The following is a 139335-nucleotide window of genomic DNA, read 5'->3' as shown; positions in this document are numbered from 1 at the left end:
TAGCGATTTACTAAATAAACAAAATAAAATCAACAAACTCGTAACCGAACAAATATAATTTCGTACAGTTTTTCATTTATATGGAATTTCAGGTCATTGACACAGTGAACGATTTCGAGATTTTATTTCAGTTAGATTTTGCAGAAAAAATGTGAATATGACCGGATATTAACATTGGATATTTCACTGAAACGGTAACCAAAACTCTAACTTAGATGATGTTACACTAACAATACAATAGATTTTTAGTTTTCATTCCGCTTATATGTATTTTTAGCATGCGAGGTATTTTAGCCCGAGGCTATTTTGACTATTATTGTGTTTTGTGCGTGTTTTTATGTTGCACCTCTGCTGCATGAGCATTTAATTGCGGGCGGGATTACATACGGCGGTGTTGCACACTGCCTGCTAAAAATACATCTATAAGCGGAATGAAAACTAAAAATCTATTGTATCGTTAATGTAGCATGGATTCCGGCATGATTTCCGCGTCTGATTCTATTCTATTACACCTACATATTAGATTATGTTCTTTGATTTATACATATGTGTGTTACTTTTATCTGCAGCCAATGGACATCCTCTAAAGAACAAATCTCTCACATAATTATTATACGAATACGGTGTGATACGACCACGCAATATTCGGCGCTGACACAAAATTACGTGATTATACTTGCATTAGTTTCCGAACTTGGTTAGATAAGATAGATAAGGACAAATAACACTGTCTTGGGACTTTCTCCTTTTCACTTTTTCTAGTTCTATTTGATACCCCTGAGACTCTAGAACCGGCAACAGTTATATTCTTTCTTCTTTCTCTTAGTTAGTCTTTTAATCTTTTAACAAACCTATAATAGATCTTTCTACGAATCGAGTCACTCTTGTGGTAACTTGCAAAAGGCAACCTTAATTACTCTTCAGCTTTTTTTCACCAGACGCAAAAAAAAAACAGTTAATGTTTCAATATTCAAATTATACCATAAGAATCACCCTGTTGCCAAGGGAAACAAACACAGCATCGCATTTATACCTAAACATACTATTAGTAAGGATTAAACTAAATAATTTGAATAATGATTAGTTATATATTAATAGAAAGGATTAGTACGCTATGTAGTTAAAACAAGTTTATTACCATTTTTATGAATAAAATCGACAATCTTTATCGTAGCTCCCGATCATAAGTATCGTTAAACTTTAACAATTTAATAACTTTAATAATTGTTTCATTTAATTTGATACTTACTCTGTTAAAAGGTAATTTTGTTACGTTCAAACGGTTTGCTTAATAGCCATTACTTTCAAGTTGCAAAATTGTAATTAAAAATATTGTTTTGTAACCAAAATAAGGAAGATTAAATGAATATTTAGCTGGATGGGATTTCGATGCATGAAAATCTTTACTTAATAGGTATGATGACTAATTTTTATTATAATGTCCGTCTTGTATATTATTTTAAAATATTAGACACGTAATTTTTATTTTCTTATGGAAAAGAATTCTTTCAAAGATATATTTTCGATTGAACTGATTGATTTTTCGATTTGGAATATCGCGTGACTTCACTTCTAGGCATATTTTATACGTGATTTTGATTAGTTTTATCTGATATTGATATTTTATATGATAAAAAAATTTCTAGTATTTTTCATGACCTAACTGACGGACTACTTAGATTTTTAATTTTCATAACCCGTTATCATCCCTATTATCATTTTCTAGATTTATTTCAGAGTCTTGTCCATTGTTCGTCCATACCACATGGGACAGATAAAATCGTAATGGTAATATTGTGTCCTATTCTTTTTGTAACAATGTTTTCTTCTACAACTCTTTTGGGAGCAACAAACTACGTTACTGAGCTTAGTGACACAGAACGTCTTATGTTCAACAGTATATGAACAACTTCAGTTAAGCTTCACTGCGTTACTTGGACATAACAATAACATTATAATAAAAATAAACAAGATTTTCGTATTTTTAAAATCACAAAGGACGGCGGTTTCTCTTATTTAAATACATCAAGAAACTACAGACAGACATTTTGTATTGTACTATTTGCTTTGACGTTCAAAAGTGCCTTCTCGGTCTATTTGAAATAAATAATTTTAACTTTGACTTTGACTAATATAAGATATTTTTTCTTAATACATATTTGCTAATGACAGTAGGGCACATAGTAGTGGGGGATGATCTCATACAAATTCCGTGTGAGTACATTTTCTGTATTAACACATAAAAATAGTTTCTATATACTCACTCATAAATAAACATAACACAAGAGTCGTATTCAAAGACCTATAAGTATACAAATTCACATAAGCCATGAGCTACTATATCGTTTGAAACTCACGTTTTTAATATAATGTTGCTGCTTTATAACATAGCGTTTACCCTTCAATCCTTCCTATCTTATATCTTCTTAAAAATAGAATATTGGTTTATGGACATGGCTATTAAGAAAGCAATGGCGTAGATTGGCTCTAGAAAAGTGTAGGTTAAACAAATAATAATCTAATCTGACTAGTATGCATAACAAAATTGATATCTGTAGATAAATAGAAAAAATATTGTAATACTTACGAAAATAGGAATTTCGCACTCGGTAACAATTTTGTCCAAATTTGGTCCGCAAACGGGAAATGGAGATACGATGTGATAATATGAATATATTATACCTAGACTTAATGTTTCTTTTTATTTTAGCGTCACGCCTTTTATCCCCGAAGGGGTAGCCAGAGGTGCACATTACGGCACGTAATGCCGCTATACAATGTACACCCACTTTTAAGTCTCATGTAATAGGGGTGAGCCTATTGCCATATACTGGGCACAATTCCAGACTCCGTGCTACTACTGAGAAATTTTCGAAATACAGAAAAACGCCCAGTAATACTTTGCCCGACATCATTTTTCTGTCTGTTATCTAAACCATACAGTGTTTTAATGATAATAGGTAGTATTATTCATTTAACACTATGTAACTACTCCATTAAACCTTACAGCATTACTGGTTTTAGTATGAGTTTCGATGGAAATCCATCTCGTTGAACATAAAGTAAACTCGTATTAAGGGTACTGTGCACAATCGTATGTAGTTCTGCTTTCCAACTTCACCTTAGTACTGCATAATATAAAGAAAATATCTCGAAAACATCTGAACATGACAACTAGCGTCGGCAGGTACTTCTTCTTTACAGAAATCCACATATTTATATCCCATACTTATATCGTCTTGGGTGTAGTTTGGAAGGAACTTTGCACAAGTTGTATGCACTTTCAAACTTCGTTTTACTGCTGCATAGTACAAAGTGAATATTGCGAAGAATCCAGAACTTGACGGGAAATTATGGCATAACTTGTTTCTTAAAGTCAATGGACCTTATATGTTCGGAGTGGTTCACATATTAAATGAACAACACACTTTCTTCCGAGGGCCAAGTCCATATAAATAATTCGAACTTTTGAAGTCCACATGAATTTATATCTTATCAAATGTAAGCAAATGCACAAAAATGATCTGTAAAAGGAAACATCACTGAATACATTAAGTATTTAAAACTTTATTATCAACAGCAATAGGTACTATTATTAATTATTTCTATCATTATAGGTACAAATCGTTGACATTTCGAATTAGCTTAACATGAAAATCAACATAATTAATTTATCAGTCCATTTCAATGATTTTTTTTTTCACATATAAAAACTGGAAATTAGAAAACCTTTGTGTAATTGTTGTCATCGTTTATATACAGTGTGTTATAAAATCCGATCCGATTTAAGAGAAACCAATAATTTTAATATAACAAAATATACGATAATGGTAAGCGTCCACAGGTCCGCATCGTACGCATCGGACGGATCGCATCAAACGGATTGACTGCGTCAAATCAAACGTATTAACAATCGGATTGCCGATGTCACTTTCACTTGGATTTTTGGCAACCGCATTCCATATGACGTCATCCGTACGCATCGCATGTAGGCTTTGCCGATGAGCGGTCCGAACGATGCGGATCAGTGGACGCAGTTGTATGAGTTTCTATACAAGACAAACTAAAATCCGTTGCGTGCGTTGGACGCTTACCTTAAGTACAAGATTCACAATTGCCTATTAAGTTTTTTGTATTCAAACTAATACCTATTTCAAAAATACAATAAATTATTCGTCAATTAGACTAACAGAAACTTAGTTAATAGTATTCCGTCTCATGTTAAACATGGCGATAAAATATTATGATGCTAATCAAGTTTAAAATTCATAATCCACTAAAATTTATAGCACCACAAGAATACAATTTCAGTTAACAAAACAGGATTACATCCATAATATAAAAGCTAATCTTGATACATAATTTATATAAGGCGTTCTAAAATTATCTGCCACGGCTTTAATGGGAGGTAGTGTTGTGTTTGAAGATTACAATACTTGTAGTAAAGATATTTGGTAGACCGGACCAGTTAATTTCATTTGAGAATATAAAGAAGTTAAATATTTATTGACTCTCCTCAAACATACGCACTATGTGTCGACGAAGTAAGCAACAGAGACAGTGAGAGAGATAACTCTTTCATAACAAACACACACACAGATTATTTTGTACGAAAAATAAAATTTACTCGAAAACAATAATTTATATTTACTATTGTAATCTTCAAACACAACACCACCTCCCATTAAAGCCGTAGCAGATACTTTTAAAGCTCCTTATAGATCGGAACGGATTTTATTAAACTTCCAACACTTTATAGATAGACGGGGATTAAAACCATCTTTATAACTTGGCAGTGTTTAATGTTTTGTGTTAATCATGACGTCACAAACAGAACTGATGGTCAAATACTCAAACGTCACTCAATTTTAAGACACTCTCAAATATAGTTCTGTCCCTACAAATTCTTTGTAAATGATAGAGATAGCACGAGATTTAAGTACAACTTAAATTTGAGTAGCGTTTCAGTATTTGGGCGTGAGTCTGATAAAACTTCAATCTCCGTATATTTATAGAATGCTGGAAGAAAACTTCAACTCGAAAGTTCCACCAAAAATAATAGATAGGGTTTTAATAAATTGTGATCGTCTTAGAAAAATTGTGAGCGCACAGAGGCAGCCCTAACCGGGGGAGTCAAGGAAGCTGCCGATGATCGAGACGCAGGTTTTTGAGTACAATAGTTACAAGTTATACTCTTACTGCCATTCGAGACTGCTGTACTTTTAGACGTCTGACATCTGCACACAAATATTCCACGTCGATTCGATGTCCCTGTTCCATTTGCACCCATCAGTTCTATAAACAAAAACAGTTTATTATAGTCAGATATAATGCAATATACATATAATATGTATGTTATGAAAAATATTTTTTATGATGATTAGAATATGTTCACTGTAATTGTTACTAATTTACATTGTACATAATAATGATGCTATCATTAAATAACCTAACATAAAATTGTTTATGAAAAATAACTGAATTCCATTTGAGCCATTGGCGCGTTCAGTTCAATCTTTCCAATCCCCGATTCCCCAACAACCCTTAAATTCCGAACCCCCAATAAGGCCGGCAACACACTTGTAACGCCTCTGGTGTTTCGCGTGTCCATGGGCGGCGGCGATTGCTTGCCATCAGGCGATCCGTTTGCTCATTTGCCGGCTTATAACATAAAAAATGTTATAATGTTAATCAGATAATTAACCAATATTAAAAAAATAAATAAATATATACCACGTAAGCAACATTTTCAACTTAAACAAAATGAATTACATTGCAACTACAATGCCTTTAGTGTCAACATACACGTGTTAACGTAAACGTGTAATAAATAGAAAATGGCGTTTGAAATACAAATTAAATTCTTAAACATTTAATGAAAGTCAAACAACAAAGAGAAATTTTTCAGAAAATTGTTAATAATTAATTAATTTTAGCACCGTCAAAGCTGTACCAAAGAGGGAAATGAGCCGAATATGAATAAAATTCAAGGAATTGCTAACAATGAGATCAATTTCATTATTACACAACATTTTTGGGATTGTGTTTCATTATTTATTAACATTTTTGAGGTTCTATTTTTTTAATAGATACACATTTCTGCTATGTAAGTGATACTTTGATTTTGTACTTAATTTTTCAAAGATAAATAAAAATATTTTCTGAAAGATATTGTGCGCTGTAAAAGGTATGTATATGTTATTTTGATATGTGTTAAACGATTTATATTCGAGTATTATTTAATTTAAAGGTTTTTATTTAAGAATTCATTGGGACGCTGGTACACGTATTACCACAGTTGAAATATATGTCTTACTATCTTATTAATATTATAATTGTGTTTGTGAGTTTGTTACTTAACCACGTCAAAACACCTGAAGGGATCGGGATGAAATTGATAACAGGGGTAGATTATGATCTAGAAATCACATTGGCTACATTTTATCACACGGGAATGCGGAAGAAACCGCAGGCAAAATCTAGTTATTAAATCAAAAACATTAATCTTATAAATCGTGTAAAAATAAAAAATTTGAGACGTAAAGTGCTTGTACTTTTCTGTGATACCCTTAGACCTGATAAATAGGCGGTTTTCGTCATTCTTTGCTCTCGTCATCCGTTACAGCCCAGCCACACTTTAGCATACGCAATTTTTCTTAGCCACTTCTCTTGCCACAATCAATTATACGTATCACTGCCGGTTTCATCTGACAAATTGGAAACGGTAAAATTCAATTCCTATACGCCCAGTTTCCTTGTTCAGCAGCTTTACTTGCAATTGTCTATATAACCTATACTTTCCAATGGTATTATTAAACATTGGTACATAAATGACACAACGTTTTTTTCACCACGTCTTTTTGAAGAGCACAATTACATACAAACATACCTATATAACCTCACGCCTATCTCTGATGGGATAGGCAGTGGGCTAACACAATGGAACACCAATTGCTACGAATCTTACATACTTCTTTCGCTTCATCTACAGTCTTTTCAAGCATGGTCGTCGGTTAAACTTTTAATTTGGCCCTTCTTAAATACATATATCGCCAATCTGGACGATATACGTCCGTCAAGAGCGCCCTCTACAGACGGTATCATTTATATCCGCTCTGTATACTTCTTTCATTACAATTATCAAATAAACAGTTACAACAGTCGACAAGTTGGCATTCTTTGACATAATGAGTTCCAAGTAATTCAAGGCGACGACGCGACGACGACACTATTCCAACTACTAAGATTTTTTTTTGCCACGAATCCCTAGTAACGAGACAACCAATAAGTCTAGGTAATTAAAACAAAAATTATATACTACCCATTACCATGATTAACTTTATGCTCAAAAGCAATTTAACTTCAAAACCTTAGGGACAGAAGCGGCTAGTATAAATATTTCACGAGCCCTTTGATATAATATTGCAGGCTCGACCCTCCAACTAGTTATAGTTTACTTCGTGATATTGATCTTTTAATTATAGGTCAAAGGCATTGTATTGAAATTACTGTGTAGTTAACAAGAATGTTCTTCAGCTACATGAGTTGATATAAGGCCTTAAGGCCCTGTTTAATCTAACGTGACTATAGGTATGATGACGGGGTATGTAAATTTAAAATCAATTTTGTGTCAGTTACGTAAATATTAGACATGTGTCTTTTTATTTTGTCGTATAAAAAATATGATTAGGTTTTCTAAATATAAAACGTACTATAGAAGTACATTTATCTTTGAAACTTTTGTTTTGAAAGTTTGTGTCTAATGTTTGAAATTAATTTAACAGACGAACATTAAAATAAAAAATAGTTATCGACTGTATTTTGGAACTATTTATCAAGGTCATCAATCCTATCACCACTGATTAATGGTCACCCCAAAACTACATCAATGACTTAGCTAAATCTTCAGCTCATGTCATCTAAGAAGTCGTACCAACTTACTATCTGTATGTCACTATCATCATACATAATATTATATCATTTGATCGGATAACCACATGATAATTTAAATGTTAGAAGAAAGTGTCATTACTACGTAGATATATTAAGATAAAGGTACCTACTTTAATAGTTGAAGAATTCAGTAATACTTAATTATCACACAAACACACAGCTGTACACTAACTGTCGCACTCAGAGACATTTAATAATCACTTAAACTATACCTTAGTAACGATTTTGTATCGAAAACAATTGCCAAGGACTGGGTTCAGTAACCATTAAATGACTGAGTACGGCGGTAATTTCTAGAGAAATATTATATCTATCTATGCTAAAATCTAATCTTCATCAAGTGAATCTGTTTACTAAGTGTTTCTCTCGAAACGGTAACAAGAGCACGTATTGTTGTTTAGTTTCAGATATGATCAGCAATTACGATTTCAGTAAATAGCCACATAGACAACACCGCCCGAGGCTATTGTTATTTCCCATAACATAACAATACACCTTTAATTTGATTGGCAAAGGTTTATTTATTAAATGTATGTATACCTACACACGTTCTACCAGTCAATATGAGTACGACGTAATAAAGGCTGAGTCTATTTTTATTTTTCAAACTAGCCAACCCGGCGAACTCCGTATCGCCAGCAATGAATTTCCTGAATTTTCTTTGCTATAAACCTCACGAAGCCCAAAACCTTTCCAACGAATGCAAAACCGTGAAAATCGATTCGTGCGTACTGAACTTATAGCGTCAGGAAGGAAAACCCGACTTATTTTTATATTATAGATCGTATTAAAAGACCACAATTGTCGATATTATTAGAGACTTACTGGTCATTATATCAGCCACTGTTAAACATAGGAAATCTCCAAAGACAGAAAACTGACGTGAAACAACGCTTGCGTTGTGGCTCGGGTGTCCATGGGCAGCGGCGATTGCTTACCATCAGATCCGTCTACTAGTTTACCGGCTTATACCATAAAAAACATTCTATTTTTTACATTTTATAATTATGATTAGACTAATAACAAAGACCCGTAGGCTGCCAGATAGTCGAGATAAAGCTTTAAACTGGACGGTTTAATCGGACCGCTCCGTAGGGAAATATTCAAAGTAATTGCACACAAATTTCAAACTCAACCAATGGAAGTTAAACTATAAATCAATAAACAGACGTTAGCAGGTCAACATACTCCTTTTTATCTCTCGTTATTACATTTTCAACTTTGTTGGTTTGATATAAAATCGAAAATTCGATGAAACAAATGTCAGATTGGAGTAGGTTCGGTATTTTCGTCTGTACCTAAGTGAAACTTTTGCAAGCTGATAGAATTTGTTCAACAATACTATGTTTCAAATGTATTCCCAGAAGTCAATACACGCAACAACCTTTTACAGAATAGTGTTGGATTACATTAAAAAAAAAACTATGACAAACTTTTTAAAATATCATGTTCTCACATTTATAAATACAACAGAATACCTTTATGCTTTTATATACATTTTTTCCACATTAATATGAACTACTGAAATCAAATCATATTGAATAACAGATGGGATAGGGATTTGATCAACGATTTGCATAAAAAAATGCCGATAAGATCTAGAGTGACATAAGTCAGAAAAAATATAAAAAGAACTCTGTTTTCTTTTTATTAGATACCATCTTGGCGCGATCACATTTCAAGGAAGACGAAAACAAGCAATTTTGTCTAGTGGATATCGTGTAAATATTAGGATCTCTTACCTGACATAGGTATGCCCTCACAAACACTTGACCTTTGGCACGGCCTGGCTGAGTCCTTCTTCTTCAAACATAGTAACGCACCGAGTATCTGTTAGAAAAAAAAACATGAGTATAAATTAGATCATGAGTACAGCAACACTTCATTATAGACCTTAATGATTAAGTAATTAAGTTTCAATTAAGTTGCCTAAGTATGAAATGATGTATAATTTATCATGTTCACGGCTGTCGGATTTGAACCAACAGAACGTAATGTAACCTTGGAACACTTGCGTAATGAGAGAAAGTACCGTCCCCCATAACAGACGAGACATCTGAAATTCAAATATAATTGGTACGAAAGACCTTGTTATTTCCTATGGAATTCACAATAAAAACACGCTGTGTTTTCGAATTAAGTGATGTAAGCAACTTGAGTGGATTAGAGAAATGTTCCTTACTGCATTAAATTAGTTAAATATACATTTTACATTGTGCACATCGTTTTATTCACCGTATTGGCAGTATAGTAATATTTTTATTTTTGTAAAATAAAAAATTGTTGTTAAGACAATTAGCTAACACTGAAAACAATTGTTGGTTCTGTAACTAAAGCTTTACGTAAGTATCGAACCTTTTTAATTTTTTTTAATACCTAATATTAATTAGTATAGACATTGAATACAGCTACAGATGTGTCCATGGGGCGAATTAGTTAGTAAGCATTCAACATTATTGTTATAGTTAGTGACTACCTACCAATCTACGAGATTAATTTAAGAAGTACTTTGTCCAAAGAAAACGTTGTAGGACTTCATTAAAGTAATAGGATTTAAATAGATTATAGCTTTAAGTAAGCATATAATACCTAAATGAATAAATTTAATTAATAAAATGTGGCTTATTCAATTGAATTAATCGGGAAAAGCTCTCGTTGCCGCACCGCGTACGCTACTCGTCAATAAGAGTGGCTTGGTGAAGTGGCCTGGTGTGGCTTGAAACTAGAGATTTACTCGAAAAATTCAACTGAATAAGCTATATCTCAACGATAATTATTTACAAAAAAATGGTAACTAGGCGATGACCGCAGCTTCGTTCGCGTGGATTACGTGCTTTGTGAATAACTTGTGAGTGAGTTGTGATTCTGTTTTCTAACGGGTGTAACCTGGATGTCTTAAAAGCCTGAGTGAATAGATTCCTTATGGGCAGACGAAATAATTTCCATCGTAGGCCGTATCATCACTTACCATCAGGCGAGATAGCGGCCAAATGTCGACCCATTAATAGTTAAAAAAAAATCTACGAAATGTCTATTCTTATGACTATAAGAGGTGACCACCTTTTTGCGTTTCTAGTATTGTTCGTATTACTATACCTCTTGGAATCCTTGCCGGTACCGAATGTTCATGTAGCAGTAGATCATGGGGTTGTAGCAGGAGTGTGACATCGCCAGCCAATGGCATGCGAACCACACGTATGGCATCCCCGGCCACGAAGCCCACTCGTCGTCATTCTCATGTACCGTCCACAATACCTAGTATAAACACACAAATATAAATAGGCATATACATTAATTAATTATTCTGTTATCGACTTACTCACGTACCTAACTGTTTGACGAGGAACTCAACTAGTTTCAGCAAAGTTTCAAGTAAGCCGATAACGTAATAATTAATTTAGTATATCTCACGAAAGTTTTAATAAAAGGTATATACATGTTCGTTAATAATTTTAGCAGTTTAAGTACTGTATTGGACTGCCTTTTGAAAAGATAACCTTAATATGAACAATATAGCATCTATTTTTGAGTAATATTAACAATAATATTTACTCAGTCAGATCACAAGATCTGACTACGTACATCGACTACGAGACTTCAGTGCTACGAATGTACCGTAACTGTTGTAGCGTGCTACGCATTTCGTAGCAATTACTCTTAAGGCCCGTATCATAATTTCTAACCACATGTTTTTTAGCTTAACTGAAACACATTTTGTATGTAAAATTATGAAAAGGTCTTTATGGTATTAAGGCAGCTGTAATCGTTATTTTTCCCCTACAAATTTCGGGATGTATTTCCACTACTGTTAGACATTATACATCCAAAATTAAACATTATGTCGTTTTGCCTTATCATTAACTTTGTTAGTACGGTTTTAGAAATTTAAAAGAATAAACCAGAAAAAGTTGTAAGCCGTCCAAGTTTTCGTTTTTAGCGCAACTTTGAGTGCAAAATAATAACAAACAACAATACTTTAATCAGTAGTTAAAACGTAGTTTGACCTGTAAATAATGTAACTATACTCGAATTGAAGCCACGCAAAAGTTAATACGATATTTTCCAAAAAATTACCCCTGTGACAAAATTTGCCAATTATAAGCACAATTTAGTCGATATGCATTAATAACATGCTTATGTAATTATTACGCAAACCCGCAAACAGTGTTCAGTGCATTAATTAAATCGATTACTAATTAACAAAGTTATTAAATCGTGACATTGCAGGTTTCAAGGCCGCCACAGACCTATCTCGCCTATCGTTATTTGTAGGTTGCATGTCTATGGTTGCTTGCAATCGACATACTATGCGTCGTGGACAGTTCCAAATCATATGCCTACTTTGTGTATGTTAATACATACAATTTTAAAGACAATAACGTCAGGGGACAACCTATGGGGTAGGCAGAGGTGCACAATGTACACTGACTTTTCACTATTTATGTTGTAAATCCCATGTAATAGGTGGTGAGCCTATTGCCATATACCGGGCACATTTCCAGACTGCGTGCTACTACTGAGAAATGTTCGAAAAACCGAAAAAAAGCCCAGTAATATTACACCCGACCCGGGAATCGAACCCGAGACCCCTTGCTCTGCAGTCGCACGAATATTTATCACGTTCTAAGTCTTAAGAGAGTGTGAAGATATACGTTTTAATATAGTATAACGATCATACTGAATCGTTGGAACGTTCCGGGTATGAGAGTGAAGTGTTATTTCCGTTCATAAATATACCAAAACGACAGAGGCTCACATTTCCGAACGGAACATCTTTTATTAAGATTTTCGTTGAATATCACACTTTTTTTTAATACTTAAAGCGATAGAAAAAGGAACATACATTTCAGTTTATGTTCCTTTACTTCAAGTGGTTATGTTCAGTGTTCAATGTTATGTTCACACAGCATCCACGTTTTGAGGAATATTTTATTAATCTTATGTAATGTGTTTTACGATTCTCAACTCTCTGCAATTAGTAACAATTATCGAAAATTATTAAATTATTTTGTTCACCCCAATAATCCACCCTTTGCAAAGCCGTTACACTAGAGACCAGCCGAGAAAGGACATAGTCGGCTTTCAAAGTTCCTCTAAAAAGATTAACGGGCATTCCCGACTAACCAATTAAACCTTAGATAAAGTTTGGAACATAACCAACGCTCAGTTTAATTCCAAATAGGTATATGTATAATAATTTGTACCATTTATGTTTTATTAATCCTGCTAGAGAGGCACTTTCGTAAAATAACAAACTGCGTAAACAATACTTCATTGAAAAAGGCTTTGTCTTTTTAAATGCTAATTGTGTGTAAATGTAAAATGGATGTAGTACTTAGATAAACAAAGTTTGTTATCTGGGGGCACGGCAGTGCCCCCGCCAAGTCGAGCAAAAAAAAAGCGGCACGGCCGTACCATCCTTTTCTCGAAGCAATTCGGGCCTTTTTCGACCCCCTATAATTCGGTTGTGGATAAAGCAAGAAACCTGAATCTTCAGTAACTAATCCGGCATTGTATAAACACGGAATATTTAAAATTTCAGTCAATTTGAACCAGTAGTTTAAGAATGACAACTTGTTAAAGTTTCTAAATTTTGTCACTCACTGACTCACCGATCATCAAAAGTCCAAGGCACTTCTAGCAGACTTAGAAGCTTCATATTTGGAATACATATAGAGTTTAGTGTCTTAATCATGGGAAAACTTAAATATTTTGTAATTTCGGTCCAGTTTTCCAAATACACCAACTGCATCAATAACTTTGTAATCTCATATAAATATATGGGATTACAAAGTTATTTATGCAGTTGGTGGTTGGTGGTGGTAGACTACATATAAAAATAAGAAAATATCATAAGACCTTTAACAAAATTCGTTAGAAGTAGATGGTATCAAAAAGAAAGGCTCTACAAAAAGAAGTGAGATCCCATCAAAAACATCCTGTAAAAAACCCAAGTCTCGCAGCTCAGTCTTTCTACCGTCAAAAGTTGTGAGATCCATGTAATACCAAGTCGGTTAATCTATTTAGTGTCTACTTGAAGGACCTTCTGTCTTAAGTTATTACATAAGTTATTATCATGCCAATATTAAAAATATTTAACGTTTTAAACAAATAGATCGACTTGGACATCGCATGAAAACAAAATGAATATTACAATATTATATTAGATTCTTTAGTCTCTCGCGCCTCACGCGATTGAAACTCTCGTTCCTGTTGGTCGCTGGCCCGTCGTGCTGTGTAGTGTGATACATACTAATAATCAAATCAAGCGATGTCCAAGTCGATCTATTTGTTTAAAACGTTAAATATTTTTAATATTGGCATGATAATAACTTATGTAATAACTTAAGACAGAAGGTCCTTCAAGTAGACACTAAATAGATTAACCGACTTGGTATTACATGGATCTCACAACTTTTGACGGTAGAAAGACTGAGCTGCGAGACTTGGGTTTTTTACAGGATGTTTTTGATGGGATTATTTATTTGTTTATGTTACCATGTAAGTGACTTAAAATATAGTGATATTAAGATAAACATACTAGATGTTTATCTTAATATCACTATATTTTAAGTGTGGGAGAACTATGCCTTTTTTTTTTTTTTTTTTTTTTTTTTTTTGGGGGGGAAAATCATCCAATGACTTTTCTCGCCTTGGGTGAGGCGAGAGGGAGTGTCAGACTCTTACTGACTAAAAACCACCCCGTTCCTTCTCCTGCTTTTCGAGCCGGAGCCCCGGTAAACCCGCTAGGTAGTCCGCAGCTCCGGGTCAGGCATCAGCCCTGCTGGGCCCCATCTGTGGTGGTCTGATGGCTCTTTGAGGCGCGCGCGGAACGCGACGCGCCGCACGCACGGGTCTGGTTCTGTTCGGGCGGTGAGCTACCCTTGCTCGCCGTCCGCAGGCCCGCACTTACGGTGGCCGGAGATCGTCTCGCGATCCCCGACGCCCGGACTGTCTCTCGCGACGGCTGGGGCGTGAGGAGGTTTGTTCTCTCACGCGCCCCGCCTCCTCCTTAGCTAGCATGACTGCTTCGCAGAAGGAGGAGACGGCATCCCAGTCCCTCTCGCTCCGCACCATGGCCTGAACCAGTGCCGGGCGCGAGAGGTCGCCGTCGCCGACCACATCCCTGAGGACTTGGCGGTGCTCAGCCCACGCAGGGCACACCGCCACCGTATGTTCTACCGTGTCCTCCGGGCGGTCCTCACAGTGATGACACCCGGGCGTTTCCTCCCGCCCAATAAGGAACAGGAACCTACCGAAACTCCCATGTCCGGTAAGCACCTGCGTCAGGCGGTAGGTGAGGACGCCGTGGCGCCTCTCTAGCCACTCCTCAAAGAGGGGACTTACCGCTGCGATGACAGCGAGCCCAGCCCTCGGTTGCGACAGTCGTTGCTGCCATTCCGCCATGAGATCGCGCCGGAGCTCGTCCCGCCACGCACTGATCTGGCGCGGCAGTGGAGTTTCGCCCCGGCGACACGCGTCGGCGCGCAAACTGAACACGCGCGCGAGAACCTTCGCCTCCAAATCCCACGGCGGTAATCCGGCAAGGAGGTTCGCCGCCTCCCCGGAGATCGTGCGATATCCACGGATCACTCGGATGGCCATGACCCTCTGAGACGTGAGCAGCGTCCGAGCTGGCCGCCGCATCAGATTCGGCGCCCACACAGGGGCGCCATAGAGGGCCATGGACCGCACGATCCCCGCGTACAACCTCCGGCAGGAGGCATTTGGCCCCCCGAGGTTTGGCAGGAGCCGCTTAAGCGCAGCCCCCGTCCGTTCCAACTTAGGAGCCAAACGTCGGAAGTGCTCCACGAAGTTCCATCGACTATCGAGGACGAGTCCTAGATACTTCATCGTCGTCTCGACGCCGATGGTAACCCCTCCTGCCGTTATTTGGGACCCACCCGGAGGTGGCGCGTTCCCGCGGCCATGAAAACACATGGCCTCGGACTTGTGGAGCGCCACCTCGAGTCCCAATTGCCGGATCCTATCAACAACTGTCGCAACCGCTCTCGCCATTAAGTTGGCCGCCGCCTGGTGCGACCTCCCGTGCGAGAACTATGCCTTGGCACGAATGGGCCGGCTCGACCGAAGTGATACCACGGCCTCACAGAAAACCGACGTGAAACAATGGTTCGCTGTGTTTCTTTCTTTGCTTCCACCAATCATATTTATTGGTACACATAGCTGAGTCTATTACTCAGCTAAGCTTTGTTTTTTATATGGAAAGATGCGTGTTATGGATGTGTGCTATGCATGGCATCCCTACTATCGATACATCGCATACTCGAGCTGCGCATCTTAGTATCAGTGGAAACGGTCACATAGTTTCACAGGCTAGCTATTACATTAAAAACCAATCGTATATCGTTTGTGTAATTTGAACTTTATAGGAACACAGTAAAGAGCATAAACAATGAATTTAATATTATATGCATTAAAATGTATGTAGATATTATGAACATTTTTAGCATCGTGTATTGATTTGGAGCTATAAGATTCATTTACCTAGTACTTGAAATAAATTATACTCCTGATCGATAGAATGTATTGGTAAATAAACACGTTACTCCTGAATATCTATCAATATAAAAAGAAGACCTCGAATTCAAAATAACATGTATATAGGCCAAAATATGTATCATCCACCTGGATGTAACACAAATATGTACCAAGGAAGATAGAATTTCCTTACGATATTTTGTATATGAAAAGGGATACGTAATAAAGACTTACGTAAACAGGAATAGATATCTATGCTTGAAACAAGAATAGGTATATATTCTTGAAACAAGAATATGAATCTATTGTTGTTTCAAGTCTCTATTCTTGTTTCAAGTCGACTATTGTAAATATTCTGACAATTTAACAAAAACATTTCTATTTTTCAATATCTACTTTTACAAATAAATCTGGTTGGCATGTTAACTTATATATAAACACCTGTGATAAACACAATTGTTCCAAAAAGCTATGACGTTTTTACTGCAATATTTTATTTATTGATTTATTTATAATTCATGGAGGACTTACAGCTAATAAAAAGAAAAACAGATAAAAATAACAATGAGCACAGGTATCGTTCAGCCAATTATAAATCCCAATGAAAATATTTGAAAAAATAATAGTGTGTGAGTACTATACTAATTTCAAAAGATGCTATAAAGATATAAAAAGCACTGGCTACGCAGACAATATCATCCCCAGCAAATAAAATATAAGAAACGAATTATTTTATTGCTGCTTTAAAAATGGAGGCTTAAGCACTTTTTACCCGAATTCACACCAGTTGTAACGGGATTGAGGATAAATTCCTTGAAAAAAATAAAATAAAATTGAATAAATATTTTAATATTTACTTACTATGAAAATGTTGAGCGGCAACCAGCTCATTATGAATACTGTGACGACAGTCAACATCATTTTCACCATCTGCAAACAATATTAAATCGATACAGTAATTATAAGATCATACATGGAACCTATAACATAATGGATGTAAAATAGATGTTATAAATTGAACATCCTAATAATACTTTACTCAATCCAAAAATTACCCCCACATCAACAACTTGATACATAACTATTATAAAAAAAAATGACTTTTGTTGCTATGGACTATACCTACTTACATGACTATAACTACTTACAACAACAATAGACACAGAAGAAAGGTGAATAAATGTTGGGAAAATCTACTAACATCTAAACCCCCCATTCCTGTGTCTATTCACCCTTTGAATTCTATTCACCCCGTTTTACGGTACATAAAAACATATATACAAGTATATTCATATTCTCAACAATGGAGAAATTTGTAACTTACTAATAACATTAACATATGTACCGTACCTAAGACCTAAGCAATTACTTAATAAACGACGTAAAAGCTATAAACAGCTTTTATGAAAGCATAAAAAGGAATAATAAGTACTATCACATAGCCTATACGAACTATTTTCGTCCAACACTCATTTATAATCTTGAAACGAAGTAAGGATTTAAATATAGAATAAACGTGCCTAACAGCTAAATCGAGGAATTTCGATTTTCAGAATGTCTGTTTACAACGATTGGAACGAGTTTTAATGAGTCAGCAGTTACGTGATCATTAGTTAAAATATCACCACGTTTTAGTAAAACGACTACTTACTTAATTATCAATCCCTGGTTAGATTTCCAGAATAACCAAATTAGTATTCATTATGCTCAATAACATTATTCTAAAATGTGTTGATTTCTGTTAAAGACTACTTAAACTTAAATTGTTTTTAAGTGACTATAAAAAGTGTCTATACATCTGCCAGTCTCATCGTCAAAGCCAAAGTTAAAAATTAGATTATACAAAAAAGACACTTTAAAAAGTCTATCGTCACGTTTATCCCCGAAGGGGTAGACAGAGGTGCACATTATGACACGTAATACCACTTTACAATGTACACTCATTTTTCACAATTTATGTTGCAAGTCCCAAGTTAAAAAAGTTTACTCCATAAAATAGCTACCATAATAACATTGTGTTATGTTGATTTTACACGAAAAGGTCCATTGGTGTGAACTGAAGAGCAAAGGTCGCAGTCACAAAGTAATTTGCGGTCACCAACTTGGTTTTGGAGTTTCTCGTGTTTAAACGAGCGCTCGTTTTACATCACATGCATAGTACATATACGAGAACAGAATATTAAATCACGCTCTGAACGTAGGAGTGTGAGAGATGTTCGTTCATGCGTTCATGTGTAAGTATCTGTTTTTATTAAACAGATGCGTATGACGGGCTTATATGACCAAGGTTTAAGACAGTTTATCATGCATGAGGGTGCGGGCTTAAGACCTACCAACGGCAAGTACCAATGTGTTTTTTTCCGAGTTATATGTATGTATTTTCTAAGATTATGTAAACACTATTGACAAACGATGAAGGAAAAACATCGTGAGGAAACCTGAGCTTACAGTTTCTCATTATAAATTTGAAATCGCCATCCGCATTGAGCAAGCGTGGTGATTACTGCTCAATCCTTCTCCGTCCGAGAAGAGGTCTTTGGACAGTAGTGGTCACGCTGTTGATGTGATGTGATGTGTATGACCAATATTTTGTTGTCGTATGGGCTACCGTAATTGCTACCGTACTTTGTTGTTTGTCCAATAGAAAATTAAATAGTATTATTTCATTGGGCACTTATTTTTTGACAGCTACAGTCATTAGTCATAGCTCTGCCCAAAAAGGAGTGGAAGGAGGGTAGAGAGGCCTTTGCCCTGCAGTGGGACGAATACGGCTAAAAATAAATACACCATTTGGTGACCAACAAAACAGTAGCCCACAGTAACATAATTATTTCATACCATACATCATGATGGAATCTAAAGAAATATAAAAATGAAGATCGTTATAGTAGGCAACTTTCTATCCGGAGCTGTACACTACTTAACAGGTAATTGGAACTCCGGCTCGAAGAGCAGGAGTAGGAACGGGGTGGTTTCAAGTCAGTAAGAGTCTGACACTCCCTCTGGCCTTACCCGAGGCAGGAGAATGCACTGTATGAGTTTTTTAACATAAAAAAATAAAAAGAAAGACATATTCTATAGTTTGTACCTATCCCTTGGGACAAAGCCGTAAATTTATGTATGTATGTAACTATGTAACCTAATATTGACTGCGGAGAGAATAGTAGTATGAAAATACTCGTAGTCTACATTGAGAGATTAATACTCTTTTCTGACATATCGAACTGAATTATTTTTATTTTTCGATCTTCATAAATATCACCTCTTCTAATCGGTAGTAGAAAAATATTGTGTTATAACGAGACTTATAAATTCATTAGACTAGAAAAGGATGCTAAAACAAAATGGCAACTCGTAAAATCCTTTAAATTAATAAAATCTTCATGACTAGACAAATATTTGTGTTTAAAATATCGTTACTAACTTACTTAACGACAGTGATAAGATTAGATTGACGACAATTCTCCAGCCCTAACTTCGTGGAACTGAATCTATATTAATTCACTACCGCTTCTAAGCAATCAATTTTAATCTGATTTACGTCATACCTAGGTACCAGGGAATTAATATTTAAAATATAAAAACTTTATATTTACTTTATGTTCAAATATTTTTTAAAAAAACGTTTAAAACCCTTAGGGTTTTCTCCTGTGTTATGGGTGCGTTTACAAACATACAAGTTCACATGCCCATGACACCCAGACCCGAAACAACAATTTGTGGATCACATAAAGAGTTGCTCCGTGCGGGAATCGAACCCGCCACACATTGCACGGCAGCCAGTTGCCCAGCCACCGCGCAAATCGTGCAGTCAATCAAATAGATAGTTACAATATAGAGAAAACCTATAATTCACAAGCTTTTATAAGCTTCGATTGGATCGATTCAAGGCAACTGTATGTCTCGTGCCTGACAGCTATATTGGGTAAATCTCGAATAACATGGAAATGCAATAGAGAGAAGTGAAATTGTAAATTAAAGAGCGCCATTATAGCCAAAAAACTGGCTCACAGTTTGACGATTTTTGTATGTGTTTTTATATCGCACACCTAGTAATATATTGGCACATTTACGGTTTTCATAATTTACCTGACTTGTTTAGTTTTTAGTTTACTGACCAATGAACCGTTGTTTTACGTGCGTGAGGGGGGAAACTACAATAATGGTATAATGACACTTACGACCTCTCTCGATGAATATGGAAATAAATAGATTAATATGCACTTTTAAACACGTAAACCATATAAAGTCAATTTCAATTTTTTTGCAGATGTGCCAATATATTACTAGGTGAGCGATATGCTACATATTATATGAATAAACGAAATAAGAAAAATACCTTTCGTTTGGAATGTTGTATTCGTGAATCTCTGGCGTCTTGCGCTTCCCCAGGTGGTCGGCCGCCCCACACGGTGTGCGCAATCCGTGCATACGTGCACACCAGTGCACTCAGCGGCAGCACGAACTGCAGCACCAACAGTGCGTTCGTGTACTGACGACTCTGCTCAGCGCTCTGCCATACCTCTCCACAAATGTCACTTTATAACATACCATACAAAATTCGTTAAACATAATATACGAGACAATATTTCTAAGTAATGTTAAAAAATATAATTAGTTATCAACTTATAATTTCATTATTAAACCTTTAACAGTTTAATTATTTACTTAAATACATATGAATAAAGTTCTATGTATATTTTGTATAAAAAACTCATACACTTCACATGTCTGATGCCAAAGCGATGGCCTCTGAAGCCTGGACACTATCGGAATTGGAGCCGCCGTGACCATCGCCCCACTCCACACAGCAAACACCACCAGCTTAGCGGCCGTCTTGCTAAGCCGTGGCTTCAACGGATGCATGATAATGATGTACCGATCGATTGAGATCGCCAGCATTGTGTAAGCACTAACAAGCACGGACACTGCTTGCGAAAAGTTCACCGCTTTACACATAAACGCTCCGAAAGGCCAGTATCGAAGCAACAAAGTCGGTACAAAAGAAAATGGCACACAGAACAGTGTCATTAGAATATCACCCACAGCTAAATTCACTATAAAGTAGTTCGTCACAGTCTTCATGCGCGCTGTGGTTTGCACTACCGTACACACTAAGCCATTGCCCACAAGTGCAGTAACAAACACGGCAATGTACATCACATACACAAATACTTTAAATATACTGGTCGTAAGGTCCTCGTCATTATGGTAGACACATATAAAATCGTCCACCTCGGTAAAATTGTAAGTGTAGTACGAGTCATTGTGGCAATTAATGCACGAATAGTTGTGTCCCAATCCATTTTCACTGTCGTGGATCATTGTCTGCCGTTCACATGCTCATTAGAGTGGCTTCATGATTATCTGAAACAAAAATGTGTGCTTTAATTCTGGGTATTATAAAATATCCTTAATCATTTTCACAATGTCTATTGTGAGTTAGGTATATTATTAATTAATATGTAAAAATTTTAAAACTGCTAAAGCACTACGACTATCGGTCGTCAAAAAAAAAATTGTTGCATATTTTTCAACATTTAATTTGTTTAATCAGATTTACACGCTTTTAATTTATCCATCATTTTTGTGAACAATAGTGGTAGTTCTGAAAATAGTAAAAACTGTATAAACGAATGAGTATGTAATTTTTAAAGGTATATAGAAACGTTATACTCCTGATAAAACAATTATTTTTGTGAAATCCAGGATCATATCTACTACTGAGAATCAAGAAATCGATACATTTATTTTGTTAGTGGTTTCTTGCAAAGCACGATCTTTTAAATTATTTAGGTAATAAATAAAATTGTTTATGCTGACAATGATTTAACTCATCGAGCTAACTGACAACAAAATTTTAAACAAAATCCAAAATAAGTATGTCAGATAAGTACTACCGTATTCAGAGTCATTTAATGCTAACCTAAGCCAGTCCTTACCAATTGTTTTCGGAACAAATCGTTTATAATGATTACTTCAACTGAAATGTGCAGTGTTCAACTATGTATTTACCTGACTGTGTTCATTTCACAAATGCGTACACGTTTTTAAAATAAGGATATGTATAGTAATATTTTGTATAGTTTAAAAATATTGTGGTGTTTGTCCTTCGATTTGCAATATTATAGTTTTTTATAGCGTGATTAGGTACATTTATACCTAGTTCAGCAACAGAAGCTACAGCAAGTGCATAGTAACTGTATACATATATGAAAACTGTAACTATTCCATAAGAATAAACTTTTGTAACTTCTTTTTGGTGAAATAAAATATTATTATTGTATTATACACAATTAAACTAAGTTCTCAGTTCGTTTACAAAAGCGTCCTCCAGTTCTATAAAAACGATTAAAATGCATGATTTGAACGTAAATAGTCAATTTAGTTCATAACTGGAATCCTTTCGCAGCTGTTGCACCCTATTTGAACTTTATATTACGAAACACTAATTATACACACAAATGAAAATAATATTATTTACATAAATTACATTAGAACGGTTCATTGAGTCCATTTCAAATTGCATTGCTTTAGATTTAATTCATAATTTTAACACAATGATAAATAAACACAAGACTTCACTATTTCATTTCATATTGATTTGTTTATTTCAATTAACATAGTTATTTGACATATGGTATATAATAACGATGACGACGATATATCATTTAATATAAAATGAGGTAGAGCTAACACAAGCTTTTTTAAGGGGGAAAATATTCCAATAACTTCTCCCGCCTTGGATGAGGTGAGTGCGAGTGTCAGACTCTTACTGACTAAAAACCACCCCGTTCCTATTCTTTGCCCGGTAAATCCGCCAGATAGTCTGCAGCTCCGGAGGTAACACAAACTTAATGAATGAACTAAGTACTTTATTTTTAATCGAATAAACCCAATAAATGTGTTGTTTGGCTTACTCACTGTTTAACAAATCGATGGAGTTACTCGATTCTCGAAACTCGATCCTTGCTGTAGTTTGAAAGCAATCGATCTCATCGAAAATTTACTTGAATTTTAATTATAACCACAGAGTATTAAATTAACGTTCAAGTAAATTCTCAGTAGTAGATAGACACACAAGAAATACGCTTTAATATTTCGATCAACTTGCACTGGCCGTGGTTTCTTGCAGACTCTGAGATTATAATTTAAGAATTCATGTTGGTCTCCCTAACTTGGAAACCTGTTTAAGTCATTAAATTGTTTGGCCGAAATGTCTAAGGTCAGGTTTTGTAACAATCTGCAGCATTCGAAAGTTATTTCTAGCATGGGGGCATTGAACTGATATGTTTATATAAATATGACTAAATCATGTTTTTTTTTTGTTACAATGTATACTCACTTTTCACGATTTGTGTTATAAGTCACATGTCATAGCGGTGAGCCTATTACCATATACTGGACACAATGCGAAACTCCGTGCTCCTACTGAGAATATCTCGGTAATACTGTGCAAGACACGGAAATCGAACTCGTGACCCCCTTTTTGAGGTATAGAAATCATCTAATGACTTCACCCACCTTGGATGAGGCGAGAGGGTGTATCAGACTCTTACTGAATAAAAACCACCCCGTTTCTTCTCCTGTTTTAAGCCGGAGCCCCGGTAACCCGTTACGTTGTCCGCAGCTCCGAACCCGAGACCCCTTGCCCGGCAGTCGCAATTACGACTACTCCACCAATCAGGCAAGTCACGTAAAATGAAATATAGAGATCATTCTCTTTGTCAATTCATAAACTAACTTCCAAATAGGTATCGTCCTCTCTGTCAAAACACAAACTAACTTTCAACAAAAAAGGTAAGTACTAAACTAAAAGTCACTAAGAATATAGAAGTATTTGCCAAAAACCAATATTATATTTATAATATTTCTTTTACTTTGGACTTTAAATAACTTTTTCTTTTTCAACTAATACAAAATTATGTTTCGTCGAAGTAAGTTGGTCTTTTTCTTTTAAACTTTGAGGTATGATTAAGGTGCTTTGTATTTCACGTCAATAACGGTTGAACCAATACCTTTTAATGGTTCATTGAAAATTCTTTGAAATTTATTTCGTATGATCTGGTTTCAATACGAGTCTGATTCATTTGATCAAAAGCGGATTTATTTAAACCAATTTGGGATATTAAAATTGAACTATTTCATTCATAGGCCTTACCTCATTCTCTCATTTTCATGCTTAGGTAGGTAAATCTAATAAATTTTAAGAAAAAAATGTGTATAGGTACCAGACCTATTATACTTGGAGAGTATTTAGACTTTGATTAATTATATTATCTTTGTTTTGAAAAATTAAGGTTAAGATAAGATATATTTTTCTTTCATATCTATGAAATTTTATCCAATACCTATTAATCTTACGCCTAATTGTAAAATAAGAGCAGAGAACAGGAAAATCGCTAATTGCCGACACCGATTAGATACTATCAGGTGATACATCTGCTCGTTTACCGTCCTATCTCATAAAAAAGTTCTCCTATCATATCTCATAAAAAAGTCGTCCTATCTCATGAAAAATTAACTAAAGAATTGCTGACGCCTTTTTGAAGCAACAAACAGTAAGTATAAATTTCCTTTGTAAAAGAGTGCACACGAGTATTTAAGTATAATCCACAAGAGCTTGGTCGTGAAACAATGACTTTTCAACCAAGCACAGCATCTCGTCCCAGTTACGTAAAACTAATAAGAGAACACTAACACAAATCTGATTAAAACTTCAGTCCTTGTGTCTGACGAGGAAGCTGTGGAGATTACACAAACAATAAAATTCTTGTTCAAAGGTTGTAAAATCTTTCGCTATAAAAGATTAGAGAAGTGCATCTAGAAGAGTAACCGTTAAAGGAAACTACGTAGGTAAAATTTTAAAAAAGGTATAAAAACATTTGTTGTGTTACTTTTTAAGTTTGATCAAGAACTGTGGACCTAGCTGGTTTACCGGGGGGCTCCGGTTCGAAAAGCTGGAGTCGGAACGGGGTGGTTTTCAGTCAGTAAGAGTCTGACAACCGCTCTTACCTCGCCCAAGGCGGGAGAAGTCATTGGGTGATTGTTCACTTTAAAAAAAAAAAGAAGTGTGGTCAAGAAAATATATTTTGTAATAATAACAACCTTCGCATCAAACACAACATGGTACGTACCTATTTTCATTAAACACTTCCACTCAAAATTGCTTATAACAACTTCAAACTTAAAAGCTTAAAGTGAAAATATCTCCACCACTTAAAAGTTACACCAAAGTGTTTTAAAAAATAACGAACAACTTAGCCACTTAAGAACGTACAGCGAGTACAAGACTTCTTGATCAAACTAAACCAGAAAAGGTCAAACGAAAAATAAGATACTGGTAATACAAGAGGAGGAATAATAAACGCCTATACTAATATAATTAATGCAAAATGTGAGTGTGTGTCTCTTTGTCTGTCCGTCATTAATGAAAAAAGGCTCTAACTAATTGAAGAGAAGGAGAGTGTCATACACTATAAAATGTCATGCTACGTTTAAAAGGAGCCAAGTAGCGAGTAAAACCGCGCGAAAGTTAGTAGATCTATACGAAGATAACTGTAACTACATCTATCGTATATGTAGTTATCGAACAATGCGAATAACGCCTAGATGGAATAAAGTACCTCTTCGTATTAGACCTTTATCAAGAACACCTCCCATGAGGTGAACAAAATAACAAAACAATTCTCCCTCAATTTCAACAAAAATACATACATAAATTACTTTCGAACGAATTGTAAAGAAAGAATACCGAGTGTTAAAGGTAACTCTACGCTCTCTTTTATTAATACTTCCAGTAAACCAAAAGATCAATTTTTATGAACAAAATTTTCTAACTTCCAGAAATTTTCCGCAAAATATATTTCCGCCTTTACCGTGCACCAGATGGCTCCCCTGTTGAGTAAGGTCCTCAAGGCCACCCAAAGGAATTTGTTTACCAGTGAGTTGACGCTGCAATGTAAAAGATCGACTAAATACTTCGTACTACAACAACGTTGAAAGATTTTACGTAAAATATTCTAAAAGTGTTGGCAAAATTCTCTAGAAACTTATGATTTATTGCTTTATTTTTAAACTGCGAAGACAGCTGTTGTTGTTTTATAGAATTCGTACTAAGCAGGTTACATTTACATTAGAATCCCATTTCCATTACACGGATTATTACTTGCCTGTATTATATAAAATATAGTTTTTTTTTACCTAAAATTCGCTAATTATAATATAATATATAATATAATTATTCTCTCGCTAATGCTTCAACTACATACTGCTATTTGCACACGAATCAAGATCGTCAATAAAACAAGCATTTTAGTGTGTTCATTGGACACACTAAAATCAAATATTGACTTGAACCGGATCGTTCTTATATAATTATCACATAAAATTGCAATTTGCAATAATACCACTCTATAATTGCCGCATATATCACAGACTATGAAAGTATTGCGAAAAGCGGTTTTACTCGTATGTTATACAAATACTGGCCACCATAGATATGAATTGAGTACGATTTTCTGATGATAGGATCAGCAAATATTAATGTATGCCACGCAATCCATATTAAGTTCACATAGGCCTGTGAGTCATCGATACCCCGACATTGTTAATGGGAATGTGAAAATATTTAGATATTTGTTTTGTAAACCCATCATGGCTTTGATAAGTAGGGTAGCCATTGATTAAATAGTAATTAATAGTTACTCAGGTAGGGATTCATTCCGGGTTGTGTAAAATTTATCAGGGTTTATCGATTTAGGAAATCCTTGGTAGCATGAAATACGTAAGTAATTATCGAAGTACCGAAAAGAGCGTGTTACAAATAAAGCACACTGTCTGCCTCCCACGCGACTACCAAAAATTTGGTAAAACATTAATTTGCCTTACTACCTTGCAACACATTTTCGTGGTCAGAATTTCATTGATGACGGTTAAAGATCATATAGTTTTCAAGTCACCAGGTCTCCTTCTCTCTCAGGCTCCGAAACAGGACTTTTAGAGGACTCGGTGCCCCTTACAGGTGCTGAGGGTGGCCACCGTACCTCACTAAAACCACCCGTTTTAGTGAGGTAAAAATACCACACTCCATAGTCACCAGAAAGCTAGGTGCCTTTTGAAGGTTTCACTTGTCATAAAATAAAGGTCTCCCTCACCCCATTACTGTCAGGTGGCTTGTTTTACCGCCCCGTACAGGTCGATAGGTAACCAAAGTAAGGTAGACAAATTACACGTTGAAATAAGACAGCTCGATGATTAATGTCGCCATATTAAATTCCACCACTCGAAAACCAATTTAATTGGCAGCCGCTCGTTTATTTATATGTTTTCTTTCCTCAATATTTTGTCGTTCGTTTTTCAAAACATTTCAATCGCTGAAATCAATATTTATTGGATCGCATAACAGTTGTCGTATTCCCACTCCGTCACTTTTTATGCCGTTCTCAAACCCCCATTAAGATACAATAAAAAATTGTACATGTCAAGGTGAAATTGGCACACTGGTACAGCCTTAATACGTGGCAATAAGGTCATGTTTCCAAGAGAAAATTCAAGGTTGAACATAAATTAAAATGTGAGTTCCATACAGTATAAAAAGGAAAAGATGTCTGAACTCATTTCGTGTTCCCTTCGATTCGCATCCGCTTCCCTTCTTGACTTTAATTGACTTTATTGATATCACGCCTGCCGTCTCGTTTCATACAGACCTTCTTCAAGCCAAATTAATAAGGGTTCTTTCTGTTATTTTAACAATGATTTCATTTCTTTGTACAAACTGTGTATTAATGGGTTTCGGAAAGATTGCTTGAAAAGAGCCATTTCGTGTCCTGTTTTAAGATAATATATTATATAGATACTATTTCACGACCGTGTTGTTGAAATGACCGCAAGCGACAGCTTAGCAATTTATTACCTATAATTTGATTCCTAGGTCATATAAATCTGACCAGGCAATCGATCACCAAAATTAAAAAAATTTGTTTGTTTTTTTTTGTGGGAGAAAATTATCCAATTACTTCTCCCCCCTTGGGCGAGGCGATCGGGAGTGTCAGACTCTTACTGAAAACTAACTCGTTTTTACTCCTGCTTTTCGAATCGGTGCCCCGGTAAACTCGCTAGGTAGTCTGTAGCTCCGGAAAATTCAACACTTACAATCAAAACTAAAACATAAATGTAGGTAATTGCAATTTATAAACCAACTACATTTTATAAACAAGATTTTTAAAAAGCAGTTTAGGTAACTGCACGCTAACGAGTTGAATAAAGGCTTGTTATGAAAAGGAATCATATTCAACAGGAGTAAAATGAAACTGTGGCGTTTACTGGATTCCTTTTGTTGCGCTCGTCTACTGGAAAACTACTTGTATAGAAAAACTAGGAAAATGTTAACTGAGCTCAACTGTGTTTTGAGTAAACGAACAACAAAACAATATATAAGGTGATCTAAAATTAAAGCTGTGGCAGACCACGGCTTTAATTGGAGGTAGTGTTGTGTTTGAAGGTTACTATTGTAAATATAAATTATTGATTATGAGTAATTCTTTTCATCTAAAAATTTACGTATGAGTATGGGTTGAAAGAGCTAACTCTATTACTGTCTTTATCGCTTACATACGAAGTTGCGTACGTAGCGTACGGAGCGACGCATCGTGCATACCTATTTGTGAATCATTTTATGCAGAGTAGACTCAATGTTTATTTAACTTCTTTATGTTCTCAAATTGAATTAACACTATTGTAATCTTTAAACACAATTCCTGAACTCCTTTTTATCTACTACAATTGGTAGCAATCAACCAAGTTTACGAGTCGCCTGATGCTAAGCGGTCACCCTAATCTAATTACTTCTACAAACCAGAGCACTCCAAATTGAGGTGCCAAATTAAGAATTTATTAGATTTTCTATTTAATTACAAAAGTCTAAAGTTTAAAATTGAAAAACACAGGTTATAGTAGGTCATTATGCTTGTTTCAGGTGTGTGGGTGCTATGTTCTAACCGTTGCATCAAGATTTATATATATATATATCAATAATATGGTACAATACAATATTAAAACATTAGCAACAATGACATACTATGCCATTAAAATCTTAAGCAACAAAGAAATAAAACAACGCATGTAAAGTTAAAAAACTATTATTTTCTCCTTACAAATAATGAAAGAACAATAATATAAAATGTAATCATGTTCTGTAACATATCTGTATGTTATAATTAATACGTAATGAACAACGCTAGTTGACTGCATAATGAAACTGAAATTCGATCTCAGAGACAGATCTAGGAATATAATTATCTGAACAATAAATAAAAAATATTTGAAGAACAAGCATATTCTAATCTTTATACACGGTGTAACAAAAAGTGGGTTAACATATTAATTGCACGGGTTCTAGATAACATAACAAACGATGCGGGAAGGGTTTTTTAAACTCATGTTTTTATGGTACCAAGTTATGAATTTTTACGTCTTTCGAGTCCGCTAGTATTTTATAAGAAAAGCTTTGTTATTTGTTTGATTCCCTAAGGAAAAAACTTAACACTGAAGTCTGAATAAATTGCAATATGAATCTGAAGTTGACGTCGCTAGTGGAAATTTTAAAATTGGAAAGACCGATAAGATTTTTCTTGATACAACAAAAATAGAACTTAGTACCTTTCCTCGTTAGCCAAACTGGTACAATTCTTTGTTAATTTTCGTGAGTAATCCGTGATTTTTAGTTACTCCAAATGTATAATTAGTAGGTTGGAAGATCTACTTACATACGCAATATTATATAGGTATATTTGAAAAATACACACACACCCACATACACACCGTCACGCCTTTTATCCCCGAAGAGGTAAGCAGAGGTACACATGCACATTACTGCACGTAAAGCCGTTATACAATGTACACCCACTTTTCACCATTTGTGTTATAAGTCCCATGTAATAGAGGGTGAGCCTATTGCCATATCCTGGACACAATTCCAGACTATGTGCTACTATCGAAAATTTTTCGAAAATCCGAAAAAAGTCCAGTAATATTTTGCCCGATCCGGGAATCGAACCCGAGACCCCTTGTTAGGCAGTCGCACTCGCGACCACTCGACCAACGAGGCAGTATATTTGAAAAATAATGTCCTACAGATATAATTGATAATTGATTGATAAACCACTGGTAGGTACGTTATGAAAATTGGCAATTTATATGCATGCAAACACAACAGTAATTTATGGGTCATCCTCGACCAACATACATTGATGTATCACATCAAACTTGGTCGCAATACTGTGACAAGCTATTTTGGAATAATCCTTGGTGTTATAAGTTTCTGATAACTTCTTGATAACTGACAGCAAGTCTTTACTAACGTAGTTCATGTATAAATTAGCAACACGCGGCTTTAACCACAAGGAATTTAAAAGATTTCTCTTCGATGTGTGCGGAACCTGTAGCAAAGTTTTTTTTTTGTTTATTTCAAGTTGTCGTTGGGAGCAAACAAACTCGGAGCTGCGAGTTTTTCAGGTTTATTATTTTGATATATCTAGTGTCACTCTCACAGTAAATACGAATCTAATGACAACTCTCAAGCCAAAATCCATCAAGCCGTTTAGACTGCAAAGCGTGCCAAACAATTGTACATACATACTCTCGAAAAACATAACCCTCCTTCTGGCGCCGTCGGGTAATAAGGGTAATAAGTAGAGTAGATAGCTTTAATTTAATTCATATAGCGACAATGAAATGTTCACGAATAAAATATTAATTTAAAACAGTCCTGTGGCTAGCATTCATCGTTACATAAGTTTCGCACCGCTTCAGAACCAATGACAATTTTCCAATATCCATTGTACATTGACACTGACACTTTGACAATGGTATTGGAAAAATCTTCACATTTAATTATGTTTTTTTTAACTTAAATTATTTCTACTGCCTTTTTTAGCAAGTATGACTTTAACAATTCAATCAATGTTATATAAAAGCTAAATAAATCTTCTTAATCTAACGAAATAGTGTGTAAGTAACCTTTTTTATAGAATAAGCCGGTAAACTAGCAGACGGATCACCTGATGGTAAGCAATCACCGCCGCCTGTGGACACTCGAAACACCAGAGCCTTTTAGGGGTTAGGAATTTAAGGATTGTTGTTGGCAAGGTAACAACCCTCCGGTAATTGTTTCATGTAAGTGAGTCACACAATGAAACACAACGCAAGCGTTGTTTCACGTCGGTTTTCTGTAAAGCTGTTTCGGATTAAGCCGGCCCGATCGTGCCGAAGCATGCCTTTCCCAGACTTCAATTTATACACACTCTTATAATAATAAAAATATCAAGGTAAACAATCCCACACCTTGCTAAAGATAGAAAATATAACAATATACAATCGCTTCCTTGAACACCCACACGGTTGAGAATTAAGAATTTCTTTTTCAAATGAAACTTTTACTTAGGTAAGTTATAAAATTATATCTACGTAAAATCAACTACAAAAAAAGAACATTAAAATAAACTTTCATTCACTCTTAGATTATTTTAACCAAATTAGGTCTCTCTAAATTTTGTTAATTTTAGTTAAATCAAACTTTTATAAAAAGTAATTAGTTCGTCTTTAATTAAAGAGTGTAGTTTAAAAGCATTTGGAAAAAGTAATGCATACAAAATAAAAAATGACTTTTAGGATCGTTTAAAACGGATTCAGTGTTTTTTACTCCAACAGAGATGGTGAACGTATACAATAACCTTTTTAGGGGGGAAAATCATCCAATGACTTCTCCAATCTTGGCCTTGGCAAGGCGAGAGGGAGTGTCAAACTCTAATTGACTAAAAACCACCCCGTTCCTAGTCCTGCTTTTCGAGTCGAAGCCCCGGTAACTCGTTAGGCAGTCATCTCCGGAGGTAGGCCGCAGCTCCGTGTACAAATTACCTAATTATGCATATTCATTAATTAAAAATGGTACTAAAAACATCTTGTTCGGCAGTCGAGCGATAACCACTCCGCTTACAATTAAGTATTTATACGAAAGGACTTGTATACAACAACAAAAGAATAATATAATTTATCTTCTTAGATCATTATGCGTCTATTGGCTCAAACAAGAGATAGCAAAAGCGAATAGAGTGGTTTTCCATATCAAACGAAAGACGACAAAATAAATGTGAGCCAATTTTTCTTTTAAAACTTCACCGGAATGAGGAAAATATTCTGGCTGCTGACGAACCAGTTGTAAATCACGGTAATTGATGATTCTACGTAATGAAGAGTAGTTCTTGATGAGACAGACAGAACGGCTGACATTAAGAACGTTAATTTTATCCCTACATAGTTTCTACTGCGCACTCGTTAATAATCTAGAGATATAAGTATTACTTACACAAGTATTTTTTTTTATTTCAAATGTCTTTTTTTTTCAAAGTAAATGCATGTATATTGCTTTGCAATTTAAAAACCAACATTTATGTAAATTGTTTGAATGTACGCTGATACTGAGTATTTTTAATTGGTCCTTAGGCACTTACCGATTTTAAAAAAGGTCGAATCAAATTAGGCGATTAAGCTGTGAATCCGAAATCTTTACTATAAATATTGTAATTCAATTGGGTAAAAAAGTTGTTTACTGAAATTTTAAATGGCTGCAGAGTACATAATTATAAATACAAAATGCCCACTAATGTTCATAGAATTGAACAAAAGCCTTAATGTAGTGAACTTTCCTTTACAGAAATTCCCTTTCATTACTACATTAACCCAGGCTATTGAAAGGCGTTACCTAATTTGCCAGTCGCCTTGTTAATTGGTGAAGGAATTCACAGCTCCAAATAAATGAGTATAATACACGATATACTTATACTTTAAATTCATAATGGTATGGTTGAATTTTGTACAACCCATCCGTCAAACCAATTATTCCTAGAAGTAGTTTTTACTTATTAGTTCCATATTTTTTATAAGGCTTCTCTTATTGTCATGCTTGAATTCTCTGTGGGACAGACATAATTGAAGGTACACCACTTAGGTTTCTGTCCAGTAGTTTTTATTTACTAGCGACAAGCCCTGTAAGGTTGGATGTCATTCCAGACTTTCCCAGTGAAGTAGATCAGTTTCTTTTGTCTGATTGTAACAAAAAGTATAGAAATAAATTATTTTGGTCTAGTAGTTCACAAGTAGGTATTCTTGCGTAGAAACATTTCTCCGTTTCAAGTTGATTGACATAGGCACTAACTAGTCTTGGGTTTCCAGACAACTTTGTCTACAAAACTTATCTTCACGACTTCTAGTTAGACCACTTTCTCAATAGCCGCTAATCCATTGATAAAATCGGCTTAAAAACTATTTAATAGTTTTGGAGCTTATCGTTAACAAACAGGCAGTATAAAACAAAATCCCCACAGGGACTTTGTTTAATACGAGTATTTATTGGGTTAAGCTGATTAATCCTATTTAATAAATGGTACAATGGGATTCTTTGCTTGAACAGGGTTTGAGATTTGGAAACCAAATAATTAATAACTTAACCCAAGTATTAAACAACCCATGTTTAACATTAGGATAGGTTAAATTTTATAACTAAGGCATAAAATTCAAATGTACATACATATATAATATGACACGAACACACATCGTCGGCATCCCTTCAAAATGTTTGTACTGAACGTTGTTGGTTGCTGACACAAAGTAATCACTCTCTGCGGCGGAGATAAGCACGCTACGTTAATATACGAGCAATATAAATCCAGTAAAAACATACTTTACAATGTAAATCGTAAACAAAACATTGGAAAATACAATGTTCAGGTAAAAATATTGAAATGTAACAGCAGAGACTGGTCACTGCGCTAATTAACCACTTTTGAGGTTAAATTGCGCTTTTGTGATGAGTTCTGTATGTGTGAGTCAAAGCTAGTCCGCAAAGGCACGTAAATCCGCGTTGGTCCGATTTTCATCAACATCATTTATAACGTATAAACCTCCAAAGCCTGGCCACTGGTTTAATCAAGGAAATTGTATCATGCCTACTATCCCTAGTGACATGTGAAGTACAGGCCGCTCCACATGAAATACTGACTTCCACACAAACCCATTTAAATCAGAGCTGACCTCAATTTACTCTGGGAAAAAGGTTAGAAGAAAAATATTATTCTATTTTTAGTTCCTATTCGTTTTAACCGAACTAAGTACGGTACACCTATTCACAAAATGTTTTAATACTACATAGTTCCTGCTCACGAGTTAACAAACCACAATGAAATCGATTTTGAGAAATAAAAAGAAAGAAAAAAAATCTTTCTCGTATACAATGACGAACTACGCCCACACGGACACGGCAGCTATTAGGACAAAAATAGATCGCAATAAATGCCTCTCTGAGGGCGCTTTTCCACCAGAGATGCTGTGCCACTAATCAAATATGATTAGTGGGAGCTCCACGGAGCATCTCATCACATTTTGTATACCAATGAATACATTGGTATACAAAATGTTATGATTGGCTTCCCTACTATCGATACATCGCATACTCGAACGACATATGTTCCACGCACAGCTACTTAACAGCGGTGCATCTTCATAATCACATCTTACTCTCACAGCTACATAGCTTAGTCTAAGTGAAAACGGTCACATAGTTTCACAACTTTACTATTACATCTTCGTTGCATATCTACATAGCACATTTATAGTGGAAAAGCACCCTAATTTGTTTCTAACAACCCTGTCATTTACTTCCACATGCCATGCCGTACACATGACTGTTATTTTGTCCTTTCCCCATAATTAGGTGCACTTTGTCACATCCCTGCTCGCATAAAAGATTACTTGGGACTATGTAATTACGTACCAAACATAATTACAATACTTTTACTCACAACACTAATTAGGACTCAAAAATTCTCAGCCTTTACGGTGCCTGAATTTGAGGCTGGTTTGAGGCGGATTTGGCAACAGACTATCCCTATTAGGTACATGAGACTTAGTCAAGGAAAATGATGTGTACCTAGTTACTAAACAAGTTTGTTTGTACCTTTTTTGGAGGAGACAGGTACTGGTATAATGTCACGTTGTTTCACTTAGTAATAAGCTTAAGTGAAACTTAGTCCTACCTATGATGTTAGTACTTAAGTATTACGTGGTAATCAGGTAATAGAGTCTCGTGTATCGTTTGTTATGTACAATGTACATAGACGGTATCAAAATTGTACAATGTATGTGCTCTTTATTGAGAGGTCTTTTTTGCTAAATCATCCAATGACTTTTCCGGCCTTGGGTGACGTGAGAGGGAGTGTCATCAGATTCTTACTGACTTAAAACCCTGTTCCTACTTCTGCTTTTCTAGTCGGAGCTCAGGTAAATCTGCTAGTTAGTCCGCAGCTGCGAATCAGGCAACAGTCCTACTGGGCCTCTGTGGTTGTCTGACAGCTCTTTGAGGTGCGCGCGACGTGCCATACGCACGGGTCTGGTTCTAGTCGGGCGGCTAGCTTATTGAGAGGCCTAACGTAATAATCAGTAGGCTGCGCCATGTCATCGCCGCGTCTGCGTACGCTGCTCACGATGAAGAGTCCCGTTGTGACTCGAAACTAGTAGAGCTTTTGTCAATTTATTGACGTGAGTACATATAGTTTTTTATTAGGTAATTTAGTATGTCTCACGATAGTTATTATAAAAATTATTACACATTTATATAAAAGTAGTAAATTAATGCCCATCCTTCTCCGTGTGAGAAGAGGCCTTTGGTCAGCACTGTCCACTTGTAGGCTGTTGATGATGATAAAATTAACTTTCTATTCACTATCCAATTAACGTTGCTCTCATATTTCTTTCACTGGTTTTTGTATTTAATATTAATACTGACGGAATCGAATTAATTGTTTGCGGTTATTTCTGTTACTACGCAAGAAAGGTTTCATTTCAAATCAACAAGCTCGCCTACTTACGTAACATCACGTTTACTTTTCGCAAAACAGATGGCAACATTCAATTAATTTAAAAGGATTTGTATTATGTTCTTACATTCCGACAACGAAGTACAAATACCTCCTAACTGACAAAAGTCCAAAATTTACATAAATTGAAAAAAGCGTTTCACTTCTTGGGTAATTACTATTTCGATAAATTCGAAAAAAATTCGACTTCGCCGTCGATTTACACATTAACCTGCTTCCGCCTCACCCGAGGCGGGAGAAGTTATTGGATGATTTTCCCCACTCAAAAAAAAAAATGTTCTTACATTCACACACAACTTCACGCCTTTTATCCCCGAAGGGGTAGGCAGAGGTGCACATTACGGCACGTAATGCCGTTATACAATGTACACCCACTTTTCACCAAAAAAAAAAACCTGCTTAACTAATCTAGAATTAAGTTTTTGTTAATAATTTTATCTTTATTTATTGATTCGTTGGTCGAGTGAACGCATGTGCAACTGCTGGATAAGGGGTTCGATTCCCGGGTCGGGCGAAGTATTATTGTTTTATAGGTTATTAAAAAAAATTCTCAGTAGTAGCACGGAGTCTGGAATTGTACCCAGTAAATGGCAATAGGCTCACCCCCTTTTATATGGGCCTTATAAACACAAATGGTGAAAAGCGGGTACACATTGTAAAGTGGCATTACGTGTCATAATGTGCACCTCTGCCTATCCCTTCGGGAATAAAAGGCGTGACGTTGCATAAATTATTGATTTGTAATAAAGTCGAAAATCATATGTAAGTCATGAATTAACCTAAGCATTCCTAGCAACCGTTTTACACATGTTATGCTATACCTACAATTCTATTTAGTTATAGAAGCACTCATAACAAAGCTTCTCTTAAGCACGATCCAATTAGTTTAGCTAAGTCAAACTTAATTTCAACAACATACTACGAAATGCCTCTAGTCGAGTTTAGACACGATTCGAAACCCATGTCAAAAAGACGTGACTACATTTTATTGGGTATTTTGCCACTGTTGTTCATATTAAATTTAAGTGTGGGAGAGCCATGCTTCGGCACGAATGGGCCGGACCGACCGGAGTGATACCACGGTCTCACATAAAACCGACGTGAAACAATGCTTGCGCTATGTTTTGTTGTGTGGGTGAGGTTACCGGAGGCCCAATTACTCCACTTCCGAATTCCCCGATTCTCCAACAACCCTTAAATTCCTAACCCTCAAAGGGCCGGCAACGCCCTTGGAACGCCTCTGATGTTTCAGGTGTCCATAGGCGGAGGCGATTACTTGTCATCAGGTGATCTGTCTGCTCGTTTACCTAAACATATACCTAACAACAATAGACAACTACTATCACCACCATCAGTCAGTAAACTATCCATTGAACAAAGAACAAAGACCCTCTCGGGCGGTTTACTATAATCTCCACGCTTGCAACACAAGTTGGTGATTGCAGTTAGGTCACCGAAATATTAGAAGATCAATCTTTACGAAATAAGACCTAGCTTCAACATTTTTTTTCGGTTAATGAATCAAAAAGTGGGGTCCTATAATAACTGAAAAAGACGACAGTGATAAAAGACAGAGTACTTTTGGTAAGTTTATTATACATAGAACCATTAAAGTCTACTAATTCATGTCGCAATAGCAATAACTAATCAATATGCACCATTTTAATTAATTCATAGTGTCCCATGTCCGCCCAATGACCCACAAAAAAGGTCGCAGTAATGGTTTGACTAATTAAGCCTCTTTCAAGGATTATTAATGACTTTAAGTACCATTGTTCTTCAATATTTCCTTGACAACTTCGAGACTGAACGAAACTCCCACTTCACTATTCGAAGCAGTATCGAATGATCTTACAAATAAATAAAAAATAAGTATCTTTCGAGTATATCTGAATTAAAAAAATCTACTTTATTAAAGTGCCCCCTAGTGTCTTTAAGGACGAATCAAATGACAAAGAATTATTTGAACAACAATAAATTAAATTAAATCGTACTGAAGTAATTACAAGATAAGTATCGGTTAATGTTTCATTTTATTTATCTGTGTTTTAATCATTTTAATTTAATTAATATTTCGGGAGCAAAATACTACATTATGAAGTTATTGCACGTTATTGAGATATCATTTACCATTATATATCAATAAACCATATAGTATCTACCTATGTTTGTATAATAATGTGTGCACTGATACCACACACAAATGTTGGCTTTAAAGTTTTTGTTCTAAACTATGCAAACATTTGTAGTATTGGGCCAACATTTATGGACAAATGAATTGGTGACCAACAAAGAGTTGGTACTGAATGTACCCAGAACCAACATTTGCTTTACTCTGATTAATGAAACGCTGATAACACCTCTATAGGCCGACACCTTCAACCGATTATTTGATCATCCCATCCCAAATTTACCGAAAAATCCTTTGACAAATAACGCAAAGGTGCGCTCAAATTGAAAATTCGATGTCAAAATTGAATAAGACCAACCAATAAGTTCGGTCATTTGACAATAATCATATTTTTTGATAAATGCTATTTAAGCGTATAGTATACATATACGTACATACATATATACGTATATAGGTCCATATAAAACTGACTTGTTCTAAAAATAAGACCTCAATTTGCTTTGTCTGTCTCCAAAGATAGATATATTTATTAGATATTTTATACTATCTATGAAAATCTTTACAATAATCCATATGTTAAGCACTTATTTATAGATACACACCTACGTTTGTTGGTTACGACCTATTAGCAACGTAGTCAGAAACTTTCTTTTATGGTACCTACGTTAGCAGTAACACCCTTAGTGCATTGAACTCAATGAATTATTTTGAGAAGCAAACAATACAATTAATTAACGTGAATATTCCAATGATTATTGTGTTTTTATCTAATTAAAATACATACTGTGAATCATTTTTATCGCAGCTTTTGTTTGCAGGGAATGGCGCGGAATTATTCTTATACAATTAATTTAAATTATTCGCATTAAACTCTAGAAAACTTACCAAAACACTGCTTTAAACACATCCAAAGAGTCTTAAAAACGTATATCGTGTGCAACTTTTCACTTAAAACACTGTAAAACACTACGAGTTTTCTACGTGGATGAACAAAAACTTAATTGCAAGTTCACACAACACTATTATACTTTACAACAAAACTTCGTAAGAAACATTTCTTGTAAAGTTTTTGATTAAAAAATTTCATTCACTGGGGGTATGTAAACTATTTCTTTTATGTGACATTTACGATGTATTTGAAGTTGTTAGTTGGTGCCGGTGCGGCGGGAACGCGCGCTACCGACCGTGGATGCGATCTCTATGAGATGAGACCGACAGGGAGCTATAGACGGGAGCGCATGCCCGCGTACTCAACTGATCACCACTATAACTCTTACTACTTATTATTCAAACACACACAAATATCACTTTTCAATACCAATCTTAAGTATCATTTTTCTGTGTACTTCTTAGTGTACAAACAAAGGAACAATTAATTTGGATTTGACCCGCTGAATTAAATATTCAGGGACTCTTGGGACCAAAAAGGTGGAGCTACACCGGAGGGATTAACTAATCTTTGCTTAAACGTAAGTGTTCTGTCTATCTTCATGTTGTTTGTTGTTTTTTTTTCTATGAGTAAATTATTTACAAGTGTAGCTTTAGCTTTATTTTTTTGTATCGAAACTAGAAATGAGAATAGGGAGTAAAAATATAAGCTAGATACACTAGACAGGTAGCTGCTATCCTTTGTTCAATTAAAATTCAATGGAACTTTTATTTGTACAACAGAACGCTTGTTATAGGGAGTTTTACAATGCACTGACTTTTCTTGGTTTTTTATTATGTTGTTACCATTAGTGTGTTTAACTTTGATTTATGTGTCAGTCTATCAATCACGCTGCGGACTGCCTAGCGGGTTTACCGGGGCTCCGGCTAGAAAAGCAGGAGTAGGAACGGGTGGTGTTTAGTTAGTAAGAGTCTGACACTCCCTCTCGCCTCGCCCAAGGCGGGAAAAGTCACTGGATGACTTTCCCCCTTAAAAACCATACCTAGGTATATCTCTCGCTAAAACTCAAGAACGGGTGGACCGATTTGGCAAATTTTGGTCTTGAATTATTTGTGGAAGTCCACGGAAGGCTTAAAAGGTGAAAAAAAAAATGTTTGGGGCGGTACGAAGTTTGCCGGGTCAGCTAGTACTTATAACTATATAAATCAATTGCTGTTCGTTAGTCTCGCTAAAACTCGAGAACGGCTGGACCGATCTGGCAAATTTTGGTCTTGAATTATTTGTGGAAATCCAGGGAAAGTTTAAAAGGTAAGGAAAAAATTTGCTTATGGCGGTACGAAGTTTGCCGAGTCAGCTAGTTTATACATAAGTATATATACATATATGTAAGATCCCCAACCTAATCCTGATGATAAGATCCCGAACCACGGCCAGACTTTTCGTAGCGGTAAGTTTGCGCAAAATCTATTTTCTCATTATTTCTCAATTTTCCTGTCAACATCAATTCCTTTTCTTGTTCTCGCATTAACTTTCTTTGAAATAGATATTTATAATGATTAAAACTAAATGGTATCATGTTATTATAACCACTTTCCGTGAATTTATCCCTTCTGAGAAATATCTGAGCATTGATCGTCTCGGTTAGTAATATAATTATGTATTTGTTACCCGCAATGCAAAATTGACTTTCGATTATAGCATTTTTATTTTATTCTATTACTTACAAAGTCAAAGTCAAAATTATTTATTTCAAATAGACCGGGAAGGCACTTTTGAACGTTAAAGCAAATATTACAATACAAAAAAAGAAAATGTCTGTCTGTCGGTCAGTCCTCTAGTGAAGCTATTTGCTCGTTCCAAAGTGTAAATTCCTATGGAGAAGAACGAGCAAGAAACTCTATTTACTCTTTTTCAATCAGGTTTACGTAATATGACATGCTTTTTATTCTCTGAAAAGATAAGCAGAAGTGCACAGCTGCATATAATGCATAGGTATGTTAGATGGTATTTCCTATTTCCGTCATTATCAACTAGTTACTTTGCATGTAGTGGTGTGTATGTGTGTATGTTTGTATGAAATTTATCAGTTACGAGCGAGCATTAATTATCGTGAGCCAGATTACATTACTCCTTCCCTTACTTAACTAAACGACCTGTTAATTGCTCCTTCTTAATACAGGATGCTTAGGAATTGAGATAGGAGAATAAAGGCTTACTAAGAGGCTTCTAATTTATGAATAACTACATTATTGAACTAAAATTAATGAATTACTATCGTAACATACAGAATGCTTAGTATAAGTTTTTTTTGCGTTTAACAAGATCGAAACGAGAACGCATTCGGTGCTGTGGCCGGCTCTTATTAACCAACCAATCAGAACGCTGAACGCGGTCTCATTTTTTTTTTTTTTTTTACATTTAATGGGTCGACGTTTGACCGCTATCTCACCTGATGGTAAGTGATGATGCGGCCTACGGTGGAGCACGTCTGCCCATAAGCAACCTATTCACTCGGGCCTTGAAGACACCCAGGTTATACCCATCAGGAAACACAGACTCCGGCAAGGAGTTCCACTCCCTAGCAGTTCGCACAAGGAAGCTTGAAGCGAAGCGCTTCGTGCGAGTTGGTGGGATATCTACCATGAAGCGGTGACGCCTCGCCGATTGTCTTGTGGTTCGATGATGAAAAGGACTAGGGGGAATCAAGTTGTGCAATTCCCCCGCACACTCTCCGAAATGTATCCGGTAAAAAACGGAAAGGCTTGCGACCTTGCGCCTGTGTTCAAGGCTTTGAAGCCGGGCCTCCACAAGCGCATCATCGTTGATGAGCTTCTTGGCACGCCTTTCAATGTGTTCGAGCGCATCTAGCTGGCATTTAGCCGAGCCGTCCCAAAGGTGAGAACAGTACTCCATACATGACCGAACCTGCGCTTGGTACAGGCTCAGCAGTTGTTTCGGTGTGAAGTACCGTCTCACCTTCGAGAGGATACCCAACTTCCTACCAGCCAGATGCGCCTTCGACTCTATATAAGAGCCGAAGTTTAGCGTTGGCGATAGAGTTACGCCAAGAAGCTCTAGATGATCCGATATTGGAACGGATACATTTCGGAAAGTAGGAGCCAGCGGAAATTGACTCCGTTTGGCAGAGAATAGACACGCCTGGGTTTTGGTAGCGTTGAACTTGACCAAGTTGGCGTCACCCCAATCGGAGACCGCCTTCAAGGACGAGTTCAACCGTTCGACCATGGATTCTCTTAGAGACTGGATCTGTGTTCCGCTAGTCCGCGCATCGGACACATACCTTTCAACAACTGTGCTGTCATCTGCATACCCAAAGATACCGGGCTTAAGCAGGTCGTTGATGTGCAGCAAAAAGAGCGTTGCTGAAAGTACTGACCCCTGAGGGACTCCGGCGTTGATACCAAATTGGTCAGACGAGCAGCCATCGATGACTACTCGAATTGACCGATCCCTCAGGAAGTCTGCAATCCATCTGCACAGATCAGCGGGAAGTCCATATGCAGGAAGCTTGCCGATAAGGCTGTCGTGCCAAACCCTGTCAAAGGCCTTCGATATATCGAGAGAGACCGCTATTGCCTCCCCGTGCTTCTCGATGGCCTCGCTCCAAATGTAGGTGGCATACGCAAGAAGGTCCCCAGTGGATCGGTTGCGGCGAAACCCATACTGCTGATCGCTGAGGAGGTCGTTACCTTCAAGGTATGCCAGGAGCCTGTTGTTGAGTACACGTTCCATACTCTTACAGAGTATGGACGTGACCGAGATTGGTCGGTAATTGTTAGGGTCGGCTCGACTACCTTTTTTGGGCACAGGCTGCACGTTGGCCAGCTTCCATGCAACCGGCACTTGACCAGTCTCCAAGGAAAGTCGAAACAGGCGTGTCAGGATTGGAGACAACTCAGGCGCACAGGTTTTAAAACCACGGCCGGGATTCCGTCGGGGCCACTGGCCTTGTTCACGTCGAGATTACGCAACGTCTTATACACCTCCTTCTGTCGGATGCGAATTTTCGACATTTTCGTCTCGCATACGTTATTTAGAGAAGGAGGTATAGCGCCACCAGTATCAAGACGTGAAGATTCCGCAAATAGAGAAGCAAACAGGTTTGCCTTCTCTACCGCGGTGTGTGCCAGCGTCCCGTTAGGCCCCAGGAGAGGTGGGAGTGAAGGGCGGCAGAAGTTCGATTCAACCGCCTTGGCCAGGGACCAGAATGCTTTACTACCCGCTGGGTAAGAAGCCAGTTTGTTCCCTATTCGGCCAATGTGGTTGAACCGGGCCATCCGTAATGCCTTTTTGCATGACTTGGCAGCCCTGTTATAGGCTCTCTTCCTCTGAAGAGTGTCGTCAGCCTTACGACGCCTGGCATCCGCCCATGCCAAGTATGCCGCATGCTTTCGCGCTTCAGCACGTCTGCAGTCGGCATCGAACCATGGACGAGTCCCACCGAAAGATGTCGCGTCAGAGAATGGAATGTAGTATTCCATGCCCTGACGCAACACCCCTGTTATGGCATCCGCACAAGCTGACGGGTCTTCAGTAGAGAAGCAGACAGGCCGCCAAGGATAGGATGCAAAAAAGGATCGCATCCCATCCCAATCTGCTGACTTGTACCGCCACATCCGCCGAGATCCTCTGGGACAAGGATCCGGTGGGGAGTACGTGGATACGGATTTCACCAGACAGTGGTCAGAGCTACCCAAGGGTGAAGATACTGACACCGAGTAGCTGTCTGGATCAGTTGTCAGCAGAAGGTCTAGGCAGTTGGCAGTGTGCGAGTCGACATCGGGCACCCTTGTGGCCTCCTGGACCAGCTGGGTCAGGCCAAGCGTTAGCGCAAGCTTACGCATTTCCCTCCCAGCATGGTCAGTGCACTGGTATGGGAACAGCCACTCCTGGTGATGAGCGTTAAAGTCCCCCAGTAACACCAACTGGGCCGAAGGGTACCTCTGCCGAGCCGCATCCGCCGTCTCCACAAGGTGTTGAGCTAATCTGGTCGTCTCCAAATCTCCGCTGTGCGACCGGTAGACACAGGCATAGAGGATTTTCTCTATGCCTGTGTCCACCAGTATCCACAAGGTTGAAAAACTGGGGTCCTCAAAGTTTCGGAGACGCCGGTAACAGACGCCGTCTTGGACGTATAGGCATACGCCTGCACGGGGAACGAAGTTGTGCTCCAGAGAAAAGCCTGGGTAGTTCAGGTATGATACGTCCGACGGACATCTGATCTGGGTCTCCGAGAGAAACAAGAGCGTTGGGTTCTCGGTCTCCAGATGGTGATGGACCGCAATGAGATTTGAGTGCAAGCCTCGGATGTTGGAGAGGTGCACTTTGAGGGAGAGGGAGTGCAGCCGCTGTTGAACCCTTTAAAATTTCAACCTCGTTAATAGAAAAACAAACTCATACTAAGTCCTCAAGTAGGTACTTGTTGTGTGAAATTGTGAATATAAGAACTTTCGCTATAATATAGTAGGTATAGTGTCACACGTTTAATTTTTGGACAGAGGAGGGATATTCAATGTGACATACTCACCTTCGCTTTTTATGTTAAAAACCCGTAATAATAAAAAGTGAGCACTTAACTTGCTGGATACATTTTACTAAATACCTACGTCAATAATATAGGAATCGAATCTAAAAGTTTTTGCTCTAGATTTTCACAAGCGATTATTCAACTAAACGAGGCAGAAAGCTTTCAAGTTTTAATCCCCCAATCACACCGTAAAACCGCTGGGAAAATAGGTGTGGTTTAACATAATACGTAGGTATTTGCAAAGCCAACCACTGAAACATAAAGCCTCGCATTCACAAGCAACATTTGTTGTTCGACATGTCGGCCAACTTATTGCCTCACATGTTGAAAGTCATGGTGGAACATTTGTTGAATGTGAACTTACACACATCACAAAAATTCGATCCCTAGTTCGTATTGGGGGACATTTTTATTACTACAAGAACATTTTTTAATACTCGTATACAAGTACGTTGATTGCGCTTGCAATGTTCGTCAATAACATGATGTCAGAAAATCAATATCACTGTAATTTGAGCAGCACTTTTTCAGGCAATGAAAAAATATTAGACACGTAATTTTTTATTTTGTCATATAAGATCCTTGGATACAACGAATCAGGAACAGGTGTGGGAGCAAATACGTCACTTCCATGTATAAAATGTACCTAGAAGTGACGTCACGCGATATTTCAATGTGATATATCTTCGAAAGTATTTGTTTGACATTTTATCATGTACCCTATTGCTGCCTGGTGTACACGAAGCCTTTTCTCAAAATTATAATACACGAGTGAGTACATTAGTTTGTTAAACTAAGTATTAAATTGTATCATCATACCCGAACTAATAATGTTGATCTTACGCTAGTTGCTAATTAATAACACAATAATTAATTAACAATGGCACCATTAATAACAGTTGTCTCGTTTATTATAATTGTCGCAAGTACACCCATACAATTTTCGAGATGGATTCCTAAGTTGTGAAAAAATTCTAGACGAAGATCTCTTTGCATGTAAGTCTAGACAATAACCTTTTAGGCTATTCACAAAGCTAGGCTGAACAAAGACCTTCTATGAGTAATGCTAGGAATGACTATGGGGCGGGAAAGTTACCATAATTCTTACGCCTTTTTTTGAGAGGGGAAAATCATTTAATGACTTCTCCCGCTTTGGGCGAAGCGAGAGGGAGACTTTTACTGACTATAAACCAACCCGTTCCTATTCTTGTTTTTCGAGCCAAAGCCCCGGTAACCCGCTAGGCAGTCCCCAGATAATTCTTACGCTTGGCACGCAGATTGAGCATCCTCGTTAGGACACAAAACCACTAGGTAGAAAATATAAAAACGCAAAGGACTCGGGTAAGTCCTAACCTAAGTCCAACTACGTTTTTACATTTATGCAAATGTGAAGCTTCTGTAGTGAAGCTAATCTTGTCAGCTCTAGCCAAACACAGTCATGTGTCATTATGATAAAATTATCCACATAACATTAAGAATATAGTACCGGATTAACCTAAATTGTACCTAACCTAAAATGTTAATACTACAACAATATGACCGGTATTCCTGGATTTAGGGATTTGGCAGAGATGCACAACATCCACCAGTCTATTTTATTTAATTACAGATTTTTGTTCTTTTTTTTTTTGGTTACATAAAATCTTCCCGGTAATACTTTAGCCGATCCGCCAATGGACCTACGACCCTTGAGACTTGGCTGTCGCGCTTACATAACTCGATCAACGAGGCAGTCAAAATGCGTAGGTATGGAGAAGGAAAATATTTGGGAGTTTTCCAGGTGTTTTTTTTTTTTTGAGGGGGAAAGTCATCCAATGACTTTTCCCGCCCTGAGCGAGGTGAGAGGGAGTGTCAGACTCTTACTCACTAAAAACCACCCCGTCCCTACTCCTGCTTGTCGAGCCAGAGCCCCGGTAAATCCGTTAGGTAGTCCGTAGCTCCGGAGTTCTCCAGGCTGAGGTACATAAATTGTATTGTAAAAAAAATGTTTCAAATACTGCCATTGACCCGCTACACTAACTGTTATTATGTCCTCTACATAAGTCTACTAATGACTGAAACGAAACGAAACAACCGCTCTTAGTCGATAAAATCCAATCATTATGCTGATTTTATGAAGAAACTCCCACATTTTCTAAGACGGCATTTAGTCCTACGTTTCACATTAACCTTCTTTTCTTAGGTTTGCACAATCTTATTGAAAATCTCCCTCATTTAGAGGCTTATCGTATGGAAAATAAACTGAAGATTTCTATAGGATCGCGCCCTATTACATGGGATTGTATAGCTGGATTAAAATGGAGCTACTTTGAGAAATAGGGATACGCAATTAAACCTATTATTTTATAAAAGGAAGCAAACGAGTTGATGAATTGCTTGCGTGCCTAATGACACGCAATTAGCGCCTCCCATGGACATCTGCAACAGCGACTATGAGACTTTTAAAAGGACCTTCTTCTTTTTAATAAAGTTCTTAAAGCTTTAAAGGTCGTATCGACCCGCAAATATCGGAGGTCTCATGTGACAGTTTATTTGCACATCAAACTTCCACTTTTTACTACACACACCGTAAATTCACAGTAAATACTGGTAAGTACTGGTTTTACATATTACGTATAACTAGTTCAACATATTGATCTTTAGTTGTCCGACTCACTCTTTTCCCAAAAGCCTTTAAAAAAGTATTTCCATTATCCTTATCGTATATTTCATTCTGTTAAAAAATGCTCATACGTACAAAATTAATAAACGTTTTAATAAACGGCAATCAATATTGGATGACTTTTTTTATTTATGTCTGACCTAATTTCAATCGTTGAATGTTTTATATTGTTTCCCTAAGTATAAAGTGGCTTTAAAAACCTCTGCTCTCCTAAACCAGAAGTTTTGTGTTGTTTAGTAACTTTTGTATAGCAAGTAAATGATGCGGAGCTCATTGAAATGCGCACAGCTTTTAAATTTTATACGGTAGGTATACCAAAACAGTTTCTTTTTCCCAATATTTCCCCACCCACGTCTTGTATTCATAGAATTAATGGGCAAACTACAACTTCTTAAAATATTAGATCTATAGTATTTTCTACCACTAAGTATAATACATTACAAATTGCCTTCAATCGAATTTGCATCGTAAGCACTCCGTTATTAGGAATCCATCTTGACTATCTACCATATTCTGACATAGAACATTGCAATACAGAAATTTCCTAGAAGTTAAATTTATACGTAACTACATAGCTAAGTATATAGGTATAATATGTATCTACGAGCATCAGCTTATTTCGGAAGCTTAGATATGAATACATTTGTGTCTGTCACAATCGGATATTGGTTATCGATACCTGATATCGATGAATAATAATGTCTTTAACCCGATTACGATCACTGTGGTGACTCTTAGATTACGATGAGAGATGATACGATGAGATACGCTTACCAAAATCCAGTAGATCAACCTCCGGGCGTCGGGGATCGCGCGACGATCTCCGGCCACCGGGCCTGTGGACGGCGAGCAAGGGTAGCTCGCCGCCCAAACTCAGTTAGTTTGTAAGAATCTGACACTCCCTTTCGCCTCGCCCAGGGCGAGAGAAGTCAATGGATGATTTTCCCCCTTAAAAAAAGTAGATCAACCTGCTCATAGCCTTCACGTTACTAGTTAGTCGCGTCACAAGTTTGACGGCCGAAGGAAGATTTTTAGTGTGCTATCATTTTCAAGGTCGAGACCCGGGTTGGGCAAAATGCTATTTTCTTTACTACTGGGTCTTTCAAGTTTTGAAGTTATCGTTAACACGTGCAAAGAATTGTGTCTGGCGTGTAGGTGTGGGAATTCTAAATTCTTTTTTGGTAGGTACAAGGGGTACCTCGTAAAGTAAATGCATGTTAGATTTTACTTAAGTCTTTGACTGCCAATAGACTGTTGAAGGAAAATCCTCCGCTAACGTCGGTCACCGGTGACCACCACGGCGTTCAATGTGTTGGTTTTACTTACCTCTGAGTTTGTTTCGGCATTTCTTCTCAGAGTAGTCGGATAGGAAATGCCGGCCTCATCTAGTTATTTAAGAGATTGACGTGTAAAAGTGTTATTTTATAACCTATTTGCAAAATAAATATCATTTATCATTTATTTATCATTTATAAGTATGTCAGTTACTTTAATTGGTTTTCTACCGTATAGACTGCTTAAATTAATTAAATAATAAAAATAAACTTACTACCTCGCCTATGAAATTGATATTAAAGTTTTAAGTGAGGATATAATATGAGGGAAGGAGGTGGATTTCATAAAACTTACTCGCTTAGTGGCCATAACTTATACGAACCTCTTTTCAAATAAAATTATCCAGCACGGTTGGCGCAGTGACTAGGTAACCGACTGCTGGTTGCTATTGTAGTGGCTTCGATTTATACATATGTATTCCAGAAATTGTTGTTCCGAGTCTGTATACATATGTATGATGTTATGTGTATACAACAATATTGTGTTTATAAACACACGTAAGACACAAGATAAAGTCCTAGTGAGTGCCAATATATTTCATGCTTTTTCGAATGAGGTTTTTTATCTATACAGGTCGTCAAATAAATGAAAGTCACTTTCTGTTATCAGGACAAAAGGACGAACCTTTAATTGGAATGGTTTTGCGGGAACAAACGTCACAGTCTGTAGATTCGAGCTATGTTATAGTCGTTACCTCAAAGGATCCCAATTGTCCCTTTCTAGGTCAAGTAAAGGTCGTTTGTGGATAGACGGACAAATTTACTTTAAGACGATCAATCATATGACCTCTCGTCAACATTAATTTCAATAATTCAGCTATATGTGGGAATAGGGATGATTAAGGATGCATTTGTAGGTAACATATCTTAATTAAGAGTCACTTAGCGTGAGGAAGCACCTAACTAACCCCTTACTTATACTATCAAGTGTCACTTACAGGTTGGTGAAAACCAAAATGTCGTTAAGTGTCACCTAACTTAGCTTAGGGCTTCTGTAAACGGGCATTAATTTCCTAAATATCCTGTAGGCTACATTGTATTCCAGACTACTAGGTATTTATTTAGCTTTGAGCCTTTTATTCAAATCCCATTCATTTCCATTGACGTAGGCAATTACGTCAAGCGATAATTACGGCGACAACGATAATTATGAGCTGGAAAATTTGACTAGGTAAGTACTTAATAGGGGTGTGGACGCTGTGTACAGGGTGTGAAAAGGACACAACAGTTTAATTAGTCTATTAGCTAATGACAAATCTTTATATATATAATTCTTCTGTACGTGTGTATGTCACTGAATACTTACATCAAAACGACTGGACCGATACAGTTTGAATGAATTTATAGTGTGTGTTCAAGGGGATCTGAAATACGTTTAGATTTACAATTTATGTATACCCCTTTTTGACAATGTGTTTATTTAATTCATTTTTAAGTTACTAATTAGTAGTTGTTGAAATTTTGGAATTTTTTACATTGGATACGACAGGTTTACGGCGCTACCATTTGTCGCAGTGTTTCAAATATTAATGACGTCTAGATATTAGTCATAAATTTGAAAATTCAGGTAATTTTCATGCAAAATGGTACCAGGAATGTTTTAGCTTATTAATACAATTTAAAATTTTCAAAAAATAAATGACGTGTAGACAGGACAGACTCTTACTGACTAAAAACGGGTTCCTTCTAGTTATTACATACAATTTTTTATTATCTATCTATATGCAAATCAGTTGCTGTTTGTTAGTTTCGCTAAAACTCGAGAACAGCTGGTCCGATTTGGCAAATTTTGGTCTTACATTTTTTGTGGAAGTCTAGGGAAGGTTGAAAAGGTGAGGAAAAAGGTTTAAAGGCGGTACAAAGTTTGTCGGGTCAGGTAGTTTCAAATAAAAAAATAGTATGTCTAGTTTTTAGAGATCCATGAAACTTCTAAAAATTCAGGTAAGGAAATCCGAATGCAAAAAATCTTACTTTAACTTAGGATCTCACTCTATAAGTATTTTATACATGCAAACGCAAAATTTATGCAACATTTCACTTCTCTCGAACTATTTGAGTACTTTGCCTGTATGCTAGATAAAAGTTTTAATAGTGTAAAATTGTAAGGGAAATAGCATAAGTATTTTTTTCTCAAAGCTATACATTTTCTTCTTCTAAGTAAGACAGTTCTTCATAAATTATAAAAACTGACACCTGCAGTTCAAACTACTCCAATCAATCTAAATTCCTTTAATGGATTTAAAACTTTATCGTTTTGTAATACAGTTGAAAATTGAAGACTATGAAATATTGGAGTCTGACGTCTCTAGCAGATCAAAGGAAAATCAAATCAAAGTTTCTTTGAAACATGTTCATATTTTCTTAATCCAATCGCTTCTTTAATATATTTTATTCATTACTTATTTTTATTCTATGAAGACATAAAATTTTAAAGTAATTTTGTACTTACTATGTACTTGTGTGGGAGAGCCATGCTTCGGCACGATTAGGCTGGCTAGACCGAAGTGAGTGGTATCACTCCCCACAGAAAACCGTGAAACAACACAGGCGTTGTGTTACGTCTTGAGTGAGGTCAATTCCCGAATCCCCAACTATTCTCAAATTCATAACTCCTGAAAGGCCGACAACGCACAAACACCTACAAGTGTGTTGCCGGTGTCACGCATGCAGATTTGCCAGTTCCCCCCCCCTTAAAAATGTACTAAGTAAATAAAATGGCTGGTTTATGTTGCTATTTTTACATTTTAGTTCTAACTTCGTAATTTTTATAAGGTTTATTTTCTCAATTTTACAAAGGAAGAGAAAATCTTCGTTTACTATAGAGTCCAACGTATCAAGCTATGTAGAAATGTTTGCAAGTCATGCCTTTATCACGTCTTAAAACTACATATTTTACAACCTGTATTACAAGAAAATGTAAAGAATTTCAACACAATCCCCTCTTTCATTCACTTCAATAACTTAGTTCTGCATAAATCCAAAATAAAACTAAACTGTTCTGACTTTTCCTCTTAGAAGACGAAATCTAATCTAATTTATATCACAGTATCAAAAATGATTCGTATGTATTACGAATGCGACATATTTTTCTAAAAATATAAAAACATGAAACTGTCGCACAGTTTTGCTTTACTTACCTTTACACATCCTGGAGATATGACCGCTGAAAAATGTCGGCACTAAGCTCACAAAAATAAACCTACAGAGAAACATGCAACCCGTTATGAAACAGCCTCACAACGTTGAAAATTACAGTTTTCAAAAGACGAGTGAATTTATTCGGGACATTTTGGTAAACAAAACGATGATTTAGAAACTCTCAGTAACAGTTACATTTTTAAATGTAGAATCAACCACAATGTAATATCTTCATACGTATATTTTATGACCCGTATCTAAATGCAGTCAGTCAGTCCATTGCAAAATAATATTCTTATGATAATCCAAAAAAACTTTTTTTCAGACCTTATTTAATTATCTTATTTTATTTCATTCTTATCCTATTTATATAGTCCTTTAACACTTAACAAACGCCTACAAAAAACGTGATTACAAAATGCGTTTATGAGTTTTATTGCAATAGTTTTTTAACAAATAATTGAGTACACCAACTTATCAAAGTAAATATAATTGATAAAGCATATTATAAACTAAAGTCAGAGTGACTCGGTGCATCGGATCAGAATCCATTACATGTTACAAAGTTTGATTGAAGCACCCCGTTGAAGAACTTTTATGATGATTCAGTTGTCACACACCGTACTTATTTGATACATAGGTATTTTTCTAATAATTTTACTTGAATAGTGCAGTAGAAATTTGCAGTGAATAACTCCGTAGATTGAAATACGACTTTTATGAATGTGAATTTATTTAGTACACTCTACATAGAATAACATAAATATGGGTTTTATGCTAACAGTTACTACTATCTCTACCAATTGTCGTTTAGACGATAGGTAGTTGTTTTGGAAATTCGTGGAAAATCTCCCTATCCAAAGTGTCAGACTTAACTACCTACTGACTAAAAAAACCCTTCTCCGTGACGGGGTTTTAGTACGGCAAGCCAGAGTATCTACATTTTACGTGACAAACTACGAAACGATGTTTTCGTCAAAAAAGTGATGGATTTATAACTAGCAGTGCGTGATGGGTCTGGACATTTCTGACATTGCTTTAGTTAGTCGCCTGGGTACTAGCCTTAGTTACTGGGTGTTGCTGAAAACAAAGCCGCAAATAACAAGCAGTAGTGAATACAAACTATATTCTTAACATTTTTACATGACAAGCTGAAGTTTACACATTTTGTGATTTAAGTTTATTTATCTTTCTTGTTTGTTTTTAATTCTAAACAGCACACATGACTATTAATTAACGATTAAACTTTTAATAACGTCACGCCTTTTATCCACGAAAAGGTAGGCAGAGGTGCACATTACGGCACTTAATGCCGCAAGACAATGTACACCTACTTTTAACAATTAAACTAATAACAAATTAACCCAACTTCCATCTTTCTTGTACTTACATACTAATCTTCCCTCAGCAATTAACTAAGTGTAGAATTAGATCAAAGACTCCAGTACCTAAAGTAAATCTTATTTAATAAGAACAATCTCTGCGAACGCATTAATGAGTGAAGATCTCATTTTTGTTTAATTGAGCTTACCGTTAACAGCATTAGGATTATTCTTTGCTTTGAACACTTACTCTAATGCTCGTGGAAGGTTAATAGCCTATTTAGAACCACAAAAGGACTATTCAGAGCGAAACAAGTGTGTAGGCCCCAGTCTATAAATACTAAATACAATTTCGAGAACAATTCACAATTTGAATGAAAAGATACATTAGCTACAGACACAGAAAACAGTACAAAACACGCATTCGTGACAAATGCTGTTTATATTTAACTAGCGACCCGCCCCAGCTTCGCATGGGTGCAATGATGATATATTATGCATGTATTATACATATAAATCTTCCTCTTAAATCACTCTGTCAATTAAAAAAACCGCGTCAAAATCCGTTGCGTACTTTTAAAGATTTAAGCATACAAAGGGACATAGGTACAAAGGGACATAGGGACAGAGTTCTGTGGGGACAGAGAAAGCGACTTTGTTTTATACTATGTAGTGATTCTACTCCTTTCTACTCAGGCTCATTTAACCCTTCATTTGCATGTGAGACATAATAGAAAACACATTGTGTCTCGTGCAGATCTGCAGTCCACATACAACGGATTAATACGATTTCTTACTTAGAAGTATATAACTACTATTTATAAAAAGTTTAGCTTTCGAGCGTAAAAAACGGACGGCAAAGTTTCTTTTATATTCCCCGAAGGGCAGGAATCTAAGAAACTGCTGACAACTAACATATATATAATCTTTTATCCGTTTTATGAAGTGGACCAAGGACGACATGTAGGAGTTTGACATTTTGGGAGTGAGAAAACAATAATAATGATATATTGCCTGTTTCGGTTCGTCAATAAAATTAGGAGAGTGTCATAATTGACAGTCGCAGTCATATGGTGGTGGCCCATATTTTATGATGCGTGGGACCCAATGTTAAAATATTACCTTAAATAAAACACACTAATGTTGTCTATGATTTGTCTTCAGCAGATACTTTGATTAATGGCACGTTTGGCGCGGTGACAAGGCAACCGGCTGTCGCCCAACGTGTGGCGGTTTCGATTCCCGCACGGAGAAACTCTCTGTGTGATCCACAAATTGTTGTTTCGAGTCTAGTATATGTAAACTTGTATATTTGTTTGTGGGGTAACGTTACCGTGTAAAAAATGTTTTACATAAAATTTTTCAACTTTTTAGCGGTTGAATGTATGTAAGTTTTATTCACTAAAACACGAGTATCTTTTAAAAATTCACCACAAGGTTTGGTTGTCTGGCCAAAATATTAACTTCACGCGCCAAAATATTAACTATAGGAATGTCTGACATTAATAATTGATATGTGAGCCGTTTACATTCCAATCATGCATACAAAAGATCATCATTTCAATTCAATTATCGTCTCGCAGATAATATAATAGTTATAATCGTTAGTACGTTTACTAAGTGGTCTAAATCGTACTGAATATGGGTGAACTTGAAACCATTTGTGGCTTATACATTTAGTTGCTAGATAATACTGTAAGCAATGTGATAATGCTTGTTATGTTAGCTTAATGAGTACTCCGTGAGTGACTAATGAAATTGATTCGCTTTTGTTGAACTATTATGTATCCAAAGCAGGCTTTCACATCATTAAAGTATTAGGTAGACATATTAATTGTCGAATATGTATATAGATACATATACAGTCAGCAAGTCACGCTTATAATCCCCGAAGGGGTAGGCAGTGGTGCACATTAGGGCAGGTAATGCCACTGTACAATGTACACCCACTTTTCACAATTTGTTTTACAAGTCCCATGTAATAGGAAGTGAGCCTATTGCCATATACTGGGCACAATTCCGAACTCAGGCCCATGATCTGAGAAGAACGTTTTAATGGACGATTAAACAAAACGAAGTGAAAACATAAATAGGTTAACTAATATACCTATACATAGAAGAAAGCACAAAGAGTCTCCATAGAAAATTATCCTTGGTTTTCCAACTTGTTGCTAAATATAGCTTACCTAGTATCCTTTGAACTACAAGATGTAGAACAATAATACCAGTTGTAAGTCTTCATAGAAGATCTGGACTAGTGAACTCATTCCTACAGCGCCAGTAAGCCACAGATACGTGTTTCAATTTAGTTAAGTCTTTAAGAGATTGCTGTTAGCTCGCCTACAATTCACAGTTGCAGTTGTGTGTACTATAATCCTACGTCATGAGAGGAGGTCCACAGAATCAAGTTTAGAGTATATTAAAGCTGAGTTGCACTACTTACCTAAATATATAGTTCAGGATTTCAAGCTATTAGAGTGCTTGTCCACGAGAGCTGTGCTATGCTACGTTGCTCTGAATGCGTTTAATTTCCACCAATCATAATATTCACTGGTATGCATAGCTTAGTGGAAACGAATTCAGCTAAGCTACTTATGGTTTTTATATGAAAAAATGTGGGCTATGGATGCGTTCTCGAGCTGGGTATCCTCCTCGCACATCTTCATAGCACATCTTCCTCGCGCAGCTACCTAGCTTAGTATGAGTGGAAACGGTCACATAGTTTCACAGCTAATCTATTACATCTTCATAGCATAGCTACATAGCACATCTACACCTATGTGATTTCCTAAACACATACATAACATGTAACTTCTTAAACTTGACTAAGTTTATTGACGGCACGCGAAAACTTGATTAGGTGCTAAATACGTAGTTTAGGATTTCAAGCTATTAGGTTGATTTTCCACCAGTGATGTGCTAGAAAATGTAATAGGTTAGCTGTGAAACTATGTGACCGTTTCCATTGAAGCTATGTAGCCGTGCGAGTAAGATGTGTTATGAAAAATAAAAAAAATCTTGTCATAACAAGCCTGTATCAATTCATATTTCTGTTAGTTCATTAGAATAACTAAGAAGAAGAATTATAAATATTAACTATAAATAGCACTTAATTTATAAAATGAATTAAATATCTTGCCTTCTAATACATAATTAGGTATTAAGAGCTCTTAAGTTGGTACTAAAAGTTTGACGTAGGTACTCAACGCTAAATCTTTATTAAATTCTGTAGAGTCTGATGCGTACCTTTATTAGTGATAAAAATATTTTTGAACTAGAGTAGGTACTAGAAAGTCTGAAATTAGTTACCTACATTAGTATGTAGCACTAGTTTTACCTGGGACTTAGTAGGTGTGGTTTTCCGTGCCTGTAGAAATTGTACAAGAAATAAAATAAATCTATGGCTGGTAGTTTCAGCTAGGCATTGTCATTTGGTTTTGTTATTATATTGTATGTCGTATTAATGAGAGAAAGAGAGAGAATATTGCATAGAATTAAAGAAATATTTATTCAAAATAAAACAGTTTTTCGGTGCACCGCTGGCCGACCGCAGATAGTTGGGGGCCCAATTAGCGTGCTAGCCACACGTGAAAGGCTGCCCCGCCATCTAGCGAAAAATCCCATGGATACGCCATCGTGCCGGTTGGCGACCGGACGAGAGGGCCCGATGGATATCCATGGGGGGCTCGGGCGTCCCCGCAGTCTCCAGGCTGGCCTCCCAATGATGTAGCTAACTGCGGCGCGCGTCTGGGGTCGCCTGTGTGGAGGAACATTTCACTGCCATCCTCTCAGCAACCTCAAACTCATAAAATGAAAACAAGAGCAAAGAAAAGGGTTCAACAGCAGCTGCACTCCTCTCCCTCAAAGTGCACCTCTCAAATATTCGAGGCTTGCACTCAAATATCAATGCGGTCCATCACCACCTAGAGACCGAGAACCCCACGCTCTTGTTTCTCTCGGAGACCCAGATCAGATGTCCGTCGGACGTATCATACCTGAACTACCCAGGCTTTTCCCTGGAGCAAAATTTCGTTCCCCGCGCAGGCGTATGCCTATACGTCCAAGACGGCATCTGTTACCGGCGTCTCCGAAACTTTGAAGACCCCAGTTTTTCAACCTTGTGGATACTGGTGGACACAGGGATGGAGAAAATTCTCTATGCCTGTGTCTACCGGTCGCACAGCGGAGATTTGGAGACGACCAGATTAGCTCAACACCTTGTGGAGACGGCGGATGCGGCTCGGCAGAGGTACCCTTCGGCCCAGTTGGTGTTACTGGGGGACTTTAACGCCCATCACCAGGAGTGGCTGTTCCCATACCAGTGCACTGACCATGCTGGGAGGGAAATGCGTAAGCTTGCGCTAACGCTTGGCCTGACCCAGCTGGTCCAGGAGGCCACAAGGGTGCCCGATGTCGACTCGCACACTGCCAACTGCTTAGACCTTCTGCTGACAACTGATCCAGACAGCTACTCGGTGTCAGTTTCTTCACCCTTGGGTAGCTCTGACCACTGTCTGGTGAAATCCGTATCCACGTACTCCCCACCGGATCCTTGTCCCAGAGGATCTCGGCGGATGTGGCGGTACAAGTCAGCAGATTGGGATGGGATGCGATCTTTTTGCATCCTATCCTTGGCGGCCTGTCTGCTTCTCTACTGAGGACCCGTCAGCTTGTGCGGATGCCATAACGGGGGTGTTGCGTCAGGGCATGGAATACTACATTCCATTCTCGGATGCGACATCTTTCGGTGGGACTCGTCCATGGTTCGATGCCGACTGCAGACGTGCTGAAGCGCGAAAGCATGCGGCATACTTGGCATGGGCGGATGCCAGGCGTCGTAGGGCTGACGACATTCTTCAGAGGAAGAGAGCCTATAACCGGGCTGCCAAGTCATGCAAAAAGGCATTACGGATGGCTCGGTTCAACCACATTGGCCGAATAGGGAACAAACTGGCTTCTTACCCAGCGGGTAGTAAAGCGTTTTGGTCCCTGGCCAAGGCGGTTGAATCGAACTTCTGCCGCCCTTCACTCCCACTTCTCCTGGGGCCTAACGGGACACTGGCACACACCGCGGTAGAGAAAGCGAACCTGTTTGCTTCTCTATTTGCGGAATCTTCACGTCTTGATACTGGTGGCGCTTTGCCTCCTTCTCTCCATAGAGTTTGCGAGACGAATATGTCAAAAATTCGCATACGACAGAAGGAGGTATATAAGACGTTGCGTAATCTTGACGTGAACAAGGCCAGTGGCCCCGACGGAAACCCAGCCGTGGTTTTAAAAATCTGTGCGCCTGAGTTGTCTCCAATCCTGACACGCCTGTTTCGACTTTCTTTGGAGACTGGTCAAGTGCCGGTTGCATGGAAGCTAGCCAACGTGCAGCCTGTGCCCAAAAAAGGTAGTCGTGCCGACCCTAATAATTACCGGCCAATCTCGGTCACGTCCATACTCTGCAAGAGTATGGAACGTGTACTTAACAACAGGCTCCTGGCATACCTTGAAGGTAACGACCTCCTCAGTGATCAGCAGTATGGGTTTCGCCGCAACCGATCCACTGGGGACCTTCTTGCGTATGCCACCCACATTTGGAGCGAGGCCATCGAGAAGCACGGGGAGGCAATAGCGGTCTCTCTCGATATATCGAAGGCCTTTGACAGGGTTTGGCACGACAGCCTTATCGGCAAGCTTCCTGCATATGGACTTCCCGCTGATCTGTGCAGATGGATTGCAGACTTCCTGAGGGATCGGTCAATTCGAGTAGTCATTGATGGCTGCTCGTCTGACCAATTTGGCATCAACGCCGGAGTCCCTCAGGGGTCAGTACTTTCAGCAACGCTCTTTTTGCTGCACATCAACGACCTGCTTAAGCCCGGTATCTTTGGGTATGCAGATGACAGCACAGTTGTTGAAAGGTATGTGTCCGATGCGCGGAGTAGCGGAACACAGATCCGGTCTCTAAGAGAATCCATGGTCGAACGGTTGAACTCGTCCTTGAAGGCGGTTTCCGATTGGGGTGACGCCAACTTGGTCAAGTTCAACGCTACCAAAACCCAGGCGTGTCTATTCTCTGCCAAACGGAGTCAATTTCCGCTGGCTCCGACTTTCCGAAATGTGTCCGTTCCGGTAGCGGATCGTCTTGAGCTTCTGGGCGTAACTCTATCGCCAACGCTTAACTTCGGCTCTTATATAGAGTCGAAGGCGCATCTGGCTGGTAGGAAGTTGGGTATCCTCTCGAGGGTGAGACGGTACTTCACACCGAAACAACTGCTGAGCCTGTACCAAGCGCAGGTTCGGTCATGTATGGAGTACTGTTCTCACCTTTGGGACGGCTCGGCCAAATACCAGCTGGATGCGCTCGAACACATTGAAAGGCGTGCCAAGAGGCTCATCAATGACGATGCGCTTGTGGAGGCCCGGCTTCAAAGCCTTGAACACAGGCGCAAGGTCGCAAGCCTTTCCGTTTTTTACCGGATACATTTCGGAGAGTGTGCGGGGGAATTGCACAACTTGATTCCCCCTAGTCCTTTTCATCATCGAACCACAAGACAATCGGCGAGGCGTCACCGCTTCATGGTAGATATCCCACCCACTCGCACGAAGCGCTTCGCTTCAAGCTTCCTTGTGCGAACTGCTAGGGAGTGGAACTCCTTGCCGGAGTCTGTGTTTCCTGATGGGTATAACTTGGGTGTCTTCAAGGCCCGAGTGAATAGGTTGCTTATGGGCAGACGTGCTCCACCGTAGGCCGTGTCATCACTTACCATCAGGTGAGATAGCGGCCAAACGTCGACCCATTAAATGTAAAAAAAAACAATTCGAATTTTTCTTACATACGTCAAATTATTTTTACCTAATTACTTCTGGAAGAACTTGATTTTTTAAATTATTGCCTTCTTCAAAACATATTTTATCCTTATTTGTGGTGAAGAGTGATTGTAATATTAGTACACGAATGCCTTGACTACTTTTATAAGAACTACACTATAGTAAGTAAAATTTCAATATTAAAACGTCTTCAATAAAAAACAATAAAATAAGATTACAAACAAAAAATGACAATTTCTACTTAACATTAATTTAATTTTGTTCAATGACGTCATAAAACGATTATTTAAATTAAAATTTTATTCTACGTCTTACTTATAATAATTACATTTGTTACTTCTAGATTATAAAAACTGTTGAAGATTTATAATGAGCATTGCTAATAGTATTTCTATGTCGTATGTAGGTAAACGTGTAACTTTTTGTAATCAATTACTTGGTACTCGATACACAAAATATACTGAGTGGCTATAGTTTATTGTTTGACGTTTCAAATGAACCTGTAGCTGTAATAAATGCTTTTTGACTTGACTCCACAACACTTAACTAACTAAAAGTTCATCTTTTCTTTGAGGAAAGAAGATCATCCAATATCTTCTCCCGCTTTGGGTGAGGCGAGAGGGAGTGTCAGACTCATATTGACTAAGAATCACCCCGTTCCTATTCCTGCTTTTCAAGCCGGAGGCCCAGTAACTCTCTAGGTAGTCAGCAGCTCCGGCGACTTAGGTACATCTGTACCTACAATATACAATAAAATGTATTTATAAATAAACTCAATAAACAGTACAAAGATCTAATAATATCTACTTGAAATTACAGTTAAATAACGTACCGTACCAAAACTGTACGCCAACAATGTTGACAGATAAAGGACAGGCATCAGAAGCAATTTTATATTAAAAATTGTATTATAAGCTAAATTCGGATAAAACCTGATATTAACTTATAAATAAAAGTCCATACTATGACGCCTGGATTTTTTTAGATAATGAGCCCAAATCAGTATTAAAGACAAAAATAGCAACTATACAGGCTGTCCCTGAAGTCGATAGATGATCGACAAGGTTTTCAGAAAAATATAAAAGCATTTCTAAACCCTACAGTTTTTTAAATTACAGAGACTTGTGTTTTACCCACGACAAACTACACCTGTGCCAGTCTTTTGACTGTTGTTGCTACAAATCTTTATTCATGTATACCACACCACATTGATAGCACAACTATTACCAATATACAACATGTATGTATATGACAGAAAGTCATCAATCTTCATTGTTATTACATATAGTTAACAATAAAATTAGGTGAATGCTAATTTGTAAAAAGAAACGCTTCTCTGCAAAATACTCTGGCCCAGTAGGACTGTTGCCAATCATCAGAGCTGACACTCCCTCTCGCTTTACCCAAGGCGGGAGAAAACATTGAATGATTTTGCCGCCTCAAAAAAACAGGTATGTATATCCACCTAACTGAAAAAAAATTACAACTGACAATATACCCCACAATAAATAACTTAAGTACCTAAGTTATTATTTAATTAATCTTTTTGTCTTTGCAAGGATGTGAACTGTGTACTCATTGTTTCTCGGTCTATGGTGTCATGTAATACATAATAATCGTGTTTTGGCTACAAACTGCATTCGGTAGTGTTGCGTCAGTAGGAAGCGACGCTCGCTGTGATTGTGTTCGTGTAAAAAAAGTAAAGATACAAATAAAATGGCACCCGAAATTAAATACACTAAGGTTAGCACTTTTTAAAATATTTACGTAATTTTTCTTGTACCAAATTTTAACAAAGCTTATATAATTGCTTATTTTTTAAAGTTCAAGAGTTATTTTTGTATCGAAACGTAGCTCTTTTCTTTCTAATTAGAAACATAAAAAAAGTTTAGTTCGTTAAGAAATAAGAATCCAGTTAAGAGATTGTAAAACACTTTTCTGTATACTGTGTTAATTAAATTTAATTTTAATAATACCTACAAGAATGGTTGTGTTAAAAATTCACAAGTACTTTAATTATGCAAATATCGTGTTTAGTCTCAACGTCTCATCTAAGCGTTTTGATATTCTAGACACGTTTTTTAGACGTATGCCAGACAGTTTTATTATTACCGTTCTACAAAAAGGAACCTTGAAGCTTTATAATTAAGTACCATATTTGTTAAGTCTACTCATAAAGCATGGCTGGCTATACACATAATTATTGTTGATAAGGTGTGATATCATATATGAAAACGTGTATACTATGCAACAGACTAAATAATACTGCGATTATGTTATATGTGTGTTATCAAATACTTACATTGACGTAGGTGGGGTGATACTGATTACCTACTTATTAAGATAACAAAATGTAATATTACATAACATAACATCACATGTCTAAAAAAGCCGGTACACGCTGTTTTACCGGCTAATAAATATACAAAAATCTAACAGCTGTTTTTATTGAAAAAGCTGCTAGGTAGCCGCAGCTCCGGATCAGGCATCAGCTCTACTGGGCCCCATCTGTGGTGGTTCTTTGAGGCGCGCGTGGAACGTGACGCGCCGTACGCACGGGTCTGGTTCTGGTCGGGCGGCGAGCTACCCTTGCTCGCCCTCCGCAGACATAATACTAACCTTCTCTGTGAATTGAATCCCACCAAAACATAAATGTGAAAGGCTGCCAAGTTCGATAATATTTGAATGCTTCGCCTATAAAAGAAGTGAGATCTAAATAAGTACCAAGTTCCATACACAGACCTCAGTTAAAAATTATATAACTTGGCAAGTTTTAATGAAAACTTGTACAAAGAAAGTAAAATAAACTTGGCAAGTTTTCACACACTTTGTTATAAACCTACTAAACGCAATGAGTCAAGTATATAATTTTCTATTAAAACTTGCCAAGTTATATCATTTTTAACTGAGGTCTGTGTATGGAACTTGGTACTTATTTAGATCTCACTTCTTTTATAGGCGAAGCATTCAAATATTATCGAACTTGGCAGCCTTTCACATTTATGTTTTGGTGGGATTTCATTTATTTTTGTAAGGTTTATTTTCTTTTTTTCTTATTTTACTTTACTTTGACTAAATACAAATCTTCGTAACGAATTTTAGGTGGGTACGACCATTGGAAGATATAGATACATTTTTTGTTTTAGTTCCTTAGGGGTATGAATTTACACCTTCATTATTTTTAAAACCGACTCACACTTGGCCATTTTCAGATTTTTTCCTTTACCTTGACCTAAAGACCTACCTTCATGCCAAATTTCAAGTCAATACGACCATTGGAAGTGGTCTAGGTTTTTGATGAGTGAGTGAGTCAGTCAGTGAGTGTATAGTAAAAATAGCGATTTTCTGACGTCAATATCTCAAGACCTACAATAGGTACATTAATGAAATTTTGTATTTTAGATAAGTAAGTAGATCTCGACAGATACTAGAAATTTCATATGCGTAGATAAAATAGATTTTGAGTTAAAGGTGGGTCGAACTTGGCCCGAAATGGTTCGTGTAATATAACCCACGGCCGGTGTGTCGGTTTTTTTGCTCGAACTTGGCGGACACACTGCCGTGTGTCTAGATCCAAGATCTCAGATATACACAATAGTTGCCTACAGGGCTTCTAGACCAATAAAAAATCTACGTCCTTAACTGTACTTGATATTTTTTTTTTTTTATTATTCGAAAACATTTTTATCTTGACAGTACAAGGCTTTTATTCATTGTTTTGTTTTTCAGTTGTTCATTGACAACGAATGGGTGGACGCTAAAAGTGGTAAGACCTTCGAGACATACAACCCTCATGATGAATCCGTCATCGCAAGAGTCGCTGAGGGTGATAAGGTAGGTGTAAAACATCCTAGAAGAGTAGGATCATCATCATCAGCCGAGAGACGTCCACTGCTGAACAAAGGCCTCCCTTTTAGTCCTCCACGTAGAACGACAAGCCGCCACCTGCATCCACTGGCTCTCCGCCACTCTGACAATCAGATTAGGATATACGATTAGATCGGAGTAGGATCAACTACAAAAATACCATGAATCTATATTACAAAATTAGTAGTATAAAAGAGAAAAAAGAGAAAATCTTCTAATATGGCATCTTAAACTGTTTTCAGGAGGACGTAGACTTGGCAGTAGCTGCCGCGAAGCGCGCATTCCATCGCAACTCTGAATGGCGTTTAATGGACGCCTCCAAACGTGGGGAAATGCTTCGCAAATTTTCTGACCTCGTGGAAAGAGACCTCGATTATCTTGCAGAACTCGAGTCATACAATAATGGGATGGTATTGAAGTACTCCAAAGTTTTTGTTGGAGGGGCTATCAATATAGCCCGTCATTTGGCTGGATGTACTGACAAAATAACAGGACAAACCATTCCTGCAGGTAAAACACAATACTAGCATACTGCTAACATCGTTCACCTTTGTATTTAAACCAAGTGTCTACAAAAGTTCACTGTCAACAGATGGTGAAGTATTCTCTTACACCCTGAGACAACCCGTGGGAGTGTGCGCTATAATTCTACCCTGGAATGGTCCTATTTACCTATTTATTAGTAAAGTCTGCACTGCTTTAGCTGCTGGTAAGTCTATACTTAGTTTACTAACTGATTTGATTATAAGCTTGCGTTGTGTGAGTGAGGTTACCGGAGGCCCAATTCCCCCTTTCCCAATCTTCCCAATCCCCGATTTCCCAACAACTCTTAAATTGTTAGCAATTTGCCCCCAAAAGACCGGCAACGCACTTGTAATGCCTCTGCTGTTTCAAATGTCCATGGGCGGCGGCGATTGGTAATGGTACGCACATACCAAAATAAAATTAAAAAGAAGTCCAATTGTAAGGCCATTTTTAATATTACAATACCATTTAAGGTTGCACCGTGGTGGTGAAGCCAGCAGAACAGACACCACTATCAGCACTGGCGCTAGCGGCACTATTTGCCGAGGCCGGTCTCCCTAAGGGAGTGGTGAATATCATCAACGGGTTTGGCCCCGGAGCTGGTACCAGCCTTACTCACCACAGCGACGTCGCTAAAGTGTCTTTCACTGGCTCCGTTGAGGTATGTAATCCTGCAGTAGATTGTAGACTGGAGTATTTAAAGTATGGAATATAAATTCTATTACTGACTATTTTTTACCACAGGTAGGCAAACTGATTCAAATTGCATCTGGAGAGAGCAACCTGAAGCGTGTTACTCTTGAACTTGGTGGCAAGAGTCCCCTAATTATTATGAACGACGCCGATTGTAAGCCATTTATTAAAATTTATCCACCTACGCCATATTTGCAATGAAAAGTATTCTAATAACTTCTGTTATTTCAGTGAAAACGGCAGTTCAGTTTGCTGCACATGGAATTTTCTTCCACCAAGGGCAAGTTTGCATAGCAGCCTCACGTTTGTTTGTCCAGTCTGGAATTTATGATAAGTTTGTCGAAGCTGCAGTCGAGCACGCAAAAGGAATCAAGGTTGGAAACCCAACTGATCCTGACACAGAAAATGGCCCTCAGGTAATAGCAGACTTTAGAAAGCAACATAGCAAAATAATAAACACTTATATTTCTTATACTATTGACTTACATGTCGAGACTGCCTCGTTGGTCGAGTGGTCGCAAATGCGACTGCAGGACAAAGGGTCTCGGGTTCAGTTCCCGGGTCGGACAAGGAATTGCTGCACTTTTTTTCGTTTTTCGAAAATTTCTCAGTAGTAGCGCGTACTCTGGTATTTTGTACAGTATATGGCAATAGGCTCGCCCCCTGTTACATGGGACTTACAGCACAAATGGTGAAAAGTGGCATTACATACCGAATGTATGCCTCTGCCTACTCCTTCGGGTATAAAAGGCGGCACGTTGCATTATTGACTTGTATACCTATTGCTGTATGTTAGGCACTAATAAATATTTAAAATTCATAGATTGACGCTGCCATGATGAACACAATTTTAGGATATATTGAGAAAGGAAAATGCGAAGGAGCGAAGCTGTTGTGTGGTGGAAACAGGATCGGCACCACAGGTTATTACATTCAGCCCACAGTATTTGGAGATGTCACTGATAATATGACTATCGCGAAAGAAGAGGTACAATTGTAATAAAGACACTTTGTACATATACATATTCTAGCTTTATAATATATAATGTATGCTTTGAAACTATGTAATTGGCTTCAGAGCCCCATGTTTCTTTACCTATACATAACATAGGTACTATGTACTTAAGAAAGTAAGCCGTAGAGTTTCTAATAAATAAATAAATTACATTTTGTATTGATATTATCGTCATTTGACCTAAAGTTATATATGTATTTTCAGATCTTTGGCCCAGTACAAAGTATTCTGAAGTTTGATACTTTAGAAGAGGTTATTGAACGTGCTAATGCTTCAAACTATGGGCTGGCAGCTGGTATCTTTACAACAGATCTGAACACCGCTATGCAGTTCTCTAAGCACGTAGAGGCTGGTACTGTTTGGTATGACATCAAATATTTAGCTATATTTATTCATTAGATTCTTTAATATTTATTAAAAGAAATTCATTTGTTGAGTATGATGATAAACATTAAAAATTACGTGATTAACTACCGACGCAGACGACAAAGGGATTTATTTTTAACCTTCTATTTAGTAGATTTGTATACTTTACAGGATCAACACATATTTACAATTAACGCCACAGAATCCATTCGGAGGATTCAAAGAATCTGGAATCGGACGTGAAAAGTAAGTAATAAAATATTTTTAACAAGTACCTATTACCATACAAATAATCTGTCATTAGTACAACATTATAATTTACTCTGAAAAAAAAAAGATTTACTAGTGTCAAGTCACTTGATTAAACCATTATTTTCAATTAAAATTATCATAATAATACAAAAGCTAGTAGACGGCTTCGAAATATCCTCATTGCTTGTAGTTGATGGGTGCCTGAAAGACTTACAGCATTGCCACATTAAGTAGCAATGCTGAACCTTAGGACCATGGTAGTAGGCCAGATTTCGGTCACCTGAAGTGGTTGACACTTCAGTTAATATTTATTTTTAATTAATTTTGTATTTCTCTCACAATAATTAGGTATTACATAAAAATATTTAATAGAATGACTAATAGTTTTGTTTTATTTTTACTTTGCAGTAGTTTGGAGGGTATTCGAGAATTCACCGAAACAAAAACGATTGTCCTAGCATTGCCCAAGAAGGTTTAACGTTAAAGAAGCAGATCAAACAGTTGCCACTATATATGGCTACTATTTTTACGACATATTTGTATTTATTGCACATACATGCACATTATGTTAAGTTGTTTATAATCTACACGTTTTTTAAATAAAACAATTGTATTTTTTTCATAACAACTTGTTTTTATTTTTTCAAAACCTTAACTATATGACGTTGTGGTGTTATTGAATTGAATTGAATATTCATCAAATGCACCTAATATAACGATAATTAATTGTTTAACTATCAAAGAGTACCCAAAGTAAGTATTGGACAAGTGCACACATCTTTGCTACAATATAATTTATTTGTACAGAATGACATCCTGATCCAACTTATTATACTTACATTTAATAATATGAATATGTAAGTGTGTGTGTGTGTGTCTATTTGTTTGTCAATCTTTCACAGCAAAACGGAGCAACGAATTGTCAAGATTTTTAATTAGAAACAGTTATATAGGCTACTTTTTGTTTCTTTCCAATTCCCCATTTCCCTAAAAGCGGGAGGGAGAGTTTGTATGGAGCATTTCTCAATTCAACAAGAGTGAAACATTTTGAAATCATTTTAAAAATATTACAAAATAACACTTTAACTCACGTATAGATAAAATCGATAGTCTATCAATTAAGTTTGTTTTGAATCTGTGATTGCTGTTGTTATCGGTTCCATTCAGGTATGATGGATATGATCGCATTATGCATGTGTTTCCAAATCTCAAAAACAGATTGCCATTTCATGGAGTACCTATTAAGTATGATATCGTTTAGATAATTTAGTTTTTTTTATGGTATAAGCCGGTAAACTAGCAGGCGGATCACCTGATGGTAAGTAATCACCACCGCGCCGCCCATGGACATAGACAGAGGCGTTACAAGTGCGTTGCCGGCCTTTTGAGGGTTTTTTTTAGCCAGCCCACTTGTGCGAAAGCATGGTTCTTCTACTTTAGTTGATATTTCAACACAATAATTATCAATAGTAAATTCAATTACCAAAAGTCACGATACTTTTCCCAAATGAAATAGAGTATAACTATGCATAATATACGTTTCATGTATGTATGTGTGGTTGTACTTATTTCGCCGATAGACCATAAATGGGCTATAATCGCTTAAAGGTGTCGGTCATGCGCACGGAATCTCTATGATCGTGTGGGATGGCTATTTCAAGTCGTGTAAGAGATAAAGCCTTGTTTACACCTCGCTAGTAATTTTGTCAAGTAGTGAGCATTTAGTAGATTTGTTATGCCATGTTCATAGTTTCATACTACACTAGTACGTTAGTCGAGTAGTGAATGTTTACTAACTCTCTCTCGCTTCTATCTCAAAGTCAAATCGAGCTACAGAAAAGGGAGCTACTAAATACTCGTTACTCGACTAAAATACTAACGTGGTATGAACAAGGCATTACGCTTCGATTTTGTATCAAAACCAAGAGAGAAATTCTAAATACTCGCTACTTGATTAAATTACTAGCGAAGTGCGAACTAGCCATAACCGCTAACTGCATAGCAAGCTGGCCTCATCTAAATTACTGACAAGTACCAAGATAGATATCAGTCTAGAACTGTTCTATCCTACTCAAAGTAGAGTTATTGGACCATTAAAAATTGACGTTTTATAGTTGAACGTATACATTTTGAAATAAAAATTATTAATAGAACATAAGTACTTATATGCTAGGTTCTCTCAAGATTATAAATTGTATTGATATGACAAATTGGCGACATTCAAAATACTTACTGAATAACTTATTGTCATGATAATCTTGATAAATATACCTAACCTATTACCTACTTACATAAAGAACATAGAGACAACTTTTTTTGGTAAATCATTCAGTGACTTCGACGACGACGAGGCTCTCGCCTCGCCTAAGGGAATGTCAGACTCTTACTGACTAATAACCACCCCGTTCCTACTCCTGCTTTTCGAGCTGGAGCCCCGGTAAACCCACTAGTTAGTCCGCAGCTCACAAATAATAAAATACGATATTACACTCTAAAAAATAGTTAATAACACAAAATATTGGGTTAATATCAGTTAAAATAATTATTTTTTTGATAAATATCAAAGAAACAAATCAGTAACGATCTCAGATTAAACAACAACTTTATTTACCAAAAATAAAATTGATTAGTACCATCATAATAAATGCGTGATTCGGAGATGGTGTTTCTATTGTTAACTATGCTATGCTATAGCACAGCACATTGATTGTTAACAATAGAAGATAACTATAATAATGCTTTACTCTTATTGTAAGATAAACAAACTGAATAATCAAGAGCCTCATTAGACTATTATCACGTAGTTATCTTGTAGTATAATTGACTAGAAGGTGAAGATAGACCGACTTGTACATACATATCTACATGTAACTATAATTTGTAGGTCGTAGTTGGACTCTATTTCTCAGTCAACCTTGTTTAGTATTCAATGGCTTGTTGTTGAATTATACAGTGAGTCCACTTGAATTATATCCCACTTGGAATATCTAGAAGAGGTTGACAGATCCTACCTACTTATGTACATCCACTACTTCTAGATCTAGTTTGTTTTAAGTACCGTTATCATTGTAATAATTCATCATTATATACCATCGTTATAAAAATCATAAGCCAAGAGTAAGGTAAAGAAAATTCAAATCGGTTTAGTTAACAAGGAATAAAATATTAAATCTACAAGTGTGTTAACTTAAAACATTCCTGCATACCTACTATAAGTATGTAAAGTACCTTACAATTACCCAACTAGAAAATAATAAGAGATAAACTGCTGTTTATCTGTAGTGCCTTCAAAGAATTCCCGAAATAAACAAAAGGCATAATGAATTTCTAGACAAAATCAACAATAATATAGTTTCAGTTACGCAATTTCTCTGGAACCCAGCATAATTTCAAACTCCATTTTATCAACTCATGAAAGTCTGTGTGATACTATAATTAGAATACAATAATATTATTGAGAAAATTCTGAAGCACGATAAACCCGACTAGAAGAACAGCTAAAGCAAAGCTGTCAAACTTAGGGTCATCGCACCAATAAACGTCACGGACACAGCACGGCTCTGGCACGGCGTTTTTGCTTTGGAAGTAATAAAAAAGGCTGCAAGCGCGCTGCCAGCGCGCGGGAGGCATTATTCCTGGGTTGCAGCGGTGCCGTTGAAGTGTTATATCTCCTTTACCGCCACTCTACCAATAAAGCAGACAAAGAATTTCGTGTCTTCTAACAACATGTACATGTTGTTAGTCTACGTATGTATACCAGCTACTAAATGTTTTTCTACTACGTATGTATCTTCTCTATGTCAAAACGAGTCGTCTCACAAGCCGGTTTCTAACAAACCTACAATCAAATACCCATTTTTTTTACTAAGCTTATGTAAATATAAGAATCTATATATTAATACGTGATGCAAAAACTTTGGACCGTTTTTTACGAAAATTGCGCGGACGTAGGAGCATAAAATTTGGTACACTTATAGAAAATAATGCTTATAATGTACATTAAATCAATAAATAAAACATTACACACACATGCATAGTATCTGATCGTATTTGACAAAACGTCAAAATCAATAGACATTGCGATGATATTCTCACGTCTCATATGAAAAGAGTTTTATAAAAGAGTTTGTTTGAGTTTGAGTTAAATAAAAATTATCCTTGAAGGTATGTTAAGTGGTATTGTAAATTAAATCGTATATGGTTGAATTTCGACCACTAGGCGACCACTAGTACTTAATAATACCACAGGTTTAAAGAAATTCAAGCAATCATGTGGTCAACACATGACAAAAATTATTTGCACGTTGATATACATTTGGGCCAAACATTGCACAACGTTTTATTAACATTTCTAGACCAATTGGATCATCCAACCTACATAATAGGTATCACCCGACGGTGTAAAGTCCAGCGTGGTTCTTATGAGCCATTTAATCTTGATTGTTGCATTCAAACCTGTGTAGTCAGTGTACCTATGTACAATATGTACATATATGAAGTAGCTGTATCATTTAGCCCGTCTCACTGACCGACAGAAACACAGAATAGCTATGGGCGTGGCATATTGTTAACAAAACGGTATTCGTGTATTGCACAACATTATGAAATGTTATCACTTCAACTGTTATCGCAACACAGAGAAAGAAAAATACTCAATAAATCCATAAGCAGCAATTTTTAAATAACCACGTAATCTTGTTTTGATTTTCGATTTCATTAATATCAATGTGTTGTATGGAGCTTTTTACTACTGTTAAAGTTCAATGAAGAATATTTACAAGTTCATTTTACTGGAAAAAGAAAATAATACCTTGGACGAAAACATTTATACATATGATTGGAAACCTAACCTAGTAAAAATAAAAAGAAATTAAGAAAACTATGAAAACACCAATAAATAAAACAGCCAATACTCCACCTAAATATTACAATAACATTTTATGCAAATATTATTATCATAACTAAAGTTACAAACAATATCAACAACAGATGAAACTTAACATAATCTTTGTTAAACAGAATTTAGAACTCAAATTGGCTTCAACTAATCCTCGTACTGTAAACAACAATTTTTTGTTGACAACAAAATATGTCGGTAACGATGATATGCATGATTTTATCTGGTTTTTTAAACATAATATATCTCCATAGCACTTATGAGAGATTACGTTGCCTATTACGGCACCGGTTTGTATTCCAAAGAGTCGCATTCCGCGCGGCTGTCGTGTTGTGGACCGTATAGTGTATCAGTGAAAAATAATTTAACAAATTTAAATTAAAATAAAAATGGCACCAGAAATTAAATACACAAGGGTTTGTGTTGTTTTTTTTTTATCTAGCTGTAGAAAAAGTATTGTTTTTTATCTGTGCTTTACGCTTAGTGTGTTCTATAAGGTAATATTACGAGTCAAGGCCATTTTACTTGTAAATGTTTGGTTCGGGTAAATATTTGAGAGTGTTTAGTTTGAGTTAGAACTATTATAGTTCTATCATTATTTAATTTGTAGCACTATAAAATTTATTATTTAAAGATTTGAATATGATCTTAATTATTAAAAAAATAATTGTGTACTCAATCGAAAACTTTTTATTTATAAAGAAATTTAAAATATGAAAAAGACGAGATTTGATTCCGTGATTTTTTTTTTCTAATATTCTTAATTAAAAAATACGAATGGGTTTAGACTGCAAAGGGTAAAAAACATTTTCATTGAAATGAATACTTTTCGAAAAGTACCAAAAAAGTTCTTGGTTGGTTGACAATACTCTCGTGATTTATCTTTGATATAGTACGTGTAACCTTGTAACAAGGAACTGATATTTGACTTAGAGTAGACATCGCTGTTTACATGAGCCATGGGCCGTGGGTCTCATATAGCAAAAACTGGGCGTTACTTAAATTGAAGCCTACTTTCTGCATGGCCCACATAGAAAATATCTATTTTCTTCACTTAACACAAAAAATTACATTCCCTAATTATTTCGACAGAAAATCTTATGAGCCTAAACACATTTTTAGGGCTCAGCTTTACGCCACAACATAAAGAAATATTTTTTTTTCCAGTTGTTAATTGACAACGAATGGGTGGACGCTAAGAGTGGCAAAACTTTCGAGACATACAACCCTCATGATGGGTCCGTCATCGCCAAAGTCGCTGAGGGTGATAAGGTATAGTTTATTTGTAAATACATGGTATCGGTCGTTATGTGAACAAACATACTTATCAGGGTAGAATACTTTTGATTGATAAGTATTCATAATATCTTCTATAATATTTACAGGCAGACATAGACTTGGCAGTAGCTGCAGCAAAGCGCGCATTCCATCGCAACTCAGAATGGCGTCAGATGGACGCCTCCAAACGTGGAGAAATTCTTCGTAAGTTTTCTGATCTCATGGAAAGAGACCAGAAATACCTCGCTGAACTGGAATCCTACAACAATGGCATGGTACTAGCCCACGCCAAAACATTCATTGGCGGAGCTGTAGGTACAGTTAGATACTTCGCAAGCTGCGCTGATAAAGTAACAGGAGAAACTATACCTGCAGGTAAGAATCTCAGTCACATCTATTAATATTTTGGCCTTAACTTCTTTTTCATCATGTTTACTTAACTGTCAACAGATGGTGAAGTGTTCTCGTACACCCTAAGACAACCCATCGGCGTGTGTGGGTTAATCCTACCATGGAATGGTCCGATCTTCATCTTCGTCAGCAAAGTTTGCACAGCTCTTGCTGCAGGTAAGCCTAATTCCACATATTTATAATTAACAGTACTTTAAATTCCTAGAACCAAAATTGACATGACATGTTTGTATTTACTATTCAGGTTGCACTGTGGTGGTGAAGCCAGCAGAACAGACTCCACTTACAGCGCTCGTGCTTGCGGCATTGTTAGCTGAGGCTGGTCTCCCTAAGGGTGTGCTGAATGTTGTCAACGGTTTTGGACCAGGCGCTGGTAGCAGCCTTACTCACCACAGTGACGTCGCTAAAGTCTCTTTCACTGGCTCTGTTGAGGTAAGTCCTACTGAAAGTAAAGTGTTAAATACTAAGCCTTGTGCATATACAGTGGTATTAATTATCTTTGTTTTACCCATAGGTCGGAAAACTGATCCAACAGGCGTCAGGTGCCAGTAACTTGAAGAGGGTCACTCTCGAACTCGGTGGAAAGAGCCCTCTCATCATCATGAACGACGCTGATTGTAGGTTTTCAAAATATTTTAATGTCTATAATACTAGTCATTATATGATCATAGAAACTAAAAATAATTATATTTTCAGTAAATGTCGCCGTGCCTTATGCCGCTAATGCAGTGTTCTTCCATCAAGGACAAATCTGTATAGCAGCTTCCCGTTTATTCGTACAATCTGGTATCTACGACAAATTCGTTGAAGCTGCAGTCAAGTACGCACAGAGCATTAAAGTTGGAAACCCAGCAGATCCCACCACACAGAACGGACCTCAGGTAAGCTAAAAAGAGTTAGCACATAGCTCCCATTAATTATCACAAAAAAAGGAAAACGTTCATCTCAAAATAAACTGCACTATCGTTCAAATAAATGATTGTTTTTTTGTAGATTGACGAGAGTATGATGAACAAAGTTTTGGGATACATCGAAAAGGGAAAGCAAGAAGGCGCAAAGTTGCTATGTGGTGGTAACAGAATCGGTACTTCTGGTTACTACATCCAACCCGCAGTCTTCGTTAATGTCACTGATGATATGACCATCGCAAAGGAGGAGGTATTTATATGAAATATTCCGAATTACTATATTGATGTCTTGATTTTAGTTCGTAAATTATAATCTTATATTTAATTTCAGATCTTTGGCCCAGTACAAAGTATTCTGAAGTTTGATACTTTAGACGAAGCTATTGACCGAGCTAATGCTACAAACTATGGACTAGCAGCTGGAATCTTCACAACCGATCTTAATAATGCTCTGCAGTTCTCCAAACACGTCGAGGCCGGAACAGTTTGGTAAGATAACTACCTACTGAATCAAAATTTTTAACAATTAAAAGAATGTTGTATAATACAAATTATATTTAACTTTTAACAAAGCCTAATTATCGACTTAGTTGACTTACGTAACAAGTCAAATATTCGATGTCCTTACGCTTTTGCTCTGAAATGTAATTAACTAAGTAATTTGTGTTTATTACAATGGACTAAATCAATGTTAATATCTGCAGGGTCAACACATATCTGCACTTCACACCACAACAGCCATTCGGAGGATTCAAGGAATCTGGAATTGGCCGTGAAAAGTGAGTATTCTGAGCTTCTTGCAAACATTTTTTTCTTTCTTATAACAGTTCCTCAGCTAGGTCTTCTAGGACATGCAAGAGAAGTCATTGGCAATCACCCCTTCAAAAACATCTACTAGGGCTCTGCCCCGAGTTATAACCAAAGTTAACCGTCCAAATGTAATGATGTAGGGTCGGTTCATATTTGACGTAAAATACGGCGAGCTTATCTTCAGGCAAGTGTTTTTCTATACATTTATCTGTTCTGGCGTTACGTGATCACTAATACGCGACGTATGCTCCTTCAGATATAAACAGACCCTTAAGGTTTTCATAAAATGTAAACTTTGAAAAATCTTAAGGCAATTTATTAGGACATCGGTGTTGATTACGGGCCAAAACTTTTTGCTTATAGCAGAACAATCCATTCAACACTTTTTGCTCAACCAGGAAATTTAAACTCAACGTCACGCCAACAATCAATGCTTCCTACTCCAACACGACAAACCAATATATTTATTTCTTTCTTAAAAAGTTTGTGTACTTTCTTTCATATTTATTGTATTTTAATGCAATTTTCATTTCATTTTCCAGTGGTTTGGACTCGCTGCTAGCTTACACCGAGGTGAAAACTGTCGCCGTCGCCTTACCAAAGAAAGTCTGAAGCAATTTAATTTATTTTCCTTAGTTGTAAGACTCACAAAATAGATTTATATATTGTATGAAAATCGTTTATGAAATCGTATTTAAATCGGTTGTAACTTTTAATGCTTTTTTAAATAAACTATTAAGAATGAAATGTCGTTTATCCTTTTTTTCTCCATTTCACAATTTGCATTAGGTATCCTTTAGATCTTCGTACCTATCTGAATCAACATTTTAAACTCACATAGTAAAACGGATACCTGGTACCATGCATAATGAGGTAACCTTGACAATAATTGCAGGATTGTTGCTCACGTATTATCCACACATATGAATCACTATTTATGTACATGTTGCTGTCATTAGTGATATTATATCCTAGATATATCATTAGACATATGACTGCCGGACAAGGGGTCTCGGGTTCGAATCCCGGATCGGGCAAAGTATTGCTGAGCTTTTCGTAAAATTTTCAGTAGTAGCACGGTGTCTGGAATTGTGTATGGCAATAGGCTCACCCCCTATTACATGGGACTATAACACAAATGGTGAAAAGTGGGTGTACATTGTATAACGGCATTACGTGTCGTAATGAGCACCTCTGCCTACCCCTTCGGGGATTAAATGCTTGACGATATGTAATGTATCATTACACCTTTAATAAAAAGTTCCAACAAAAAGGAGCTCATCTTCATTTTCTTAATAAAGTTTGCCTTTTGATGGCAATTACCTTAAACCACGTACATTTTGACCATCAATGTTCTCTGAAGTTTGCAACCGTGCTTTTGCAAGCATGATTTTCGAACTATTCATGCAGAATTGTGGTCTCGGTCTCGAGCAAATATGTGTATTTATGTAGCCTTCTGGCAATGTTTGCACTCGGAGTACCTAAGTAACGCTAGAACACAAGATATATAACAACTGTATATATAAAATATGAGTTATTTACTAGTTTTACCTTTTCTCCGTATTACCAGTTTCGCCCCTAGGATGCAGTGCCCGTCTCAAAGAGCCATCAGACCACCACAGAAAGGGCCCAGTAGAGCTGATACCTGATCCAGAGCTGCGGACTACCTAGCGTGTTTACCGGGGCTCCGGCTCGAAAAGCAGGAGTAGGAACGGAGTGGTTTTTAGTCAGTAAAAGTCTGACACTCTCTTTGGCCTCGCACATGGCGGGAAAAGTCATTGACAGATTAATGTAGCATTCGAGATTTGCGTCAACGCCTTTTTTTTTGCTTTCTCATTAGCAACTTGAATTTATTCAATGAAATATATATTTCTCTAAAAGTAGAGCTTCTTTCGCTTTACAGAAACGTTGTGGAATTAAAAAGTCGGCCATAATTTCAAATTTTGTTTAGCCAATAACTGTTAAGTTTTATGGGAATATAAATGTACTGAGAAAACCTCTACTAATTTCTACTGGAGCTACTGGTACCCCTTAGTAAACCGTTATTTTTAATTAAGTTATAAAAGTTGTTTAAAGTAAAATGTTTTCTCGTCATTCGCCAAAATTTATTGATGTAAAGTATGTATGTAATATCTATTTTATTTCTGACACAATCATAAGCAGTTCATCAACACACGTAACTATTAATTATACTTAGATAGTAAGTACTGACCGTGATTGAATGAATACACAGATGATCTGTGGGGGTGAAACAGTGCTATCATCGGGATATTTCACAATATTATGACACAATTTAGAGTGCCCGAGAACCACGTTGAAAATTGTGGATTTACAATATACTAGTCATGATTACATACATTATTACATATATTCATTATGACTTGCGAAATTTTTGAAAACATGAAAATGTTGCATCAGCTCGCTAAAACAAATAAAGCGTATAATGTAATGTACTTAGAATAATGTTTTTTTTTATGCCCCACATTAGGATTTTCTCCTGTGTCGTGGGTGCGTTTACAAACATACAACTTCACATGCACATGACACCCAGACCCGAAACAACAATTTGTGGATGTGGAAGAGTTGCTCCGTGCGGGAATCGAACCCGCTACACGTTGCACGGCAGCCAGTTGCCTAGCCACCGCGCCAATCGTGCAGTCAAAATAATGTAACAACTAACTTAGCTATAAATGCACGGAAAATATAGAAAACTTTGAAATTTGAACGCTTCAAGGGCAGTCACACACCCTTCACTAGTAACTCTTCTAGTTGTGCAGAAACGGGTGACACTAATCGCTTACCATTAGGAGATTCATTTACTAGTCTACCCTTAGAAAAGCCTTACCTTAGTATTATCGTACCATATCCTTTGCATAGTGTTGCTTTTCGGAATACTAAATATGGACTCTTATATCTATACTAATATTATAAAACTGAAGAGTTTGTTTGTTTGTTTCAACGCGCTAATCTCAGGAAATACTGGTCCGATTTGAATAATTATGTTTGTGTTGGATAGTGCATTTATTGAGGAAGGCTATAGGCTATAAAACATCACGCTACGATTTCTAGGAGCCGAGCAGGGCGGGTGAAACCGCGCGATAGTAGCTAGTGGTAGATAAAAATATACACTGTCATCGTTATCTGTGTGTAAATTGTAGTGATGTTTGCAAAACTTAGGATTAGTTGATTGATTTGATAATTTTAAAGATGGTATCTGTTTATCATGTCTATTTAAAATAGCTAATTACGCAAAGGATATGGTAAGATTATACTAAAGTATAGCTTTTTAACCCCCGACGCAAAAAGAGGGGTGTTATAAGTTTGACGTGTCTGTTTGTCTGTGGCATCATAACTCCCGAACGCATGTAGAGATTTCAATTTAGTTTTTTTTGTATCAAAGATGACTTATGTGCGAGTGTTCTTATAGGTAGCGATGACAGTGCATATTTCATCTAACATATAAAAGACGATGCTTGGTATTCCGAAACGATAAGTTCATCGAGACTTGAGTAGTGACATTATACGTTATACAGTATATTGTACATTATATTAGTGATATTTTTTTAAATCAAAAATGGCTCCCGAAATTAAATACACTAAGGTTTGTGTTTTCTGTGTTCTTTATACAGTTTTGTCATTCATCTTTAAAATATTTTCATGTTTGTTACATAGGATACCATCCAGTTTTCATATTTTTTTATTAAAGTACGAACTCCTATTTTTGAATAATGAATAAAGAAGCATATAGAATGGAATCAGGCGTTATTTTGCGGAAATCAGTGCTACACTAAGAATACAATAAGATTTTTGGTTTTAATTCCGCTTATACATGTATTTTTTAACATGCGGTGTGCAGCACCGGCTTTCTGCCCGCAATTAAATGCTAATGCAGCAGAGGTCATTAGGAAATTTATTTGCTAGTTTACCCTTAAAAAGTTGCGGACAACGTAAAAGGTTACTGGGGCTCCGGCTCAAAGCAGGAGAAGGAACGGGGTGGTTTTTAGTCAGTAAGAGTCTGACACTCCCTCCCGCCTCACCCAAGGCGGGAGAAGTCATTGGACGATTTTCCCCCCTCAAAAAAAAAGCCTACCCTTAAAAAGCCTTACTTTAATATAATCTTACCATATCCTTTGCGTAATTAGCTATTTTAAATAGACATGATAAACAGTTACCATCTATAAAATAATCAAATCAATCAACTAATCCTAAGTTTTGCAAACATCACTACAGTTTACACACAGATAACGATGACAGTGCATATTTTTATCTACCATATATAAGACAATGCTTGCTATTCCGAAACGATAAGTTCATCGAGACTTGAATAGTGACATTATACGTTATACAGTATATTGTACATTATATTAGTGATAATTGTTTTAAATCAAAAAATGGCTCCCGAAATTAAATACACTAAGGTTTGTGTTCTCTGTGTTCTATTTCCAATTTTGTCATTCATCTTTAAAATATTTTCATGACTGTTGCAAAGGAAACCATCCAGTTTTTATATTTTTTTATTAAAGTTTGAATTCCTACTTATGAATAATGAGTGAAGAAATAATAGTTTATATTTTTACTTTTCAAATCAAGTATAAATGACAGTTTTGAACAGAAGTAACCACTTATGTTCAAAACTGTCATTTTCATATTTTAATTGCTATTATTTCGGTATAGCATCTTCAGTATAACGAAATAATAGCAATTAAAATATATTTAAAGACAAATACGATATTTTAAACAAAAGTTATATAATAAAGAGATAATATATAATAACATACAATCGAAGCAACTAAAGATAAAGCAGATAAACAAATTACTGTATTGTTAATTGAAATCAAAAGAAGATTAGATTATGTACTTACTGATATTACATTTATACATTTCTGCGACAGAAAATATTTATAGGCATTCCTCTAAATGTTTCTTCTAACATATTTGTATTATTTTATTGTGTTCATATAACATTACCTATAAAAGTAAATAAAGTGTTATATTATTACATCAACATATATTTATTTCCAGTTGTTCATTGACAACGAATGGGTGGACGCTAAGAGTGGTAAGACCTTCGAGACATATAGCCCTCATGATGGATCCGTCATCGCCAGAGTCGCTGAGGCTGATAAGGTACTTATGACTTCCGAATACATTTTTCATATATTGAACGTATTAGGTGCTCACTTCTTTACTCCGTTTTCGTCCAATGCTGGACTTAGGTTTTCCAATTAGTTTTACATCATGTTACTGAGCCCGATCTTTGGATCTTCGTATCCAACCACTGCCAGGCAGTACTGCCTGGGTGGAAGGCGCTCTACATTATGTTTGCCTAAGCATGGTCTTAAATCCTCTATACTTTCCAATCGGTTTATGATACCATAATCGGTTTGCGACCAAAGAAACTAGACCATGATGTCGTTAATTTTATTCTTCTGTCTGATTAACTCGTTTCGAATACGATCATTCAGAAAAACTCAAACTCTCTTTTCAGATCACAGTGTTACTTTTAAATTGGTGGTCAGTTAGTGTTTTTTTTACCTCATATAGACATACTCCTAAACAAAATCAAGCGGAGACCCATTGAAGACAACAGGCTCATTACACTTCGCAGTCTTCCGTATTATCTGCTTATGGTTGTAATCTTATGATACATTCTTCTCGATTCCTTTTAGAGTCATGTCTTTCTGCGATATGAAAACAATACCTACTGCCTACAATCTGAATTCAATTCACAAAAAGAGAATACACATCCATACATTTACGAATTCTCATATTTCCTTCTGATGTTTCCAGGAAGACGTAGACTTGGCAGTAGCTGCAGCAAAGCGTGCATTCCATCGCAACTCAGAATGGCGTCAGATGGACGCCTCCAAACGTGGAGAAATACTTTACAAATTTTCTGATCTCGTAGAAAGAGACCAGACATACCTCGCTGAGTTGGAATCCTACAACAATGGCATGGTACTAGCCCACGCCAAAACATTCGTCGGCGGAACTGTGGGTACAGTTAGGTTCTTCGCAAGCTGCGCTGATAAAGTCACAGGAGAAACTATACCTGCAGGTAAAATGACAACACACATTTGCTAAGCAATGTTCATCCAGTTGCATTCTCTACAAGTCTCCTCTTTCGTCTACAGATGGTGAAGTTTTCTCATACACCCTGAGACAACCCGTGGGCGTGTGCGCTTTAATTCTGCCATGGAATGCCCCAATTGCTATGTTCCTTAGCAAAGTCTGCACAGCTCTTGCAGCAGGTGAGGCTCATTCAATTTACGTTTATTATTATTATTGAATACCAAGAGCTTGACGTGTATTGAAATTTCATATTTTTATGCTACTTTTTAGGTTGCACCGTGGTGGTGAAACCAGCAGAGCAGACACCACTTACGGCACTTGTGCTTGCGGCACTTCTGGCGGAAGCTGGTCTCCCCAAGGGAGTGGTAAATGTTGTCACCGGTTTTGGACCAGGCGCTGGTACCAGCCTCACTCACCACAGTGACGTCGCTAAGGTGTCTTTCACTGGCTCTCTCGAGGTAAGTCTAACAGAAAATAAGGAAACTACTTCGCGTGTACTCAAAGTAAATATAGGCAATAATAAACATTTTGTCCATAGGTCGGAAAACTGATCCAACAGGCGTCAGGTGCCAGTAACTTGAAGAGGGTCACTCTCGAACTCGGTGGAAAGAGCCCTCTCATCATCATGAACGACGCTGATTGTAGGTTTTCAAAATATTTTAATGTCTACAATACTAGCCTTTATATAACCACAGGAACTAAAAATATTTATTCATATTTTCAGTAAACGTTGCCGTCCCCTATGCCGCTAATGCAGTGTTCTTCCTTCAAGGACAAATCTGTATAGCAGCTTCCCGTTTATTCGTACAATCTGGTATCTACGACAAATTCGTTGAAGCTGCTGTCAAGTACGCACAGAGCATTAAAGTTGGAAACCCAGCAGATCCCACCACACAGAACGGACCTCAGGCAAGTTAAGAAGAATTAAAAAAAATGCTAATGATGAAAAAAAGGAAAACGTTCATGTGTTCATCACAAAATAAACTGCACTACCGTTAAAGTAAAAGATTGTTTTTAACAAAACTCTAATTCTGTAGGTTGACGAGACTATGATGAACAAAGTTTTGGGATACATCGAGAAGGGAAAGCAAGAAGGCGCAAAGTTGCTATGTGGTGGTTACAGAGTCGGTACTTCTGGTTACTACATTCAACCCGCAGTCTTCGCTAACGTCACTGATGACATGACCATCGCAAAGGAGGAGGTATGTATTTGGAACATTACGATGCAGTACCTAATCTGGAGGCACGGCAGTGTCTCCGTGTAGTCGAGCAAAAAAGCGGCATTATTTATACCTATCGTTAATTTTGTCTTACTAATTGGGAACCTGCATTTAATTTCAGATCTTTGGCCCAGTACAAAGTATTCTGAAGTTTGACACTTTAGAGGAGGCTATTGACCGAGCTAACGCTACAAACTACGGACTAGCAGCTGGTATTTTCACAAGCAATCTTAACAATGCTCTGCAGTTCTCCAAACACGTCGAGGCCGGAACAGTTTGGTAAGATAACTATCTACTTGGTGTACACGAATACTTTTTTACTAAAAGAATTTTATTAAAAATACTTTGTGTTAAACTCTATCTAATTCTTCAAAGTTCGGTGGACTAATAGGTACTACTTACACGTGAAATACTAACACCTAATGTTATTTTTACAGGGTCAACACTTATTTGCATTTCGCCCCACAACAGCCGTTCGGAGGATTCAAAGAATCTGGAATTGGCCGAGAGAAGTGAGTATTATTTAGATAGAGATAATTACTTCTACTATTATTATGACTGCACGGCTTGCGCAGTGGTTAAGCAACTGGCTATTGGCTGTTGCGACTTGCGACAGTAGCACTCTCTGTTTCTGAATAAACTTTCAATCTACTATCACCAACTTCAACCCACCGGCCGAAAGTTTTTAATTTTCATAGGTAGCCCTCCATATAAGACGGTTTGGCATAATTTCATAAGTATATTTAAAGTACATACCTACATAATATCATCGCACCTGTCTCTGTCTCTCATTGGGGTAGGAAGAGGTAACTCATGGAAGGCCAAATGACATGTCATCATTAAAGTTCAATCATTAAGGTTTAAGGTTAAGGTTTGCCATCATCTCCCATCCCAGTCCATCGCAGTAGTGTCACGAACTGTTGATAATGCATACTTATTGTTAGTGGTTTTATTTCTCTTTTTCCATTTTTTATCTAATTATGGATTGTTTTTATTATTTTCAGTGGAGTGGACTCATTACTAGCTTACACCGAAGTGAAGACTGTCGCCGTTAACTTACCTAAAATAGTTTAAATCTATGAAATTATTGATGTTCCTAATTCTGAAAATCACAAAATTGATACCCTACACAAAGTATTGAAATATTTTTAAGGTATTAATGAATTTATTGTTATAATTATTTAATTAAGATGGAAGCTACCTATACTGTTTTACAATTTTTAAAATAAATGTTGTATTAAGATTTTTTTTATTTGATTTCTCGGTTGGTTGCACACTTGAACGAACGTATGTCCGTACAACGCGTACGTGTACATTCTTTTGAATATAATAACATGATACTACATCATCATCACCATCATATCAGCCACAAGACGTCCAATGTTGAATATAGGCCTCCCTGACTTGTAGAGAACTTAATTACATTGTAGAGTAGTAAATAAATAAACTTCTTATTTACACAATTTTAAGACCAGTGGCAATGAGGACTAACACTTGACTAACACCTTAAAAATATTACCATTTAGTCGATTTCTTTGAATACTCGACTAATACCTCTTGAGATTGTGAACTGTCAAATCAGTACAAATGTCAATATCAATTAACTGTCAAAGAATCAAGTAAACAAAGTTGTTTGGGGCGATCTATTTTATTTTATTCATTAATTTAATTGACTTTAAGTAGTGGTGGTAACGAGTGGTCTGTGTTGTTGTTCCAATTTAATTTAAAATACGTGTTTAATAGACACAGAGTGCAAAAATGGAGGAAAACCATGTGAATAATACGGCGTTGAATTTTGATAATGGCCAAGTAAGTTTGCTATCTAATAAATGAGAACTAATCTATTTTGCTAAGAAACTTATCTCTATGAAATGCGTATGTTTGTTTGGACTTTGTTTTCGACGATTTTTACTTAATTTTTCGGTACCTTATTTATGAAAGTACCTAATAAGGTATTTATTAGTTACTTGACTGCACGCGTGTTTGAAAATTCGAAAATTCTTAAAAAAAAATGAAGCATTACGATAACATCGTTTTACAAACAGTGTAAGATATTAATTACATTGTTTTTATAAAAATAATTGCCTATTTTAAGTAAGTAGGTCGGTAACTATCTTCTCTGTAATAACTACCTAACTAATGAAATACTTATTAGGTACCATACTTATCTAACGACAACGGTTCTTGGAAATTCCTGTAGATATACTTCTCAGTATGCCTTTAATATAAATATCAATGAACCTAGTTAATATTTTCTTACAATTTTTCCATTGTTATTTAATCTTATTAATCCATTATTAGATTTAATAGTCAAAGGAAAAAAATATGTATTGACTTGATATGTGTTTATTTATTTATACTATAAAATACAATGTTTCTGCCATAAATTATCAGTTGTTCCCAAATTGGCACAACAACCACGGTTAATGTAAATAGGTGCTTTATTTATAAAAAAAAATATGTGCTGTAGATAATAAAATAAATATTTCAAATTATAGATGATATTGACCAACAACATAATCTTAAGTAGATAACACTTTGTGTTTGGGTGGGAATCATCCAATGGCTTCTCTGGTCTTGGGTGAGGCAAGAGGGAGTGTCAGACTCTTACTGACTAAAAACCACCCTGTTCTTACTCCTGCTTTTCGAGCCGGAGCCTGGAAACCCGCTAGACTGTCCACAGCCCCGGGTAATGTGAAAATACACTAAACACCGGAAATACCAATTCCAAGAGTGTGTAAAGCAGTAAATATGTTAGTTTAATTCAGATGTATATAGTATATTAAAGCTTAAATAAATAAATGTATAGTCACATCGGTCCTTACAAACCTCTTCGGAAAGAGTAAGCAAGTGAATAACTACTGAAACATTATTGTTCAAAGAGATCATGGAAAATTTGTATCTCAGTTAACTAGTAACTGACTAGGGAATATATCCCTAAATTACATTCATAGGACTAAGACAGCACCAAATGAACTTATCTGATTAAGCTATTTGATCAATCAAACAATGTTACTTAGGATCCATAGCTGCATATACTTAAATAAGCAAAAAATTATAACACAATTCCTCAAAGGATATATAAGTATAAGTTTTACACTAATTTTTACCTTATTTTTTTCTTCTTAATGTGCAACCAGGTCTCTGATACAGTGTCAACTATACTGCTAGTCTCGAGTGATGTTTTTACCTCATATAATCCATAAACCTAGCCTACAAACTTGACATACTTAACTAACACTGGAATCATGTTAAAAACTCCATACTCATACCTACATGCAACACTGTGTGCACTAATTAAATTATGCAAACTCCCATAAATAGGTTGCTACACAGAAACTGCAACACATTATTTTTCTAATCTTTCACTTATTCACTCACTAATAGGAATATCTATTAGATAATTATTTTATCTACTACCTAACATTATGACAAGTGTTTTCAGTTATTAATAATTGCCATTTAATCAGCTTATCTAAACAGTGAAGGGCATATTTTATAAAATATTAACCATGGACGCGTTTAAGGAAACAGTCTTCAAATATAAAACAGTAAAATAAGTGAAAATGTAGTGAATTTTCAAAACAAAACGTAAAATGTCGACATACATTGATTCCGTGACTAAAAAACTGTCTGAAAATTTAAGTGATGTGCTAAACGCGGGTGCCATTCTGATAACTTTCTTCGAAACGTGTTTGTTTCCGTTGGCTATTTATAAATTGATAGTGGTTGTGACTAAGTATGGCAGTGTGTTCTCTTGGTGGAGACGGACTGATGACAAGAAGGTGGTTAAATCTCGGTTGAAGTATAAAATACAGTTGTTAACAGTTGAGAAGTATATCCCACCAGATTGTAAGACAGTGGAGCAGGTTTCTCATGTTAGTGTGGTAATCGAAGAAGAGAATGTTCAGGTGAGCTGATACCATCAATTTAATTAATAAACTTTTAATTGCCATACACTCGAGAGTCGTGTAAGTGTGGAAGAGCCATACTTCGGCACGAATGGGCCAGCTCGATCAGAGTGATACCACGGCCTCACAGAAAACCTTCCCAATCCCCGATTCCCCAACCACTGGCCGGCAACGCATTAATAACGCGTGTCCATGGGCGTTTGGCCGGTGTTTCAGGTGTCCATGGGCGACAGCGATTGCTTACTATCATACGATGCGTCTACTCGTTACTATAAAAAAGTCTACTTCTTTGTAATGTGAACAACTTTTAACAAATGTATCTCTAACGTAGTACAAATTAAAAACAACGTACCTATTAGTTGCACATTCGCCTGGGTTTATTATACAAAGTCACTAAGGGTTAAATAAAATGAAATCTGCTGTCGACACTATTAGATTGAAGCTCTCAAAGCTAGACAATGGAGTACGATCTTATTAAAGGGGATGGATCAAAATTACCCCACGTTTCTTAGAGATATGTTACTTTGTAATAGGACGTGGGCCAATTTTGTATGGATTGTGATCCTTCTTTGCCTAACCTAGTGCTTTTGAAGTCTATCTATCTAGATTTATGTAGATAAAATTAATCCATAAGTTTTATCAATGACCTATAAATCTCTTTAATAGACATTTACAATAGAGTATCTGCTCTTATTTATCGTAGGCACTTAATTATTTTTGTTTAAATTAAGTGCTGGCTTATTACCGACTTTATGGCTAGGTACTTTAGTTATAAATCTCTTCAAATAGAGCTGGTCTGAAGAATTTCGGAATTTATAACCACAATTAGTTTACTTGACCACATCACTAACGGACTCTATCTTTAGATATCTACGTAACTTTCTCACAAAGCACGCATCGACGTTGACCTCACCTTGATATGAAATAAGAACGATAACCGACCTACGCTACTAGACGGCAGAGCCAACCGGTCGAACTGCATTTTTATAAACATTAGTTACACTAGAAAAGATCCAAAATAAACAACGAATATTTGTAAATGTAGGTAACTACGTATAAGTACTAAAATATAAACACACATGATTGTATGAGATGTTCTATGAAATATTCCTAATCTGCGCCGAAAATAACACATACGTATAAAGTTTATGACCAAAATCTTATTTCAATAAAAATAAAGGCATACGTATAAACTTGATCTGAGTACTGTGGGCTCGTAATATTGTAACGGTAATACAGTCATGTACCTACGGTTAGTCCGAGCATCTGTTATGTAGTCCGCAATAAATAGATTGTTATGATGCTAATAAAATGACCCACGGTCCCGCAGTAAAGATAAAGCAAGTCTCGCACAATACTACAAATAAAACTGGTAAGTGACACGACCGTAAACCTCTTTCCGATATGTAACTTCACCTTCTGCGGTTCACGATGTAAATTTTTTATGGCGTACTTGAAGCGTTTAGTGGGTTTTCAGACAGCCAGCAGTTACTCATGGTTAAGTTATGCCTTCTTACAGCAACTTAAGGACATAATATGATATATTTCATAACGGTTTATTTTTTTGTTTGAGGAGGGAAAATCTTCTTCTCTCTTCTTCCGCCTTGGGCGAGGCGAAAATGTCAGACTCTTACTGACTAAAATCCACCCCGTTCCTTCTCCTTGAACTGGAGCCACAGTAAGCCCGCTAGGTAGTCTACAGCTCCTAGCCAGGCATCATCCCTACTGGGTGCTCATCTGTGGTGGTCTGATGGCTCTTTGAGGCATATTTCGTGACGGTGGGTTGCCAACGCACGGGCTTACCGATTTGTAGTTTGAGGCGCCCGTGCGCTTCCAGAGTACGAACCACACGCTGGAAGCGTGCAGGATACTCTCCGACAGCGAGCCGAACGTTGGTGGCCCGCCAGACGCAAGCGGGATATTCACAAGCCGTGCCGGAGCCAAGCCGGGGCCATGCTTGTTATATGTGCTTTATTTAACCTTTAACATCATGAAGTCATGTCATCATTTGCCATCTGTGACCAATTTTGTCATAAAAGTCACAAAAACCCCTATAATTTCTTCGGTACCTATCACCCAAACCCCTGCTAAACTTAGGCCTTACCCAATGACTTCAAGATCGGCCGGTTGGAAGTAATCTGCATCCAGCGGATTTATATTTTATCGCAAATAGGAATAATGCGATTAAACTATCTGTGTCTGTCCGTATGTCTATAAAAGGATCTTTATGATTACAAATTACTATAGGTAACAAAGGCGTGGAGTCGATGTCAAAAATAATTTCATAGAACATTACGCATATAAGCAAGTACCTAAGTGACTTACTGAAATATGGTTCCCTATCTCGTCCCTATTACCGAAGCCATTTTTATGAAGTGCCGATATTTTATATATTAACAGCTTTTGCTATTATACTTTATGGTGAATTTACAATCAGTCAGGGGCCAGTGGTAACAAAAAGTTAAGTCTGGCCTCTTAAACTATTTTGGAAATGAGTGTGAACCGGTTTTCTACTTGATTAGTTTTGCCATGGCCGTCGCGTGTAACGATATTTTTAGCTATTAGCTCACCAAGTTTATTATGGGATATAGATTTTAATACCAAGCCTGTATTATTAACGTAACTATTGTATCAATATGTGTACCTACTACCCATTCATTAACAGCTAAATGGCTTTTAATTTAGTGTTAACGACTCGACTTAGGTATGAATGAAACATTCTGATCGTTTCATACATAGATACTATATTACCTAGGTAGATTTTTATTTGGGATAGTAAAACTGCCATATTTAAGTTTTTAAACTGACGTGGGATGACGGGATATTAAATATCGGAAACTCATAGATATAAATAAACATTTTAAATATCCCGTCGTCCCGTATATAAGTTCTAATGTTAACTGCCATATTTATTATAACTACGAAGAATAATAAAATTTGCTAACTGACAAGACCTGTGGACAAGACTAACAATGTTCACATAATATGAACATTTCATGGTTTCTGTAATCCGAATCGGGTCAGCGAGTTTTTGGCTTTTAATCATCAATCAATAAATACTCCAGGTCGGCCAGTTCCAGTTTGCAATCAGATTCGATTTTGCGCTTAGTAAAATATTTTCATTTATCTTTATTCAGTTCGATTTCCTTAAGTGAATATGTTTCAAACACAAATAATATGACTTACATCAATTTAACATCGTCCACTGCATGCAGCATTTATCAATGTTTTCTTTAAGTAAATATTGATATTGATAAATTATCCTTGTTCTATCGTTCTTATTAATCTGTGTACATTATTTATCAAAACAAATACTAAACTAGATAAATCTAGTTGGATAATGCCTATCTAAGTATCTATAAAGATCCGGAGCTGTGGACTATCTAGCGGGTATACCGAGGCTCCGGCTTGAAAAGCAAGAGTATGAACGGGGTGATTTTTAGTCAGAAAGAGTCTGACACTTCCTCCCGCATCACCTAAGGCGAGCGAAGTTAACTATTGGATGATTTCCCCGTTAAAAAACAGTATCTTTAATGAAATGTAACGTTATCATATTCATCGGAATAAAATATTTATTTGAAACAAAGAGATTACACAAAGTAGTTAATTAGGTTAATTTAATAAAAATCTCGTTTTAAGATAACATTGTTTTATCAGGTTCCTTCTAATATGTAATTAATATTAAAATAAAAGAAGCCAATTATAACCTTTTGATCTATGAATGAATTCCTTTTTAGAAGCCTTAATTTTTTGTAATTCCGTGACTAGTAGCCAGAACTCGTTTACTAAACTTGTATAAGTGATTACTAATGGCGCCACTATTAGTAATCTATCAATATAGAATACTATGCAGACTATTCGTCTGTTCATCGTTATCATCAGCCCCTTTCCGACCACTGCTTGACATAGGCCTCTTAAAGAGGCATATCACAGAATTTAATGCTCTTCTCGTTCAACCCCCGCCTGCCACTTTGTGGATATCGTTACTCTACCTAGCTTAAAAGGGCAACCCTACACTAAGTTTGCTTAGACGCGGTTTCCACTTAAGATCACGTCTTCCCAAACGATCATCGGTTCTTCAACAAATGTGACCGGCCCTATGCCACGTCAGCTTACTAATCCTTTAGGCTATGTGGCATCGCTTCACTTCCAGCAGAAATAATATACAAAACAATATTGAAAAGTATGTTACGCGATGCAATACCTTGCAGAAGTTAATTTGAATAAATCATCCTTCACAATTTAGTGTCACCTCACTCACCTCCAAACGGACAACGGGTCATATTAATGCTCTGTCGGACACAACTTGCGTCAATGACTTCATAAATATCTAACAAACGCGTAATTCTCATAATAATATATGTATTTTGAATAATAAATATTTAGAGTACGCATTAATCCTAGAAAAATAAACTTAAATTGGAGTTTAAAAATCCTTATGTATATGAAGATATAGGTATCTCCTAAATCTGCGATCAATCACCAAGAGACAAGAAGCCACAATTGCCAAAAGTTAAAACTTTTGGTAGCCTAATAATTGCATTTAAATTCCAAATATATAGGAATTATAGTAACATACAGCTTTGGTCAGCAGTGGACTTGTTGAGACTGATACTGAAGTATTCCGTCCGACCGTCCCGTTTTCACAGGCATGAGTACTTGAAAAAAATTACCAAGAATGTTCCCATTTTTGCTTAATATATGACATGACATGGCTATCCTTCTCGATGTGTGATCACGATTTTTTATTGTTCCAGTTAAGCTACTGTGGACAAGACTGCAGAAGGATACCTCCAGCGTTACAGAAGATGTATGGAAACAAAGTTAAATGTTTAGACCTAAGGTACGTTACACAAACACACAGAATGAGTAAAATGACAATGAACTTTCTTTACAACACGATAAGATTGTTTTTGACACAATACAAAGTAATTGATCAAATAATAAATAATATGTATTGGTAATATTATAAAGCTAGTTACTGCTTTTTTGTTCCATACTGAAACCGAACATATTATTTTGTAAATATTTTGTTACTCGAATATTTTGTCAAATTTAGAAATAGCTATGTAGGTAGAGGCTAACTAACATCATTCCATAAAAAAAATATATCGACATCTTGTAGTTTTTGCGATCGTTAAGCATGTAATCATGTAGGCACCAGACAGATGTGACGCCTATTGCTAATTTATTTTTTGTTATGTCTCTATTACAATCTTACTGGTTTCTTGATTACTTTAGACATGCTCAAGCCTTTGTCTTCGTGTCTTATGTATCTATACAAAGCAATGCTCAGATAGTGCTTTACATATTTCACCTGTCTCTCGTGGGCGTAGGCAGAGTCAATCGAAATCTTACATACCTCTTTCGCTTCATCAACAGTCATCAGTCTTTTCATGCATGCTCGTCGGTTAGGGGTAGTTTTTATTTGGCTTTTCTTTAGTATATCGCCAATGTGGTCGCTAATTCTTCTTTAATATATCGCCATTCTAATCGCTATATGTCCGCCTGGGGTGCCCTCTACCGTTAGCCCCATTCATATCACCCTTGTATATTTGTTTCGTAAATCTGTTTCATCCATTCTTTCTACATGTCCAAACTATCGTAACATTCCCTTTTCAATTCTTGTCACTACATCGTCTTTCATGCCACACTGTTACCTAATAACACTATAACAATAACAATTTCGCAATTGGTATCTTTTCAAAAATATTCAGTCTATGCAACATTTTTCAAATCGGATAACTTCTAAAGATAACAGTGAAGATGGGAAGACAGTTTGTTATGTTAGTTTCGATTTATCTTTATAATTACATGTAGGTAATGTCGTAACTAGGTGTATGTGTTATCTTATTTATTACTTGTTTGCAAATTATTACAGCAATTAATATCGCAATTTATACAGTAAATATTAATAAGATGATGATGTATTGTATAGGTAGGAAAAAATGTTGGTAATTAGATAGTTACTAGCCAACTGGACTGACGTAGCTTTTCTCTTCCAATGTATTTCTCTTCATAAGAACTTCCTTCGATCTTAGGAAAATCTCATTCTGCTAATAAAAATTATCAGCGTAAATATTAAGTTTTTAAACTGACATGGTGACTAGAACATCATTAGAACTCAAAACGGGATATTTACCATGTTTTTTAGTTTTTACGAGTTTCCGATATTTCAGCACTGTTGCAAGCGCCAAGATCACGGATGACTCGTAAAAACTAAAACACTGTTTTGTGTTCTATTAAAAACATGGTAAATATCCCGTTTTGAGTTCTAATGATGTTGCGTAAATACTAAGTAATAACTATTACTAACTTTTATTTATTAGTTAAGTGCAAACCTCCGTCTCTTTTATTTTACGTAGGAAATTAGGCACGTACACGGGTACTTACTTTCGATACTCGTTTTCAAAAGTTTATAAGTCTGAAGTCTACAATTTCGGCAGACTTTGAGCAAAATGCCTTAAACTTTGTAATTTATTGTGAAAGAATATCATTTTTTCTTTAGTAGGTAAGTAATAGTAGGTATTAACTAAGAATTTGCTACTTTCTTACATAACTTGTTATCTACTGAACAAATAAATATACATACTTTATATAGAGTGGCAGATACAGGCTTGAAACGTGGAACAAAGTAAATTATTTCATATCTTCAAGATTTTCACGACACACGACGTATTTAACTACTTCAAAACAGTACTTAGTATCAAATGATTTAGATTCGTTATTTACTATGTTTTTGCCCCATAATAAATAATGAACAGGCTTCAGTTCCGAGGCAAATTCAGTATTTCCTCTCAGATTAATCATTAACAACTCTAAAAAATCTGAACATAGGTACTAGTAATTTAATCACACTTTTTTGACGGAAGAACCAACCAATATTTACCTGAATTGATCATTATTTCGCGCCGTGTATACTTTTTTTATATCAATCAATTATTTATGTAATATTTTATGACCGAGCCCTGAGGTGTTTCAGAGTTTCAGTTATACAGAACCGTGAAGAATATAAGTGTATATTAGTTTGTATATGTTACTAAAGCAACCACGATCTTTCAGATTTAGTACCACCACGCATTATCAAAGGCGCCGGAAAATGTTTACTACATAGGTATTAGTAATTTAACATTTTACATACTTTTTTGACGGAAGAAACCAACCTTTATTTACCTGACTTGATCATTATTTTGCGCCGTGTGTACTTTTTTTTATATCAATTATTTATGTTTATTAGTTTTTAATCGGTGCAAATAAACTGTTTTTCTTTCTGTCTTCTTTCTTTCTATTATCCTTAATAGTTTGTCCTATTTGCTTGCAGTTACAACTGTATCGAGACGTTAAAAGGATTGGAACAGTTCAGTCGGTTAGAGGAACTTATATTGGACAACAATAAGCTAGGAGACGCTGTATCGTTCCCATACTTATCCAATTTGAAGACTCTATCGCTCAACAATAACGAGGTAAGAACTTTTCATACAAATATTTGTCACAATTTGTGAATATAGGATCCAATAACCCTTCTTCTCAATACCCGATTCCCCAACAACCCTTAAATTCCTAACCCCTAAAAGGCCGGCAACGCACTTGTAACGCCTCTGGTGTTTCAAGTGTCCATGGGCAACGGCGATTGCTTACCATCAGGTGATCCGTCTGCTCGTTTACCGGCTTCATCCATAAAAAAAGCATTCGCCGCCACCCATGGACACTCGGTTGTTTTGGAATTGGGGATTAGGAAGATTGGTGCTTCGTGTCCGTACGCAACTGTCTCTTAGCCTCTGTACTAAATAAACTTTTACATTTACCTGCGGATGTCATCTGTATACCAGTAGGTAGACCACCACTAGGTACCAGTGGGTAGAGATCAAAGGAGGTATTATTTGAACATAATATGGGCTTCTTTGGGTAGAAGCAAGAAAATCTCTTTCTAGTTCTACGTCTTAAAAGGTCTGTTCTATTTTCTATAATAAGTACGGACACCCTTTTTACTCCAAGACTCTTGTGAATTTTATACTTCAAACATTAATTACTATTTCATTGTAGCTATTATCAACGCGAACTAGAACTGTAGGAGTTAAAGTTTCAGTGTCTCATTTGAAACAATTTGTTATGAAATTAATTGCAGAAACTTATTGCATAACTTTGTACCTACTCTTTTGTTTCAAGTCACTTTACAACTTTAGCAAGAAGTCTATATGACTAGTGACTAATTACCCTGTTTCTGAGACATTTAGCTTTAGTTTTAGTTTAGATTTAGTTTTCTAGATGACTGCCACGTTGGTCTGGTAATCACGGAATCTAGATCTAAATCGGACGCAGGATTAATGGGCCCTTTGCGTTTTTTTTACTTTTCGTAATATTGGCACAGATTCTGAAATGGGTTTGGACAGATAACTAGTGGAGAAATTGGATGTTATGTTGTATGTTACATATATATTTAGATAGAGTAGGTATAAGGTAGATTACTTACATAGAGCTTATGTTCTGTTTTTGTCACATATGAATGTCTTTCAAGCATAAAACAAAGACGAAATTAATTAAAACTCACGCCTTACATGTAATTAAGTTTCGAGAGTTGTAAGACCGCAATTTGCTCCCAGTATATTATTGCATTGTGCTCCAACTTGCAGTTTACTTTTGCCTCTAGACATGTTCTAAGAAAGTTATGTCTAATTTACGAATGTGTGTGTGTGTAAAGACGAAGTGTTCTGTAAAGACAACTTAGGTATGCTTAGGTGCGTTACCGTTTGTTAATAACATAGATTCATAGATAGAGTAGGTATGTCTGTCTCATTTTCCTACTCTTTAACCGAACGTAATGCCATAGTTTATCCTATGGTCTTGATTCCAATATTTATGGTGTATCAATTTAATGCCGGTCTTGTGGTAAAGGCGGACTTATCACCACCCCTACTCTTCCCAATGTTCCTAAGGGTATCGTAAAAGTCGACAATGGGATAACACAATGGGGCTACCGTTTTTTTATCTCATCACATGGCGCAAATGTAGGAAGAAGTTTGTTTGTCCAATCATAGCAGCTGTCAATATTTAACGTCCAATAGGGTGATACTTGCTAATTCCGTATTGGACGAATAACAAAAGATTCACACTAGCGCCATCTGGTGGACAAAAATACGATAGACTTGACTGACCGAGACCGGGCAGCAGTGCCCTCTCATAAATCAATCTGGACCTTGCGATATCTAACCCAAGTTAACCCAACAACCCATCTTACGTAGAGGAGAACCATTGTTCAGTAATAGACTGTCAAGAGAAGCTGATACCTATATTTTTTTTATAAAATATGTACAATAAAATTCTTAGTACATAGCATTTTCCTATTAATCAATTGCAGATAATGGATCTAGAAGAGTTAGTAAACAAGATAAGCAAGCACTTCCCAGCGCTGACCTACTTGAGCCTACTGAGCAACAAGGCGTGTCCCAACCAACTGTCAGATGTTGACAAGGACGACTCAGACTACCAAAGATACAGGTAAGATAGACAAACATTGTACTAACTTTTTTTGCGAGGCCAAATCATCAAATTAGTATGAAGTTCAGACTCTTACTGACAAAAAATCACCCCGTACCAACTTAGGTTGGGCGCAGTAACTTATTTTGCGCTTTATCCTCAACTCCGACCGGCAAACAGTAAACTTTGTTACAATATAACACATTGAACGCCATGGGATGCTATAAATATGCACCTTGAGTGCAAATCCTATCCTATATAGAATCCGGGAGCTGCAGACTACCTAGCGGGTTTTCGGGGCTCCGGCTCAAAAGCAGGAACGGGGTGGTTTTAGTATTAGTCAGTAAGAGTGACTTCCTCTCGCCTCGCCCAAGGCGAGAGGAGTCATTTGATGACTCCCTCAAAAACGAAAATCCTATATATTTTTGGATAAAGCCTGAACTTCGATTCACTATATTTTTATCTCCTCGCTATTACTAAAATAAACTCGATTACACTAATAATACTTCTCGATTTAGGAATGTAAAACCTCTTTGCTCCGCCGTACTACTTGATTAACAAGTCAGTTGTAAAATACGAGACGTAAATCTGTTAGTTCATTAATAAAATTATGAAATAGCCAGCTAGGTGAGGTAATAACGTACGCAAATTTATTCTAACCTTATCTCAATTCACTTTTTTAAATAAATTATTCATCAAAGCAGAAAACTATGAATCACTTTGCTGATTTACGTATGTCGATGAAAAATGTGAGCATCCGTTCCTATAGCCAAAGCTTGACTGTTTTTTTTAAAAACATGTGCTTCGATCGCCGAGATCGTGCAGCATCATAATTTTTTAGATAGGTGTAAAAAGTTACTAATTTTCCCAATATTTTAACAATCAAACCTTTTTTTATTTTCTTTTAAATAGCACTAGGATTTCCTCAAGTGTCGTGTGTGCGTTTACAAACATACAAGTTCACACATGACACTCAGACCTGAAACAACGATTTGTGTATCACATAGAGTTGCTCCGAGCGAGAATCGAACCCGTTACATGTTGCCCAGCCACCGCGCCAACCGTCTATTAATCCCATGGCCTTTTCTATTATATGCAAATTAATATTGTTGCAGATATTTCGTAATATACATGCTACCGAACTTGCGGTTTCTGGATTCCCGCCGTGTATCGTCAGCGGAGAGGAAAGAGGCGGCGACGCGGGGCGAGTTTATGCGCGTGAGGCGGCCACCGTCAAATGAGTTCACTACTCCATTCACGCCCTCATTGCAAACTAAACCTGCATTGCGACCCTTGCCTTTGGACTTAGGTTCATTGGGCAAACACAGAGGTATGATGTTTTTACATAGTATAAAACGACACCAGCAATTTATACTGCGCTAACTCAAAAAGCGTACTTTACAGTAGAGGCGTTTAAAGGGAAAAACGTGATAACTTTTTCATTAATTAAGATACTTTTTTGAAATTTGGTATGCTTAATATTTAATTTATTCATTGTAATATCTCATATTTACATTTCCTTAATTATTTCTATTTTTTGATTTAGCGCAAGTTAGCCGTATATAAACGTAATTCATCAAAAAAAAATTACATCTTACACACGTCTAACTTATGTTAGCGTAGTGTAGTACGGGAGGTCGTAGTGCATGATCAATCATCTGATGCATATTTCAATATTTTATAAAGAACATGTACTTACTCACAAAAAGAATAGTCAACGTACCATTAATAAACTAATTAATACGTTAACACATAAGTATTTACTATGTAAAAGTCGCTAAGTCGTTCATTTTACAAACGAACAAGTATACACACGAACAGTGCCGGCGTAAGGGCCACTGACACCCCGGGCGAAAATATTGTGGCGCCCACTTGAGGGAAGCAATATCAAGTGTTAGTTGTAGTTTTTAATGTTTTTGGCGCCCCAGAATTTGTCGCCCTGGGCCATCGGCCCATGTCGCCCCCTAATGCCGGCACTGCACACGAACGCACTAAACTACGCTAACTATGTGTTAGCGCAGTGTTGCACAGATTTTGACCAAAGTGATCCCCGCGCACACTCCGCTAATAATAGTTGGCGTAATATAAATCGAGTGATTTCAAAAAGTACCTTTACTTAGCGTTTTATAAGATTTGTAACTTTCTTATTTTTGCATATTTCTTCTCAATTTTTTTATGACGTATGTAAACACACATTTTAAGCAACTTGGCATAAAAAAGAGTTTTTTCCAAATTTCGAGTTAGCGTAGTATAAATTGCTGGTGTCGAAAAACAAAGTCTTTTTCCGCTGTCTGCCCCCATCAAAATCATCCTTATTAACATCACATCAAAATCATTAAATGCTATTAATAACGAACTGATACTATATTTAAGTATTACATATTAGACTAAACTTGTCATTAGACATCATTATTCGCTATTTATACAAATGAGGTCTAGTGTTTCTAGTATTGAAATCAGACATTTCAAAATGTGTATTAATTAATGTTAAAATATATGATAATTTACTTATCTGATAATGTATATTATTATTTTATTCTTGCAGGTGCCTATGGTAAATGCAGCTACAAATACACGGGCAAGCATTCGGAGGGTAACAGGTTCATATTGAACAGTGATTTATAACCGCATTGTATAACGCCATTATAATAATAATTATCGTTAATTCAAAAGTGCTATTAGATTAATTAGGGTCAATTTATACTAGCGCAGAGTCGAAGCGCATCGAAGCGTCTTTCCAAAACTGAACATAACAAATTCAACCTTAACTCCACAGCGTAACGCACACATTACTTCTGAGATTTTAAAAAGGTGCGCGCATTCCTCTGGAATCACGCGACTGCAGACGAACAACGTTTCGACTCTTCGCTAGTATAAATTGACCTTTAGGGTAATTTGATAAGTAATTATGCCAAATTCCAATGATTTAAGTATAAAGTGGAAAAAGGGATTAAAATGAAGTTTTCACATTTCATATGAGTTTGTAATAAATAATGCTGTTTTGGTATGCAGGTACTGTCAATCTTACAGTACAGCAGGTACAACAACCTTTATTTCCAAAATAAAAATTGACTCAGTACAGAGACAGAGAGAGAGAAAACATTGGTTGGCTACAGTACCCTTATTATGAGTTTGCTTTACGTTTAAAGTAATCGAAATGAGAGTGCGTTCGACGCTCTGATTGGTTGGTATATTTGAGCCGGCCAATCAGTATTATACTAAAGGTTGAAAAGTTCTCAGTAATCGTTATAATTCTGTCCAGTATCTCCATTATATGCGATGAGACTTATAATTGGAGGAAAATAAGTTTAATTTAATATGCACATCTCTGCCTTTTTGGGAATAAAAGGCGTGATGTTGATTAGTATGATTTCATTAATATTATCAACACCTGCAGTGCTACTGTTGGAAAATTATTAGATTGTATCAAATATTATAGATTACTATGTCAAAAACTATAAAGGTTAAAATATTAAATTTTATCAACTAATTTAATTAATAAAATCATAAAATGGCAACTTCATTAAAATATAACATTTTTTTCTCCAATATAGTTAGTGTTGTCGACAAAATATAACTTTATGTAAATATTCATTAAAATGGCAGCTCAAAAAACACATTTATTTTAGATCATTAGCTACTCTGAATTCGATTTTAATATTCTAAATTGAAAAAAGACATTAACAAGCCTTATTTATACCTGTCCAAACAATTTTGAGTTCTATAGCGTAGGTAATAAAAACATATATTTGCATAATCTATTGCTTGTTACAGCAAACTTATGGTTAAGACAATAAGAATCAAAATCGTTTAACTTGGTTGTAAAAGGAATTTTGTAAAATAAGTTAACATTCCGATACTAACATTCCATTTAAATAATGAAAAAGAAACAGTTTTATATGTCATCGCTCCTAGCCGTTTTTATTTATGAGTGCCACAAATATCCAAAATTCACCCCTATAACATTCCGTAATAAGGGTGAATTTCCTATACAAACAGTTGTTTGAATTCGCGCGTCTAAACCTAACGTTCATCTTTAAAGGAAAATGTGCATTACTTGGCGGTGTTAAGAGTGATTTTACTATGAATTGAATTGTGTTCGATGTGTGTACAAAAATGAATAGTTATTATTGAAATATTTTTTGTTATGTTTGTAAATATACCTAAGTGATTATGATTATTTTTGGAACTTTATGTTTGAGTAAAGATTGTGTTATAAAGTATTATTTTGTTTTAATTAATTTATAAATCACACCTCAAGTTGTCCAATTTTGTCATTTGGGCATGACTATCTTGCTCTATAGTTTTATTATGATAATTATCCAAGTGCAAGTGCAGTGCAATTGCAACCTTGGCGGTTAAGGAGTTAATATAATTGTGCTATTTAGGTCTGAGTTCTCAATTAACAGATAACTTTCATACCTAAAATAAAATTGACGTTGACGCCTATCAGTTCTTGTATGGGATACGTCAATAAAAATGAGTCCTCCGATAAGGTTACCTTTACCCTTAGTATGAGTTTGCTTTACGTTAAAAAAATCGAGATGAGAGCCCGTACGGCTTGAATTTACCAACCAATTTACAAATTGAATTACCACTAGGGATATAAGGGTGATAAAAGAAAAATACGAATATCAGGTTTATCCATAAACATAGTTTATTATTTAATTTTATTAATCATATGAATATTTTGAATTGTTTAAATCGTAGGAATGCATCGTCGGAAATAGAGCATACATAAAAATAAATTAAGTACTAAAATTACATCAAAAATTGTCCTATATCATACAATGTTACCTAGGGGTTTATCATATAAACCTTTATAATATTATTGTTATGTACTTTTCACCAAGCTTTTATATACAACATTTTAAAAAATAAGTAGTTATAGTGTATTTATATTTATTTACACAATTAATTAAATGCAATGGCAATTGGCTCAATGTACTGCAGCTTATAAACAAAATAGCTTGGTGAGTTATGAAGCAACAGGGATTATGTATTACGCAAGCTGTTTATGCGAAATTGATTACTCCACATTTGGACATTGTACGTAAAAGAGTCAACTTTCGCTTTGCAAAATATAGACAGTCTTCGAGGCGTATCTGAATTCTAAATTATCATCTGTCAACGCTATGCATGATTAGTATGAGTTTTCTTTACGTTGAACGAAAACGAAACAAGAGCGCGTACAGCGCTCTGATTGGCCGGCGGAAATGAACCAACCAATCAACGCGCCGAAAACGCTCTCGTTTCGGGTTCTTGTAGCGTAAAACAAACTCGTACTACCGTAATAATTCATATGAACTTTCGTGTTTTTACACATAGCGGTAACAAATGCTAAAACACACTAAATGACGATATCTCTCAGACATTTTTTGATTTCAAATCACAAGCTGAATACATTTTCAAATTAAAATTAAAATACAAAATTGAATTTAATAACACGACTATCAAAATCATGGAATGCGTTGCTTAAAATATAATAAAATGCAATTTACAAAAAATGCAACAGTACTCATTGTGTCGTTCTGCATAAAGTCGATATTCGTACGTCAAATTCGAAAGACGCTTTGAATTACGTCAACTATCAGACTTCCTGATTATGAATTACATAATTAATTGAAATATATGAATTACTTACATGAACTATTTGAGAAAAGCTCGACTAGTTTCAAGTCACATCAAGACTCATATTCATGAGCGGCGTGTGGCTTGAAACTATAAGTTTTCTCGAACAGTTCAGATGAATAATCCGTAGTTTCTTTTAATTCAGTAATATCTCACGAATGACGATAGTTATTATACAAAAATTACGTAATTATTAATATAAATCTGCAGTCTATATAAATCTCAGGTACAACCCCGTACAAAATAATAATAATATAATACGAATCTCACGTTTCATATACAAAGCTGCGTGTGAACGACTATAATCATCCTAGCTACTTATTCAAATACGTTGCATTCATTTCAAAATTACGCTAACATCGCCGTGTTCTCAACTAATAATAGACGAAGATATCAAAATTGCATGATTTTTAGATAACGATCAAATGTTCATATAAATACATATTCATAATTATAAAAAAATGGATCGATTTCTTTCTACCGCAATGAATAATCTCGTATGGTCAATTTAAAAAAAAAACATCTATAAAATGTTTGTGTGACTCAATTTGTGCATGATTAAAGCCATTGGAACGTTTTACAAAGTTAGTTAGGCATCGTCTATCACATAGTAGCCTATAACTACAATCTCTAGAATAATACTAAGCAATTACTTAATAATTAACAATGTATGTTAATCAGTTGCCTTGATTCTATTGTTACTTAGTTACATACGTCGAATAATTTAATCGCCAAGACGAGGTATACATTGGATGGCCAAACACAACCTGGGTTTAATTTCTTCCACAAATAATAATTACATATTACGAAATAATTATCACTCGTTTAATACAACATCTTTCGAAAATTGATTTATAATAATATTTGAAATAAATATGTATCGAGATATGTCTTACAAAAGGTACACTCGGTGTCTAAATAAACGTAAAGAATCTCTGTACACGTACAAAAATATATTAACTGTTACATAAAAATATTGATCTCGATAAATACAATATGCATACCTACATACTCCATCGCGTTAATGTCGTTCCAAATGAAGCTTTGGTTAATACAGTGCGCCCGATAACAGATCGAAACAATATTACGTACATACTACAACTATACAAGTCAAAATGGAATGTGTTAATCACAAACATTAGGCATACAATCTATTCGCATCACATGTTATTAGTTTATTCTTGTATTACACATAAAAATACGATTTCTGTTAATACGTTATCATGTGCATCGATCAAATAAAATGGCACAAAATTTTGTCAATGTACACGACGCTACTATAACCTACGCTCACCTGCCGATAGCACTTATTACTCAAAATAACAAATAGAAACTATGCATTATGTAAATGACGCATTTTCACTTATTATTCTATAACATGAAAAAGATGCACTGTGAAAACAACAATATGTAGGCAATAATATAATAGAGCCTTCTTAAGCATTGATAAAGAATGTACAAATATTGAACAATTTAGGTACAAGTAGTTACCCTCCTCTAGTCTTGACATACACGTTATAAAATTACTCTTATGCACTAGTTATTAGTGACCATTACAAAAAATAGCAATAAACAACAATTCTGACTAAATAAGTACCTCGATCACTAAGCGAGCTTCGTAGCATCGCTCAAGTCAATGAAAAAATCATTACAATATAATACACCATTTTGAATATCGTAAAAGCTGGAAAGTATTGACTTACAAAAAATATATCTATCTGAAGACAAAGCGGCCTAGTGAACACGCTGCCATCTACACCGCAGGCCGCGACACCATCGCACTCCACGTATCGGCAGAAGTCTTTCACGACTGGGACTAAACACTGCGCAATATCACCACGGACGCGATCTCGGAATAATCACTGAATCATGTAATTGGCAAACCGGGCCGAATTATAAAGTCTATAATACTAATAATAGATTTCATAACCACGCTTGATTACGTAATACCTATCTAGAGTGGGTATTCCCGAAGTCGCGTCCCGTTGGGCGGCCTAGAAGTGCAGGTACGTGGAGTAGTCCCGAGTCCGCGGCAGTAGTCGCTAGACCTGCGTGACGCAGTGCGCCAGCTTCTCCAGCTCGCTCTGCAGCGCCTGCCGCTTCTCACTCTCCTGGCTCAGCTTCGCCTTCAAGTCCTCGATGGCCGTGTTGAAAACTGTGTTTTGTACTTCTATGAGCTTCTCCAGATTTGTTATCTGTAAATGGAATAAACAAATAAATTACATATATTAGGTCTGATTTATGAGTAAGGAAAATTAAGACATACTGTGTTTTAATATACAGTAACAAACAACCACAACAGTGTACATACCCTATCATTGAGCTGCGCAATCAACGCGTCGTTGGTTTCAACTTTTTCTGTCTTCACAGACTGCATTCGCCTCTCTAGGGTTCCTGTGCTAGGTTTATTATCAACGGTGGCAGTCGCAGAGGGTAATTTATCTAGAGACTTTTCTATTCTCTCAATGGTGCTCGTTTTACTGATCTGTCGAGTGACGGCGGTGACTTCGGCCGGCTTGTCGGCGGAGATGGGGGATTTGTCGATTTTGGTCGAGGATGACTTGTCCGTGATGATGTGGGCTGATAGTGTGGCCACGGCGGAGCGTATGGGCGGCGGATTGGTTGCAGGGGCCGGGGGCGGAGCCGCGGCTACGGGCGGAGTCACGGCGCGGGGCAATGTCGGCACGGGCGGCGGCGCCGTCGTGGGCGGCGGGGGCGCCGGGGGCTTCTTTATATCGTCCAGCATTGACATGATAGTCCGACCTGTAAACATTGCAATACTCACAATCAAACTTTTGATCGTCAAAGTATAAATGCACTAAGGTTTAATTTAGTATTAAATTACAAAGAATTTAATAACGTACAGTAAACTAAAGAAGCAACTGTGGTCACTACTGGCCACTTTGAGAAAGTTTCCAATAACCATACCTGCGGCAGTGGGTGACTGTATCGGTTTGACGGCATGTGACTCAGTGTCGCGGGGAGCGGGCGTCACGTCCTTCTTAGAATCCAACGAATGACGGACTTTCGTCTGCAATCAAGAAACAATATTACGACACATTCTTAGAAGGTATCCCAGATTGACATAAGTGTGAAAGTGGGGTGATTCATCAACTCGTCCCACATGCCTACGGCCCATTTGGGACGACTTGCAGAAAATCAAAATAAATATTATTTTCATTCTGCAACTCGTCTCACGCTACTTTTTGGGTGGGATTTTAAACTTAATAATCGTTTGGTACAGTAAGTTAGACAGAGACTGAAGTGAAGAGACTGAAAGTATGTTTGATAGTATGCTTATCAGATCCTGTCTCCGCATAATATCCATTTAATCTTTTTAAAATTTTGTATATTGTAGGGAACAGAGGACACATGCTACCCTTTATTGGGTATAAAGTAATTGACGTTGACTTACCTCCTCGAAACTCTCCATAACAGACATTCGACTGCTGATCGACGACGTGCTTTTAGACATTTCCATAGAATGAGTTGATCTCTTTTCTTCTAGACCACAGTCCAGGATTCTGAAATGATACAAAATTATAATTAGTTCATCAATAGAAGAGACAAGAAATGACATGCTGACTATTGTTTACCTCAATAAAGTAAATTAGTATAGACCAGAGGGCTTAGTACGAGATTATTTTACGTTCAACGAGATCGAAACGAGACGGCGTCATTCGGGGCTCCGATTGGTTGGTTCATTGGAGCTGGCCAATCAGAACGTCGAAGTACTTAACTACGTACAATCAGGTTAAGTTAGGACTGCCTAAGAAATTGTAGCTAGCAATAAGAGTATATAGTGACTAATGCTCAGTAGTGGACTCTATAAACTAATGGTGATGTTGGAAACTATGCTAATATGTATTGGAGTGGATTTCTAATACATATTAGCATAGTTTCCAACTCTTTAACTAAAAGGTTACTAAATAAGCTAAAGTAAAGACATACCTGTCTGTACTTCCACTAGCAGCTTTACTGGCCCCTAGTTCAGGTCCTGAGAGCCTCGACTTGCCGTCAGCTATGAAGCTGGTCTTCTTCGCCTGGTTCAACTTGAGTTCTTCCATCCAGGGCGCCTTATGTTTCTCCCACTCCCGGGTACGAGGCTTGATCTCTTCCGCGGACTCAGGAGGTTGTTCTGTTCGTGCCGCTTTCTCCGGTGGCTTGTCTACTGGAACTATTTTTTTTTTGTTAGGATCTTTTTTGTATACTAACAGATAAAGAGAGAGAGAGAGTAGACCCATTTCCTTAAACATAATAATAATATAATTTCACTTTCTTATTAATGACCAAAAAATACCAAATAAAGACTACTTCATGAAATATGAAAATTGAGCAATATCACTCTTATCGAATGTATAGTTTTGTTGGATATTACTATAGTTTATAATAATCGAATTAACTTCTTACTCTATCTTACTGTAAATGGGTTAATTTCGTTACATTAAAATGTATGATATGGCCTAGTTACATACGTCATTCAATAAAACATTTATTACTAGCCTATCAATCTGATTAAGTACGAGTACTTCCGAGAAACGCGAAGCTCATAAATAGTCATTTTAGTAGTTCCAAGTCAAATTAGACATTGTGTCTCGTAATCTTCCGTAATGTATATTGTGTTTGCAAGGCCAAGGGCGGCAGACAATCAAATGTAACGGCTATTGAAGCGGAGTGAAGCGTAACGATGTTCGAGCATTATGTTTGATAGCAAAAACAATGCGCACGTGTACACAATACATGTGTTATCTATTTTGAGCATTATGACTACTTTGCGAGACGACAAAAATACTCTATCAATTCTTATAATAACTATGTATACGGCGCGAGTATTCTGCTCATGATGAAGAGTCCTTCTGTGACTCGAAACTAGTAGAGCTTTTCTCAATTAATATACGTGAGTAAGTAAACCGTGATTTTTAGTTTAACTATCAATTCTGTTATTTCCATATATTTTTTTTTATTTATAAGGGAAACCAACAGCTAATATATATGGAAAAATAATAAATATAGCAACATAAAGAATTATGTATGTTATGACTTGCTACGTTTGTCAAGTGGTTCCAAGTGCAAATGTTCAACTATCATTTAGAGATAAGTTTTTTATGTTTTTATTTTTCATGTTGAGGCAATAAGCTACAAGTACTCAAAATGGTAATAGCAAAACATTTAAAATGGTATTCAGTCGATCTTAACAAAGCAAAGTGCTAATAAGAAACTCTTGTACAATATCGCATAATATAATCATAGGCTCATAGGTCACAAGTACTATTACCTAGAATCTAGGCCAAACAGAATTCCATTCATAAGAGATAAACGAACACGAGCTAATCATGCTGGGTGGCAAGTATAAGTTAAAGGTTAGCTTATCAAGTGTTGCATTGATTTATTGTGGAATTCTAAACGGTAATGTTAATTTGTTTAATCTTATTCAGGTCAAACTAATGTTGTATTTACGTGAGTTTTATTCTATTGACCACAGTACAGTCCCACCAAGGGGATCACCATACCAAAAAAACATATTACCCTATATGATTTTAAAAGTAGATTTTTTTATAGATATATTGGTCTGTTAAAAGTAGATTTGTCTCTTACAATCTCTCAATGACATCAAATACCTATACCCATACTAAACATTGATTGTTTTAAGCAAGGCTCGGATACCGGTTAAATTTTCAAACCGTTATTATGTACTTGTACGCAAAACCTTTACATTGGGTTTCGTTCGTGAAACCGGTTTTTTTAAACCGGTATTTGGAACAGTATTTTCATAAAGGTTTTTTCGGATTAACCGGTTTAGAGCAATAAAAACCGGTTAATACGACGCACATCAAAGAAACGCCGCGCGCTGTTCAGCTTATTTCAATAATAATATTTCAACGCGTGTACCGACATGCCCCTCGTCGAATAAACCGGTTAATTTAGGTTAAAATAAAGTTCTTTAATGTTCACGTTCTTAAGAAAAGTTCGGAGGAAAACCGATATAAACCGGTATTAACCGGTATTTTTTAAACCGGTTCCGAGCCTTGGTTTTAAGGCATATTTAAACAAATTGAATGCGACTTTATCGATCTTTGTTTCTCGTAATATTGGTTTATAATTTATATGCTTACCTTCATGTCCATTGCTTAATCCTAATTGTAATGGCGTATCTTCACGGAGTGCTTGACTAGGCGGCCGGCGTCGAGGTGCTTTTACTCTGTAATTACAAATTACTTATTAATCATGTAAGAAATCTTCACATTTTTATCGATACAAATATAACATCAGATGATACATAAAATGTAAGACAGTATGTACATAGAAATCACAGAAAACCGGCGTGGAACAACGGTTGCGTGGTGTTTCCGCGTGACTGAGATTACTGGAGGCTCAATTCCTCTCCCCCAATCTCCTAGATCCCCAATCCTCAAATTCCTCACCACCAGAAGGCATAGGCACCGCACTTGCAATTCCTCTGGTGTCAATGAGCGGCGCCAATAGTTAACCACCAGGTGATCAGTCTGCTCATTTGCATATCCCATATAACTATAAAGTCTGTATATCTCACCTGCCCGCTCGTGGGTCGTTGAGTAGAGAGTTCCGTTCGATGTGGTCGAAAGTGTTGGTGTTGTTATTGGTGGCCTTGCTGGGCGCGGCGCCGTCCGGCCGGTCCCACTCGCCGCCGCTACTGCTGCCGCTACTCGACACTGTCGTTGATGACGACTTCTCTCTGAAAATACACATTATTCATTAATACAAGAACTACGTTGTTTAAGTCTTTGACTATCAATAGAAATACATAGTGTTCATTAATACAAGAACTACGTTGTTTAAGTCTTTGACTATCAATGGAAAATTGTTGAAGGCAAATCCTCCGCTAACGTCGGTCACCGGTAACCACCACGGCATTCAATCAATAAAAAAAACTATGTCTCAACAAAGGATTTCCTTCTGTATTGTACTTGTTTGTTTACAAATACACAATCAAAAATACGTCGTCGTCACGCCTTTTATCCCCTAAGGGTTAGGCAAAGGTACACATTCCAGCATGTAATGCCACTGAACAATGTTAACCTACTATTCACCATTTATGTTAAAGTAGTATGTATTATGGGGTGAGCCTATTGCCATATATTTTACAAAATGTCTTTAGTACAGTAATACAATTTGAAGCACTTACTTATCAGTCGACGATAACATTTTATTTTTAAGTCCACTGAACAGACTGCCCACACCTGATGTGGGCGTGGGACTTTTCTTTAATGGCACTGGAGGCTTCTTCACCTGAAATATAAATATTTAGGTATTAGTCATTTAGATTTTATCACATATTTTCTACTCTTTCGCGGTTTCAGCCGCTTGACTTGTGTTGATTGTAGGGTTATTTTTTATAGCTTTCCTTAATTAGTGAACTATCCAATAAATAAATGATTAAACAATCTGAACTCGTAGTCAAACAAAAACAAACAAACTTCTAGATTTATAGTCATTATTGAGTCATAATAGTATAGATATTTTTTAATGGAATAAGCTGGTAAACGAGCAGACGGATCACCTGATGGTAAGCAATCGCCGCCATCCATGGATACTTGAAACACCAGAGGCGTTACAAGTGCGTTGCCGGCCTTTTGGGGATTAGGATATTAAGAATAAGTATAGATATCTGAAATCTATACTAATATTATAAAGCTGAAGAGTTTGTTTGTTTAAACACGCTAATCTCCGGAACTACTGATCCGATTTGAATAATTATTTTTGTGTTGAATAGTGCATTTATCGAGGAAAGCTATAGGCTATAAAACATCACACTGTGACTAATAGGAGCCGAGTAGAGCGGGTGAAACCGCGCGGAAGTAGCTATAAAGAATAATAATGAAACAAGAAACAATATTCACCTGATCTAGCGTCCCATCGCTCACCGTCTCGCTGTGAATTATCTTCTCCGACTCAGTTTTATTTGTGTGCGTGACTGTACTCTGCGTACTTGACTCCTTACTTATTGTATTCTCTTTGTTCGAACTGTAATGTGAAAAATATTGTAACTTAAACCATGTAATGTGAAAAATGTATGTTAAATAATTTACCTATTTACATCATTTATGGCTAATAATGGTAAGGGTATCAAAGTCAAGGTCAAATCATAGTGCATATTTAATATACCACCCATTTCATCTACAGAATGAGTCTATTGCCATACAAAAATGTCACGCGTTTTATCCCCGAAGGGGTAGGCAGAGGTGCACATTACGGCAAGTAATGCCGCTATACAATGTACATCCACTTTTCACCATTTGTGCTATAAGTATCATGTAATAAGGGGTGAGCCTAATACCATATACAGGGCCAATTCCAGACTACGTGCTACTACTGAGAAATTTTATAAAAACCCAGTAATATTTTGCCCGACCCAGGTATCGAACCCGAGATCTCTTGTTCGGCAGTCGCATTTTCGACCACTCGACCAACCAGCCATAATCCATACATTACACTCATACACCCATACATACAATATGTACAAGTAATTGTAACTTAAACCAATTTAAAAAAACAAAAAACTAATCTAGCGCAAGGCAATAACAAACATCATAATAAAAACACCGAAATAAACATGTTTTACGATGAATTCCTTAAAAAGTATTAACAAACCCGTTACTCTTCGGCCCACATTAAATGATTTTATGGAAAACAGTATTGCGCGAATTTTTTTTATATATACTTTGATATCATTTACGTCAAACCCGTTTTTATTATAATAATTCGGAGATCACTATGTTTATGGTTCGCAACGGATGTCCATTTATCGAATACGGATGGATGGTGATGGGGTACGCAAATATTAATTCCAATCTTTTGAATAGTAATAGTATAAATGAACGTTATTTTCTGGAATAATCCAGATTATAATTTTATTATAACTTTCGTGAGACATACCAAAGTAACAATTATGTTATCGGCTTACTCACGTAACTGTTTGATGAGGAACTCAATGAATATGAGCCTCTAGCATGGCTTGAAACTAGTCGAGTTCCTCGTCAAACAGTTACGCGAATAAGCCGATAACATAATAATTAATCCAGATTATGATATTATCCATATTATACTTAATTTTGTAGTGTGATATCAAAATACTACATAAATTATTATTAAATTTATAAATACTATGTGTTTATTATCCTAGGGCAGGTCAGAAGTATATTTTTTATCTCTCTCTACTATCCATGAAATTAGATCATTACAATTCAATTTTATTTCCCTTTGTATACATACTTTAAATATGGTCCATTTACTAACAATATGTTACTAGGTCACCGGCAATAATTCTAATCTCACATAGATAAGAACTCTTTGCATCGGTTCAAGGAACGTACCTTATTTTATACGATGTATGTTCCTTGACAGAGGCCGTCTTTTCACTATGTTTCATAGACAATATTGGGTAGATAGAGTTCGTAGTTTTTGCCGGCGGTCTCTCCGGTTTCTTCTCTTCTAACTCTGTTGCTACTGTAAAGAATTAAAAGGCAATATTAGTGATCTATCACTTAAAGAATTTTCGCTTATCGCATTAACATATGACCTTCAATATGTATTTTAACCAGTCAGTTTGACAGCCTGTTACTTAAAACTAAAGTTTACACTGAAATATTAACAACAGTATACCGTATCCCATAGCACCTATAAAACAAACATTTCTACACTTACACGCTTTGGAAAACAAATTTTGTTCACTCGAAAACATCTTTCTTAAATGCAACATATTTATTTTATTAGGTAATCAATTAAAAATAACAATAACAATTAACATAAACCAGGAAACACTTCAAAACACAAAGAAATGTATGAACAACAAAAATTTCGCACAAAACACACAAACATCATCAAGTTCCACATACGAATAAAACTTTGAACAAATACGACTCACTTTCAAAAACCATTTTGGAATCTGAATATCGAGGAAATTAATGAACAACGTTCAACGCAACATTGGTGTTCCACCAACGCGGATAGTGAGGCAACTAGTTATAAAAAGACAAGAGTCGAGACAGCGTGCAAGTTACGCAAAATCACGACTCGGCTCGGAGCGCAACCTTCATGAGAAATGTCAATAGCAGAACATCGAACACTAGAGTGGGCGGACTGTTTACCAACAGGCTGTGCGTGAGCGCACGACGCGGCCGTACTACTTATCTACTGTTATTGTTTACACGACAGCCGCCAACTTATGGTCATCAGTTAATTACTATGAACGTCTAAAGTTGAGGACTTCAAGGTTGGTTACACATTAGCTATGTGCTATCTCGCCAAATATATACCGAACAAAATATATGTTATACACCTGTTAATCTATACTATAATGATATGATACCAAAGAAATTTTAATAGTATAATGAGTAATGTTATCTAAATGTCTCTTGAATTTCATTTAATAAATAAATCAATACGCCAATTACACAAATCAAACAGGTCAATCGGCAATTTCAAAGGTTATTTCTATTAGCCATGAACTCGAATAAAAATTTAGTAAGAGAAATAGAAATGTAGTATTTTTTCATCTGCATACATATCAGATGTTGCACGTTAGTTTCGATACGCATAAATTAGTAATATTGCGTGTCTTGCAAGCGATTGCATTCGGCCAGTGTTACACAGTTTACGTCACCTAGGATTATATATGTACTAACATACGTATACAATGTTACTTGTTACCGGACTAACCTTGGAATATAATTACAGTGTACATAATAGACAAAATCTTACAAATATCGGTACTAATGTTCATTAGAAAGTCAATTTAGATCACGTAGTCAAGTTTTGATTTTAAATGTAGCATTATTACTTTAAAATATTTATTTTCTCAGTTGTAAACTCACTTGTATCCTTACATTTGTTCTACCATATTTTACTGCGTTAAAATAGAGCATCACGTCACTGGAATTTCCCCTGAGATTTGCTCGCCTCGTCCCGACTTTCTCGCGCAATGCAACTTGTATTTTTCATATTTTCACAATTGTATTTTAACCTATAATAGTACCTGACCTACGTATGTGTTCACAAAACAGTATTCTAAGCACTTCTTAGTTGAAATTCCTTATGAATCTGACATCACTTATTGAATGATCACGATTGCAAAACGAGTTTTACGTTTAACATCATCACATAAGTCATTTAGATGATGGTGTAACAACACACTATAAATAAAGTCAAGGTGTGTCGTGGTCACCTCTGTGATTGCCACTGAATACATTAAAAAAATAAAGAATAGTTTCGATTTTTTTTACTAAAACTTTTGTAGTTTCGAAACGTTCTGGAAGCTGATACCTAATTTTTAAGGGTTTTTTTATTAAATAAATCGTGGTCCCACACTAAGATTTTCTCCTGTGTCGTATATGCGCTTAGAAACATACAATTGCACATACTCGAAACAACAATTTATGGAACACACAAAGAGTTGTTCCGTGCGGCAATCGAACCCGATACACGTTGCGCGGCAGCCGGTTGCCCATTCACCGCGCTAACTGTGCATATTATATATAGGTCTGGAAAACTCCAGACAGACTGTATATAAACATATACAGTACATTAAAGTATTTACATACTGGAGAGAATATGCTTATAATATTTAGAGATACATTAAACATTCCATATACTAAAAAGCCAACACTATTTAAATCCTCAATCTGATAGATTTTGAGTTTGAAGGGAAATACAATCTTATTACAATGGACAAAAGCTCAAATTAGATTGAACGCTTTGTTTATGAATGCGTCAATATTCATTAAAAATTAAGCAAAGTCTTGATTCAATTGTGTAAACAAGAAAGATTGGTGTATTTAAGAAACGGGCGCCATTTAATTGAAATAGCGATAAACTGCAATCTGTTTACGTGTGTCGCAACGCTACAATATGTCATCGCTTAATTGATTTGAGCTTTTCGGTATCTATATGTATGTTGTCATATGACATTAAAACTATTATCTGAACATAGAACCAACTTTTTTATGAAATAAGTTTAAAAAAAATATCGTTAGAACTTAAAACGCTATATTTACCACGTTTATTCATTTCTGTGAGTTTCCGATATTTCGGCACTGTTGCAAGCGTCATGATCACGGATGAACTATCACCCATGGTGCGAAATATCCCGTTTTTAGTTCTAATGATATTGTTAGTGACTTTGTCACTTTAAAGACTTACATAGTAGAAAAAGCTTGATAGTCTCGATTGTGAAATTGATCAATATATAAAGCATTAAATATCCCTTTACTCTATTTCTACTCATAACAGACTTATCACAAAAATAATATAGATCTTTGATTAGATCAATATCACAGTCGATTGTAACTATGTATTTATTGCCATTGTACAAAATACCGCTATACATAATTATACAGGCTGATGTCATATTATTACTAACGACAGGTATGTAATTTGTTAATATCTCATAAATTGGAACCGAAATTTGAATAATTAATATTTATTCTATCCCAAAACGTTAAGAAAAAAACTTAGATGCTAAAATAATCGACGATATTAAACTACTTTACGCCTCAGATTTAATTCCTAAGTCGGGCAAAGAGTTATTGGGTCTTTTCTCGAAAATTCTGTATACAATTTCAGACTAAGAAATTATTAATATTTTTTAAAACCCTAGAAGGAGAACACTTTCCTCTCCGAAAATCGGAAAATAGGTTTGCATATGCTGGCCAGTCGAGTGTACTATACAAGATAACACTGTCTTAGAAATATAATACTGAAATAATAATTGCCCGCATTCCACAAGAATCTCAAATCTCCACCATAATAATATGTATAACTAAGAGACCATATTACTCTAACATATACCTATAGCTACTATGAGGAACAATACGCTATGGTAGTAATGCGCATATTCGTATTCAAGACGTATACGGATGACGCAATCAACTATTTGTGTAACTGTTGTTCCTATTGTACAAGGAGCGGAAAAAATTAAGAGCAGAGAAAATCCATAAATCACTAAACGGTATTCTTTTTATAATATTTTTAATTTACATAAAAAAGTCAGATTTCAGTACTAGGCAATTTTAACTCTTTGATAGAAACACTTGAAATTTCCGCTTAGTTGTATTAGGTAGGCCTCAGAAAACATACATGAAAACACAGCGTTATGTAGGTTTATATTCTGTGGCCTTTTTTTATTTAATTAATATATGGAGTTTTCAAGAAACAAGTAAAAACTTTGAATAAGACTTTTCATTAAAATAACGTACTAACTTTAATACCCATTACAAGTTCAAACTAACTCTAAATCTAAATCTCAACATTTCACAGTCGAAACACGCGTAATCAATAATAGATGAACACAATCCGATCACAATCGAGAGTTGCTGCATTAAATGACCTCGAATATGAAGAAACTCGAGTATTACATCAAGTTGAGGACCAATGAAACAAGCAAACGGTAGTATTTCGAACAGATTGCTTTTATAATGGACAAAAGAGCAGTTGACCCATTTACATGGGATAAAAGAGTACTAGAGTAACATGAATGAATGGGGAAGTTTGTAAAGAATATGCTAGAAGACTTGAATAAATGAGGGTAAGGATCGCATACGCGGTACATACAGAGAGTATCTTTACTTTTCTGTTGGAGACAGACGGCTAGTATTAAACAAAATAACGATAACAATCATTTGCAGTTTGCACCAATACCGATCCTAGATCAGCTATACAGATACAAATAAGACTCCTAGAAACCGCCTAAGAGACACTTTATAGAAAACTTTTTTCAAAATGGCTAAAACGAAGTTATGGCAAAGACAATAAAGACCTCCATTTGACACTCATAAACTCTATATATATTACTAATATTTCTATTCTAACTATTCAACATGTTCAGTCAGTCCTAAAAACAATTGTAAGTATACTATAAATAAGGTCTATCTTACCTTGCGGAGGCAAAGCCTGAACGAAGTTATCAGGGAAGAGACCAACGCGACCGTTCAGTTCACCACGCCACCAGCCGCGGTCGGGCGCCTCCTTCGACAGGATCGTCACAATGTCACCCTCAGACAATGTCAGCTCATCTTCATTCACCGCAGTATACGGGAACAGCACGCGACATAGCTCCTTCACTGTGTACAAATAAGGGTGATTATTGTATGTGGTAGATAGCATATTAGTTATTGGTAAGATTGACGGTGATCGCTTTTGATGGTACATTTGATATGTTTACTTTCGGGATAGGATAATTGAAAAGATGACCTACTAAACTTCGGCGTGATTTCAATGTTTGAATGCGGATCTATTGCTTCCAAGAAACCCTTTTATAGATATTAATAAATATTAATGCAATCCCTGAACACATATGCACAAAGTCATTAGGGTTCACTGATAAGCTCTTTTTATTACACCTCATTATGTCGCAACAATTTATTTCTTTCTAAGGACTTTGTCTTCGTTTTTATTTATGTTATCAATTTAACGATTAAAACTGACCATAATCAGGGCTTTGTTTAAAACAAAGAAAAGTTTAATAACTGTGGGGGCATTGTGAAATAGCTAGTTTATACAAATAAGGTTAATAAGTAATCTAATAGTAATAACATACATAGTTACATACGTCTATCTCGCAATGAAGAAGCAAGAATAGATTATAGATATAACAACACTCTCAAATGTGGGCTATTGAGCAAACACTTTTTACTATGTGAATGTATAAGCTAAGAATTTTTAAAGCTTAATAATACTAACAACACAGGACTGACAAAGCAATATTATTTTGATAATACAATATTACACATACGTGATATTCGCACGCAAATTTAATAACATCCGGAATAAATCGTCGGCGGAAGACGCAGTCACCAAAATGATAAGCCGTGAGCCCCCTACACGATATCATCACCTCAATTAACTTAAAGCCAACAATATGTCAATAAAGACATGACAAAATAATTCACGCAAAAATGAAATCAGGATTGTGCAAATGTTAATCGAGAACTGACTCAATTAGGTACATTGTGGGGCACTCCTACAGCTGTAATTAATATTCAATCAAAGAACTAATTTATCTACCATTACCAGTCAGTAGCAGCGCAACAATCGCCGCGTCATATGTCGCGGAATGCTGCCCATGAATATGAGCCTCTAGCATGGCTTGAAACCAGTCGGAGTAAGCCGTAAGCCGATAACATAATAATTAATTTAGTATGTCTCAAGAAAGTTATAATAAAATCTGTGAATTAATCGATTTTTTTGACAAAAATTAAATACAACGAATGTCCAAAGTCCATTTCAAAATCTTTGAGATTATTAATTTTGGCAGTTAATCCTCTTGAGTTCTTTCATATTTCTATTATTTATTTTATAGTCTATAATGTTCTCTCGTCTGCCCTTAAGACTGGATGACGAACAATCTTCGTACAGTAGGTAATGTAAGGGCTTATGAATGACTCAGACCGCTACGAGAAACATATTAACTAGTTGTAGACTATAAACGATGTGTACTACGCATTCTTATTGGCATTTAATGCCTTAGAATTTGTAACATAATGTGGGAACATAGTGTAACACATACAGTTGAATAATGTATTACATACCTACTTATGATTTAAAGATACGATACCCTAACAAGTAATACCATATTTGTTTAAGTGAAACGGTTCAATGTGTGTGTACCAAAAATCAGATTGATCTGTCGTCGGGAAGGGGAGGGGGATTCCAAATGTACTAAATTGGACCCAAATAAACAAAGGTCAAGCTAAATAAACCCTTTTAAAAATGCCACGGGACTTTCAACAATGGATTCGTTTATTGGAAATAATAATATCCCTCGGGAAAACAGATAGGTATTATGTTTGTGGTTTAAATACATAACGGAGCATTCCAATAACTTACACAGGTTGGTATCTGTGGTTTTCCTTATTGACAATAGGAAATTGCAGTAAATGAAGTATTTGTACCAGGTAAATAAAGTCAGACGCTAAATGACTCTTGTATTAGCTGTACTTGAATTAATACTTTTCTATACTGACTGCTTCATTGGCCGAGTGATTGCCAGTGCGACTGCCGGGCAAGAGGTCACGGGTTCGATTCCCGGGTCGGGCGAAGAATTACTGGGCATTTTTCGGTTTTTTGAAAATTTCTCAGTGGTAGCACAGAGTCTGGAAATGTGGCCGGTAAATGGCAATGGCAATAGGCTCACCACCTATTACATGGGACTTACAACATAAATTGTGAAAGTGGGTGTACACAATGGCATTACGTGCCATACCTAACGTGCACCTCTGCCAACCCCTTCAGGGATTATAACACCTTCATTGCCAACAAAAAACTGTTAAAGGCTATTCCTCCACTAGTGTCGGACAGCGTTGTCCGACATGGCGTCTAAGGTGTTAAAGGCGTGACGATATGTGCTTGTCTTAGTATGTATTTACTTTTCTATACAAATCAGAACTTACCAGGTTTTGGTGGGAGCGCCGGTGCTGGTTCGAAGGGTGGTGCTGGCTGCGGAGGATCCCGTGGGTCCAGCATCACGACGAAGTTTGAAGGGAACACTCCCACTCGGCCTTGCCGACGTCCTTGCCACCAACCCTCCTCTACCTACACGATAACACTTATAAACAAACAACCCGACACTTGCGAAATTAATCACTAATTATAATTATATCGTCACTAATTAAGATTATAAAGGATTAAGAAACTGTTTCGTCCTTCACTTTTCTTATCAATTCACACGATAACCAATAAAAAAAAATTTTCGAAATAACCGCTGTGTTGAAATTTACAATACAAAAATTTCATTGGAAACTTCTGCATCACTAATTGATTTATTGATCCAACAGACAAAACTAGATAAATAGTTTTGTTGTACACTAGCTTATTAATTGTAACACCTTTTTAATAAATAAAAGAAATAATTAAAAAACAATTACTAACAAATACACCCAGGTATCTTTTTTTACATATTTTGGTCACTGACTATTCAGAGGCGATACCAAACCGAGACTAATTAAAAACAACTTAATTGAAATTATATCTACAAATTAGAAAACGATTACCTACGAGTTTCAAGTGAGTCATTATTGTTTTATTGATATACTAATGTGCATTGTAGGTTACATTGTGATATAACGACATTTAGGTACGCCTAAAGAAGCGATAAACATCATGTAAGGCGTGGATATAATTATTTTTTCATGAAACTTGGTTCCATAGTGGAATGTTTGGTGTGAATGTTTTTGCAAACAATTCATACCCAGACTGGGAACAACAATGTAAGGAATCTAAGGCCTTGGGGACACCTGAGGATTAAAACCTCTGAAATTCATGGTATTGTATGTGCAAGAATCGAACTCGCAAAACTACAACTGTTTTACTTTTACATCCAAACTTTACAACTCGCAAAACTTTACATAAAATCATCACCCTAAACCCTAGTCTTTATGTAATGTCTGGACATTGCAATACTGAAGTTAAATGCTCATTACATAGTTTAAAATCTCATGTATATGAGTTTAATATTATGTGAATCAAAATACATTACCTCTCCAAGAACTTCGAGGACGTCACCGACACACAGAGGCAATTCATCCGGGTTCGCTGGCTGATAGCTGAACACCGCTCGACATTGGCCCTGCACCCTCGTCGGCCTGTATAGAACAAACGTGACCATATACTTACCAATATAAAACAACTGCACATAAAGCTACAAGCTATCTTCAATACATTTCAAACTCTATCACTTTATAATAAAGTTGAAAATCTATCGAAAAAATTCACAGATTGAAGCTACATGTGCTCTCTGTACATTACTTATTAAGACCTACAAAATGCCTAATAAAAACAGTTTACAACTTGCCGACAGCAGTTTACGCTTGCGTGCTAAAAAGTAGTGCGTTCGATGAACATGTGAAATTGATGGCAATCAAGCCAATCAACAGAAGCTCAAAAGAATCCAGTTCGATATAATATGTTAATTTTGTAATTGATCAACTAGATCGATTTCTTTGATTTGATATTTCACGCGGACAAGACAGAAGTCATAGAAACGGGGGCAGATTTCTTTAGTTCGTAACAGAATGATTGCACAGAATTTTTGCACAATTTATTATTAAAACATTAAGAAATGGAATTACTATAAAAAACTTCCAATACACGCAATTTTTTTCGAGTTTGTTGTTCCATAAGTAAGTAAGTATAGGATAGTTAGCACACATGCGATCTAGCTGGCAATACTAAGTTTATCAACACTAATTAGGTATTCCCTGTATTATTCACACACCTGCTGCTATGGACACAAACTTTTCTAGTAGTTCGAATTTAGACTAATAGGGCATAAACACAAACGTCTGAATCACCCACCTTTTTATTTTTTTCTAATTACTTGCAGTAGTGTTAATATTTTGTTAAAAAATCCCCAAGACATACAAAAATATATCACTAAGGGCCACACAACAAACACTGACTAGCGGACCGCGTTTCTTATCGCGTTATCTGAGCTGATTAGATAGTACGCACAGTCATTATTTTTCTACTAATCGAAAATATCATTTAATAGCGTATTAAATAATTGTACAATAAACGGGCACGGTGGTGGAACGACTTTCGCTTGAAGAAACCGATGGACTCAGCAGTCGGCCGGATGTCGTACGTTACTGATATCAACTAAATTACAGTTTGAGTTATAATAACTAATGGGTACCTCTCCGAAGCTTTGAAACCATACTGCAAAGCAAACACTTTGTAATATAATCGTTCCTAAGAGAATGACATCACTGATTGTGTTAGCAAGTGTATGACTAAAACGGTACAAGTCTGTGTATAACTCAGCACAGAAAATGTCTTTGTCAACAATACAAGTATAATTAAGTTTTTATACACAATTGATTAGTGAGCGTTAAAGTGATTTATTATTCTGTTTCGAATGTCACGTCTGTAACGTTCAGCGGTGTATAATTACCGATGAACAAAATGTACGGAAACATGTCGTTAAAAGAAAATTGTAGGGTTTTCTTTTTTATTTTCAGTACCATTATAGTACCATACCATCTAACGGTTCCACTAGATCAGAATAATTGAAGACTTCGAGATTTAATACTTGTCCAGAAAAAAGGTCAATTTAAAGGAATATGTATATTATATTTTATGGCTGTTTAACCGACTTCCCAAACAAGAGGAGGTTCTCAATTTTGCCGGTAGTTGAACAGGATATTTAGTGGGAAAACTGTCCCAAAAAACATGCGATGAAACATGTTTCACTACCATTACTAGGTACTACCAGTCATTCTACTTATTAGTTCTAGTAGGTAGTAGAACTAACAAAAATGAAATCACGCCTCGGCCGAACGAAAAGGTCAAAACACACCCAATTCTACTAGTAGAAACATAACCATAGTCATAGCTTAACAATAAAACCGAAACAAGTTCACATAACAATTAAAATGATACAAATATGTATTTATGTCAGTGAACTGGACATCAGCCACACATGGTAATTTTATATTGGCTCACAAACCAGTTTCTTATGAACTATGCGCTTAGACGGTGCAGGATGCCGGTCGGACTCGACATAAGGTAACTGTACATTGGTGACCTTAGCATCAATCTTTACAGTTGGTACTGAACTTTGACATGCACATTGTTTTGTTTGCTCTAGTTGGCACAATTCGTGGGCAAATTGTCCATCTTTTATTTGTCTTTTAATAGTCCTTTTAATCGCTGGAATGATTCGTTATTGGACACATTAAAATTATGATATCTTTAATTAGTTCATCAATAATCGTAATTATAATAAGATTGCGATACGTGTTCAATTAGTTCACCAATAATCGTGACGTTATAATAAGATCCAAATCGCTTTTGTGTACATAAAACATAATACATTTTATACATATATAAAATATTGCTTTTCAACGGATTTATTTAACACGAAACTCAAGAATACTTGATAATGGATGGCTTAAAATTAATTCTATAAAATGTTGATTTTAAATAGTTATTTAATACAAACTCGAATACAATTAAAATCTATCAATCAAATGACTACTGTTTTAGATAAAAACAAGTTATTTGCGTATTCGATATTATATTATGATGGTGGAACGCGAAACCGTTTTATCGTGTAACATAATATAGTTACCGATTGTCTGACAACACGCGATATATTACTCTATTACATTTTTCGTGTAAACAGTGAAACATTTTTACTACATACTTTTTTTAAATAACTGTAACCCTAGTTTATCAGATTTATGCCAAACGTGAAATTTTTGGTTCAGGTAGTATAGGTATGCTAAATAGGTAGCTATTTACCTACCTGTATGTCGTCTTTTTATCGACTGCTTCAAGACGAATTTTTAATGATGTTTATCGATGATTAATTGTGTACCTATACGCCATTCTCAAGCGCGTTCAGTGATTTATTTAATTTCTTGTATGTACTATCATTATACATATACCAGTGGATGCAGGTGGCGGCTTGTCGTTCTACGTGGAGGACTAAGGCCTTTGTTCAGCAGTGGACGTCTCTCGGCTGATGATGATGATGATGATGACTATCATTATTCTTACCTTACGTTCGCATGTTCGAGGATTGACACAAAGTTATCAGGGAACATTCCGCGGCGACCTCTCAGCTCTCCTCTCCACCAACCACCGGGTAACCGCTCTACGTCACGAATGACGTCACCAGGCCTCACTGTCAGCTCATCAGGCTCTGACGCGTCATACGCGAAGTTCACCACGCATGACACTGCGACAAAACAAATGAATTGTTAAACCCTACCTTGAATATTTAATGAGGTACTTGATCATGCATTTGAGAATGGCTTTTTCCTTGTATGTGGCCAGGTGCAATATGTTAGAAGCTAAAGAAGTATGTATGTGTGATCTTTACTGATATTAATTTCAATGTTATCTTATTACCTATCCTTCATTCATTGGTTCTATAGATTCTCTAGTATATAAATTGTGCCTACCAACACTGGACAACAGCATGAGTTTAGTATATGTATAGCAGTGAAGAAAAAGAAATAAGTTAAAATTTTGCCTATTTCTTTTATATTCGTCCAAAATATCATCATCATAATCAATTCCAAAAAACAACTTCTAGCTACATAAGACTAATACTTATTTATGTTTTTGTTATGTTTTGTAAACAGTTATCAAGTATTGAGAATATTAATCTGAATAATATTCAAAGTACCTCTTTTTGTAAGTACTCATACCTTTTTTGAGTTATTTAAGTTTTAAAGCACCATCTAGTTTAAAATTACAATATTGACCTTTAAGAGTTGTATTTACAGAAATAAATAAATGACATTTCATCAACCCAAAGTCAAATTCAAAGGATTTATTTACATTAAGCCTAAATTAGGCACATTTGAAACGCCAAATTGAATTGTCCGTCTGTCTGTCTGTGAAGCTAGGTGCTATAAAATATTATTTCATTCCAACTATCATTTAAAAGATTACTCAGTCCATTTTCTTAGACTTTATGAATAGTAGAAACTTTTCATATAAACAAGATAGTATTATGACACATTGTATACACTTCTGTATTAGTAATACAATATGAATCATTATAATTATGATAAAATTATTCAGGTAAACCTAATGAAAATTTCTTCTTCTTCAATAAGTAACTTTTGTTTACTTAGTTTTTATTAATCTGAAGCTGTATTATTATAACTTTCTTGAGACATACTAAATTAATTATTATGTTATTAGCTTTCAACCTCTAGCATGGCTTGAAACTTACTGAGTTGCTTGTCAAACAGTTACATGCCAATAACATAACAATTATTTATGCTTTATTATATTATACATAGGAGATTTTTTATTTGAACACACTAATCTTCGGAACTACTAGTCCTCATTGAATAAATCTTTTTGTGTTAGATAGTTAATTTATCGAGGAAGGTTAAAGGGTAAAAAAAACATAATGTTTTGATCAATAGGACCCAGAGTGGGTAAAACCATGGAGTTGCTAATGTTTTAAATATTTATTTATTTTATTTATTTATTTATTTATCCTAACATTACATTTATCATAATAATATATATATATTTATCATTATATTTATCATAATATGTAATGGTTAGGCATTTATTTGCTACAGCAACAACAGTAGGTTTTTAAGAATGTTGCAAATTTTCATGCCTTTTAGGGAAATATAGAAATGATTAACAGGAAATAAATGGATTAGGATATAGGTACCCAGTATTATAAATAGAATTGACAGGATATATAAATTTAATTAGAAATAAATATATATAAATAATTCTTTTTGGACTTTCATAACTTTGCATTTGCAAAACTACACATCAACTTAAATGAAATGAGTAGGTATTTTTAATGATATTATTGCCATAAATAACTTACTTAACATTTTAAAACTTACAGTTATCTTTAGCCATCCATGCAATGTACAAACAAGATAAAAGATAAGTACAATCATAAGTGGCAAAAGAAATGTAACAAATTAAACTTTATAATACCATGTAGTAGATAAATGATTAACTACTTGGTATAATGGTATCACACCCAAATTATCAATGATCACAAGAAAAAAAAAAGAGCTGAAGAAGAACTATTTGAAAGAATCCCATAAACAAATATATTTTGTTTCTAAATAATATAACAACATAACCTCAGAAATAGAGTATAGCCTCCAACAAGGGGTTACATAAAAGTTACTATTTACACTTATTTTAACTATAATAACAATGTCTAACCCAACATGTTGTCGTCCAAAGGTGCAGGCACGTCGGGCTTATTAGTATTTAACATGCACACGACATCACAATGCCAACAAAATGACTCATACTAAACCAAGCTCATGAACACTCCACAAGAAGAGCAACAGTTAGTATTTATCAATAATTCTTGCAGATTTGAATATTTCAATCTGTCTTCACGCCAAATTTCAAGCGATAAGAAAGTCATCAAAAACATGATAAGCTCATTTTCCGTCTATGACGCTCGAAACGGAACTCAATCTATAAGAAGTATACAAGTTATATATGCAAATAAATGAGGACGCATCAAAAATATGCGTTTAGGGCACCTACGTCAGCCAAATAAATGTCGCAAGATTTGCAAGATACAGTTATTCATACACAAACAAGAGTAGACCTTTCCGAGTGGCAATGTACTCACCCTTCTGATTAGCATTTGTCTCCATTTCGAATTCTATAAACACATCACATTATCACTTTAACACCATTAATGAAATTAACTACTGTTCATCTTTTATTTGAATCCTAATAAATTGCAAGATATAATTTATGAAAATTAGGACAAACAAGCGTGCAGGAGAAATTATTTTCACTGTTTTTGATATATGTCAAAATAGTTTTTAAAAGTGGTGCCGTGGTTTGCTGTTTTGGAGTATTAGTCTTTTGACTTGAGTATGACAGAATAATAAAGGTAAAAACATACCTACCATAAAGTATATTTTTTTTAGAATTTCGTTGTTATTCTCACGAAATACAGAAATTGTTTTTTTCTATTCCATGGTGATACTGAATTTGACTACAATTATTTAACGTAATTTTAAGATTTGTATTTGTTTAGTTAGTTTTTTACATTATTATCTCTAAGCTGGACAGGACAGGTCCAGCTTGTGTACAGGTCGTAGGTTTGATTCTTATATCTGGTAAGTAAGTTTATTTATTCGGTTTTTAAATATTCTTAGTTCTCTGAAATGGTACTTTTTTTTTGATGGGTGGAAAATCATCCAATGACTTCGGGAGTGTCAGACTCTTACTGACTAAAACCACCCCTTTCCTACTCCTGCTTTTTAAACCGGAGCCCCGGTAAACCCGTTAGGTAGTCCGCAGCTCCGGATTCTGAAATGGTGCTGAGAGTATGGTAAATAGGTATCATAAATCGCCCGCGTCCCCAATTAGGTATATTTTGGTGATTAGATTATCTAACGGTAGCAATCGGCGTAGAATGTAGGGCAATGTCCTCTAATGGACGTGCCATAACAAGGCATTCGCATATAAAAAAATACTACTAATACTATATAAATACGATATCTTGTTGTTGAAATCATCCATTAGAATGGAAAAATAGCTATTAGTATTTTACAAAACAATAACTATTGAACAGTTTGTGCCATCAATATTACTGCATTCAATATGTCATCATAAATAATTTTACAATAAGATATATTTAGTGCAATTAACTTACCAAATTAAATTAAACGAACTACCATACTATAAAAGAACAAAAGTAGTTACTAAATACCATAATATTTATTTCCATTTCATTTGACAAAGTACATGATTCATAAAAATCCTATCACTGTCGAAGATTGTTGACTAAAGGAAACAACAACAGAATAAGCCTACAGATATTTTATATAATTTAATTAACATCAACAGAAAAAGAACTACAAATTGAAATATTCATGTTCACTTCCTCAATGAGCCCTCGAAGTCAGGTGGTATGCCAAGTTCCTCATCGGTGTAGCTTCGGGGATCAACATATGGAAATTCACCCTGAAAACATAATTATAAATTAAATACATCATATTATGCTTTAAGAAAAATTTATCAACAAGTTTTACAGACTTTCGATAGCTAGTACCAAAAAAACTAGAATATAATTTATAAGGAATTGTGAGCTTTTAAAACAATGTGTCTCACTCCTAAATATTTTTAGTGTGGACCATCAAATGATTTATATGCATTATATGTCAACATTATATGCAGTGTATGTCAACATTCTTTTTTTGAACAAAAAGATATCAATTATATTATTTTTTTATTTCTTGTTTATAGATACACAAACAGCCTTCGTTTTAGCTTGAATAAGTTCAACAAGGTTTGCTATATTAATAATTGAATTGTTGATAGTCTCCTTTTAAATCTTATCATAGTTATTAGATACTAAATTACATTATTATCACTCTTTTAGTTAAATTCAATGATACTCACAAAGACGTGGTCTGGTTCAGTAAAGAGATGCCAGAAGATCCACCACCAGGCCAATGCTCCAAGACCCTCAGCTAAATAGACAGATTTCTTAGATGGTAATGGTGGTGGCATTCGGTAGGACCATGTACTGAAAATAAAAGGTTAAGTTTCAATATAAACTCAATTAGATAAAATGTACACATTGAGAGATTTAAAAACATCAACAAGATACACTAGCTATACTTTCATACTTTCGTATTTTGATGATTTAATTAGTTTTAAAGTTACTCTAATTATGCTGGTGGTACTTTGCCTCATTCCAGATATTATTTTTGTCAAATCAAACCTCAATGAATGACATAACAACCAACTTACCCATGGCCTGAGTTTCTTTTAGCTTGTTTCACGTTATCCGCAGCATTTTTAAATGCCTTTAGCAGAACAGCCCGTGAGGCTAATGTTCTAGTCAACATTTTACTATTTATGTAAGGATTTTTTGGTAAAAACCCAAATTAAAAGAATACAGCGCAGATCTGTCTGATAGTAGTGATACAGACCTGTCAATGTCACAATAACTGACAACTGACATTCTACGTAGTGTCATTTCACGATCGTTCGAAAACGGTATAATACATTTTTAATTTATTTATTTGATTGTGTAAACAATGCTATTTCTTATGCATTAGTAATATTATCTAAAAGTGTGTAACGTAAAAGGTGTTTTTGTGTAGCTTTAGCTTAAATCCAACCAACCTTTGACGTATAACATTTTCACCCTCCCTCACCCTCTACTTAGGGCCAACTCACACCGAAAGAGCGGCGAAGAGCAGCGGAGCGCAGCGACCCGCTCGGTAGAGAAGGCGCGAGGATTCCCGTGACTGCTCGAAAAGTCGCTGGAATGCGCGAGAAGTCGCGGGACACCGCGCGCCATCTCGAGCCCGCACGCGATGAATTCACGGGTCGTTATATGCGCAGTTCACTTTCAATAAAACTCGAGGAAACTTGTGTTTATGCAGTGAAAATGAGTATTTTGGATTTAATTATTATTGCACATATAAAAGAAGAGGAAGAGGCCGAAGACATAAGGAGGGCCGCACAACAGACGCACGCGGCGGGCGTCGGGGCGAGGGGCCAGCGGCCGCTCGTGACTGCGCGAGCATTCTCGGGAATTCCCGAGAATGCTCGCGCAGGCGCACGGCTCCGTTTATGGAATTCGCCGGAATTCCTGCGGCTCCGCGGGCATCCGCGCGCCTCGTTCGAGTTTCTCATGCGATAATAGTATTTATAATAATAAAAATTAAGTTAAAATTCTCATGACACTGAAACTGCGCTCCGCTTCGCTGCCCTTCGCCGCTCTTTCGGTGTGAGTTGACCCTAATATTCTCTTTGCAGGTCACTCAGGTAATGGACAATGCGGTGTTGATTGCTTACTATTATAATAGTTGATCTGTCTTCTCGTTTGACCCTCTATTCCATAAAAAACAAAACCATATTATGGGAAATTTTGTGCTGCAGTAATTTTATTTCAAATACCATATAACTATGACAGCAACCATTTAATTTTCCACTAGCCAGTTAAAGATATTTAAAGTAATATAATCATGTAGAAAATATAACTGCATCATCTTCAATATCAATAACCAGAAGATGTCCACTGCATACTAAATTAATTAGAATAAAGTTTTAGAGATCTGTTAAAATAAAAACATTGGTTTGTCTAGTTAAATTTCAAATTGATTGATTTTATTTATAAACTATTATGCTACATAATTTCATTTACAACTTAAATATGTAAAACTAAATAACAAAAATAACTAAGTAACACTCAATTTAGGTACAGTTTTCTAAATAAATAATTCGCATTTTCCTCAAGGAAATTGGATAGTAATAAATAGTAGCTATTTATTTTGAGCTTTGTCTTGACAACATGGCCTGTTTACAGTTGTCCCATCGTCTAATACTGCACTGTCATTGAATGGTATATTTTCTAACTTCACTGTGTCATCGGTGATCCTTGCCTCTGTAATACAACAGAAAAAAGATTTGAAACTTATACATACTACATAAGTAATTTGGATTGTGAAATAATTCATTCTAAAACATTATAAAAAAAAATAAGTTAATAATAATATTCTTTTTTTATTTGTAAATGCATCATATTTGCTGATTTAGAATTAGAATACTCAATATCATAACATACCAAATACCCCAGGTTTGACTTCCCGAGCTTGAATAACTTGTGTCCGTAGCTCTTTCTCAACATCTTCACCAAGTTTGATCATCTGTAACGTTTGATTATAGGTCAATTATGGAAATATGGCCAAAAAAATAGTGGATTAAAATATACATACAGCCTTTATTGCTTCTTCATTAGCAACATGTTTGTTTTTTTGAAACTCTTCATTAATTTTAAGTCTTCCAGCTACTAATGCTCTTTCGTCTCCAGCAAAAACTTTCATTCTTGTTCTGTGTAACTTTTTGAAGGTCTGTAAAACCTGAAAAGACAGTAATTGTGTCCAAATTAATGAATACATGTAAATTAATTATTGATGATCCACTCTATGTGATGTAAGTAATAATGTATTAATAATCGAATTTATCTAAGGAAAAGTTCTTACTAATGATCGCGTACTGCTCATTATGTAAATTTTCCCACTATTACTTGTTTTAATAAACACACAAATTCAATTTACGTATTTAAAAATTTATAACCTCGACGATCAAAATAAAAATAAATATTTCCTTTACAGATATGTACTCAATAAGTCAATACTGTCATTGTCATGAAAGATGTCATGTGTCATGATGTGTCAAATTAGTTTTGTTATCAGATTTTTTGTATTCATCGTCATTATTTAACGGGTTATTAAGCTGTAAATAAAAAGCACCAAAAACTTGCATAAAGCTGAAATACAGTTACGTAAGGAACGATTGATTGTTATAATAGATTTTTAATTGTCTGTTTAATCCACGAGGACATAATTACGTTTAGTAGCATCAGTATCAGATCTGTCAGTGTACGTGTCAATACTGACCATGTCAGTGCAGTGACATTTATTTACTTTTTTCAAATGTACATCGGAGTCAGTGTATTATAAAATATGATAATGATATTACGTTTCTGACTAAATGATAACTACTTATGTCTTGGGAAAGTGCCTAATATTTTATATAGCATTTGTAGAGTGAAATAAAAATCAAAGATGTCTTTTGCAATGTACCTTATACAAGCTGTTGCGTTTTTGGTAGGTGTCCTTTTTTGTAATTTTGGAATTGCTGTTATTCTTTAAAAAAATATGCATACTATTGTGTTATGTTTTCAGGATCTTTTAGCTGTTGGACTTATTGTACCTTTAGTAGCTGGACATGTTCGTGAAATGGGCGGGAATCATGTTTATGTGGGGTTACTTGGGTCCATTTATGCAGGATTCCAATTGGGTTCTGGGCCTCTAATCGTGAGTATATCTTTTTTTATTGCACAATAATTGTAACATACTTAAAATATTGCAACTAATATTTAATAATAATAATTTTTCAGGGCAGTTTGAGTGACTTGAAGGGGCGGAAAAATATTTTGATTATGACACTGCTATTATGTGGCATTGCGTACACTGTGATGGGATTCACTAACTCAATATTTGTTATAATGGTGATTAGAGCAGTGTTAGGTACATAGAAGGTTAAATTAATTTGTTTTCTCATCATTCATTATCTAAATCATTTTGCATTACCAAGAGTAGGCACAAAATTTTGTTTATGTAAATCAAAAGTATTTGTAAATTTAGACAAAAAAAAAAAATCATTGAAGTTCATTATTGCAATCAGACTATAAGTGCTAGGGACATCTTATAAATTATATTCTTAAATCATCACCATTTGGTTATGGTTATTACTTAGGTTCATCCACTCCCAATTAAAATGTGAGATCCCATGAAAACAATAATAAACTATTATTTTGCAGGACTATTTAAACAGACACAAATGTTGACAAAAGCATTAGTGCCTGATTATGAAAAGAATGAACAGCGACAAGCTGAAATATATGGCAAGATGGCAGCCATATCAGGAGCTGGTATTACTCTGGGACCAGTGATTGGTGGTCATATAGCTGAAGATCACCCAGAGAATGGATTCTTGTTGGTTGCTGTAGTTGTAGGGATATGCTTTGTCATTAATTCTGGTAAGAAACCATTGATAATTCACATTTAAAGTAACTCCCATTTTCTTATAAGAACAGTTGCATGTAACATTGGTAGGTACTATAAATATTGGTAACTTATTAAAAAAAAAATTATGACAAGGGCATGGTTCAAGAGTCTGTGAAGAACTAACATAAATAGAATTTTAAAAAATCCTTTGACCTTGTCATATTGTCAGTTTTATGTGCATACAACACTCAATGGAATGAAAGGGATTTTGTCCATGCTAGTGCTGATTATACTGACCTAAGATTTACCAATTGGGATTGTGATAAAAGCTAAAAGTATGCCAAGTATGCTCTCTTGAGTGACTGCTTATCTCATGGGAAAAACCTGTACCCGCATAAGGAAAAACTGAAATAATAGTGTAGGCAGTTAGTTACTCGTTTTTTATTATGTTGAGAGTAAAATCAAACTTTCTCTTTTACAGGATTGGTGTATTTCTTGCCAAAGATAGACAGTAAAGTGTCTAAAAAGAAAGTAGCAAGTAAAACAACAAAAGGAGGAGCACAAACAAGTTTACTAGTGACTTTATACTCCAGTGTCCGTCAATCTGTAGTTGAACTGTTCCATATAGATTGGATCAAATATTGGGACATTTTTATGTTCAAAGCTCTTATAGGTTTTGCTATGGGAGTTTATTATTCAAATTATTCACTATTTTTAAAAACGGAATATGAATTATCACCAAAATATGTAGGTTATGTAATATCTTTCCAAGGTGTAATAGGCTCATTATCAAGTTTTTTCATTGGTTATATTAATAGTTTTTATCTCCATGATAAAGATTACAGTATAAGAAACATGCATGTGTTTTTGGTAACAAGTATGTCTTTATTAGGTCTAGCTCTATCATTTAATGTTCTCATGTACGCTTTTTGGTTGATACCTCTAGCTGTAGGTAATGCAATTGGTAGATTAGTAACTTTAGAAATGGTATTGAAGAGGAGTGATGGAGACCATAGAGGAACATTAATAGGTGCTTCTAACAGTGTAAGATCCCTCACAGGTGTAGTTGCTCCCATGGTGTCGGGAGTAATAGGTGAATACTATGGAGTATCTTATGTAATTTATGCTTCACTTTGTTCAACAACATTGGGATTAGTACTAAGTTACATGAGAAAAATTAAACTAACGAAAACAGATTAAGTTTTATTGTTATTACTAAATAAAGTATTTGTTCTCACATACTTTTATCAATTTTATACCCTTTTATCTAAAAGTAACTCAATGGTCACTTGAAGTTATCAGAGATAACATTAGAGTAATTGTACTATAAATAGTATGTTGAAGTTGAAGACTATTTGAACAAACACAAATATAAAATCACTACACACTGCAAGTCTTGCGCCATATATTTACAACCTTAGTACTAAGTTTGCTGTCCGTTTTCAATTATATTATTCCTTATCCAATGCTTCCATTTGTTTCTTTCTCATATCTTTAATGAGTTGCTGTATAGCTTCCCTGTCTTTCATGTTCTCCGGTGGAAAGATTTGTCGCTTCGTGTTTGTAACCCATTCCTCGAAATAGGTCGGCTGGTTGAAGAAGAAAAAGAGACCTACAGGAAAAGATGTGTACATGGCCATTCTGCCGACCTCTAGTTTCCAGTTGCCCATTTTTAATTAGTTTCACAAAATCTAATCAAACCAACTTCAAGAAATATTAATATTTTCGAGGTTGTTTTGAAATGCCAATGTCGTAATTCGTAATCGTCAAATGTCAATAGTAGAATTCGATCATCTGACATTTGAAGTCTAGGGTTGACAGCATTATAAAATAGTAGTGTTACTAAGTTTGATGGAAAATCGACTAAAAGCATGTTTTTTAAATTATTAATTAAAACAATGATTTATCTAGATAACTAATAGAAATTAATAATCAGCATACTTTCACAAGATAATAAAGTTAACCATAATGACTCTAGTTTTTGCCTAGCCTCAAAAATCGACACCCAGGTAGTACTGAGAAGTAGTTACTTCCATCTCATTCCTCATATTATCATTCACGTCGTCTGTTTTCTATGTTCCATTTCATGGACGTCAACGACCTCCAACCGGGACCGCAGAATATAAAATTGAAATAACGCGATAAATTGCAATGATATTCCAGGAATTTTATTACGCAGTCTAATAGCTAGCATTACGACCTCCGTCCTTTTCTATCACACGGGTGAGTACGAGCAAAGGGTTCAACAAATACAATATACAATCACTGCAAAGCCTCAAAATTACCTAAGTAGTTCGTAATACTACTCGCAGGAAAATAAGTTTGCGGTCGCATCTGGATGAGATACGATTCTGGAGAATAACACAGCTCTGAGTGGAAAATTAAATAAGAATAGTGTGTAGGTACTGTGTTCAGTGCAGATAAGTGCTTGAGAAGATGTATGGTATTTTTTAATCTAGTAGGTAATAAGGTACTTGCCTTCGACAAAAATACATTTCCTCCTGCAACGTCACGCCTTTACCCCGAAGGTGTGGGCAGAGGTGCTCCTGCACATTATGGGCGCGTATACGCGTAATGACAAATGTTATAATTGTGTTTACCTGTTTTACGTTTTTGAAGACAATTTGGATGTCTGTTTACCCAGAGATGTCTGTTTTGTTATTTCTGGGTTGTTGTAAATGTTTTTCTAGGTATGCGTATGTCTCGAATTTTTTTAGGTACACATTGTTTTGGTTTGGTTAGTAGGTAACCGTAAACTTGGTAAAGCTAAAGATTCTCTTCTACAAATAGTTCCAATGGAAATTATTGGCGTACCTTCCTATATCTACTAAGTACTGACACGTCTTTTCTATATACCTAGGTATATACATATGTGTGAGTAACTTCATTTCACTTCATGATTCATCATAGCTACCAATTCAAATGAATGAATGACTATGCATCCATGTAGGTGCCTAGTAGTTAGACCACCCAAGTTTATTATGGTCGCAGTTAATTTACTATTTGCGAGTAGGTACCTCAGCATTGCTCGCATTATACCAGTTGAAGAAATTACTGTTCATTGTAATAAGCTCCCAAGTACTTGGAATTGTAACCATCAACTTAATGCATAAGAGTTGTAAAACATTTAGGTTTCTTGATTGGAACGTAACATTTCCATATGTGGGTCCTTCCTTGTTAGGTGAAAGGTCGTGTAGATACCTATTCATAACTGTATCGGACTTGTTTAATTTTGGACATAGAATAAAATTGAGCAAGTGTTTTCTAACCTACTATTATAGTCCAATAAGGGCAGATTTTTCTAAAGCCGGATTGCCTTATTGGAGGAATAATTTTGAATTTTTGACAGTTCTTTTATACAAAAACTGTCAGATGTCAATTTTATTCCACGAATAAAAGTTTTTTTCCTTGATAGCAGCCGATTCTCCAATACGAAGTTGTCGTCTATACTCCCAGTGTCAAGTGGTGACGAATAAAAGTTGTTGATTAAAAAATCGGCCCTAAATGTATATTTACTAAGCACATTTTCCTAAACCATTATTAATAAGTACTTACTTCATTGACACACGAGTTACGGAGTCCTACGCTTATTATAAAGAACCGTTAAAACTCTGCGCGGCAGACACATAAAGATGTCCTTACTAGGAGTAAAATAATTGATCCCTGGTCAGCTAGGTCTACCGGCTTTGCAGTAGAGTCCGACCGAAACTGGTTTTTCAGCCGAAACCGAAACCGAAACCGAATATTCGGCCGTGGCTTTAGTTTCGGCCGAAACCGAAACCGAAACTCATGTTTGGTACATTTTATCGATTATTCTGCATTAATTATTAATTAGGACATGAACTGGAAACACAGTATATTAATTTTCTAGTAATGATTTATTATTTAATATAATATTCTTCTCAATCGTACACTCTTGGCAGAGTGGTCGTGGTTGCTTCATTAGTATAGAAAAATGTTAATAATATTTTTATTATTTTTTCAAATAAAGTTGTCATAGCAGAATGTTTATTAGTTATGAATAATCAAATTACGGCGCACGACAATTCCCGAACATGGTCGCCAGCGGCCGCCAAAGCGTTGCAGCGAGAAACGACGTTAGGCGAGCATGAACGACAACTTCCGAAATCAGTTTCGGTTTCGGCAAAAATTTCGGCCAATTTTGGCCGAAACCGAAATTGTCGCCGAAACATGATTTTTGGCCGAAACTCGGCCGAAACCGAAACCGAAACCGAACTTTCGGTCGGACACTACTTTGCAGACACGAGACACGGAGCCGTGTTAGCTACGCTCGTAAATTGTCATATTAAGTGGCGCTTAATTTATGTACAAATCGGCTTACAACTGTTGGGTTTGCATTAAGACATTATGGCCAATGAAATTGAGCTATACTCGTACAATATGTTTACTTAATGTTTGACGTATTGTATTTCATTTCCTTGATTTTGTGCTGTTTATGTTGGGAATTGGCGTTCAAGATTATACAAACGTGGCTTAAACAATGTTTATACTAGCATCAGTGCTTCCGTCTCACGCAATACCCGTTTCAAGGAATCGGGCGGTCCATATCGGATGGTGTAGGGCGAGGTTCGCGATTACTCTGCACGATATGAGCTGTCTACACGGCTGGAACAACATGGCAACTGTAATAACATTTGAAATAGTGTACCAAGGAGCGCATTACGGCTGGCGTATTAACTATCAGATGCCGTGCGGGCCGGAACGTGCCGCGTGCTAATGTGGACCCGGCACGATTCTGATTTGTTATCTGCCGTATTGAAACCGAAATGTTCTTCTGGTAGAAGTGCTTTTATGTAATTTGTATTAGATTAACTGTTTGATTACTCTAGCTGACATTGCTGGGTTTAAATGCAAATATTTGTTACCAAAAGGAACTAAAGAAGACCTAAGTAAAAAGCATCTAATTTTGATTTTTTGCATGATATCTATGTTGAATGATTTGTTGCTTTTAATTGTAGCTTGCTACCTAGGTCCCAAGCACGTAACGTTTAAATCAGTGGGTATACGGTGCTATGTAGGTACCTACTTACCCACGCTTTACTTTAACTTATCTGGAGGAAATACTTTCCTTCCTACTGCTTTCTGGGGAATCATAACATCTGAAACATTATGTAATTTTACGTAATACTGCCCTCTTACTCATTACTTCGTTTCGTTCGTTCCAATAAAAGTTTAAATCTTTCTTTAGGAAGAAGTAAACAGAGCGCTATTTCCTTTAAGTCTGTACTTTCATTACGCCACTTGACCCCACTTGAGCTTCCTTGCATTAGCCGGATCACGAAGTTCTTTGTCATCATTGGTATCAATGTCATTGTCAATGCGGTATCGATTTTATGGGTGAAGTGAAGGCACGCTCATCGGCATCAATTCACATTTAGCTGAATGGCTTTTACATGAATGTATAGCGTCTCTGGATTTCCAGAGAATGTTAAAAAAACCTACATCAACATGGTTGCTATCTTTTTTTTTTTTATGACGTGGGAAACCTTTAAAAGGCGCTTGGCTTTTGGGTAGTGTGATTCTGACCTTACCATCTGTACCTGTAAGATCTATGAAATTATGGTCCTATGAAAATCCTTCTTCCACTCTCGATAATGCCAATTCCTGCTCACCGACTGATTAGGCGACTTATCTGCTTCTGAGTGGATAGGACCTGCTCCCATCCACTCCCATATTATTGAACTAGAAATAAACCTTGCAGAAAATGACAGCATTTAGAAATGTGTCGTCAGCCGTTACCTACACGTTTTGATTTGTTTTATTATTTTAAATGACGCGTAAAAGAGTTACATTGTAACCTATTTGCAAAAATAATTATCATTTATCATTTAATTAAGTACCGTAGGCATTTTTTGTCATTATCCTTAAACTATTAGGACAAAATATGTTGGGGCTCTAAGAGGACTCGGTCACAGACTCGGTGCCCTTTACAGGTGCTGAGGGTGACCACCTGGATGGTTTTAGTGAGGTAAAGATCCCACACTCCCTAGTCTTTTATCCCCAAAAAGCTAGACGCCTTTTGAAGGTTTCCCCCATCACCAAATATGCTGTTATCGTAACAGGTTCATTTTATCAGTAGATATTTTCGGTGCGTAGCTGGGTAAAAACGTGTCCTAGTAGATTTTACCTGTGTCATTCTGATTATCATAGTGATGATGAAACAATTCGATATACTTACTTCTTAACTACATCATATTTATCAATTGAAATTATGTTTGTCATTGTTCATTTGTTCTTGAAAACATTGATTGTTTGCTGATAATAAACGTTCGTATACACCTAAACACAATATTTTAGGTTTAGGGAGGTACCATTTTTATAGCCTTCTGATTTTTAATTTATTTTCATTTTCTGCTTTAACTTCTAAGTTTTGTAACTAAATTGTTCAGTAAAAGGTTATATTTAGTCTTATATTGTACTTTAATTAAAGAGGTACATATGTATAATAATGATGTACCTATTCTACTTACATTTTGTATGGTAATTCAATCTATTAAAATGGTATAAGTCTAGTTGTTATAAGCCAGTCCTACCTACTGCCTATCCTTTTACTGTAGGTAGGTACTTGTTGTCTTCGAGTCAGTCCCTTGCATTTTTATATTTTGAAATACTTTTACGACTCACTCATGCCGTGCCATACATTTTATTTATATGCACACTTATGTAGACACTTAATTCGAGTTACGAAATGTATCGACCAATATTCGATCCATAATAAAATATTTCTACGTTTTTATTATAGGGCTGAATCGCCTGCCGCCCAGCGGGGGTCTGTGTTGATTCAATATGATTTCAATTTGTTCGATTGCATAATTTTTGGGAAACTAAATAATTCATGTTACATTTGAATGACGACTACGAACATTGGAGATGTTAGATAAAAGTACCCAAACATTGCGCAACTGCTTTGAACGACCTTGTACCTACTGCTGTTTGCAATCAATGTTTTGGTGTTGAGAATGCTCTGCTATCGTTCACGAATCACCTACGACCTTAAGTTACGGCACGACTTTATAAGTTTATTAGAATTTTAGTGAACTTCAACCTCAATTCTATTTTTGCAAAGGTAACCTTCTGTATTTGGGAGGGGTCATGCCGACTGTCATGTGTTGCACAGCACTGTTTATTGAATGTTTTTGTTGTTTGTTAGATGTCATCTACTAAAGTCCTACCTATCTTATTTAGCAATTGGTAGTGCAGTGATAAGTAGTAGTGTACATTCCTACCCAATTTAATCTACCTATCCTAATCCTATCCTCAAAATGCTGTTAACGTAGGTTAGTTATAGTTAGTAGATAGACAGTAACCTACCCACTGCGGTTCACAAGGAAATAAAAGATCAGATGAAGCAATAAAACGAACAAACAGCAACACTTATAGAAATCTCTAGGAAATGATCACTTCAGTGCCTGCCTTTGTTTCCTTTCCTTTCACTGTTCAGCTCGCGGCCATTTTCATTTTAACACCTGACTATTTTTGAGAGAATAATTAAACGCAGAATGCAGATATGTTGCAATAAATGATTCCTGGTTGGCGTAAGTATAGGACAGACGAGACCGCAAATAGGTAGGATATGACGAATCTAGACAAACTAGAGATATTATCACCATGTGCTTTTTTTTAAAGAATAGAGAACCGTTTCATAGTGAGCACTTGAATAGCCAAAAAGTAAGTCTAGTATCCCAGCTGCAGACTGCAGCTGCATCCTCAGCAGAAAAGCTTTTCGATATATTATACCTAAGATAGGTTAAGGTAATACCTATTTGGTTAGAATTTCCAGAATTTTAACACCTGTTCTAAAAATCTTAGGGTTAAGGGCCTAGGACAAATAAAAAGTACCTATGAATAAACTTATTTTTCCATTTAAGATTTTAATTAAGTATAAGTATGTAGGAATTAGGGTTAGGATTCAGCCACGATTGCACACTTAGGCAAATCAAAATTTAAAAAATAGTCTTCCGAGCAGGTATTTTCTTGTTAAATTCATAAAATTATATTATACATGACCGTTTACATTGTGTTCTCGGTACAACCGCAGCTTGCGAACAAAAACAGGAAGCTGAACTTGCATAATTTGACCAAGAGCTGTGTTTGAGTACCCGGTAATAAGATGATGTGGTGCGCATAACCGCTGGGAACTTTTAATTCACAACAATTCCGACGCCCATTTGCACCGCCAATCATCCCGAAATGACTGTTATTTTTTAAACGAAGTATACAGGGGATTAAGGTACTGTTTCTGTTTCTGATGCCAGTACTTATGAAATATAGAGTTCTCTGTCTACCTGTTCGTAGGTACAATGACCCACAGAATTATTGGATCATTTTATTGTAATTACTTATTTATTTGACTTAGGGCTTATTTTTTTATTAACAGATATTTTTTATTATTCGTAGAATACAAATGACGTCTGACATTTTTTTTTTATGGTATAATCCGGTAAACGTGAGACAACACCTGATGGCAAGCAATCGCCGTCGCCCAAGGACACCCGAAACTGCAGAGGTTACAGTTGGGTTGCCGGCCTTTTGGAATAACTGTTGTAAAATTGAAAAAAAAAAAAATTATTCTTCCGATTAAGTTCTGTGGCGTTGAAAATCGGCCCTTAATTCGTAATTATAGGTTTCATTTTTAATGTCTTGTTTAAACACAGCCGTTAATACAACAGTTTTGTGGAATCTTCAGTTAATTAGTACCTACAGGATTTTAATGTTATCATTT

The 139335-nt window shown here is 36.0% G+C and overlaps 10 protein-coding genes across 15 annotated transcripts; 5 read left to right on the top strand and 5 right to left on the bottom strand.

The window, feature by feature from the left end:
- Positions 1 to 3547: 3547 nt before the first annotated feature.
- Positions 3548 to 39727, bottom strand: LOC118268638 (RYamide receptor). Of its 2 annotated transcripts, none has more exons than XM_035583199.2 (7): positions 39400 to 39727; positions 21176 to 21822; positions 20795 to 20993; positions 17317 to 17385; positions 11050 to 11208; positions 9696 to 9783; positions 3548 to 5295 (listed from the first exon to the last, which is right to left on the bottom strand). In XM_035583199.2, exons 2-7 carry the CDS (start codon positions 21778 to 21780, stop codon positions 5090 to 5092), a joined length of 1326 nt encoding a protein of 441 aa, XP_035439092.1. In that variant the 5' UTR covers positions 21781 to 21822; positions 39400 to 39727; the 3' UTR covers positions 3548 to 5089. The 2 variants fall into 2 exon arrangements, with proteins under 2 accessions (XP_035439092.1, XP_050562201.1); XM_050706244.1 differs by lacking the exon at positions 39400 to 39727 and adding an exon at positions 23380 to 23595.
- A 22078-nt stretch (positions 39728 to 61805) lies between these two features.
- Positions 61806 to 67563, top strand: LOC118268491 (aldehyde dehydrogenase 1A1). The gene is made up of 11 exons (XM_050706235.1): positions 61806 to 61969; positions 63956 to 64060; positions 64336 to 64603; positions 64686 to 64802; positions 65092 to 65279; positions 65363 to 65465; positions 65543 to 65727; positions 66135 to 66299; positions 66531 to 66688; positions 66864 to 66938; positions 67353 to 67563. Exons 1-11 carry the CDS (start codon positions 61943 to 61945, stop codon positions 67420 to 67422), a joined length of 1461 nt encoding a protein of 486 aa, XP_050562192.1. The 5' UTR covers positions 61806 to 61942; the 3' UTR covers positions 67423 to 67563.
- A 4526-nt stretch (positions 67564 to 72089) lies between these two features.
- Positions 72090 to 75995, top strand: LOC118268489 (aldehyde dehydrogenase, cytosolic 1-like). The gene is made up of 11 exons (XM_035583009.2): positions 72090 to 72257; positions 73009 to 73113; positions 73227 to 73494; positions 73570 to 73686; positions 73775 to 73962; positions 74045 to 74147; positions 74227 to 74411; positions 74524 to 74688; positions 74770 to 74927; positions 75143 to 75217; positions 75791 to 75995. The coding sequence occupies exons 1-11, from the start codon at positions 72231 to 72233 to the stop codon at positions 75858 to 75860; spliced, it is 1461 nt and encodes a 486-aa protein (XP_035438902.2). The 5' UTR covers positions 72090 to 72230; the 3' UTR covers positions 75861 to 75995.
- Positions 75996 to 78695: 2700 nt separating this feature from the next.
- LOC118268490 (aldehyde dehydrogenase 1A1) lies at positions 78696 to 83783 on the top strand. 2 transcript variants are annotated; one of them, XM_035583011.2, is made up of 11 exons: positions 78696 to 78849; positions 80271 to 80375; positions 81039 to 81306; positions 81383 to 81499; positions 81591 to 81778; positions 81859 to 81961; positions 82045 to 82229; positions 82358 to 82522; positions 82662 to 82819; positions 82978 to 83052; positions 83545 to 83783. In XM_035583011.2, exons 1-11 carry the CDS (start codon positions 78823 to 78825, stop codon positions 83612 to 83614), a joined length of 1461 nt encoding a protein of 486 aa, XP_035438904.2. In that variant the 5' UTR covers positions 78696 to 78822; the 3' UTR covers positions 83615 to 83783. The 2 variants fall into 2 exon arrangements, with proteins under 2 accessions (XP_035438904.2, XP_035438903.2); XM_035583010.2 differs by lacking the exon at positions 78696 to 78849 and adding an exon at positions 79518 to 79666.
- A 354-nt stretch (positions 83784 to 84137) lies between these two features.
- On the top strand, positions 84138 to 100148 carry LOC118268492 (leucine-rich melanocyte differentiation-associated protein). 2 transcript variants are annotated; one of them, XM_035583014.2, is made up of 6 exons: positions 84138 to 84349; positions 91209 to 91294; positions 93773 to 93914; positions 95807 to 95946; positions 97041 to 97255; positions 98471 to 100148. In XM_035583014.2, exons 1-6 carry the CDS (start codon positions 84299 to 84301, stop codon positions 98548 to 98550), a joined length of 714 nt encoding a protein of 237 aa, XP_035438907.2. In that variant the 5' UTR covers positions 84138 to 84298; the 3' UTR covers positions 98551 to 100148. The 2 variants fall into 2 exon arrangements, with proteins under 2 accessions (XP_035438907.2, XP_035438906.2); XM_035583013.2 differs by lacking the exon at positions 84138 to 84349 and adding an exon at positions 86006 to 86451.
- Positions 100149 to 100559: 411 nt separating this feature from the next.
- Positions 100560 to 124870, bottom strand: LOC118268488 (SH3 domain-containing kinase-binding protein 1). Of its 3 annotated transcripts, none has more exons than XM_035583008.2 (15): positions 124679 to 124870; positions 122089 to 122269; positions 119063 to 119168; positions 117978 to 118119; positions 115464 to 115649; positions 110907 to 111039; positions 109434 to 109557; positions 108719 to 108822; positions 108107 to 108268; positions 107670 to 107755; positions 105508 to 105733; positions 104972 to 105080; positions 104485 to 104587; positions 103868 to 104319; positions 100560 to 103751 (listed from the first exon to the last, which is right to left on the bottom strand). In XM_035583008.2, the coding sequence occupies exons 1-15, from the start codon at positions 124701 to 124703 to the stop codon at positions 103599 to 103601; spliced, it is 2292 nt and encodes a 763-aa protein (XP_035438901.2). In that variant the 5' UTR covers positions 124704 to 124870; the 3' UTR covers positions 100560 to 103598. The 3 variants fall into 3 exon arrangements, with proteins under 3 accessions (XP_035438901.2, XP_035438899.2, XP_050562191.1); XM_035583006.2 differs by lacking the exon at positions 124679 to 124870 and adding an exon at positions 124255 to 124391; XM_050706234.1 differs by lacking the exons at positions 122089 to 122269; positions 124679 to 124870 and adding an exon at positions 119881 to 120050.
- A 998-nt stretch (positions 124871 to 125868) lies between these two features.
- LOC118268245 (NADH dehydrogenase [ubiquinone] 1 beta subcomplex subunit 2, mitochondrial) lies at positions 125869 to 127019 on the bottom strand. Its single transcript, XM_035582654.2, has 3 exons — positions 126820 to 127019; positions 126466 to 126592; positions 125869 to 126027 (listed from the first exon to the last, which is right to left on the bottom strand). Exons 1-3 carry the CDS (start codon positions 126915 to 126917, stop codon positions 125941 to 125943), a joined length of 312 nt encoding a protein of 103 aa, XP_035438547.2. The 5' UTR covers positions 126918 to 127019; the 3' UTR covers positions 125869 to 125940.
- A 1137-nt stretch (positions 127020 to 128156) lies between these two features.
- Positions 128157 to 129231, bottom strand: LOC118268351 (complex III assembly factor LYRM7). The gene is made up of 4 exons (XM_035582804.2): positions 129063 to 129231; positions 128796 to 128939; positions 128645 to 128726; positions 128157 to 128464 (listed from the first exon to the last, which is right to left on the bottom strand). Exons 1-4 carry the CDS (start codon positions 129081 to 129083, stop codon positions 128343 to 128345), a joined length of 369 nt encoding a protein of 122 aa, XP_035438697.1. The 5' UTR covers positions 129084 to 129231; the 3' UTR covers positions 128157 to 128342.
- A 242-nt stretch (positions 129232 to 129473) lies between these two features.
- On the top strand, positions 129474 to 131829 carry LOC118268350 (major facilitator superfamily domain-containing protein 9). Its single transcript, XM_035582803.2, has 5 exons — positions 129474 to 129689; positions 129768 to 129899; positions 129983 to 130112; positions 130406 to 130624; positions 131074 to 131829. Exons 1-5 carry the CDS (start codon positions 129648 to 129650, stop codon positions 131790 to 131792), a joined length of 1242 nt encoding a protein of 413 aa, XP_035438696.2. The 5' UTR covers positions 129474 to 129647; the 3' UTR covers positions 131793 to 131829.
- LOC118268352 (protein PET100 homolog, mitochondrial) lies at positions 131817 to 132376 on the bottom strand. Its single transcript, XM_035582805.2, has one exon. The coding sequence runs from the start codon at positions 132260 to 132262 to the stop codon at positions 132044 to 132046; it is 219 nt and encodes a 72-aa protein (XP_035438698.1). The 5' UTR covers positions 132263 to 132376; the 3' UTR covers positions 131817 to 132043.
- Between the last annotated feature and the right edge of the window lie 6959 nt (positions 132377 to 139335).

Source organism: Spodoptera frugiperda, chromosome 29 (genome assembly GCF_023101765.2).
Source record: "Spodoptera frugiperda isolate SF20-4 chromosome 29, AGI-APGP_CSIRO_Sfru_2.0, whole genome shotgun sequence".
In the NCBI taxonomy this organism is placed as follows: domain Eukaryota; kingdom Metazoa; phylum Arthropoda; class Insecta; order Lepidoptera; family Noctuidae; genus Spodoptera; species Spodoptera frugiperda.
This window is presented reverse-complemented; position numbering and strand designations above follow the sequence as displayed.

Excerpts from the sequence above, each read along its gene's own strand:
- LOC118268490 (XM_035583011.2), top strand. The coding sequence starts at position 78,823 with ATGGCTCCCGAAATTAAATACACTAAG. Across the intron at positions 80,376-81,038 it reads GAGTCGCTGAGGCTGATAAG|GAAGACGTAGACTTGGCAGT; the intron begins GTACTTATGACT and ends TGATGTTTCCAG. Across the intron at positions 82,230-82,357 it reads CCACACAGAACGGACCTCAG|GTTGACGAGACTATGATGAA; the intron begins GCAAGTTAAGAA and ends CTAATTCTGTAG.
- LOC118268638 (XM_035583199.2), bottom strand. The coding sequence starts at position 21,780 with ATGATCCACGACAGTGAAAATGGATTGGGACACAACTATTCGTGCATT. Across the intron at positions 17,386-20,794 it reads TACAACATTCCAAACGAAAG|ATGGTGAAAATGATGTTGAC; the intron begins GTATTTTTCTTA and ends TATTGTTTGCAG. Across the intron at positions 11,209-17,316 it reads TGCCGCTCAACATTTTCATA|GTATTGTGGACGGTACATGA; the intron begins GTAAGTAAATAT and ends TGTTTATACTAG.
- LOC118268492 (XM_035583013.2), top strand. The coding sequence starts at position 86,137 with ATGTCGACATACATTGATTCCGTGACTAAAAAACTGTCTGAAAATTTA. Across the intron at positions 93,915-95,806 it reads TATCGCTCAACAATAACGAG|ATAATGGATCTAGAAGAGTT; the intron begins GTAAGAACTTTT and ends AATCAATTGCAG. Across the intron at positions 97,256-98,470 it reads TTCATTGGGCAAACACAGAG|GTGCCTATGGTAAATGCAGC; the intron begins GTATGATGTTTT and ends TTATTCTTGCAG.
- LOC118268491 (XM_050706235.1), top strand. The coding sequence starts at position 61,943 with ATGGCACCCGAAATTAAATACACTAAG. Across the intron at positions 64,061-64,335 it reads GAGTCGCTGAGGGTGATAAG|GAGGACGTAGACTTGGCAGT; the intron begins GTAGGTGTAAAA and ends AACTGTTTTCAG. Across the intron at positions 64,604-64,685 it reads AGGACAAACCATTCCTGCAG|ATGGTGAAGTATTCTCTTAC; the intron begins GTAAAACACAAT and ends CACTGTCAACAG.
- LOC118268489 (XM_035583009.2), top strand. The coding sequence starts at position 72,231 with ATGGCACCAGAAATTAAATACACAAGG. Across the intron at positions 72,258-73,008 it reads CAGAAATTAAATACACAAGG|TTGTTAATTGACAACGAATG; the intron begins GTTTGTGTTGTT and ends TTTTTTTTCCAG. Across the intron at positions 73,114-73,226 it reads AAGTCGCTGAGGGTGATAAG|GCAGACATAGACTTGGCAGT; the intron begins GTATAGTTTATT and ends TAATATTTACAG.
- LOC118268245 (XM_035582654.2), bottom strand. The coding sequence starts at position 126,917 with ATGTTGACTAGAACATTAGCCTCACGGGCTGTTCTGCTAAAGGCATTT. Across the intron at positions 126,593-126,819 it reads AAAAGAAACTCAGGCCATGG|TACATGGTCCTACCGAATGC; the intron begins GTAAGTTGGTTG and ends TTTTATTTTCAG. Across the intron at positions 126,028-126,465 it reads CTGAACCAGACCACGTCTTT|GGTGAATTTCCATATGTTGA; the intron begins GTGAGTATCATT and ends TTATGTTTTCAG.
- LOC118268352 (XM_035582805.2), bottom strand. The coding sequence starts at position 132,262 with ATGGGCAACTGGAAACTAGAGGTCGGCAGAATGGCCATGTACACATCT.
- LOC118268351 (XM_035582804.2), bottom strand. The coding sequence starts at position 129,083 with ATGAGCAGTACGCGATCATTA. Across the intron at positions 128,727-128,795 it reads ATGAAGAAGCAATAAAGGCT|ATGATCAAACTTGGTGAAGA; the intron begins GTATGTATATTT and ends CAAACGTTACAG. Across the intron at positions 128,465-128,644 it reads AGTCAAACCTGGGGTATTTG|AGGCAAGGATCACCGATGAC; the intron begins GTATGTTATGAT and ends GTTGTATTACAG.
- LOC118268350 (XM_035582803.2), top strand. The coding sequence starts at position 129,648 with ATGTCTTTTGCAATGTACCTTATACAAGCTGTTGCGTTTTTG. Across the intron at positions 129,690-129,767 it reads TACAAGCTGTTGCGTTTTTG|GATCTTTTAGCTGTTGGACT; the intron begins GTAGGTGTCCTT and ends TTATGTTTTCAG. Across the intron at positions 129,900-129,982 it reads TGGGTTCTGGGCCTCTAATC|GGCAGTTTGAGTGACTTGAA; the intron begins GTGAGTATATCT and ends ATAATTTTTCAG.
- LOC118268488 (XM_035583006.2), bottom strand. The coding sequence starts at position 124,309 with ATGTTAAATACTAATAAGCCCGACGTGCCTGCACCTTTGGACGACAAC. Across the intron at positions 108,823-109,433 it reads GCGATGGGACGCTAGATCAG|GTGAAGAAGCCTCCAGTGCC; the intron begins GTGAATATTGTT and ends TTTATATTTCAG. Across the intron at positions 108,269-108,718 it reads ATGTTATCGTCGACTGATAA|AGAGAAGTCGTCATCAACGA; the intron begins GTAAGTGCTTCA and ends GTGTATTTTCAG.